This window comes from Xiphophorus couchianus, chromosome 18 (genome assembly GCF_001444195.1).
Source record: "Xiphophorus couchianus chromosome 18, X_couchianus-1.0, whole genome shotgun sequence".
Lineage (NCBI taxonomy): Eukaryota > Metazoa > Chordata > Actinopteri > Cyprinodontiformes > Poeciliidae > Xiphophorus > Xiphophorus couchianus.
The window spans coordinates 23,053,551-23,179,900 of NC_040245.1; the positions used below are offsets into that span (position 1 = coordinate 23,053,551).

Genomic DNA, 126,350 nt, shown 5'->3' on the forward strand with positions numbered 1-126,350 from the left:
AATTTTGTTACCAAACAACATGGTGAAAAATGTGCTCTGAATTTCAATTTTACACATATATGTAAAAATTTATACTTGCAACAAGGCATTTTCTTCCATGTTATAAGTGAAATAATCAGTGGAACTAGTACTTTTTTGTGTTAATATTATAGAATTATTGACTTAAAGCAGGCTCCTATGTTGCTGAAAAGTTACTTGTGAGTCAGTTTGGTCTTATTTCAAGCGTACTAAGATATTTGTGCTAGAACCCAAAACAAAAACACTTGGTAAGATTTTCTGTTTTTACAGCAATATCAATTTGGTAATTTGAACAAAACTGAAACACTTCAGGGCATGACTACTTTTAGATGGCAGGTAGTTTCTACCCTTGAATCACGATCTGGTATTTTACCTCACGCCCTGTTGACCTGTCAGTCCGTGGCACCAGGTGATGTTTTGTGCTTCCGGCGAGCAACGAGGAGGAAGAAATGCTGTATTTTAATCCATATTCTCTCTACTTTGACTTTTTTTTTTTTTTTTAGCCTCATCTCCATCTCTAAACCTGCAGATTTATGCGTCTGCAGAGCTTTAACTCAAACAGACAAATTCCTGCGAAAGCGCTCCCTCCTGCTGGGAGCTGCGTGCTCGGGGGTCACCTCCTGATAAAGCACGGACAGAGTCGCAGCTCGGAGGCATTCGGTTGCACAAAAACAGCTGAGCGCCGCATTGACCTAGATTCAGGTGATATTCAGTTTGTCATTAATGTAACCAGGCAGCATCTGAAATTTCTCTAAGATGACCTGGGGAGCGTGTTTTATATTAATCTGAGGCCGTTTGTGGAGGTGATTACACCTCAATAACCTCAATTATTTCTTTTTTTAAAGGACTTTACACACAGATTCAAATTCATACATTTTATATATTTCTGTTCTTTGCTTAAATGTCCTTTTGCTACGATTTACTGAGTGACAATTATCCAACTATCAACGCAGGTGTTCGTTTGAGTCTCTGTGTTTGTTTTTTTTGACCTGTCAGGTTTAGAATACTATATTTGAAACTTATCTACCTGATCTTGTTCATAAAAATGAATTAAATGACCTAAAATATTACATTCAGGGACATGATGATACTCTGGCTGTTTTCAGAAAAGAAGAGTATTCACAGACCAAAAATATTTGCAGTTTTCAAACATTCAGCATGTTTAAAACTAAGTACAGGGTGGCTTTTATTATTCTTACCTACTGAACATAAACTAAACATGCAATGTCTTAACAAAACAGACAAAGTGGTAGATTTTTTTTGTCGTAAATACCTCAGTCCTCAGTCCTGCGCGTTCGCCTTACCAAAGGAAAGGTGGAACATTTCCAGATTGTGGAGGGATTCATTGCTCTCTATTTTCTTGGTCTGGAAGTTTTGTTTAGTCTGTTGCCAGCAACAACAAAAGGATTAACCGAATTTAATGAATGGATGCTCTCATGTCCGTTTTTGTAGAGCACAAGTCGCTGTTACCATGAAATTAACCTCCAAGAAAAAACACGGGTAGCGAAAGATGACTTGTGTGTTAGCCTACGTAGCATGTAGCATCTTAAAAAAAAAAATCTTTCGAGATTTTGAATTTCGTTGATGACATTTTTCTTTTTATTGTTCATCTGCTCCAACCCCCAGACTTTAACAACTTCTTTGTTCTCGTGAAATGGCGATATTGAGATAAGTTGGCTCGCGGGCCGCAAAAATCATTCAGAAGGTCTCAAAACAGCCCACAAACCGCAACTTTGAACGATGCTGTTGTACATTAACTATCAAGCATCATCAAGAAACTACCTGAACAATAGTTTTTCATTTTGAACTTGTTCCATACCAGAGAATATCCTTTGGTACTTTCTTTTTTTTTTTTTTTTACTGTTAAATATGTTCCAAAACAATTGGCATGACCTTAAAAATATAAGTACATCAAATTTATTCATGTTTATACTTATTTACTACATATATTTGTGTGTATAAATTCTCCCTTTCTTACCCTAACAGAAATTTCTAGTCAGTTTTAAGCTGCTATGAGTCGTTGAGGTCCTTCTTGCTGGTGGACTGCAGTGATCTCAAGTGGCCAGAGGGGGCAGTACAGCAACGCAGTTTCTGTCTCCAAATCTTGTTTGAGCTGTAAAATCGGGCTCTGCGCGCTGGGAGCGTGTTTCTGTTTGAAAACCAGACACACGTCAGAGAAGACGAGAGGAGATCCGGTGTCTGATCAGCAGAACCAGCTTAACAGTCACATTAAAGCCGAACGGCTGCAAAACACCCCCGGTTCGAGCCTCAAGAGGCGAGGGTCTGGATGTTCGCTCTCTGAGCGGGCTTTCCGCAGGTTCACCGTGTTCCTCCATCCAGAAACATTCACTTCAGTCTGTCTGCTCAAAGCAAACGCAGCTCCAGCCCTCCTTCAGCCCCTGAACATGATGGAAAATTACTGCGTGATCTTCTGCGTCCTGGACAGGACTCATCATATGTGACTCAGCTGCAAAACAAAACAAAAACAAAACATTCGTGTTCAACCTGTTCAGCCTGTCTGCCTTCTTGTCCTACAGTCTCCTCGTTGATGTCACGATCAGCCACGGATACAACCCGGAACAAGCAAACAACGTTTGCTTGGGCCTGACGCAGCAACAGGATCGTGCGATTGGTTGTTTCTGAGTCGTTTGCAGTCCAGCGAGCTGTAAGAATGAGTGAGTGTATCCGTGATTAAAACGCAGCGAGAGCGAATGTGACTTTGAGGCCCTCGCTGTAACTCGGAGCGACTTCAGGAATGGGATTTAGATGGGATCCGGGGGGGCCTGGCTGTTCTGACCTTCTGAGATCATTACTGCTGCTAACCATCGGCGCCTCCAGCAGCTGCTGGAGCATTAGATCATTTACTGGGAGCAAAAGTTATCCCCTGCCCTCACAGCAACAACATGCGTCCAGTTCGACAAGGCAATTGATTCTGAAACAACAACCAGGTGTAAAATTTTAAATAATCCATAAAATAAACAAACAAAAGCATGATGTATACTCCTGGCAACAGACCTGCTGAGTTACAGCCTTAAAAGATTATGCTGAGGAAATACTTAAAGTTTGATTAAAAGCTGTATGTCGATATAACAAACTCAAGTGAGAATTACCCGATTCAGTATCAGGAAGTTAAATCAACAGTGGTGCGTTTGGCACAAAGCAGCATCATCATGTTTGAGCGCCACACTCAAACATGATGATGCTCATGATGCTGATGGCGGTGGCAGCATCGTCATCTGCTGCAGCTCTTTTATTTTTATTTTTTAGATAAGAACCTCGGCTTGGTCAAAAATGAATCAGATACCAGTCAGTTCTGTCACTTTATTATGTTTTTTTTTTAACGCCCGGATGACGTATAGATCGGACTTGAGTCGCAACCAAACATGGAGAAGCAGCATTTAGTTTCTATGCACCACAAACCCAGAAACAAACCTCCAGAGAACTGCAAAGATGTCGAAACACAGAGTTCCTACCAGTCTAAGTTGCTTTTGATTAGTAGTGAGTAGAGCATTGAGCAACATATTTGATGTGTATTTGGTGATTTGATCAAATGCAATGTTTACAGCTTGTGTTATAATTGGTGACTGCTCGCTTTATGGAATTAAACAGTCAAATAAGCGTGAGTCCACTTAAAAACAATCAACACTGATGTGAAAATGAGTGAAAAATTCTCAGAAGCAAAATCCAGGTGAACTCCCAGAACGTTCTCATCTATAAATTAAAAGTGAATCGTTGTTCTCATGAGTGAAACCACCTCCTCAGGTCTGTCACCGTCTGAGTCCGTCCTCTGGCCCTCCTCACCGCCCTGCAGGCCGTGCAGTAGTGCTCCATCCAGAACCTCGGCTGCCTCAGGCTGTAGCTCCTCCTCCAGTCCAGGTGCCGCCGCCTCAGCCGGGCCGGGTCGTCCCTCAGAGCCAGCAGGTACCGGGCCAGCTGCTTCACCGTGGGGAAGTCCTCCACGTGGATGAACGCCTCCGCCGGCAGGAAGCGCTCGTAGTTCTGCCTGGACGGTCCCAGAACCACCGGCACCGCCCCGGCCAGCACCGCGTTCCACAGCTTCTCCGTGATGTAGTCGGTGTGCTGCGAGTTCTCCAGCGCCAGGTAGAACATGTAGCGCCGCAGCATCCGCACCACGCTGTCGCCGCCCCCCTGCAGCGGCCGCCCGGCGCGCCCGTACACGTCCACTCGGATGAACTCGCGGAGCTGCCGGTAGAAGCCCACTCGGGCGTGGTTCGCCGACCAGTTGCTGATCACCCAGGCCACGAAGCGCTTACGCGGGCGTCTTGAGAGTGAGAGCTGGCCGCCGTCAGGAGCCCCGTCCGCTGCGCGCGCCCGGGGGACCAGATAGCCGTAAGGCAGGAAAATATCCGAGTCCGTCCGGTAGGTCAGGGTGAGGTTGAAGACGCCCTCCAGGAGCCACAGCTCGGCCGTGTGCGTGGGGGACTCGTAGTTCATCCATATCCATTTCTGCGCGTCGGGCCGCGGCTCCGGTGGGAGATACGCGTCACCGCTGGCGATCTCCCGATGGTGGATGATCACGGCGTCGGCCTGCGGGTACGCCCATGGGTCGTCCGTGATCTTGCACCCGCGGATCTGATAAAGCTGCAGGCAGTCCGGAAGTTCGCGGTATTCCCCGAAGGGATGCGTCCAGATCAGGAGGGTCACATCGGGCGGTGGCGGCTGCTGCTGCTGCGGGGCGGCCTGGTCCGGCAGGTACAGCGCACAGGCCGCCAGGAGGAGCAGGAAGCCCGCGGCGGCCGCGCACACACACAGCCGGTGCCTTTTCAGGACAACTTCCAAAGATAATGTCCGGACACCTGTCCGCCGGGATGCTCTGGGAGATGGACCCTCATGTGTCCAAGCAGCCCGAACTCCCATGGACTCCCCTCACCCCGCAGATCCCCGCTCCCCCCTCATACGGGATAATACGCCTATGGGAAAGTTACGTTTTACTGTGCGCCGGCTGGCACACCCTGAACCGAACACCTTTGGCCTGTCGTTCAGGTGTGCGAGCTGAGATAAGCAGCGCTGTAGAATGAAACCGGCGGCGGTCATGTCGCTCCAGTTACTTCCTGTCTGACGTCTCATTCATTTGAAATGAAATGAGACGCGTTAACCCCAGGGCCGGCTGTACACACCGACGCCTAGACGTGGCAGGTCGGTCGGGTTGCCAGTTGCTGCTGAATGGGCCTCTTGTGAGGCCTGTTTACTGTTGGAGGGACTGAGGGCGGGTTGGATAAACACCGTGACCCAGAAGGCTGCAAGCAAATCATCACTCGTTAAAAAAAATAAAATCTAATCTAATTCAATACAGTTTCTGTATTCATATAGCGCCGATTCACAGCAAATAATTGTCTCTAGGCACTTTACCAAAAAAAAAAAGAAGAAATCAGTTCAATTCAATTTTACATACTTTCCTGTTGATTGTAGTTATCAAACAGTGCAGCATGCTCAATTGATTATTCAAAGCAGTTTACAAAGTTTCTATCTAAGGAAACCCAGCAGATTGCATCTCATATCTTAAGTAAAGATGTTAAGTTAAGACCTTTGGCGAAAACGAAACATTAAATAACAGTAAAACATTCGGGTAAAATCAGGCTAAAACCCTCAGCCTGCTTTAAAAGTTGTCTTAGCAGATTGATATTTTTAAACCAAACATCAATAAATTAGAACATTATTGGAAAGGCAATAGTCTTCCTCTAACAGAAGCACATTATGTAGATTAAATACACTCCAGCTGGAATTTTAACACCCAAATTATATTAATCGTGGTGATTTCATGTTAACAGCTAACACATTTAGTACATGAATGGTAAGTCATAGAAATATTTTTACTACAAAGGTGTGGACCTTATTACCTGCCTAGGGGTTGTTATTTTTTTAAAGGTGGTTTCGCCTGACAAACGAGCCTCGTCAGAACGCGATGTACCTGAAAAACCTGCTCAAATCTTCACAGCAACTGAACTCTTACCCTTCATGGCACATTACAATCAGACTGCTTAAATGTGATAAAGCAACGCAAAGGTGTATACGGCCAATTCTGCAGAGTTAAATCAACACTATGATTTGGTCCTTATCAAAATTGGTGTTAATTTAACTCCTTCAGAGTTATTTCAACAAGAAATTGAGTAATTTTAACACTTAAACTAGTTATAACTGCTCAAATTATTGTGGAAATAACTCTGTAAGAGTTAAATTAATGCCAATTCTGAAATGGACCAAGTAGACTCGCCATAGTGTTGATTTTACTCTGCAGAATTTGTTGCAAATTCTGCTGTCGACAGACAGCTGTCTATAAACGAATGTTGAAGTGTTAATAGTAATAATAATAAAAAGGGAAAACTTGGAGAATATGAAACGACGATGACAGGACATTGAATGCAGCTCTGAAAAATAGAAAAAACCCAGCAGCTCAAACACTGAGCTCCTGGTTCAGTGGAGCCGAACCACAGCTGGACACAAGACAGAAAAGTCTCGTGTCACTAAGACACGAGACTTTTCTGTCTTGTGAAAAGTGACAGAAGAGTCAGATTAAATGTGGCAAAAGAGAATCACCCAGGTCAGCTGGGAAGCAAAGCACAAAAACCGACAATAATCTAAAAGAAATAACTACAAATAGTTGAGAAATTAAACACAAGAATAAACCATCTAAACATGGAGGAAATAACTAATCCGGCAACACCTTAGGAATAATAATAAACCGAGAAATGAACAGAATAGTGTGAAGGGAAGATGACAAGAGAAACCAAAACACAGAGGAATGTGAGCTAGGTGGAAAGTCAAAGTAAAGGCCCAATCCAAAGAGGCAGGGGGAAAATTTTCCAGTATCCGGATGTGTGAAGCTGCTAGAGACGCCCATCAGACAACTTTATGTTCTGGAAATAGATTCAGCAGATACCTTCGGCGTGTCACTTTTATGCACCTTTTCTCTCTTTCGCTTCATTAATGGAGCTAATAAACTATGTCAAAGTTGGGGGGAAAAAAGGATTTCCAAATTCAAAAGTAGCTCAAACTTAAAATTCACAAAGAGAGGAAGAATTTGACCACATTCAAATTAAATGTAAGAAAATAGTTCATATGAGAACTTTGTTAAAGTGCTGTTTGTTTAACAAACACAAGGTCACAATACGCACTCTATCAAACGGTTTAATTCCTCGTTGGACAGCACTATAAAAGTGAAATCAAATGATGTACTAATCTGGACATGGAGCCCCAAATGATCTCCTGCAGCTCTGAGGGGCGGTGAAAAACTTTAAACGTTGTCTATTATGGCAGCCGCCACTAGGTGTCTCCCTACGCAAGCATAAATCGTTTTCAGAGCTTTTTTTTTTCTTTCTTCTTCTTCTTCTTTTTTCTTCTTCTTCTTCTCTCTCTTTCTCTGTGTGGTGGTATTTAGATTTTTCTGCAAGCGTGCATGTTTAATTTAGCAAATGAATAAACATCTCAGCTGGAAACGAGGCATCCAGCAGCGGAGCTTCGAAAAGGTTTGTCTTCAATGTTTTATGTATTAGTTATGACCCAGCGTCGCAGCACACCCTCCAACCACAAATGTTAATAAATGAGTCACAGAATTAATGTGGTGATCTAATGTAAACAAATACAAGGGATTTTTAAAATAATAAAATAAAAATGGTTTTATTTTTCTTAAAAAAATATTAATAATAATAATTTTTTTTTTTTTTTTTTAAAGAGGTTGAAGCAGCGACCACGCTCTCCGTGGTGCGTTCAGGGTTTGCTGCATTCGTTTGAAGGTATTCTGATCAGAAGTCATGAAAAAATGATGAGGCAGCAAGCAGCAGCAGGGTTTGTCTTGTTGTGTCTGGTGGGCAGGAAAAACACGCCATTGCTGGGACAACATTATTCCTCCCCTCAGACACGGAGGATGTCATGAAGTCTGACTGAGAGCGGTGGAGAAAAAAAAATCAGGCAGACAAGGAGGAGAGGGAGGAGATGAAGTAAGAAGCGTGAGTGTGTGTGTGTGTGTGTGTGTCCCCACTGGGTCCTCCTCCTTCCTGTTACATCCATTCACTTTTCCTCACCGTGCAGCTCTCTCTCTCTCTCTCTCTCTCTTATTTTTTTTTTTTTGCTGTGCGTGTGACTAGTTATCCCCATAAGAGGCCGTGTATTCTTTCTGCATTATTTATCCCCCCTTTTCATCTGAACGATTCTATTTTCGGACGATCATTTAATGTCATGCCTCGGGTTGCGTTGCGCTGAGGAGCGACATGAATCAGCTTCAGGACGAGGCCCTAATATTGTAAACACATGTGCGCTTCTCATCAGATAAAGCAAACAGTTCTGAAGAAAAGACCTTTTATCAGTTCGGTACGCATTGCTGCGAATGCACACAGAAGACGTGGCTGAAAGTTGATTTGGTTAAACAGAGAGAGAGGGAGGAAGAGAGATCAAATTACTGTCCTGTGCAAAAGTTTTAAGCCAACTCAAATCCCTTACAGTTTCCCTCCAGTCATCCAGATTTTCCTGCGGCCCTTTAAAACATTGATCAACAGATCTCAAGGCCTTCTGCACGACTCTCATCGGTTTTGTTTCACACTTTTCTGACCTGACCGTGACAGCATGCTGCTAAAAATACCAGGAAAGTAACAACTCTCCTCAAAGTTGAATGTGAAATAATATGTTCTTTGTCACAGAGCCTATCATGTGTTGTGCAGCAATGATGGGTTGTCCTTTGTAGTTTGGATGAATGAATGATTTATAGGTAAGGCTGAGGGATTTAACAAATAAACGAGAAAGAAAATTCCTCGGAAAACGATCTGGTACTGGAGCTTTTGCTTTTTTTTTTTTGCTTTTTTAAAACTGCTCTGCATAATTTACACAGAATTGTTTTCAAAGTGATATTGTAACAACATAACTTCTCATTTTCTGTTCATGTGACAAACGCAGTGCCTTTTAGCATTCTGTTTGACTATGCAGCTACATCCATTCAGGTATATTAACCGCATAATGACTTGTATTTGATACAAAAAGTTGGAGTTGATGTATTTATAGAAAACAAGATTTGTCTATCCAGCATTCACCCATCTGTATTTCCGTTCCAGGCAGGCTGGTGGAAAAATGAAAGTAGAAATAACTGACGCAAAACAATACACCAGCACCAAAAAAACCCACAAAAAAAAACCATGACAACAAAAGCAAAGCAAACGATTTAAGAAAAGAAAGAAAGAAACAGCCAAAGTCTAAGATGGAAACCCAAACATAACATGAACTTGTCCTTCACTTTCCTCAGTTTCTTCAGAACTGACAGGAAGTAGCCGTCAAAGTCCAATGACAATAATACAGATTAAGGCCCTATTGATCAAACCTCCTTTTGAAATATCACAATAGACTGTTTCTCATTGGGAGAGCGCGGTGCTATGTCGTTTAACATTGTACAGTTTCTCATTGAATCTTCTTTTATTGTTGTAATCGGCTTCCTGTTCCTTCACAACTTGCTTAGGCAGGTCAATCTCTTCAGACAAGCTTCGACTACCTGCATGCGGGCAGCAAGTCTCCTTGGCAGATTTTGCTTTTACTCCAGAAGCTCCAGTTTGTAGTTGACAGACATTTAGTTGGGTTTTCAACTGTTGCTCATGACTTCGTCCCTTTGCCGCTTCCCTACGTTTGGTCCACTGCCACCATGTGTCGGGTTCCTGCTTTCACCACTGCTGATTTACTGTAATTTCATACATATATACAGTATATATGTAACTCATTGTCTTCTGTCAGGAAAAGGCATTTTTGTGACTCATGTGAATCATAACATGCCTTATTTGATCAGAGGTGGCTGCCCCACATAGGAATCAGAACCAAAGCCAATATAAATAAAGTTAAAATATGAAATATGAAGCACACTGTACATTGAAATTAAATTTCAACAGAGTTTTGATTTTTTTTTTAATGATGTATAGTCTCTATAATTAAACAAAACTAGTTAAACATGAGTGGTTAAGTACACTTATGCAGCAATGTGTGTAAATGTGTAAATTGGTAACTCGGGGTCACAGCTAAGTGCACAAATCTGTAAGGAGGTGAAGCAACAGTTCACCACACCTGTGTTTACTGCTGTCTTCCTACATTTTAAGAACACTCTGTGTCGGCGTGTATTTTTGTGGCTGTGAGAACAGCGGCGCAGAAAGAAGCATTTGACATTTGATGGGACCTCCAGGTCTTCGCTCATCTTCCTTATTGATTTTCTCTTGCTTTCTGTTTTGCGCTCCCAGGGGAGAGGATGTCTCAATTGGTCCCGGCTGACGAAAGGAGGAGCTGAGAAATGGAGAAACAGATTGAGGATGAAGGGAAGGAGAGGGAGAGAGAGCAAAAAAAAAAAAAAAGAGAGAGATGAAGGAGGAAGCCGAGGCCGATTGCCGAGGCTCCGGCTGACCCCTGACCTTGATCGTGACCCGGGAGTTTGCCCCCGGAGGTCAGAGGTTGTGTGAAAGTGCCACGGCGGTGATTCACTCCACTGCTGGGTGATGATGATCTTATGCAGCCTCCCCAGCCTGTCTGACATGATCAGTGTTGTGCTCCTGCTTGCGTCTCCCGAGGGCCTCGCATCCGTCTCTAACCGGGCCACACGAGGCCCGCTAAGAGCACCTTACAGGCAGAGCAGCAGGAACGGGGACACGAGCAGAGAGAACAGGCGAGGCCACGAGACAGAAAGGCTGCTTCATTTCGTCCCCTATAGCTCCAGCTGGGCTGCTGATCCTGCTGTATAATGGCACTGACCCGATGAATGTGTTTATTTTCTCCGTTTTTAGACTTTACTCAAATGTGCAAGAGCTGATGAGGCTTTTTTTTCTTTAATGTGTGGGGTGCCGACATGTTCGCTTCAAAAACACTAAATCTTACCGAGCATTTTTGGTGGAGTTTCTCGTGCTAACATCTTGGCGCGCTTGAGATGAGACAAAACTAACTTGAGAGAAACCTTTCAGTAAGAGTTGAGAGCTTGTTTTAAGTAAATAAATCCTCATTTTTGATTTAATGCAGATCATTGTACTTATAACAAGACATTTCGCACATAATTGAAATGATCTGGCAGCAGAACTAGCACCTTGTCATCAATATCAAAGTATTATCGACTTAAAACAAGATCATATATTTGGCTGAATAGTCACTTGTAAGTTAGTTTCGTCTCGTTTCACGTGGACTAAGATTTTTTTTAAAGCTCTTGCACTAGAAAATAGACCAAAAATGCTTAAACTTTTGTGTTCCTGCTGCTGTTTTCCTCATGCGTAGAACTGCACACGTGAAAATAAGAAGAGACCAAGCTATTTACAACAACATGTGAGAGAGACGATATAGGACACCTTCTGTCAAAATTTAATCGGAGTTTGATTGATGAGTGATTAATGATCCTAATTAAATGATTTTAATTTCCGGTCACATGATGCCCCCCACCCCCGGATCTCTCATGACCTCAGCATGCTTAACACATGTTACACTATATTCCCGCTAATTTCAATTCAACCAATAGAAACAGAGACAGGCTCCGAGTTTTATGACTACTACAATTAAAGTATAAAAAAACAATAAGTGTTAAATAATCTAGAATAATATACAATATAATATATTTAAATAGAATGTTGTAATTAACTCCGGTTTTGCTCACCAAGCCGTTCGTGTTTGTGCGTGTGTCCGGGCAGAATACTGGACACACATGTCCCTCAGGATGTCTCAATGCCATACAGTGTTTAAGTTGAACTCCTTCTGACCTCTATGAGTTTGAATTACCCAATAGAAGCAGAGACAAGGGGTTCGGTGTTAGAAAATCAATAGTAACATACAATATAGTATATTCAAATAGATTTGGGTGTTGTAATTACCTCCGGGTTTTTAAACAGAAGGTCTTTCTGATATACTGCCTGAAGCGGGACAGGCCCCAGCCATCAGCAAGACCCTCATGACCTCCGGTCATCATGCGTGACACGTGTGGCTCTGTATATTTCCGATCATCTCAATTGGGTCTCTATCCGGGGTTGATTGATATAATGTAAACGCCAGCACAGGATTCATTCTCGTGACTTTAGGGAGGAGGCCCCATGACAGTGCTGCTCACCAAGCCATTCGTGTGTGTGTGTGTGTGTGTATAAAGACATATAGAAACAAAGGTCCCTAAAGAAAACCTACAGTTTAACTATTTTACTGCATTATTTATGGTAGCACAATTAGCCAGTGTTGACTATGAGTTTGTGATTTCCTTCATCACTTCAATTTTAAACTCTAATAGATTTTCTTGTTCTGTAACACTTGCTAGTGTGATACATTTCAGTAAATGTTCCTCATTTGTACACGTACTTCTTAAGAATATGTGACAGACAGTAAACAGGCCTACTCAAATTTAACTTTTATCTTTCCGCAGTTAAAGAATAGTTTTGAAATTGTGTTTTTTATTTATTTTGGGGGGGAAAAAACGTTGGAAAAAAAAAGTCACACGCAACCACATCTGCTACAGCTGTTTGGAAAGTTTGCTAGGCGTAGCCAGGCCTGAGTATCGCCTGACATGTAAAATCAAGAAAACACTTAACTTGAACCTACATGACAACATGAAGTAGGCTAGAAGATCTCAGAAACATCACATCGTGTCCCGATTCAAACGGTTTAAAACACAGGTGGAAGAAAACAATGTCACTGACATTTATCCTTAGTTTGAATATGCATGCTTCTGTTAACGTTTTCCTTGCTGCTGGTAAACCTCACTTTTCCCACTGTGGGACATTAAAGGAATTTTATATTCCCATCTATGAGTCTGGAAGGAGTTACCAAGTCATTTCTGAGTTTTTGGGACCAGAGAGAACCACAGTGAGAACTATTATCCGTAAATAGATCAAATATGGAGACGTAATGAATCTTCTTCTCTAGAATGGCATCCATCCATCCGTCCGTCCGTCCATCCGTCCGTCCATCCGTCCATCCATCCAGGAGGTCACAAAAAAACCCCAGAACAACAACAACTAAAGGTCTGCGGCGCTCACTTTCCTGAGCTAAGGTTGCTGTTTATGATTCAACAATAAGTGAGAGTTTGGGGGAAAATACTTCCGTGCAAAGTAGAAAACCACTGATGACTAAAAAGAACACGAAGGTCTGACCCACATTTGCCAAAACAAAACGTTCAGAAAAATATCCAGAGGATTGCAGAAATAAAAGCAGAACTTTTTGTGGTGTAAAACCAAGATACTCATACCAACACTCAAACATGGTGGCGGTAGTGTGATGGTACGGGCCCCGCCGTACAACTGAAACTGAAACTGACTGAAGCACAAATCTTGTTCCCGACAAATCCTGAAGAAGAATGTGCGTCCATACGTTTGTGACAAGAAGATGAAGAACTCTGAACGCTTTTGCACTGGAGTCTAGTCAAAGCCTCGACCTGAAACCGATGGAGAAGCAGAGAAGTGAACTTTGACAGAAAATCGCTCCATATTGAAGTCAAAACATTTGATTTCAGTCTAATATTAAAAGGAAGTTCTGAGCACTGATTATGTTCTAAGCCAATCAGTGTGAGCTTTAGTGACCATTTCACAACTCCTCACTTGGTGTTTTCTAATCTATTGTGGGATCTTGAACCCAAATAGAGGAAATGCTGCTTTAAATTAAACTGAACTGCACATGCCGTGCACAGCATCGACATAAAAGTTGTTCTTTTTTCAGAACTTTCGAAGGACAGTCTGAATTTTCTTATTTGGTGGCATGTAAACGGGGGATTTTGTGTTACTAAAATAATGCAGAAACACACACTAAACACAGACACAGACTAAACCTTTAGCATGTAAAACCTTTAGTCTGCATCATGTTCCTTCAAAGGGGGCATTTGTACAACCAATATATATGTATATAAAACAAACACTAAAATTTTACTTTTAGTCTGCATCGTGCCCAAAACACGATCATGCGCCTGTGTTGACTCAAACTTTTGAATTCATCCTGTGCTTAATTCCCTGTTTTATTCGAAACCACGTCTAAGCCATGAAATGTATCACGTTTCTTTCTGTGTGCCTCCTTGTGTAATGGTTGCAGATAACTATACAAATACAGCATAATGGACACATTGCAGAGCTACTAAGCTTGTAGGGATTATCTCAGACTCGTATTTCTGGTTTGGCTTAATGATAGGTAGCGTCACCAGTCAGGGGCCAAGCCAGGGAAGCGCTGATTAACAAAGAGAAAGAAATGACAGGATTAAACAGTGGAATCATCAGCTCATATGCAACTAAAGGATCAGTAGTCTTTGTGCAGATGAATTATAGAAAGTATATACGAAGAGGAATTGGGCGCACGTTGTAAATCATGCCGCTGCCGTCACGTCTTAATGATTAAATCAACACGTATGCATCTGTTTTTCATGCAGTCCGCGGTAATCCAATGTGTTTTATAAAACGCATGTGACCGGCTGCCGTTGATGATGAGAAAACTCGCAGTGGGCCTTTTAAATCACTGCATTATACCCATAAATGAAGTATGAAATGAGGCACAGCTATTTAGGCTGCATATCAGAATGAACGGAGCCTTATTCATGCTCCAGGGAGGAGACACAAACAGCTTCAAATCAAATCAAGTAATGGCCTGAAAGGCGAGGTAGTTCCAGGCGCAAGAATGCCCACCTTTGTGTCCGCACACATGCGGCAAAAGAGGTGTTATTATCTATGGCAAATTTTCCTGTTATTTTTGGGTGAATACAATTAAAGTGCAGCGGCTGTGAAGAAATTGGAGAAAAATAAATCTACAAAATCATTTTGGTGATCGCTCTCGGCCTTATTTATACATATATGTGTGTATATATATATATACATATGTATTTTAAAAAAATAGCGTGAACACGGGCGTGGATTTTCCACACTGCAGGCCCTGACACACTCGCAGACACACATGCGCCATGGAAGTTTAAATTTGGGAAGCCACAGAGTGCTAAAAATGAAAACAATGTGTGCAGCAGATGTGTCACCTTGATAAACCTGGAGCGGCTCAGCTCGGGCTCGGTGGAGGCTGCTGCTGCCGCCGCTGCTGCTGCTGCTGTGTTTTTTGTTTTGTTTTTGTTTTAAAGGTGAATTAGGCGGAACAGTTTGAGGAATCCGGGGCAAACTATGCATACAGTGTAATTAGATTCTTTACATATTTCTCTTGGGCACGTCGACTCGCTGAGAGGGTCAGAGGACGTGGCCTGCAGGAGTGACGCCCCCCGGTGGGGGGCCGAGGGGGATGTGGGGCAGTGGATGGGGGCAGCCGGGGTTCAGTGCACTGCTCAAGGTCACTTCAGCTGCGGAGCTGGATTCACACTGACAGTCTGACCACTGCCTGGCCTGCTGCAACAAGACTATTGGACAAACTGATGCGTGTAGTCCAATCCCTGGCTTTTAAATGGCTTAGCTGAATTACTGTTCTCACCGAAAATCACATGTTTAAGACGACATTTCTCAAGTTGCCTTCAAGTCTGTCCGTCCCGGTGGCTACAGCTGTGAATTAGCCGGCCTTCTTGTCCCTCATGCGCACTATTTCTTATTGAAGGGAACACGCTTTAATGAGTTGCAGCATTTAATTTTTAGTTGGATGTTTTGAAAATGCTACTAAAGACATCTGTTCAGTTTGTCTTGAGTGAGGTTAATAATAATTCATTGTTATGTTTCATCTTATTTGAGAAGCTAACCATATTAGCAAAATAATCAGTAATGTATTTTTCTCGTTTATTTAATTAAAAATACTATCCTCACCATCCTCTTTATGATTGTTTATTTTCTATGAGCTATTAAATTATATGTGAGCACTACATGATTCTTATCATAGGCCACATATGTTTATTCACTATTTTTAAAATTTTAGAATCTAATGAGAAATATATATGTATAACACAAAACGTTTTCATGATTCTTCACTTTTTCCACATTTTGTGGAACTTTATAATAAAATGCAGTAAACTAATTCTCTTCCCTCAAGATTCTGCTCACAAATATCTCATAATGAAATGAGACAAAACGTTTTGAGTGTTTTTGCAAATTTATTTGGAATAGAAAACCAAAAATTCACATTCACATAAGTATGCACAGACCGTTTTCAATGTTGTGTTGATCCACCTCTGGCAGAAACCGTCTCTTGAGATCTTGGCCGGGCGCTTTGGGTCGTCGTCCTGCTGAAGAATGAACCATCGCTCCAGTGAGAGGTCAAGACGCTCTACAGGCTGTTTTCATCTAGAGCGCCTCTGGATATTGCTGTATTTATCTTTCCCTCTCTCCCGACTGGTCTACCAGCTTCTGCGGCTGCAAAACATCCCCACAGCATGATACTAACACCACCATGCTTCACTGAAGAGATAGTGGAGTTTCCTCCCGACATGACGCCTGGCATTCCCACCAGAGAGTTCAATCTTTGTCTCATCAGAACGGAGGATTTTGTTTCTCCTGGCCTGAGAGTCCTTCACGTCCCGTTTGGTAAACTCCAGACGGGTTGCCATGTTCCTTTTATTAAGCAACCGCTCCACCATACATGGCTGACTGCTGCAGAGACAGTTGTCCTTCTGGAACGTTCTCCTCTCTTCACAGAGGAACCCTGGTGTTCTGACAGCATGACCGTTGGGTTCTTGTTCTCCTCCCTGACTATAAGGCCGTTTTCCCGATTGCTCAGTTTAAATGGCCGGCCAGCTCTAGGAAGATTCATTCACCAGTGATGGAGCTCATTGGGACCCTCAACGCAGCAGAACTTTTCCTGGATCCTTCCCCAGATTTCTGCCTCAGGACAACTTTATGTGTGAGGTCTACAAACAAATACATAAATTTTATGCTTGGTGTTTGACCTCTTGACCTGCTGTTAACTGTGGGACTTTATATAGACAGGTGTGTTTGAGTCAAATCCAAACCACTGAGTTTACCACAGGTGAACTCCATTTAAGCTGTAGCGACATTTCAAATATGATAAATGGAAACGGCTCAGTTTGGGCTTCAACAACAAAGTATTCAGCAAAGGCTGTGAATACTTGTGTTAATGTGATTCTTTTTAAAATGTTTTTTGTTTTCAATAATTTGCAAAACTTAAAAAAAAAGTTTTCTATTTGAGGATTGCATCTCGAGGAAGGCGATTAACTTAGTACAATTTGGAATAAGGCTGTAACATGACAAAACGTGGAGAAAGCAAAATGCTGTGAATACTTTCCAGCTCTGTACATACATTTATTTTTGGTGTTTCCTGACTAAACTACAGTTGCTGTCTCAGTTCTCCCTCCTGTCGGATTGCTTGATTAATGTATTTGTTTTATGTGTGGGTGTCTTTCTGGTCCATTCCCTTACAGTGAGGATGTACTATGTTGAATTTGTGCTAAATGCACGTATATGTGAGATGAAGGGCAGTGACTTACTGCTGTTTCCAAAAATGACCAGCTTAAATGTGACATTTATTGGGATTCTGTTGAAGAAAATCTTATTTATTTATTTTTTTTGTTTGAGCAAAAGCCTGCTAATTTCCAAATTTTTCCAAATCTATTTGGATCAACCGTTTAAAAGTATTTTAACTCCATGCACTTTTCCACATTATGTCACACTGCAACCACAAACTATGTTTTTTTTATTTTATAATTATTTGTGATAGACCAACACATAGTAAAACATAACTTTGAAGTGGAAGGACAGAGATACATGTAAGAAATCACATATCATGTATCATTTTCCTTCCACTTCACAGTTATGAACTACCGTGTGTCTATACAGTACAATCCCGATAAAAATACATTGAACTTTGTGAATGTGGTGTGGTAGAATCTGGGGAAACAATTATCCCAGGAAGACGCAAAGACAATTACAATCAGATTGACTGGAAAAAGTCATTAATGAAGAGACTAAAATGACTATAAAGAGATTTAAACGTGAAAAACTGAGACACAAAAGGACCATAAAGAAAAGCCAAACAGCCATAAAGAGACAATAAAGGCAAAGCAGCTGTTAAGTGAAATGATCTCCAAAAATACCTGTAATAAAAATGAACAAAACAATGCAAGATATAAATATCCTTGAATGGCAAAAACATACATACGCTATGTGTTACAAGTATGAACTAAATGCCCAGTTAGTACTCTATGAAGAGTATATAGTGTATATGTGTAGGAGCCTAAACCGATTTTGATTGTAGGAGCTTCCAAAACTACTGCTCACCACAAACTTCATCAATGGTCCCTTTAAATTGTCCTCATTTGTACATTTTACACCCAATCATGTGAATGTTAATGTTTACAACGACAAAGAAATCTGCCTATAGAAAACAAAATAAAGCATTAATAGAATATGCAATATTGCTTAAATTTTAGAAGCCAGATGGCAATGGTGTGTACACCGGTGGCACTCTGAGTTACACTTTATTTTAGAAAGAATGCTTAAAATGCTTAAAATGCCCCCCCCCCTTTTTTAAATTTTTTTATGTTGCATTTAGAGATTCTAAATTAAAACTAGCTACATTTTGAAAATAATGTATCATTTTTCTTCTACTTCATATTCATGCATCACTTGGAGATGGTCTACCAGATAGATATCAGTAAATATATTGGAATTTGTCGTTGTAAGGTGACAATATGTAACAAAGTTCAAGGGATGACAATATGTAACAAAGTTCAAGGGATATGATCTTGAACTTTGGAAGATACTAATAATAAGCAAATGAAAAACATCCAAACTTATTCCTGCGCATTTTTATTTCCGTTTAACAAAAGTCACTGTAATTAAGTGCTAGTTTGGTTGTTTACCTGTAATTTCTCAATGTTAATAAAATGCTATTTAAGCAATTATAATGGCGTTATTAAGGAGACATTCATACGAGCCGAGTCCGCTCCACATAGCAGCTGTCTCCGGAGCAAGTGGCGGTTGCGATCCAGTCCGGGTCTTCCGGCAGCCCAGTCCTCGCCACTGAACTCCAACCCCCGCGCTCTCTATCAGCATCTCATTCCTGTCTCAATATGTCTCAAGATGGCGGCCAATGCAGGATCGATGTTTCAATATTGGAAGCGCTTTGACTTACAACAACTACAGGTCAGTTCAACCCCCCTCTTAACCGCCTAGCCCTCGTCTTCTTCGGCCGCTTTGCTGCTCCCCGGGGGCCGCGTTTTGTGTTTTTATTTCGGCGGCCGCCTCGTCGGTTGTTTCGGAAGAGAATCCAGACCTCTTCCTCACATTGATGAAAGTGGCTCTCTCGCTGATCAGAAATTGATCCTCTTTGTTCAATTCAACATCGATCGGACACTGCAGCCGGGCAAGCCGGGGCGACGCCGCGGGGGGATGCGCCGAAATAAGAGCCAAACGGCGGGGCTTTGGCGTTGGGGAAAGGAGAAGAAGCTCTCGGCTGGCTATCTTTATTGCGTGTTGTTCAACTTTTACCGGAGCGAGTAGTAGCCGTAGTTAGCCGCGACGCTTTAGCCGCTGTAAGGTTGGATAATTTGGGGGAAGGAAAAAAAAAATAAGTGCGACTCATTATACGGTGGCGCTGTGGTGACACCAACCGCGGAGACACGCCGGAGCTCTTTGGGCTTTTTATGCTGTTTTGCGGACACATTTTTAGTAAGTTTCGGACCCATTTAGCAACCTTATCGGCTAACGGTTTTGGAACAGTTTACATGGAAGTCGTTTCGGTGATTATGCTTGATGAGGTCGGCCGTTTTCCCCCCTCTCTTCTGTCGGCATTCACACTTCACAGTTAGTTGTGCTTTTTTTTTTTTTTTTTTTTAAACAGACATTGCCACGTCCGTGGAAGTGGTCAGGACGGGACAGTTAAGAACGCGAATGTTAGAAATGTGACAGATTGACCTTGTAATTACGGTAAACTCCTTAAAATGTACCTCCCTCATCCTCTTAACACCTTGTGCGCTCCACGCAGGGGATATGAAGAAGAAAAAAAAACAACATATTGGGCCTGAATATATTAGACCATGTTTGACCTATCACAAGACGCGCGAGACAATGGCACTGTTGTGTGTGTGTTTTTTGTTTTTTTTTCCCGTGGCATTTAACACGCGTTGCTGAATTTCAAATCATCATTTATGAATATTAGTTGCCCGCTCGCCAGTCGTCATTAACATAAAGATTGCATTATGTAGACTGTAGCCCCGATTGTTCATACATTATTTTGAAGGCTGCACAAGCTTTGGGTTTTTAAACTTTTATTTGGGTCATGATGCCCTGATGACTGCGTAGACAAAAGGACAGTGAGCAAGTCTTCCCAGCGGGCTTTGTGTTACACTTATGCCACATCATCAAGGCTTCACTACTCCTATTTATTTGATCCTATTTGGTCCTCCTACTCGTTGCCCCCTTGTTCATGCATTATGTAAAAAATAAAAAAAGAAGAAAAAAAAAACTGAGACAGCTTTCTCTTGTCTTTCCTCACTATATCTATTAGGCACAGTGGCAGTCCTTGCATGAAAGACTCCCTGGGCAAACCCCTTTTTTGAAGCCCCCCCACCACCACCCAAGAATCTGTTACTCATGTATAATAATTGAATGTACAGTTAATTAGTCTATATATTTTATTTTTCATGTTTGTATTGATCTTAAAAGACCCATTTGTTAAGCAAGCATAGAAATTGTGTTTTATTTTTTTGTGAGCAAATGCTTTATTTTGAAGGATTTGTTCGGTGTACATTGAATCTGTTAAACTTGAAACATTTTTCATTTTTGTTCAGAAGCAGTTGAGTTGACTATTAGACGCTAGCTATGCTATCATGCTTACATCATGGTAACCTTGTAATTCTTTTTTTTTGTTTGTTCGGATTTCGAAAGTACTGCCTAACTTGCTTGAAGACAACATTCGCTTGTCCTTGCCTAGTTTCACAAACTCCTTCTCGAAACTCGTGTTTTATCAACTTTCTGCCGTTCTCAACAGTGCAGATCTACACAATGCAGGAGAGAAAAACTAGTTACTTTATTGATAAAATGATGACTTGCACCAAATAGTCGTCCAAGGCTTTTAATAGCCCAATTTCCCCTTGATACTGAAAAAAGATTTTGCTTTTTCCTTCAAATGCTTTGAATCTGCCAAAAAAAACAACTTTTTACTTTGTTCTGTAAATGCACAACCAAGTGGGAAGTTCTTTGAGGCATAAATGAGGGCGATCTTCCTTTAAAAAAATTTTTTTTTTTTTCTCTGATTTTAAAGGTACGACCTTTCAGAGAACCTGCAGCACGTTTTCTGTTTTTATCGTCATTGTGAAAAGATCGGAATCGGCCACCATCTCAGCCGACTAGTCAGACGACTAGGAAAAGGCTGATCATGGCATCTCTGCCGCGCATCACCTCTCCTCCCCCTCCCAACATCCTTGACTTCCTCTCCGCCCCCTCCCTTCCTTTTTTTTTTCTCTCTCCTCCATTTTTTTCTCCTCTTTCTGGCCCTTCACCCTGCTCTCACCTATTTTGCCCTGTCTGAACTACTATATGTGTGTGTGTGTGTGTTTGAGAGAGCTGGTCTGGGATCCGTTGCTGTGTTGTTATGATTTTTTTTTTCTTTTTCATAGATTGACAGCCAGCATGGACAGTGGAGGCACTGCCAGCAGCCAGGACATAAAAAATGCATCGCATAAGTTTGCGATAAAGCCCTGGGTAATTATGGCAAAGGCCCCTATCACAAGCGATTAGTCAGGACAGTGAATCTGAGCGTGTGCAAAAAAAAAAAAAAAAAGGGCTGGCGGTTGGCAGGCCTGTCTGCAGGATAGGAATCAGCCGGAGCTGGTGCGCCGTGAGTGTGTGTGTGTGTGAGCGTGCAGAACCGCTCAGAACATTCACTTTCTATTATTGATGACATCTTATTTACTCTCCCTCCCACTGAGAGGCTCCTAGAGGAAAGCCTTCAGAGAACAACCTTTTCTTCTTATCCCCCCCCTCATTTTTTTCTCCCGTTTCTTTATTATTATTTTTAAGGCTAATATGTGGCTGGCATGATATGATCAGAACCAACGCACGGCCTCGTCAGCCAGGTCGACTCCTCGTCTCGCGTCTTTTCCGACGAACGAGACGGGACCGCACACACACACACAACACAACACGTGCTCGTCGCCTGTTTTTCCTTTCAGGAATGTTTTCTTTCTTGTTTTCCCTATTTGAAGATGAAACTCCAACCCCAGCCGGGATGTCAGTAGCTTTAAGCAGTCGTGGCGTCTGTTCCTCGCTCCAAATGCTGATGTTCATTAAAATCTTATTTGATCAGTATGTCCCATTCCCTGTGTGGGAAAACGAGCTAGGTGGTTGTTAGAGGACAGAGAGTGCTTTGAAACAGCACAGTAAGCTGTTAAGTTGTCTCTGCATGATTTCTTTCCTTCTTCTTCTTCTCCCCCTCCACCAACCACCACTACAAACACGAATGGGTGCAACTGTGAGGCTTTTAGCAAGGTCTTGCACACTTGCAGAGTGGATCAGTGATTCAGAGATGATGGCAGGGTGACAGTGAATTACAGATGGAAGAGGTTTTAACGTCTGTAATCCCTCTCTGTCCATTAGAGTTGAGTTTCTTTAGAGGGGAGGGAGATCATCACTCTTCTCTCCTGTTGGTTTTTTTCTTCTTCTTTTTCCCCTCTCTTTTTTTGTGTGTATTTTTTAAGACCTAGTCAAGCAGTTCGCCGGAACGTAGCATGTCTGCTTGAGAAATGACTCTTCGTTACAGACGCTCCTTAATAAGATGCGGGTGAATAGCCGTGCCCGAACCTATAGCTTGTAATTTTTTTTATTTATTTATTTTTTTCCCTGCAAGTTGAGAAAATTAAGAACAGACTGCTCAGTTACACACAAATCCCAGTTTAGGCCTAATAGCCCCATGTCTCACCTCATAATATTTCCCTGGGGGAAAAAAAAGAAAAAGAAAAGAAAAAACACACCCCAGATGTCACTTTGAGAGGAAAATAAAAGCAAAAATAGTCCACGAGTCGCGCGAAGCTAAATATCAACTTGAAGGGGGAAATCGATCCGGACGCTGTTCTTAATTCACCACCTCCTAATGGGTAAATTTAGGAAAAGGGTTTTGTAAACTGACCCCGGAGCTGCGGCCGGTGGCAACCCGAGTGGTATAAATCTCTCAACGACTGGCTCGCTGTTGTCTGCAGGAGTTTTAGTGTTAATTTATGAGCTGGTCGTCTGAACCCACTGGCGGGATATTTTTACCCCTCTTGTTGCTGCACAGGCCGGGGGAGCACCGAGGGACGGTGGGGGGGGGGCATCACGTCATGGTTCCACCGTAGCCAACTCGCTGCTCTGCCCAGTGACAGAACCTGGCATCGGGACTGAAGTTTCACTGTGTGGTGCTGAGCGACTAAGCATGAGTCAGAGAAAAAAAAAAAAAAGAACAAGTGTATGTCAGGTCTCCAGTCTGTCCTTGGGTCCGCTCTTGGAGGGTCTTTGTCCTCTGTCTGTGAGGTTTTACTCTGAAGGCGTCGGGGATGCTCATGGAGAAGAAGGGCAAAGGAAAAAAAAAACAACACTTTCCATGTTTACCATATTGGCCAGTGTTTCTAGGTAGAGACTGTCCTGAAAAACTTCTCACTTTGGTTCCATTTCTAAGACGTTTCTGCTTAGTCTACCCAACCTGCAAAGGATGTAGGACGACACCCAGTTGATTTAAATGTTTTTGAAAAATATTTCACCGAGTTTAAAAGTACTTTAATTAGACATCAGAACCGTAACTTTGCTCTGTCTTGTCTGAATATTGTAAAGAGCTCTCCATAGCTGCAAAAAAACTCAGATAAAAGATAATGTAATTAGTTAGGGATGCAGCGGTCACATGTTTCCTGGCCAATAGCGATTTCCGGTCGTCTTTGTGACCGGAACCGCCAATTCCAATTTGGACTGAATCCCAATACGTTTGTAAAAGTAAGAAAGAATGTGCTTCCTGTTCTTTGATAGTAGTGGTATTAAGTCTCCGAGAAAACAAGGTTGTTCCTCTTTATGCACCAAATTAAATGTACCTAAACTGTATCTGGTTTTTATTTAGAAAATCAGAAACATATTTAAAAATGATCAAAAACAGGATGGGGCTGGCTGGATCAGTGCAGACAGGGAAAACTGATTCTGACTACAGACTGATGGATCTCTAGTAACTTACCAGTATTGAAAATTCTAAAATGACAACAAAGTAATATCGGTTAATACTTTGAGGGGTTATAATAAAAATGGAAAAGGCTTTGGTGTGGCCAAAATGTCATTTCTTAGCACATTTATTTTTATTTTTATTTTTTTATAGTTGCTTATAACATAAATACATGTTTCCACCCTTTTTTCTAAGGTACAACACCCCTCCACAGTATTTGCTGTTGCTTTAATAACTCGTGTAGTAGTAGTTGTAGTAATATTTGATCACAAACAACTGTTTCTCTCATTAAATGAATGCAAATCCCTACAGAAATCTGAACGCTAGATGTTTCAGTAGTTTGACAGAGTGTGTTAAATAATATTTTGGCAGTTGCTGTATCAGTAAAATCAATAACATCTGTTATAACTCTTTATAGACTCCTATTTGTTTGTGTGGTAGTTGCTGGGATCATAAGCTAGCAAGTAGGGAAAGTAAAGCTACCGTTCAGCTCAGTTGTTCTTATTTACTTTTTTTTTTTTGTTTTTCACTAAAATGTGGCTGTAGTCGATCAAAATTCCTGACCTGTACGTATTTCGCTCCGTAACTTTAAATATCAAACTCCCACTGATGAGCCTCTCCTCCTCCTCGACCAGCTAGTAACAAGAGCAGAGAGGGGGGGCCAGTTTCCTGAGGCCTAATTCCAAGTGGCAGGCTTTATTTCCAGACCCACTTGGAGTCTCCCTCACCTACAGCATCATAGAGTTTCACCGTGTCTCATGACAGAGGCATAGCATACATTACTCTCCTGCTCTGTATTCATGCATTGCTGAAGCTAGTTCTCCTTTTGAGTTGAAATCCACACTTGTGGTGTGCTACTGAGCGTAAGAAGTTAGCCAAAAGTTCATATTTTTATTAGTTCATAAGTGAAAGTGTGGTGGCGTAAGAATAGAAAGAACAGTGGCAATATCTTTGCCAATATTTCTTGATTACCTTCGGTTATTTGGAAAAAACTGTATGATGACAACACAGTTAAAACAGATGTTTGCAGCTAAGAGCTACGTAGATGGATTCTAAGTTTTCAGAAGTGTAGACTGATGAATATATGCCATGTTCTTTAAATAACTAGGTCTTTCTTTTTTTTAAAAAAACTTTAATTTTTAAGTTTTGTGAAGACAAACAAAACAGTGAACAGTCTGGTAAGTAATTAGACCTTTCTACCTTTCAGGTTCGAAGCACGTCACTTTTTAAAACTATCATTTTATGTACCAACAATGTCTTAGACCTAGTATTATCAGATGATGGTTTGAAAATAATTTCTGTTTCAAGCTTTTTAAAAGCCAAAGTGATGTCTCGAACCTCATGTTTTAACAGTTAGATAAAAGAACTCTTGTTAGTGTGAAATTGCCTTTTGACATTTCTGTGCCTTTGTGTTATCAAATTACGAGAAGTTTATCAGTCAGTAAAATATGTCCTGTTTTGCAGCGATGCATTTATCAGGCATTTACTTCCAGAGACTGATTTCAAGTTTTCTATCATGTCTGACCTGCTGCTGATATGTGTAAACTAATCATTCAATAGTCAAATGTAAAAAAAAAAAAAAGGGAAGTAGAGCTACGGGTTGCTTGATACAGGTATTAGTGTCGAATCCCAGTGAAAACAAGGATCTACAGCATTACCGCCACAGATGAATCATCACTAACTTTTCAAAAATACTTAAGCATTGAATTAACTTGTAATTCAAGTGTTACAAAAACCTTTTTATTTTCAGATTCATTTTGCGCTTCATAAAGATCGAATGCAAAATTGTGACATAAGTCGATTTGATGAAAATGGGTGGGGGAAAAAATAGCTTGGGAAATCCTACCTTCAAAAACCTGATTGTTTCTTAAGGCTCAGATTTCTTATGACTCAGCCCAACTGATGGTGATTATAATTGTCATCATATGAAGTGTTGAGCAAGACGTCGACAGGGGAAGCAGATGCAGTCGTGCAGGACAGGAAATAGTCTGACTTTATCAGGGTACGTCTGATGACGAATAAGGTGAATATTCATTTGACGAGGATCTTTTTTTTTTGGGAAGGTTTACTGAATGGATTTATAGTTTTGTAGCACTTTGTCCTCCATATGTCGTGTTTGTGTTGAAGCACATAGTAAGAGTTGTTTCTCTACCAAATACTCTGCGGTCTTCAGCATCTAAAGCCAATCTATTGGTACCTAATTTTAGTGTTGTTTATCTCCCTGTTATCACGGCGTAGCTGGGCTAAAAGTGTCTGAGTGGCCCTATGTGGAGAGCTTATCCCATGTCAACCCATGACTCCAGTATCAGTGTACTGTTAGATCATTGACCATAGGTATTGAATTCTAATAGGCCTATTGGCGTGTCCTAATGGTCCAAGTATTGAATTATGATATTGGCAAGCGCTGATGTCCTCGGGATTGAATTATGATATTGGTGTGGAGCAGCCTAATGGTTCCTAGTATTGAATTATGATATTGGTGCACTTTGATGGTGTAGGGATTGAATTATGATACGCTAATAGCTCACTCTGTGTAATTTTCAGTGTCAATCATGGCTTTTGTTGCTGGATCCATAGTCAGCCCTAAGGGCCGATCCTTCAGTCTTATCCGATAAGTCTTTCAACTTTTATTCTCAGTTGCTCTTAGTCTTTTGAGCAGTTGCGTTATTTGATTCTGTTCAATGCAAACAAAAATGTGTTAGTTTAACATCTATATATTTTTTGTGGTTATACGGTATAGAAACAGCGACTGTTTCCAGAGAACACCAAGGCGATCTAGTCTCGGTTCATATATCTGTGATTTATTCATTTATTTTTCTGTGGATTTTGGTAATCTCAATCTCTACCTTTTTAGTTGTACTGAGCACGGTGTCCTCATTTCAGTAGTTTTACACCAGAGATGCAACGGTTCCTCTGGCCTCTCACATAGTAAATGGGTGGCTTGCTTCTGTGTCAGCCCTCTAAAAATAACACACACTGCTGGCTAGGCTCAGCAGAAAACTACCGCCGATTATGATGATTCAACTACCCTGTATTCACAGGTGCATATTTGTGTCAGATGGGGCGGGGACGGGGGTTCTGCTTTCCAGATCGTCCTCTGCTTTGGGTATGGTCTTGGCTGACTCTTTTTTTTTTTTGCCTTGTAGTTATGTTGGGAAAACTTTGCTGAAGTGAGGAAAATCTTTTTTAGCAACTGTTGAAAAATACCTCAAACTGCTTATGTGTATATTTACTGCAGTAATTTTAGAAGCCTACATTTTTCACAGCTGGCACGATGTTGATGGTAAGTGCTTGTACCCAGCTATTGTCATTAGGTAGGACTATGATGACGCTTAAGCTAAAATTGATCCCCAGCATTGTCCAATGAAACGTGGGAAATTCAGTACAAATGATGCCCAATAGCTGTTAAATTCATTGAGCACCATGAGAAGCCACTAACCTCCCCCCTCTAACCTTTGGGCTACGCAGCTGTCAGACTGGAGCCACGGTTCAGAGGTGGTGTGACCCTTACGGCCTCAGCATGACCTGGGCTGTCTGACAGACCTAACCTTTACCAGGAACAGATGATGACTTCACCATCTGTCTTGTGTTTAGTAGGTCTAGCCTACTTGAACTTGAACTTGTTTGAGACGTTATTGTGAGGGGAAAAATGCATCACAAGATTTTAGACTGAATACCAGTTTCTGGGCATAACTCTTTACCGTACCACGCCCCATGTCCGTCGACTATTAATTCAGGAAGTGATGGAAATATCCTACTGAGAATGTAGCAACTCCTTCAATACGTGTATACACCATCAATTTGAACAAATTACTACTATTTTAGCATATTTAATTTGCTGGTTTGTCATAAACATTCTGTTGGAACAAATATAAGCACACATTCATTTTCAAGAAAAAAAAATGCATTGCCTTGATTTATAAAACAACATAAACTTGATTTGTGAAACAACAAATCAAGTTTATTGTATTTAGATTTTCTGTAATGTCGTACTCCAAACAGAAAAATAAACAAATTTTGTCAGTTGCTCGAAAATGCAGACCACATTTATATTTTGACATTCTTGGCATTCTGAGGATTAGTCTGATTGCAAGTTAACTTGAGGCCTACAACAGCTTTCCATTGCTTATGGACAAAAGAAAAGACAAATTTGCATGTTTGAAAATCTTTCCGGATCTGAAGAACAGACAGTCATGGTGTGAAAACGAAATATGAATGAGATGCCGAACAGTCGTGTGGCAAATGATATTTCAATCCCTGGGAATCTCTAACTAACTGATTTGCATCGCACTACAGTAGTATGTTAGAAAATAGTTTAATTTTTTAGCAGAGATCAATTAAGTGGCCTTAATGATTGTTATATACGAGAACTTCATAGTGGTTATTGTAATATTAAGATATAAATTTGTGAGGGGATATTCAATCACAGCTCTTAACCTTTTGTTTCCGTGAGTGCCTCTTCAAATTCCTAGTTTATCAGGGCTAGCAAGCCTCTCCCCTTACTCCACAACTACTAAGATACTCAAAATGTAGGAGGGGGAATGAACAATTAGAGGCAAGAAGTAAAATGAGCTGTTTCTCAAACTTAAAAAAAGTAGTTTTTAACCAAAACAACTAAAGAAGTTTCAGTTTTGGTGCAGAACTTGTGTACCTCATCCAGAGCTGGATAATGCGCATCATCTGTCGTTAAGTCTGTCAATTGGATTTTCAATGCTAAGCCGCGTAGCCGTCCATCTCCTCTCCCAAAAGTGAGAGTTGCTCTCTTGAGTAAGGGGGAGGGGGAATTGACTGTGTGTATTTAGTCGACACAGGCTCATCCGCTGACTGCTGTCTGACCCTGAGTTCAGCGGTACGGTTATTAATAGGCCCGGAGGCCTCAACTTCCAGGAGGCCCTCTGATCAGCTCCAGATGTGGAATGAGAGGACAAATCTGTGGGCCTATCCATGTTTCACATGAAGCAGAAAGTGGGGAGATAGGCATTTGGCGAGACTGATAAAGAGCTAGGGAGGAAGGGAGGTACGCAAGACCTTTCCACAGCAGGAGTGTGTTTTGCGAGGCTTTGTTTTCATGTGTGTTTTTTTTTTTTTCCTTTTTTCTTCCTTCATTTATTACACTCTCTGCCCTCAGACCAAAAGACCATAAAAACGTATGGTATCACCATGGCGACCATAATAACCACCTATAAAACAGCGTGTAAACTGTGAAATAAGACAAACAGACCAGAACAGCCTTGACTGGCTGGCTGGCTGGCTGGCTGGCTGAATGGCTGCCTTCCGCCATAAAACTATTTGAGAGCCAGACTGAAGGAATGCCTCGGAGGCTGCTGTGGCTGTCACGACACATGAAAGGATTAGGCTCTGTGTTTTATCTCCTCTTTATCTGATGGTAATGGATAAGCCGAGTGTAGCCTATCATTCGATGCTCGGGCTGGGGGTTTGATGTTTTAGTAGGGTGACGGTTTGTTGAGTTGACCGCTTTGGTCTATTGATTGCTGTTTGATGGTTTTGATATGTAGGCTGCGTGGAACAGGTCAAGTCTTTTATGCAGTGAAGGCTCCAAATAGCTTTTAGCTGTCCTTCACTCCCCCCCTCTTCCCCATTACTCTAGTGGTTCGTTTGATGTTTGGATCAATCAATAGAAAGAGCCTGAGCTCTTACACATGCTTCTTCCTACTTCCCACTGAGCTCAATTCTTCCTCCTTCATTGTGCAGCCTTTATATCACATTTTCTCAACACAGAATAAATGATATAATTACAGCTCATTACTTAGCCTAACGCAGGCTAATTATTCTGTCATTATATTAGCTATGCTCATTCTCTCCTTTGCACTGTTTTCCCCTCAAAAGTCATGCGAGCGGTGCAGAAAAAGTCTTGCTCATAAAGGCTGAGTAAGTCAAAGCCCCTGGACATGTCCTGTTGACGTTGATCGTATAGACCGCGGGTGTCAAACTCGGTCAGACGATGAGGCCTCGCTAGGAAGTAGTGACAGCGCAGACCAGACACATTAAAGAGTCCGGGCACAGAGAGATGCCTAACCTAATGGGGCATTTTGATGTATGCCTTTTAATTTATGCAAAGAAATCAACATGCTGCTTTTATAGGCCATGGCACAGCTCATGCTGATGTGTCATCAGACGTCTAGAAAATTACTGGATACAACAGATAGACGAGGCTAAATTTAAAAGTGGGGGCTGGGGGGTGAGGGAGGTGGAGAAACATCATGCGGAGCAGGGTTGTGATTTATCAGAGGCACGTGAGTGATGGACACCCTCTCTTTCTTCTTTTTCTCTTTTTTTGTTCACCGTGCTGTCTCTGTGCCAGCGGCATGAAGCCGCAGGTCGTCCTTATATAGAAGTCTAAGTGAATTACAACAAATGAAATGGGCTAACGAACTGAGAGCAGAAGAGCACTGAACACCGTGCTGTTGTCAAGGGTCGGAGGCTTTCTGGGTCAAAAATAGATGCAGATGAGTGGAGGAAGTTGTGGGTGTCTGTAGTGGGACTCTGCTGTAGCGCACCTGGGACTCTGTCATTGTCCTGTGATGCCATCTGTGATTCACATATGCAACACACCAGTACTTAAGGTATAGATTGGTACTTATGTAGGGATTTAAGTATTTACTGCCCACTTTTAAAACTCTTCTTAAAGCGCATTTCTATCGTTTGGCATTTAACAAACATTGAGACTTTTGCTCTTACTCTATAGCGCTTTATTGCTTCTATTGTTGTCTTTTGTTTTGTTCTTTTCATAATTTGAACGTTTATTAATTTTCATTTGTACTGGACTTTATCACAGTGCCTGTTGTTTTAAAGTGCTAAAGTAGTAGTAGAAATCCATCTGTTGAATACTTCTAAAATAAAAACCCCTGTCATCTTTGATTTATAAGGACATCAACCAGCGATATGTACTTCAATACACATGTATTTAGTTTAATAATAATCTGATGAAGGTTAGGTTGATTAGTATATTGGGATAATCTTGCATTTGCTGGAGTTTAAAACTTTCTTTTTCCATGAAGGAACTTACTGTACATTTTTAGGTGCTTTAGCCCTGGAAAAACGAAATGTCAAAGTGATAATCGGCAGGTCAGGCAGTAAAAAGAAAAAAATCAGTATAAGCCAGGAAGAGCATGTTTCTGTGAATCACTGGTTTAGTCACTTTTGTGAGATACCAGAGCACCAGAGGAATTGAAGTTTTTTTAAAATAACTTTTAGGGCAAATAAAGTAATACTGTTCTGCCCCTCCACCACTTCTTGATGCACACTGCTGGTCAGCTGGTTGAATAAAGGTAAAAATGGTTTACTCCACTTAAAAGAGAGACAAATTCAGCTGTTTGGAAATTAGTTATAGAAACTAAAGGAATATGACTATTAAGTATGATTTTTATGTTAAATGGCATCATAATTTGGAATTAATAGTGTGTGAGATCAATGGGCAGGTTCCGGACGGCGCAATCGGCGCACACTCCTCGTGCCCAGTTCACTACATCAACTATAAATGCAGCTTAATCTGTCTTTACAGTCACTATTACTGGTGTATAAAAACCCTATTTAAAATTAACAAATGACTGTTAGCCTGGTAGGGGGGTGGGCAAGTGAGTCTGGTTGCCCGCCAGGCTTATAATACACTGGGGTAGGCCCTGCTTAAGGTAACTCTGTTCTAAAACTAAGGTTGAGTTGCACAGTTAACTGCAGCCTTACTACCTGAGCTGCCAGACTTGTGTGCTAGAAAGAATATAAAGATAAAAAGAGCAAAGTGTCCAAATGTTTATTCTATACTTTTACTTGAGAATCCCAGTTAAAATATTATATATATTGTTAAATAACTTTAGCAATATATATGCAAGTAGAGAAACGACTTTGGCAAAACAAGAATGATTCTTTGAGATCCATTAATCAACCGTCCAAAGTTCAGAATGTGCCAGTTTTCCTGATTGGTCAAATACCCATAAAATCAGATTTTGATTATATCTGGTTCTGTTCATTAAGTACATCACAACTGGAAGAATAAAATACTTTTGATCTATAAACATATCAAACAACATGGGCTTTTTTATACAATAAATACCAAATAAAGGTTGGAATATATATTTATGCTACTGCCTTCTGATCCAATAAAGAATCTGTGGCACTGATCAGTTAATGTCAAGTTTCAACCATTTGCATTTCATGTTATGTCAACTACTAGCACCACTAAGTTGACAGCCTTGGGTCTCAGGCCTGTTTATGTGCTGTAGGGCCTAGAGAACCCTTGTCCTCCCCCTCCTCTGGACCTGATTAATCCCTATAACCCCCCCTACTCTATGTAGAATCGCATTTCCATTTTTTCTAGTCTGTATCTGTTCCTTCATCCCCTCCGCAATCTTCCCCTCACTGGCACAGAATGGCTTCCTGGCAGAATGGAGGCATTAATTCAGGGATGAGAGGTGTGATACTCTCTCTCTCTCTTGCTGTGTCTCTCCGGTTCTCTCTTTCTCTCCACCGGTGTTGCGTTTGTAACTCCTGGCCTTTATCGTAGCCGAAACAGCTCACTACCCTCTGATCCTATCTCGGATCTCAATATCCTCGCCGTTCCACCCTGTAAACGCAGGGATGAAAAATCTTGCCCTTTCACCAATGCATTACACCCCAGCATATCGCCATACGCCCCCCCTCCCCTCCACCCCCTTTCTCCCATCGCGCTCTCCATACCACTCACCCTTTGTGACACGGGCCTCCAGCGAAATTCGAACTCCGCAAAATGAGACCAAGTGAGCTGCACTTCCTTTACGCCAGAAACCATCTTAGTCTCATTATATTTGTATTTAGGCCCAGCCCAGGCCCTTGAATCTCCCTTGTCAGACAATAGGTCAGGCAAAATAATGACTCGCTCTCTGTAAGCTTCAAGAGAGTTAAGGCTTTGGATGTAGGGGAGATAAAACAACAACCGGTCTCTCAGCAGAGAAACATGGATCAATACAAACGAAGCGGCGGTGTAAAAAGGCTGTTTTTGATCCGGGCTTGCGTCAGCACGGCCGAGGTGAGTCTTGACAGCTCCCGCGCTGTTGGTAGATATGGATCTGTGTTCAAAAAAAGGAGCAAAACGCTCAGGGAGCACAAGCGTCTTGTTAGGCTGTGGAGCGTCAGGCCTTCCCCCTACCCCTCTGTTCCCCAACCGCCCCGCGTGCAAACACACGGGCTGAAATCATCATTGCACTGAAACTATAGCATTGGCTTGAAAACTTTGTGGTTTTTCACTCCTTCAAAGTAGGGTAGAGGAAAAGCAAAAATGGAGGATATGACTTGTGGTTTGTTTTTGAAAGCGGCGCCTGCTGGCATATTTAAAGCTCTCTAACCTGCTATGTCAAAGGTAGGTAGGGAAGCAAGCAAGGATGGCAGGCTCTTATCTTTGCTGCTGTTGTGTTTTGGGGGGAAGGGGGGCGTGCCTGTGATCTGCAATCGTGTACTGTGTCGTCGTAGCGAGTGTGCCTGTCGCTCCTGACTGAGCCGCCACCCCACAGCTCCTCCACACACACACACCCCCCCCACACACACAGTAGGTTTTGGCAGACAGAACAAGTCAGCCGCCGTGGAGCTGGAACGCTGTGCCGGGTGAAAGAGTGGGGGCGGGGTTGAAAGGTAGGCTTCGTAGATCTTTAGATAAGACATCTTTCCAGACGCCTTTACTGTTTACTATCATAACCGCATAACAGCCTCAGACATGTTGGAGATGAAAGGAAAGATTAGTGACTGCTTTTGCAGGATAAAAAAAAGAACTTCATCTCTTAAACATCTGTGTCATGATGCCAAGTACAAAGGCTGTAAAAGGCTCCTCACTTTGTAATAAAAACTTGACGTCTTTATTTTCATATTGGTTTCCTCTGTAGTGGGGCTTCTATGGTAACCACTCCTAAAGTACATGTGTTTTTTAATGTCTCCCTTAAATTTAGAGCTCCTACTGTAGACATTAAACTTGTAGATGATGGCCTGCTGGATGTATGGATCAAAGGATTGGTGTTTTTATTGACAATTTCAAATTATTGTAAAGCTTTTATGTGCTGATAGAGAATTTAATCAATTCGGACTTTACTTTAAGAAGTATGATGTCAGAAGTATGTCAAAACTGTTTTTATTTTCTAGCCTTCTGCTATGTTTGAGAATGAATTGATAAAATAGTAGTGGGGAGGTGACGTCACACTGTGTGAGGGGGCAATTGCACTATACCAGGGTTTTACCATTTAAAAACGCATAATGAGTTGGAGTTGGTATTTTAATGACTTTAGCATCTCCTCCTGCCAGTTAGCATAGCTAGCTTAGAAAAAGAAGGACTGTTTTGTGTGGATATTAGAAAGTTTTTTTTTTCTATTTGGGTTTTTTGAAGTTAGGTTCTGTGATTATTGGTAAAGGTTCCCTTAGCTTTAGTAGAAAGGTGTTTTATCATCGTAAGCATCACCTGCCAGGGAGTCTATCAGGATGATTTCTAATTCACCAACCTCCTTTGATGCTGAATGTAATTCCATGCAATAACAGGAACTTTGTTCAGCTGAACAAAAGGCCACAAAACCTGACAATAGTTCCTTGTGAAATTATAAATGCATGCGCACATAGCGTTGTGTCTTGCTGATATAAACATTTTTAGTTTCAACAAGATTTGTTTACTTTTTATAAACTCAGTGGCTTCTTTCTGCTACAGATAAGGAAAGTATTACTGATTGTAATAATCTGAACTAACTTTTAATGTAAGATTTCCAAAAGGCCACCAATATTTTTAAATGCAGAAAATTCCCTGACAGACTCTGATTAAAAGCATGTCTAGTGGTGCAGCTTTGTTGTGGTCTAGTCAACTTTCCTGTTCCTTGCTGAAAATATTGCTCTCCTTCTGGCTGAATGAAAGACATATTTCAATATGTAATACAAAATAAAGTTTTCTGTGAAGAAGCTTCCTAAACCTCCGAACTTCTTTGACTTGTTTTTCAACACCTGATGGTGAAAAGTCTTCACTCAATAACAGCATCCACACCAAATCAATTCGCATAAAAATCTTGATTCTCATTTTCTGTGATTCAGAATCAACATAAATTCTCAGTCGATTTAGAAAAAAAAAAGAAAAATCCACTGACTTTTGGCGTCCATTTTGTAATGACGTGGGATGCCCTGACGTCACCACACAGCCGGTACTGGAATGTTCTCGTGGTGATAGCACCAAAACAAAGTGGACACAACAAAAATAAAAGAGAGGTTCAACTGAAACCTGCCTTTGTTGAAGTAAAAACTGCAAATCCACACAGCCAAAGTATGCCATACCATCCTGCAAGTTTTGCACTAACAAGGCATTTCTACTGCTTTACCTACAGACTACAAAGAAGGTTGTGACTCACCAGTGCCTTATCCAAGATGACCAAAGTGGAAGTAACATGTGATACTACTTGTAACGGTTCCATCTAAGTATGGATTAATGTTTGAAACTTTATAAATGTGACAGACACTTTAATGTCACCATTTGTCATTCTCTTTTGCAAAGCAGAGTGAAGTAGATCACGAGGATGCTTTGCAAACCTTTCGATTGAAACAGAAATCTTTGAGTAACCAATTTGAGTGGAAGGTTCATTTGGAATTTAATTGTTGCCTCAGACCTCAGAATTGAATTGAATCTTGAGATGGTCATTAGAGCTACACAATATCAGGAAATCATGTGATAAGCAAACATGTTGGTGAATGTTTCTATGCATGTGTGATTTGCAAAAGATAAATACTTGACAATGTTCCATTTTTGATTTATGAGTCCCAGGATAATGAGTAGCATTTTATTTATATGTTGCGGCGTACTATTTATTGCAATCAAAGTGGTTATTATTATTTCTCACAATGATACTGCGATGACCATTTATTTAGGAGCTCTTTTGTTACCATTACCTGGTAATCAGGCTTATTGCCTGATAGCACAGGCAATGAGCAATTAATCATTTAATTGCATGATGAATTAAAATGAGCTTGATAATTTTCATTCTGATGATGAATATTTTTTGGAAGGGAATGTTTTTGGAGACTTCATAATTCATTCTAGTTACAATTTTGGTTTTAAATGGTGTTTGTTTTTGTTTTAATTATTTTTGGTTGTCACGTCTTTTATCTTGGGTATTTAAAACATCTTCCTGTTCCCGTGTTTAACTCTTATTTTGTGAAGAACACTTATTTGTGTTTGAGAGGGCAAACTTGCTTTACTGTGTCATTATCAGTATATTACTTGAAAACTGTCTCTCAACAACATTATCATTTATCGCAATTATTTCTGGGATGATTTAATGTACGGTGAAATTTATCGTGAGAGACCTAAATTTGTGTTCCCTGATTGACTGAAGCTGGACTGTTTTATTCAATCTTCAGTCAAATAGTAAAGGCGGACAATTCATAACTTATTACAACAGACAGAGTTTTTCGTGGGATTCACATTCCCAGCTATTCTCCAGAGCATCAGGCCTAATACCAGGCCGTGTATTATCTCCTCCTCCTTGCCTTAAACTCCTGATCACCGTGTCGGTACAGACAGCAGCTGCAGATTGACTTCATACTGTGTACATAACAATGACTTTGTTGTCATTCCAACGGCTTATCGAGCTCGTCATCGTCGGTGGGTGAGGGCAGAAGGAATTCCACAAAGTTTTGATACCAATTAAAGTGCGTCTGTCTCCCGTTATCTCATTTAGGCTGAAGTCAATATGATTGGCATAATCAGACATGCCTGATTGGGGCCTCCCATTTAATTAATCAGCCGCACTGTATCATCACCTGTGGCTCATTAGAGTAATTAGACAGAATTAGTCAGATAGACGGCCTCTCTCTGCCTGCACATGAGTGGAAGGAATTGCATTAGGAGGGCTGAGCACACAGACGTACACCTAAGTTCTGATAGCCGTCGGTAATGGGATTTGTTTACCCGTGACTGTTATCAGCGACAAGTATTTTTTTTTTTACTCCCCCCCCCCCCCAACAACGGTAGATGGACAGATGTTCGTTTCCAAAATGGCCCTAACCTCTCCTGCCTTGCTGCAAACAAGCGCGCCCCATGCCAGATTTCGCCGGGGCGAAACATGTTCGCCGACTTCCTCTTCTGAAGCCCGGTTCAAAAGAACACGGAGAAACTGGGCGCGCCAAACTCGCTGCGGAGGGCCTGCCTGTGCGCTCATGTGAGAGCACACGCGTGCGGAGCAGCGTGCGAGAGAGGCTTCTTGGCCAAGTCGGTGTTGAAGTCTCTCGAGGGAGTGTTGGCAATCTGTTCCAATCGTCTTTACAGATGACCAGACGACCAAATGAACCAGGACAGGGACCGCTGCTGTGGGCCAGTCCGGCCAACCCCAAGCAAGGGCTGTTGCAGCAATCACGCAGACATTACAGCCCACTTAATGCTCTCCTGCACACACACACACGCACGCCCTCCCCCCCACGCACACACACATTTCGTCCTCCGCTGAACTAGTCGGTGGAGACTTTACTGAGCTTTGCTCCATTTAAAAGTAGTGCTGGAGCTCATTTGAATAGTAGGGTTTTTTTTCTAAATACAAATCCTAGTAAAGTTTTATTGTTTTCAGATTTTAAAGACTTTAACGACTAAAGAGCCAGAGGATTGTTTAACACACAGAATCCCTGAAAATGGTAGATCGTGCCTCGACTGAAAAAATACCACATTTTTGTGGTAATAAAACAAAGCTTTAAAACAACAATATAAAAGTAGTTGAAGACGTTGTGTAGAAAGTATTCCTTTCTGCTCACAAGAAGATGGTTATAGCTGGTTAATTAGCCAGGCGGTCTGTTCTGGTGCGAGTTTGATGCTTGTAGTCTTGCCAACTGCACCTTTTATTTTAAAACAGTGATACCTTTTTTTAAAAAAGATTGATGGGTTGACTTGTAAAATTCCAGAAAATATAAAAAACTACAACAGGAGAAATGTGGAGTCCTTCAACACCTGCACATTTGATTTCTAGAACCCCGGACTGTTGAGGATGCATTTATAGTCCAGTGCACTTTAGTTTCCGCACCATAAATGTAGGTGTTCTTTAGGGAACACTTTTTCAAACAGTAAAGAGAGTCTTATTTTCAGCCAGATTCCCAGCAGTGTGCAGCAAAAGGTGTAGAGAGGCGTTTCTTGTTTATTTGTTCTCCATGCAGCTGGAGAAAACATCAAGTTTATTTGTAAAGCCCATTTCAGCAACAAGGCGGTTCAAAGTGCTCTACACCATGAACTTGAAATACAGTAACGAATTGTGAAAAGAGTAATAAACTTCAGATCTTGTCAAATGACATCATCGGCTTTCTTTAGCATCTTATTGAAAGGCTTTAAAATCTTACGAACAGTACAGAGGGATGTCTCAGCAGCTTTTGAATCTGTACATTTTCAAAACTTTAAATTTAGCAGACACGTGACTTTCAGGTATTACTAATGGCTTGTCTTAGTAATTATTGAAGTTTCACTCTCATGTACACAAGGCTTCTTTTTCCTGAAAGCTTTTTCTCTAATATAAAACACATTCTACAAGCTGCTTAATTTTTTTGGGGTTAGTAGTTTGACTGCTTGACATGAAAAGTTTAATTATTAACATCAAATCGGTGAGAAAAAAAAAATCTTAGTGGCATTCCAGATGACTTTGAAGCATTTTGTTTGACATTAACACTTCTGTCTAGTACAAGTTAAAGAAGTGCGTTTGTGGACTAGATTTGAATAAAGGCAGAAAATAAGAAAGCAACTTATATGAGGCGTATAATACGCCTCATATAACATAAGCTTGACCTAATTACAGATCAATGGGTCTGGAGCTGCTCCCATTCTCTAAAACTGATCTTCGGTATTCTGGAAACCAAGTTTGTCCTGTTGACCGCTTTCCCGGCAGCTACAAATTCGTTTTGGCCTGTTCGTGTTCACTGTTTATAAAAATGAAAGGTCCTCATCTTTCTGTTTAGCCATCTGTTAATTAAGCTATCTGCTATATTTAGCCTCAGCAGTAATATCAGCTCCAAAGTGGGTGCGAGGGAGGATAAGTCAGCTGAAACGGCTGGCCACCGAGTCCACGCTGCAAAAGTATTAGAACGGTTGGATGTAAGAGGTTAGAAATTAATACCTATGTCTTAAAGACCTACATCCTTCTGCGGAGAGATATTGCTAAAATGAAAATATAACCTTTCAGGAAAAGGGTGTGTTTTATATGCCAGTGTTCCAATATCAATATCTGTTTTAAGCAACTTAAGAAAGATTGAGGTTTGTCTCCAGCTTAAATTTATTACACAAACACAGTAAGAATAAAGAAAATTAGCCTGTGACATGGTTCTCGTAAAAGCTCACTTTGTTGGGTACACATGGAGACACTAAAAAGCTAATTCCAGAAAGTGTGTGTCTGTTTTTCCTTATTAAAAACATTGTTTGCATCACGGCGGTCAGGGCTTTTAGGCGGATGTTGTCTTTTTTTTCTTTTTCTTTCTTCCTCCCCCAGTGCACGTAATACAAAAACTGCATTGGGCAGAGAAAACACCAAAGCCTACTTTTTCACTAGTTAGCCTTAGGTGCATAAAATTGTTTCGAATTTTTTTTAATACGTGGTTTAATGTGCAAGAATAATGTCTGGCAAGAGGGATTGTGAACGTTTGGAAGTCACGCTTCAGTGATAAAGCAAGTGTAAAGTCTACCGTGGCCCGCTGATGTGGGCCAATAGTTTTCTGCATAGTCAAAACCTGATTGAGTCCAAGGGTTACTTTTTTGTTAGCTTAAAAAAAAATGTTTTGACTAACACCTGGGACCGACCCAATTCTCTGTGATGTGTTTAGCTTAATGCTGAGAATTCCTTTGGAAATGGGGATCTGGTGTTGGGATATGCGCCGGGCATTGAGACGGGATTAAAGTGAATTGAGGGCATTGGGGATTGGCACATGACCTTCTGGAGCAGAGCTCTAATTTTGGACCAGGCTTATTTTTAGATGCATCGATCAGCCGTTCCGCGGCCGATGCGCAGTTCCCCATTTGAGGGTTAACTGGCAAAATTCTCATTGCGATTATTTTTATTCCAAGGACTGCAAAGCATAAATGGGTAAAAATCCTCAGCATATTTTAGTCCTGAATACAACAGGAAGTGAAAGAGTCACAAGAATATCCCGATTTATGCGTAAGAGCATTTATCTCTAACCTTTATTAGGTTTTGCAGAAATGCATCAGTACTTCTGCAAAGTGGTATGGTGTGAGCTCGTGGTATGAATTAATTTGGTAAATGGGGAAATATTTGACATTGTTTACACTTACATTAAAAAACTGGCAAAGTTCTAGGTTTGCCTACTCTATAAATGTCTCATTGACCTCCATTTTTTGTAGGTTTCAGGGTAACTTTATAATATAGATACACCAATAAATCAGAAATGATTGTAAATTGCCCTATATTTTCTAGATCTTTCTGTTTCTTTTGCTCTTTAAATTAATCAAAATTAAGACTTCCCACCGTTTCTGCTCTATAAACACATCAAAGTGTAGCTTTTACTTTAATGCACAAATTTGATAAAGAAAAATATCACATTAAGGTTGGGGAATTGAGCTTTGATACATATGTTGAGCATTATTTTTTATTTCCTTCTTTTTTTCCTTTCTTTTACTGCATTCAAATCACTTACCTCTTGTCAAAAAATCTGCAGTACACTTTTTTTTTCTAGAATAAAAAAATCAGACTCTGCAGTGAGATCAGAATTATGTTCTAGCCAGGATTTGACACATCTGTACTCATTACACCTCTATTTCTAGGCTACATTTAGGTGGATGATGGATGATTATTCCATTTAAATTAAGATCTGGTTCAAACTACTAGTACTAATTGTTTAGACATTGTGGTTATCAAAATAAAATCTTGGCGTAGTCGTAACTGTAAAAATGAATTATTCAGATATACTCGATAGCGTTAAAATCACAATTTTAACTATATTTGCCCAAATTTGTCGCCTTAATTTGCTGCAGGTTTTAAACTGTAAGATGTCGAGAACATCCAGAGAAACGTAAGATTCTCTTTAACTGACCAACAGCATTGTTAGGAGGTACTGATGAGGACTGCCACATGCTAGCTGCGCTAACGCTAAAAGCTAACATTATTGTTTTTATTTTCATTCTATTTTACTTTAGAATGATTCTTTAGTTGTCCCTCTATTTTTAGAGGCTAGTTGACAGAGAAATGGCACAAAAGCACAATATGAACCGGTATAATAACCGAATCAATATGTTCCAGCATCCTTGTTCTTTTTTTTTTTTATCAGAGCCCAATCCATGTAGTAGAGCACCCAGTTTCTGGCAATTAATTTCAGGTGATAAAAAAAGAACGTGTTAGGCTCCTCCTTCCGCCATGCTTTGCACAAGCTCCCGCGTACGCTCGAGTTCACTTACACATAGCGCAGCTGCTCCATGGCCACAGGCAGACAGCCTGCTACATCAACTGCACCATGGGCAGCAAGAGCAAGATGGCGTGTAAGCAAGTTTTTTTTTTTTTTTGTACCAAGGCTATAGCAGCAAACTGTCAAAGAATGCATGCTTCTTTTTTTTCTCTTCCTTATCCTGGTTTGTGAATAAAACAGAAATAGCGGCTGGCCAGGGAATTAAACTTAATGCTGATGAAGGCAAATCTACTAATTAGTACTTGATCACGCCATTTCTTTAGAGGATTGTATTGTGTGTTTTCGATGGGGTGGTGTGGGATATATATGCATGAGTGTGTTTTGGGACCTTGTCAGCGGACTGGGCCACAAGGGCCCCTGTGGTAATGTGTGTATTAAATGATTAGTGCGTTAGTTAGCATAACGGCCCTTCAGCACCATTTAATCACTCTCAGGGGTGGGCGTCCTCACAGGGGGTGGATGGAAGAGTTTTGTGGTGGTGGTGGTGGGAGGAGGAAGGGGGACTAAAGAGCGAGGCGCACAGTGCAGGAAACTGAGGAGACTAAACTGAGGAACTGCTGGTTGAATGAGTGAGTGGATGATCTGTGGAGAGGCTGCAGGGGGAGAAAAAAAAAGAAGGAAAAAAAGAAAAAGAGAGAGGGCAGGAATCCAACAGAAACATAATCCGGCAATTGCCACACAGTCAGCAAAGAGAGATACAATCGGTACAAGTCTTGAACGTGTTGTTAATGTCAGAATTGTACCCATCGTCTGGAACAAGGCCCGTGAATGGCTATTAATAACAATGCAAAATAAATGTGGTTAAAGGCGGGGCTGAGATCAGCCTTGACGACGCTGTTTTAGATAATTGTTGCCGTTGTTATGTTACTCAGAGTGGAGGAGTCGTCTGGGGCTCACAGTTAATAATCGCTGTGAACTGCCTTGAATTTGCTGCCATTTGCTACACAGGTTTACACGGCCGACATAATTGTATTTTATGAACTGACAGGCTGGATGACTAAGATGTTACAGCCAGGAAGAGCAGATTCTGTAGCAGTTTTTTTTATTATTATTATTATTTTTGGGTGGAGAAAGGTGTTGCGGTGTTGTCCTCTGGGTGGTCTTCAGCTTTGTTAGATGATTGTGCTGCTATTTAAGTGGCTTGTGTATGTTTGTGGTGTCTGTTTTAATCATTTTGTTTTAACATTAATGGTGCTATGCGCAAAACAAGCCAGAGCAATAAATACAAATTTGTGTTTTTGGGTTACAGAAAGAGCTAGATGCCACCGCCACACAGCTTGCCAACAGACAGGATGAGAGCGAGCAGTCAAGAAAGAAACTCATCGACCTGAGCCGCGAGTTCAAGAAGACGACTCCAGAGGTGAGACGGCTGAACCCGCACTAATCTTTTATACAGCCATACTTGATAAATTAGTATATTGTTGAAAAGTTTGTTGAGACAAGTAAGTCATACATGACGTCTAAGATTAGAATATTACATCAAGCTAATAATATGATACAGAAGTGTGGGATTGAGGAAAATACGTTAGAACAAATCTGGGTAAAAGTATACTTTGTGTATACCGAGGGAGGTAGCACCTTTTGGATATTCCCAGAACTATTGGGGGAGTTTTATTGTACGTAGACACAAAACATTTCCCAAAGTAAGAATATTTTCTCACTGACAACTCATTCTCCTGAAACTTTTTAATTTACATTCTTTGAGAGGTCAAAAACCGGGTCATTCCTATTGATTACGGACTGTCATGATTACAAACTTTGCTGTATGATAAATTACCCCAAAAATGATTGTGATATTCAATGTTGTTTTTTTAGACTATTTTCATGTAATGTATATGGCATTATCATTACAAGTATGCCCTCTCGCAGATCAATAAACGTTCATTTCTAGAGAACACTCTGGACCTAAAATACATTTTAAATATTCCAAAATAAAATAAAAACAAAACAACCAATATCAATAAATAAAACTGAAATATAAAACAAACGCAACCAAAGCCGTAGATATAATCAATTTTGAAGTCTCTCTAAACAAAATTGCCCTTCAAGAAATATATTAATCATTAGGCTCAGACAGGTAAGATGGGTAACGCTGCTAGCTAGGACATTTATAATTATCAGGCTCATTTTAGTTCATCGTGTGATTAATTGATTTATTTCTCAGACGTTGAATGCGTTCTGCCACAGATGTGTTGGAGAGTGACGTTTGTAAATGGAGTTGTTTTTCAGCAATTTATTTGCTGCGAATGAAAGGATTACGCTTTGACACATGCAACTTCACTTGAAAATTTATAGAAAGGTGTAACTAACATTTCAAAGCAATTTCACCAAACTAGGCTTCCAGTTTTCTCGCTCTTAAAGTGAGAAGAAACAAGTCCCTAAAATGTTGTTTTGACTGAAAGAGTAACTTTTTTTCCCCCTGCAAATATGATAGTTAAAGTTAACACAAAATATGAGCTGTAAAGTGACACGACACGCAAGAAATAAAAAGAAAATTGAAAAGCTTAGCACTCTACATCCACAAAGCTCAGTCTTAAAGTTTGTGGTTTATAAAATATACTACTTTCCTCCATTTACCCTGGTAAATTCATTGAAAACAATGGCGGGCTATTATGGCGCCATCAAACTACCCTGGTTATTGGAAAGAATCCCACAGTTATAACAAGCCGTCACATGGTGAATACTTTCTAGCATTTTGTTTCGGTCGTTACCCAGTTTAAATCCCCTCTGAGTTCACATTACCTGTTAATTTATGTTTACACAGCAAGTGTTTAGTACTTTTTGTTTGCATTCACTAGATTCAAACCTGGTTATTAAATGTGACGCTTCATTGTCTACATTCAAATACATTAATAAAATGAGCTATCCTTTGTGGAAGTATTCGGAAACATCTGTGGAAGCAGAGTAAACTATCTTATCAGAGCCAGTTGTAGAGATGTAAACTGTAAAATGACTTTATACATGTTTTAGAATGTAACCACAGTGAAATGATGATTTATGGCTGTAAAACATTGGGTTAAAATGCTGGTTATAGCTCACTTTAAAAAAAAAAAAAAATCTTTGCTCCAAAAGCAAGAGTTTTACATAAATCTGTACTGGCAATATTACTTTGTTTCTTAGTTGCACCTTTTTCCAAGAGATTTGGAATGACTTTACAAGAAGTTGTAAAGTTTAATCCATTTGACAGAATCACTGGTTGAAGTTTTCTTCCTGAAGTTTACGTTATTTCCACAACGGGAGCCTGTGTGTCTTCCACACACTGAGGCCGAACAAGACGTTGGTCCACACTCCCGAAATAGGAGCGACCCCTTTTCAGCATCGACAGATGCAATTTACATTAACAGCCCGTTTTTTGGACCCCACACAAGAAGCAGCCTGGGTAAAACGGGACGTTCTGGAATGGGGGAAAAAACCCGTTCCGGGCCGCATGGTGGAAACGCACCTTGAGAGTTTGCCCAAGTGTGTCTCAGCATCTGCTTTGTTCATAAACACCGCTGTGATTATTTACGGAAAAAAGCAAAGGGGGAGGAAAAGTCGGAGCAGAGAGATGCGGGCTCGTCTCCCAAAAATAGTCCCTCCATTAGTTTCCCTGAAATCCTAAAGAGACAAAACAGAAACCCCCTCAGGAGTTTGTATTATCTGACCTAGTTTTTTATGTGAGCAGAAAGTGTGGTCCCTGAGAGTGTGTGTGTGTGTGTGAGAGAGAGAAAGAGAAAGAAAGACAAGAGAAGCAGGAGGGGTAAGAGAGAAAAAGAGTGTGACAACACTACTAAGTGGGATCAGGAGGGAATTCTGTCCTGTTCCTATGTTCCCATCGCTCCTCCTGGGAATATTTGTTTCATCTCTGTTACCAAGGCAACACATTTTAAACCTCGCAGTGAAAACAAAGTATTGTTGTGTTATTATTGGTAATGTCACCATGGTGAATTATTGATGGTGGCATGAATAATGGATGAATGGTGTAGACAGTGGATAGAAAATCGTCAGCTCTCGGCGGAGTTGACAGCAGGCCTATTATAGTTACCACAGGATGAGAATTGTGACGATTGACTCCAGCATGTTGCCTGTCCTGGTGAAGAGGAACTGTAGCTGCACTCCATGTTCACCTCTAAAATAACCAGCAGCACACAGGAGGCACTAAGGCAGAAACAAATAATCGTGATTAATCGGCTATTGAAATAATCAGCTAATTTAGTAGTCTATTAATCGTTAGCTGGAGTATATAGACTAAAAAAATGGCTATTTGATTAAAATAAAAACATTCTGAGCAGTAATTAAACCAAATGTGTACATTCGGCATTTAAGATAAAAAATAAAATAAAAAAATCTTTTCTGTAAGTAGGCTTTAGCCAAAACTCCTCAAATGGCCTCATAGTTTCAGCTTCACCCAGTTCAGATTTATTAAAGGAATGCTATGTTAATGCAAACAATAAATTGTTTATTTTCTTTAGGGATGCACTATATTGGATTTTTGGTCGGTATCCAATATGCCGATATACTAAAACTAATTTTTCTGATAACCGATACAAATATTTTTTCACTATACCTACTTAGTGAAACTATGTGACTTTCTCTACTGTGGAATTAAAATACTACATTATCTTTTGTCAGTCTAATCTGCTACAAAATGCAAATGCTGAAGTGATGCAACACTTTTAACTTGCATTATGTTTCTCTCTCTAAGACAATGACGACACTCAAACAGTGCAAATTTGACGCTGTGCTGCAGGCATCATTGTCACTGGTTTGTCATATAAAAACGACTTTTATATCGGTGAGTTATTTTGATGGAATGGCTGAAGTTCGATATTAAATTTTACAGCTAACGTCGGCCGATACGATGCCATGACGATAATATCGTGCATCCCTAATTTTCTTATCTATAAAAGGAGTTGTATTAAAAAGGTTTGTGGTTAGATACAAAATCTGTAGGGTGTACCTTTTTAAAAGAAAAAAATGATTAATCGTCAGAGCAATCGATAAATTGATAACTGAACCAATCGTTAGCTGCAGCCCTACAGAGCACACAAAGGAGCACATAGGCAGATGGCCTCGATCACAGAACAGAACTCACACATTCATCAGTGTAACAAGGCTGTGATTTAGGAAGGCTCCTCTGGCGTCTGTGTGGCCCCTGGCATCTCCCTGGTATGTGGAGGAGGAATCCGAGCCAGGCCAGCCGAGCGACGGGATTCATTACAGAGCTCTAACGGGCTCAATAGGAATCGGCACTAAAACTCTGCAAGTACCCAAGCGTCAGAGCCGCCTACCAAAACAGGCTGGTTTATAACATGTGATGGCCTGCGCTTGATTAAAAATCTTTGTGTTTGTGAAGTCTTTTTTTTTTTTTTCCATCTGCATGGCTCTGTGTGTGGTTGACCAGCCCATAGAGGGGGCTGTCAGCTCTCTGTGGTCCACACCAGTCAACGGAGATCACAGTCACATCAGATCAAGACTGCATTAAGCGGAGCGGGAGTCCGTCTCTGATCCATTATTCAGCAACCAGGAGACCGGCCCACGTTGACTGTCTGGTCTGCCGAGCTGTACTCGGTGTGAACTGCACTCATGGTCTGCATAATAACACAAACGCACACACATGCGTGTGCGCGCTAACACAGCGGCGTTTCTAGCATTTGGAAAGTAGCGCAAAGAAATGCAGCGTGAAAACAAAGTTTTTATAATTCATTAGAACTGACACACAGATTTCCCCTCTCCACCTCCTAAAGACTACATCTCACAGTGCTTCCTAATTTGACTGAATTATTTATCTGGTTTTTTAATTTCCTTTCAGTTAAGGCTGTGCTGCTAGTGTTTCTTTCTTTTTTTGGGGGGGAGTTAAAAAAAGGAGAAGATGGGGATGATTGGAAAATGCCCCAAAGATTGCTGGCCAGAGGCAATGGTAGTAAAAGAACACACACACACACGCGCGTGCACACACACACGTTTGTGTTTAGCTGTAGGGCAGACAGACAGGGAATGGGAGTTCCATACTCCCTGGAGGATTCCTCAGGCTGGCCTGTCTGCTGTCTGCCGGCAGCTTACACACCAGCCATCCATCTCCTGCTGCCTGGGCCCCTCACTCCCCTTCCAAAATGCACACACACACTCACACACTCGCAGATTGACCATGGTGTCTGTGTGCATTGTTATGTTATTTGGTCATAAATCTTTAGAAGTGGTGGGGGCTGGGGAAGAGGGGCTCCAGAGTGGACCGGAGGGGTTCAGAGCTTCACTGTCCATCAGAGGTACATGGCTGCTGTATGCTGGGTTGGGTGAATGCGTTTATTTATTTATTTTCTTCACCCATGCAGGTACTCCCATCCATCCATCCATCCATTTTCTGTTCACCCTTGTCCCTAATGGGGTCGGGAGGGTTGCTGGTGCCCATCTCCAGCTACGTTCCGGGCGAGAGGCGGGGTACACCCTGGACAGGTCGCCAGTCTGTCGCAGGGCAACACAGAGACATACAGGACAAACAACCATGCACACACACACTCACACCTAGGGAGAATTTAGAGAAACCAATTGACTTGACAGTCATGTTTTTGGACTGTGGGAGGAAGCCGGAGTACCCGGAGAGAACCCACGCATGCACAGGGAGAACATGCAAACTCCATGCAGAAAGACCCCGGCCGGGAATCGAACCCAGGACCTTCTTGCTGCAAGGCAACAGTGCTACCAACTGCGCCACTGTGCAGCCCAGGTACTCCCATAAAGTTGAAAATTACAAAAGCACAAGTTTGAAAGATAAATCGTAAAAAGAAAAAAAAACTATTTTTCCATCTTTATTTCGAGGTGCGTATTTGAAGGAAGTGTGCTGCATGTATTCGAAAATGAAGGAATTCTCCATCGAAGCATATATTTTTACTAAAATCAAAAAGTTCATCAGAGTTCATGCTGTTGAGTTGTTTATAGTCTGAAATTGGTGGGAGCTCTTAATTGTGCGTATAATAAGTTCAAATTTAGTATTTGTGATTAGAGCTGGGAAAGCAAAAACTGTCTGGCTGATTGATAGGTGCAAGTAAGAAACTGAGAAAACAGTATGAACCTTTCACTTATGTCTGTTATCATTTCAAAAAATAAAACCCGTTTTACATTGATTTACATTTCTTTATCACATCCTTTATATTTCATTAGCCAAAACATTTGTTTGATTTTTGTCAAAGTAGTTGAATGATTTGGTTTTTGAGTCGCAGACAAAACGTCAAATACGGCAATTTTTTCTTTCCTCCGCACCAGGGGTAGCCAACTTCTAAATGTTATAGATTTGTCCGACGCAACTGAGTTATTAGCAGAGTTATTGGTTTAATTTGTCATGAAGTTTTGCAGAGGTCTGGTTATAACCCCATCATTTGATTCACGTGTGTTGAACCAGGGGAATGTCCACAACATGCACAGGAATTGAGAACAGGAACCCTTCCTCTACACCCTCCTTACCTGTATATGCTTGTCCTGGGGGTCCGATCTCATTTAGGTCGAGGGTGGGGGGGAGTGAAATTGGATCTTGTGGCACAAGATCTCTCCGGTACAATGACTATTTCTGATCTGTCTTGTGAAGCAGTGAAGTATCTCAAAATCTCAAATTAGACAGATCAAACCGGAGCTGGATGATATGGGACAGTGACTCTGTAGCTTGAAAGTTCTGGGTTCGATTTCACGTTCCTCTTGCCATATGTCGATGTGCCACCGGGCAAGGCACTTCACCCAAAATTGCCTACCAGGCTGTTATAAACGGTTATTTTAGTAATTGAGTGATCTGTCAATTATTCTGACAACTAATTAAGTAATTGAGTATTATAGATTATCCTGTTCTGCAGTAGCTACTTAAGCTAGTAAAAGAAGTATGTGAAACAGAAAATGCTAATAAAAAAATCATTCAGTTCCTTTTTTAAATAATAAATTAAAATACTGATTATTTCTAATCAATATTTTCATGTCACTACTCTTTATCAGCAAGTAGATGTAATGTTAGTCAGAATGTATTTCCTTGACATGCATAGCATGTCAGATTCTGTACTATCACAGATAAAAGCTAGTGTTTTGCAAAGTGAGCAAAAAAAGTCACCTCTCGGCAACCATGAAGGAGCTCGTTTCATGTAGTGGATGTTTCCTCTTGATTTGTTTGAGGAAGGAGCATCCAGGACTTGCTATCATGAAAAACAATTCCGTTTTGCAGTATGCGCATGTAGCTGTGTCATCTTTTCTATTTAGTATAAAATAATCCCACATAATCACACCTTTGACACTTTTTCTCTCTTTACTGGCGATGGTGAGGGACATGGATATGTCCCTCAGCATCTCCCTCCATAGCTGCTAATAGCCCTTAGCATTCGTCAGCAGCTCATTGGCGGAAGTGAGAGTGTTGCGCTACACAAATAATCATCCGGCTTTAACACAGCACGCTAAATGGTAAGACATAATTTAATGAAGCCTTGAGGCAAATAATTTGCTTAGAGGAATTTTAAAAATCAAGGTCCTTGAATCATTCATGAATCGTCATAGCCCTAATCGGCTTATGACTGTGTGCACTTTTGTGGGTGCGTCTGGGTAAATGTGGCTCTAGTGTAAAGCACCACGAGTGATCGTTGAAAGAGAAAAGGGTTACATAAATTTAATCCATTGACCATTTAGGACTATGGAGGCTTTTCTCATACCCCTTAAGATTTAGCCTTAATTTTTAACCCAAAAAGTACTTTTTAAATGCTTTATTTGAATTAGCATTAGACAAGAAACGCACAACGAACCTGGACAGAAATATTTAACGTCCCTACCATACCCCCAAAAGTTTTCTTTTTGGGTCCAATCTCTTACGCAAACTAGTTGAAAAACCTGAACAGTTGTGTCTGGGAAAGAGTAGAAGCTTTAACATTTCTAGGAACCCTGTAATTTGCTAAAGAAAAGCATAACTTCCAACTCCGTCATGTGGGCACTTGCTAAATAGAATCCGAAGATTGGGTTTGCATGCTGTAACCAATTATTGCAGGGCTGATAGACTTTCCTGGAAAACATGACAACTTCCTAACTGTAGATATTGATCTAAAAATAATTTTATGCCTCTTATTGGACTTTTAAAATAAAAGATTTACTTAAGTGTGCCAATATTTTGAAGCTAAATTAAATGGGGAAACCTTTGTCATCCAAACGGGAGCATGTATTGGTAATCTCAAATGCACGCCGAAATGGGGAGGGTGGGGGGACATAATCACAATCTGATGCAAATTTTGTAACAGCCACTTATGCTAGTGGTTTTGGGCGTGGGGCAACCCTGGGCTGGACAGGCGGGGTTAGAGGGTGCAAGTCATTACCCACGACGGGGGAATATTTGAATTGGCCCAGACAAACGGCCTATCCGACCCCTAATGAGGCAACAATGAAGCGGGGTCACAGACTCCTGACCTGTCCTAAGCCCCAGACAAACGGCCTGTCTGGCCCTACTCGAGATTAGTCCAGCCCCAGACGCTGGTCACAGGTCAGCTCGGGATGCCTGCTACCCCACACTTCCCACTTGGCGTTTTGGCTGCAGGTTTTTGAAAAGGTGCAGATTGTCCTCTTCAAACAGCTGCTGTTGCCCTACTTAACGTCTTCATTAGCCGGTTTTGTGTTTGTGTTTGCATCCGTACGCTGTGCAAATCAAATGTTTCTGCACATAATGTCCTATTCTGCTTAGCTTTGTACCGCACGCTCCAGTTCAGTCTGTCAGGATGCAGGCTTGGCTAACAGCATGGTGATTTGCATGTTCCCCTGATACATACAAGACTGGCTATCTAATCTGAAACTGCTGATTCGTACTGGAAAGTCATGCCATACTGGACCTGAAGGATGAAATGCATTTGGTTTGTTGTAAGAGAAGGGGGGGGGGGAACCCTGGTGTGCCACTAAAACAATTTGCATTAACTGTAGGCCTGCTCTATGGCTCCTTTTGCCGCCGAATCACACGCACTAGCGGCGCCTCTGGGTGGCCCAGGTGGTGCTGCACCTGTTCTTATGAGAAACACAGTCCGGTGAAGCACCTCAGGGTATAAAACCGGGCCTTTTCCCCCCACTCTGTTCATCACTCGCACACTACAGTGGATTTATTGGCTGCAAGAAGAATGGCTGCCTCTTTGAATCTAGGATTTGATGTATTTTAGCGTTCTGTTGGATTTGGTTTGTGCTTCTTCAGTACATCCCAGCCTCCTTTTTAAATTTACAGACATCTTACTAACAGATGCACCAATTAGAGATTCTGTGGGAACAGGTTTCTTTTTGAAAATGAGATATTATTGTTTTCCATTCTCAAGAGAAATTCAAAAATTAACTTGTTTGAATTACAGTGCTGACTTTTTCATATATGGCTCAACGTTACAGAGCTGTCTCCCTCAGCCACTACGTAAATCCACGAATACAGTGAAATCCTGCAGAAGTATCAATAAATAAAACCCAACTAAAACCAGGCTAAAATCACTGTTTATCTATTTGCAGATATGAACATTTTGAAATATTTCACCAGATGTTTTTTCTCTACAAGATCCACTGAAAAATATTCTGTCTGAACATATTAAATTTAACAGAAAAATGTTTTATTGCAGCTATAGAGAACGTTAAGTGCTTGATCCTTATTTATAATGTGACCAGGGTGATTTCACACTGTGTGCGTGAAGAAACTATTGTCGTTACACAGTTCTGATTTTGAACACATTTTCACTCATTTTCACAAACGATTATGAAAAAAAGAGCCAACATTTCAAACTCTGTAGCAGCTAATATTAATGAGATTAGTATGGTTAGCATAAATACAATAGTTTGAGTGTATTCCTCAGTAAGTAGACCTAACTACCTGTGACATTTCCAAAAGTTTGTCAACCTGTCCTGTTACAGCATGTCCCATGACAGTCCCAGTTAGACTCTGAAAATAATCAAGTGGAACAGTTTTGTGGTAATGTCTATAGCTTCCTGTTATCTGTTGACATCCAACCCACTGTGGATACATGAAGAAAGCAGTTGACGTGTCTTTGGTTTCCTCTTTGCAGTGTCTTTCACCTTTTGATATTCTTCCCTTTTGAAGACACAGCGAACTTTAAATGCTTCCCTCACTAACCACTTCCACACAAGGTTCTCAGTGCGAGCTGGTAGCGTTGATGTGACTGGCAAAAGATCAGATTTATTTTTTGTACAGTTTTCGATCAGAGCTGATTTAGCGGAAAATCACCAGATTCCAGTTAGGAAATGTCTTTTTTTAATACTAAAATGTTAGCAGATTTTCATTGTTTACTAATCTCTCTGCATTTTATTTTCTAGGATTTACGGAAACAGGTTGCCCCTCTGCTGAAGAGCTTCCAAGGAGAGGTGAGTTTTGTTTTTAAAGTATGTTTAGAAATGTAAAGTAACCACCACTGTTCCATTTACAGTACTTAAAAACCACTGTTGACAAACCATGTTTGACATTCTTCAGTGCCCTTTTCTTCCTCCTCTTCTCTCGTCTTTCCTACATTGTCACTTCTTCTCTTCACCAACTGTTTTCTCTCTCTCTCCCTCGGCACTATCTCATTTCCCCCTTTTCCTCTCCTCCTTGGCTTTGCTCTCCTCTGCTCTTGATTTTCTGTCCTATTCATGAAGTTCTGTAGCCCGAGGGTGTGTTTAAATTGCATCCTGCAAAAAGAAAAAAGTCACCACAAAATCCCTAGCTCTAGCCAGTCACAACTCAGTGACTGCTATTTCCTCACACTTTGTTCCTCTGTATAATTCAGTGGTCTTTTGGTGAACTATAAACTAGCCTTTTCTCCCCTCATTGTGCCACATTTGGTTATATTCAGTTTAATGGCGAATTCACGAGGATCAATAAAAGTTGACTGAACTGTGCATGTGCTGCATTATGCTCTTATATTGCCGTCCTCCATCATTTTGGCCTGATTCCATCTTGATTCCATCTTGACTCCTCCTTTCTGGGCAGCCACGCAGTTCCAGTTCACTCCCTTATGTGAAAGTCCGAGGGTAGGAGTGGAGACGGCTGGTTAAGACTGGGGCTTTATTCAGGGTCGGAGTGGGTGGGTGCACGCTGACGCACACACACGAGGAGACACACACGTACATGCAGTCGAGCAAAAATCATCTGAATAGATAGTGACAAGGTCTGTTTTACTACTGGCCATGGAATATTACAGTTTAACACTGGGTTAGTTTCCATATTCTTGTGTTAAAACAACAAACACAGCCGGCGGTTGTGTAAAAATACAGTAATTTATCGCGGTTCCACCGCGTTCTGCTGATGATCCACAATCTATTTAGAGAATAGAAACAGCCAGCAGTATAATTGGGGCTTTGTCAGCTGTTTCCACCATCTTTATGTTGACACACCTCGATGGCGTGCACACCAGGACACGCCGAGACGCGCAGTGGGTGGCCGCGGAACTGAGAGACATTATCTTATGATTATTGAGATAATACTGTACACCAGCGCCAGTCTCGGAGCACCCCATCAATCAGGCGACTATTCTGTGCGTTTGCGTGCCACAACTCGAGTCGTTTTCGGAGTGTGTAATTTTAGACCCGTCTTTGTTTGCTTAGCCCTCAAACCCTTTGATCAGAAACAAGACAGCACCAAAAAACAGAAGGGGTGTGGGGGGTCGTCTTGGAGTCTCTCAGTAACCCATCCCAAAGCACTCGCCCTCCCTCCACCCCCCTCCAACAAACTTTAATCATTACTAAGTGACTGCGGAACTTTGACAGGGCAATAAAAAGTTTTAGCACAAGGAACTCTGAGGGTCCAACACTTTTAATCTTTGTCATTGAAAGGTGGATGCCCTCGGGTTATAATTATTACCAATAACAGTACAGTTTCCACAAGGCCCTAGTTTGGTAAACGGGTTCTCTGTGGGTGTGTGTGTGTGCGTGTTGTGTGTATTGCATGCTTAGTGTTCCTTGTTGGTCCATCGATCAGATAAGCTTTTCCATTATCCAACGCTTCAGTCTCTGCTTCCCATAGCCTCCCCTTATCAGACTCCACTGGGGCCACACTCGCACACACACAGACACACCCCCACACACACACACACACACAGGTCAGCCCGATGCCCTTCACACACTACGGGTTAGATAGGGGAGCAAGGCGGTGCTGAGTGATGGTGCCACAAGCTGCTGACGTATGTATGTATGTGTTTGTGTGTGGATTGGTCAGGGATACCTTCTGCCATTGTAAGCACTTCTCATTGGTAACCCACCGATACTGGCGAGGTATCATTTGTGTCACTTGGTTTGTTGTGCTTGGTTTGCGTCTGTCTGTCTGTGTGGGATGGGGGCAGGGGAGCGTGTAACAGCAGATGTCATCGGGATTGGTTGAGCGAGCCGCAGTTTGGAACAGCAGGGCTGTATTTGCAAATCCTGGGTGGTCTTCTAATGGCTCTGGTCCTGCAGTTAACCTGCTTTTAACTGTAGGGTGTGTCCTACATTAAACGTCTATTTCCTGCCTCCCATGTTGCGCTATATAAAGCTGCTGTACCACTGACCTTGGCCCAGTCATTGTACAGTCATGCAGCTGGTTTCCTTCACTGCCATCAGCCCGTCTTTTTTTTTTTGTTTTTTTTGGTGCCGTCTTTATTATTGACAGTGTTGATGGTTCTCGGAATCTCTGATCGCATGTTATTACAAACACATGCACACAAGTTCAACATTGTTGTGTAAGCGGTCTTAACATCAGTAATCTTCCATTAGTGGCTGAGTATCTTCAATCACACACGGTCACACAGCATTCGAGAAGGGTACAGGGCATGATGGGGCATGTTGTGGGAACGGGATTTATCATTGGCGTTTAGGCAGTTATGAGAGTCTCATGATGTCTACGCAAAAAAATGTAAACCACACATGATCTTTCACTGTACATTTACTACAAAGTAAATGTTTAGTGGTGCCTTTTCTTTTTCTTCTTTCTTTATTTTCATGCAAATAAAGTTTTAAAAAGTGTGGCTTTATAAAAAATACTGTTTTTGCATTGTAGATTTTTGGATCACTAATGATAAAGAGGGAGTAGGAATTGAAGGTGGATGACAGGAATTGGGAATGGTCGATAGAACGGCAATAACAGGTTTATGGTAGTCATTTTTTTATGTATTGGTCTGATAAGTAACTAGGCTGGTATTAATAGTTGAAATTTATTTCTATCTTGTTCCATTTGTGGTTTGGAAGGAGGGTTGGCACTTGGCATTTGTTTGGGCATGTGACAGTGATGCAGTGCAGGATAATGGAGTGTTTAACATCGGCAAATTAAAGTTAGCGGTGTGGCTTTTTAAAATGTATTTATTTGTTTCACAGTGTCAGGGAAATATAGATATTGCAAATAGCAATACATCATTGTTATCGATCTATTAACAGCAATAATACATTAATTGCTGTTAATGTAAAGTATATACTTCATACTTGATAAAGTATTGGGGTTTATCAAGTCTAGAGGACGGCATAATGTTTTATGCTACATTTATTCACACACCAATGGTGGTAAACTACATTGTAGCTGCAGCTGTTTTGAGACAATTTCACAAAAGCGAGGGTGCCATGCACTGATGCCACCAAACCCTCTGACCACCATCAGCCAGCGAGGCGCGTGAAGTTTCTTGCTCAATGATTCAACTAAGACAGGCAGAGTGGAGTTCGAATGGGCAACTCACCGATTACAGGACGAACTCACACCCCCATCGCCCCAATATCCTAAATATTGGGCATTGGCCATAGCAGCAATATTAATATTGGATATTGATATTGACCCAAATTTTTATATGAAGCAATCTGCTCATATACTCTCAACAAGTTGTAAAGGGCCAACACAGCAGGCAAAGTAAATTGCATAATCAGAGTGGAGGTCTTTGATTTGTGACCTTTGCTTAACTGGATTGTGTTCTTGGCTCAAAATGTTTACTTGTTCACATGACCTAATCAGTTCCTCTGATCGCATCATTATTTTTCTCTCTACCAGATGACTGCTGTTGACAGTCATAGCAGATAACTCTAACTCTATATACAGTTGGTTTGTGGAAAATAAGTTAATTTCAGTCTACCCTAGTGTATGGAGTTTCAAATATTTTGGAAACCTTAGCTGTGTTTGCAACTTATGTCTTGGTATTTTTAAGGGACACAAATATACATCTGAAGAATAAGCTGAAATGATTTTAAACAATGTCTGGCCAGAACGCTCAAAACAAAACAAAAATTCAGGCTCCTGCTAAAATAATGTGTACAAAATCTATTACTTTTATTGTATTTTAATGTTGACTAGATTAAAACTGTAGGATCTATGATGTCTGCATCATTAAGTCTTAAATTCATTCATATAAAACTAAGGTCTTAAACATCTTAAAATTCTTAAAGAAAATGTAAGTTGGCCTTAAATGTGTTAATCACAAGTCTTAAATTTTGTCATGAAAGGACTATTTAACCTCTTGTGGACGTTTTTATCTGGAGGGACTTTTCTGTCAGGTAAAAATTTCACTCACTGCATTCTTGGACTCAAGGTGGTTAAGGCTACCGGAAGCGAGCTGTTAAAACTTGCTAGCTAGCTAGCCAGTAAGCCATTAGCATATGGCTAGCTAGCATGTGCCATGTGAGAAGCCCAAAGCTGCTACCAAAAGCCGCAAAATAACCACAGAAATTTTACAGGTTTGGTCCCTTGCATTTCTTTTGTCTGTCGTAATATAGGACTTAGATTTTATTCACAATGGTCTTTACAAAGGTCTTTAAAAATCTTAAATTTGAGTTGGTTAAACCTGCATAAACCCCGAGATCAATACTCACTAAATTCATCAGTGCTCCTGTTCTGCTGGTTAATTAATTGGGCTGTTTGCTTGGAAAAAGCCTGCAAATCGCTGATTAAACAGACACGCAGCGCCTAGCTTACAGCGTATGGTCGTTAAACAGAGCTTTGTTGGTAGGAGTGACGGCTGGCGCTGCTTTTGTTCTACGCGATGATGACCGTGTAGGTTTTTCACCTACACGGTCATCCTTCCCTGTATGGAAGCCATTTGTCCACCAGCTGACTAGCAGTGTGCAGCAAACGGCGGGGGAGGGACATTGCTGAGTTACTCTGGGCTTATTAAACTCCTGTTGCTCCAGAACTCTCTCTGGTGGCTCATTAAAACCACTGTATACTGCTGGAACGATACAACGGAAAATTTTAGCCCATTTAAATTTATTTCCATGTACCTCGATACCGGTAACCGGCCCGTTTCTAAAAAAGTTGTTTTTGCTTCCGTGTGAGAGAGTAGAAAGTTCTGTGACAGAGAAACATGTGAGAGACTGACGCCGAAAATCATTGAGGGAGAAAAGGAGGGGGGGAAAATGAGTCGGAGAACATGGAAGTGACAAGAGATAGACTGAGAGAAAGCCAGAAATAAAAAGACTTGGGGGGAAAGAAGGAGGGGTGCTGGCACCAGCCTACTCGGGGCCAGATGTTTTGTGGCTAAAAAACTACAGATGAATCAAAGCCATGTGAGGAGATTTATTAGGTTCCCATAGGAGCCGAGGCAGTGTTACATGTAGCCTGTTCTGTTTACAGTGGCAAGAACCCCTCAAACCACCCATCAACTACACTACTGGTTTGGCTGGGAATGTGAAGACTTTATATTTGGACTTGCGCAGGCTTTTGTCTCCATTCCTTTTCAGTTCGTGAACGTGCTGGAGGAGCTGGAAGAGAAACACATGGGCTGTTTAGTCTGAGCGCGGCAGCCAGCGTAGTCAGCTGTAGCTCTGCCCAGTACAGTAGCAACATCTGAATGTCTTTATTTGGCATCTGTTTCCCTCAATTTAGACAAGATTTCAGATGCGTTCTCGACTACCGCGTCTGATTCTCATATGGACGCGTGGCACAGTCTGTAGTAGAGCCTCGTCGCTTCCTGCTGCCGCGCTGAAAACTGCTCCAGAAGTCCCACAGCATGATTTTTAGTAGTAATTTCTTATAGATCTGTCCTAATGTCGTCCATTTCGATATTATTGGTGATGGAATGCATGCCGTGCTCTCTTGTGTTAATGGCTACATCAGTAATGGATCCACACTGTATTGCTGCTAAGAGCTGACTGAATAATCTGCCCCTGCTGTGGCTGGAAAGACTGAGCCAGCTGTTTAATGATGTCAGCGTGCTGGAGGGGGGAGACGAACACACACCGTTTTATACACACACGCACGCCCACATACACACACACCGGCTAACAAACGGACTTAGGCACACTCACTCGAGGACAGAGCGACGCAGACGCGCGCTCGCGCACGGCAAACGAAAAGCATCCGTCAGCAGCTGAACAGCTGAACTGGCTTCACGGGGAAGGAAACGCCGTCGTCGAGACGGCCGCCATCGCAGGCAGCATACCGAAGCATAGTGAGAAAAGACAGATATGCAGGCTCCTCTTACTGTGAATTTAATGGGCCTTCTTCTTGGGTCAGTAGATCTGACTCTCAGATTTGTGGTGATAATTAACCGTTTCTTTTCATTTTTCATCTTCGCAGATCGACGCCTTGAGTAAAAGGAGTAAAGAAGCAGAGGCCGCCTTCTTGAACGTGTACAAGAAAATAATTGATGTCCCAGGTAAGGATAGTTTCTCGGTCTGTGTTTGTGTAAAATTTCTGTTGGGATACATCAAGTCAGAACTGGAGTTTGAAACCCACATCCACCCAGACGGCCACTTAAAGAGACGAAGGGAAAAACTATAGCTCCTCCTCTCCAGACATGACACGTTATCTTGAATTAAAATACAAACGTTCCACCATATTTAATATACCAAATTGCCTTTATTTGTAACAGAAAGTCATCATTGAAATATAGCTTTAGCCAAAAACGTGTCTATTGAATTAATTACCACACTTTAAGATTTAGTATTATTGAACAAATTTTATATAAAAAAAGTAGGATATATTTTTAAAACATTTTTTATTATTCAAAATTGGTTACCTGCCAAACTGGTAGATAACCAAGGCTAGTAAGGCTAGCTGCTTATCAGACATGATGACATCGTCTGCTACTTGAAGATTTAAAGCAATATCTCTATAACAAGAGTGACTTAGACTTAGACTGACTTTATTGTCATTTTGCATGCACAGGGTGTATACAGAACGAAATTTCGTTTCGTGATTGGTGACATTTTAATTCCACACCCAAAGCTCTGTTTTTCATGAATAGAAGTATTTCAAAACAGCTAAGCTAGCCTTTGTTGTGATTAAGGACTAAAATTTAAAAAGATTATTGGCAGATTTTAATAACATACTTAGATAAAGACAAAATTATTAGAGTTCATATCATGCTGTGAAAATATAATATAGAAAAGAATAATATAGAAATAGCCTTTACTGACCAGCAAAGGGGAAAATCAAGTTTAACATTAGCATCCAATATAAAAGTTCACACAAAAAAGTTATTAAAGAGTTAAAAACAATTTATAAAGCAACAAATTTAACAATAAAAACAATCACAGTAATATCCTGCAATAGAAAATACTGTGTAATTATTAGAAAGAATGTTGGACTCATGATCCAAGAGATGTGCAACTGAGTCGGATCACTTTGTCCAGAAATGTAGATAACGTGGTTGTATATTGAGCTTTGAAAAAAGACAGATTATTTACAATACAGTGTAAGCGCAGAAAAACAGATGTGGAATAACAGTGGAAATGTTATTTAAAAATGAGTAAGAACAGAGCAGATGATTATGCATATGCCAGCAGGGACGTAAACACTTAATGATTTTGTTGGGAGCAGTGATGGTTATAGAGTAACAGCTGTTGGCGGGAAAGATTTGCGCTATCACTAATTAAACTATCTCCATGCACTATGCTGCTTCACAAAAATGGCATAATTCACGGAGAATCAACCAGTCAACAGACTTCACTCTGGTTGTGGGAAAGGAAACGGGTGATTTTGCAGAACCAGTTGAGACCAAACAATGGGTGAGCACTGAAATCACTTTAGAGCAGTGTTTCTCAAACTTTTCCAGACTTAACACTTAACCCATTTAGCAACCACTCACGGACCACCTAACTTGAAATTGCCCTCGCAATAACTCAACAGATTAAAATATACAACCTGAAATGAAAATGTTAGTACCTTACTGCCCTTATTGAATTAACTACTTTTAGCTAAGGGTATATGTGCTGGTGGCCTGCTGTTGTGCAATTCACACTGAGAAACTGAAAAATACTCCTATAGACATACATTCCTCCTTTCAAAGATCATAGTATTTTATTGTGTAAGCTCTTTTAAGTTTTATCAAGGCAAAGAGTTCCTTGTTAAAATGATAACCCGGTCTTAACCCACTTATCGATTATTATTTTTAGTTATTCGGTAAGCTAACTGTACACATTTCACTTTGAGCTCACGTTACAACAAATAACTGTTTGTTTACATGTGGTACCTTGTGGACAATTAGGGGGCGCAGTTTGAAGAAGACAGTTTTAGTGGAAAAGTCTTCTTCACACACTAACAGCGTCCACACTGAAGAGGGTTGTCATCTTACTGCTCCTAGATATAGTGGGTTTACTGATTGGAAATAGATCAGATTTATTTTTACGTTTCTGAACAGCTGGGTATCAATCAGGTTGGAACATTTTCGAGATTTAACCGGGCCATGCCCAGTCCGCTCTGATGCCGTCTCATTTTTCAGCTTTGTGTGTGTGTGTGTGTGATTCCGTAATACATCCCTACAAGGCCTAATCCCACGGGTGTAGCTTTAAGATGGTCTTAACAGAAGGTGCATCCTGACATTGATGACAAGTACGGCCCCGGATTGGCTGTGGCGAAACGCACGCACAGAAGAAAAAAAATAAAACCAGTCACGTTTCATACACTGAGGCAGAGAAAAATGACAGAAGCGTCTGCACAGCACTGCTGGTTGGAGGTTTTCAGCTGCGCGGAAGTCCTGGAGGGCCCCAGTATGTAGGAACGAGAAAGGAGTCGAGTTCATCTATAACGTAAGGAGGTCATCATATTCCCACACGGATAGACCTACAGTAATATCTTTGGATTGTACTGCTCCCAATAAGTCAGCGCCGGTTCTGACGGGGCTATTCTTAACTTGCAGCGAGACAATGATGTAATGCCTGATGCGCACATGCACAGAGACACAGAGCAGCCTGACTAATGCAGCAGTCTTGAAAGAGGAAACAGTGTGTTTTCTTCTGCCTTCTGTCAGCTTGAAGGCCTGGACAGTCATCCCAGCGTGCTCTGGTTTAGATTAAAGGTGTCTGGTGAGAGCGCTCAGCACCAGCGGCCCACAAGTCAAGCTGTCTTTAACCGGCCGGGGAGGGACGGCGTCTCTGTGAAGGACAAAACTTTGATAAACGGGAGAGAGAAAGTTAATTTTCAAGGGCACAAAAGTAGATAGGAGTCTATATTCAGAGCATACTGTTATGTTACTTAGTATTTGTTTGTTTGGGACTCCAACTTATGTGAGCGAGTGTGCGTGCGCGTGTGTGTGTGTGTCGGAGCTCAACCCTGCGTGGTGTGTCACCTTGACGGCACAAAATCAGCATGAAATTCCCCAATCGTTCTCTGCTGATCTCTCATTAGCATAGTTAAGATATCTAACTGCGTCAGACACAAGACACACACACACACACACACACACACACACATACACGGCTCTTACCCCCAGCTGTAAGCTGTCAGTTCCTCTTATCTGTACAACACACACACTCACAGAAACACAAACACACACACACACGCATAAACTGCTCTTTTAGCTGGCATGCTGATGAGCGTTGCCTGCGTCTCTTGGCTGCCTGTCACCAGTCTGCCACCCATGAGCACCAATCAGATGTGATTGGCCTGACTGACAGAGCTCTCTTCATCACACTGACAGTTAACCCTGCTGTGTGTTTTCCAGGGTTGTTGGTAAAATGCCTCCAGAAAAGTTGCCTTTCTTCCTTCTGTCTCCGTTTCTCTAATCTCTTATTTACAGTTCTCTCTGCCTGTTTTTTTTTCTTTTTCTTTTTTTTTTTTACAGCTTCGCTTTTGTCCAACTGTCTGCTGCCATGTTTCGCCTTTCCTCTCGCTTTCAAGATGCATCGCAGCGAACACTTTAACTGATCACAGCCAGTAATCTCTCGTTAATGTGTCTAATCTGTGTTGCTGTCTGTCTGCCTCGCTTTGCGTCTGTTATCCAATTCTCCTGCTGTGTCAGCCATCGTCGTGTTAGATCCCCGCTAATACGAAGCCAATGTTTATGACAAAGCTCAACAGTTTCCTCTTACAGGCCATTGTTGACAAGACCTAACGGAGAAAGTTTGTTCGCACGGGTGGCGGTAGCTAACGGTGGCGCGTCGTTCAGTTTCGGATTTTTACAGCAAGCCTCGATTTTAACTTTTATAATTATTACATCATTAGCAACACATTGAGTAAAATATTCTGGCTGTTGAAGAACAACGATTAAACAATAGCAGTTGAATAAAGAAACTCGGCTGGAAAGCCACTTTTTTCACTTCTGATGCCAATACAGATATCTGAGGTTTAGCACAGTAAAACAGTGATGAATTAACTGAAATTATTTTTTTTTTTCAAGCACAGTCATAAATGCACTGAATTACAAATTTATTTTATAACTCTGCACCACTACAGCACACTTCACAAGTTTGGTCAAACATGTAAAAGCAACACAACTTTAATTTGTTCAGTCGGTGCAATTAGGAAAATAACAGCCAATGTAAAGTAACTTGTAAAAAAAAAAAAACTTAAACTGACAAAAATAATTCTAAATGTAACGTAGAATAAATAATACAGCATAACATCGCTCCGAGCACAAAACTTAGAATTAAACTGAATAGATCTGCCCTTATGTATCGGGTACATTGTCAATAATTACCTGATCTGGAATTTTCTTTCAATATTGATACGTTTTGATTTTACTTGGGTTTTTTTTCACGGGGAAAAAAATCTATTTTTTTCCAAGTTTGAATAGATGTGAAAAAGTCAATAGTTCTGCTAAAAAGTTCTGATAAAAAGTTTCATTTTCAGGTTTTAATTGTCATACCTTGTCTAAATGCGTCCTTACTTCTGTTCTCACTTTCTGTCCAGTTTTTTTCATCTTCTTGTTTTTTCTTCCTCCAAATTCCTCGTGTCCTTCCATACAAGGAAGGTAGGAATGTCCTCTTCACTTTTTCCTTCCTTCTTTGCTCCCTTTTTCCTTTTTTTTTTCTTTTCCTTAAATATATTATTTTTCCCTATTCTGTCTTTGCTTCCTTCCTTATAACCTTTCTTTCTTCCACCCTTATGTCATCCCATTTTTTGTCTTTCTTGTGTCCTACTTCAGTTGTTTCCATCCCACCTTTCTGTCTTTCATCCTATCCTTTCTTCCTTTATAGTCTTTTCTTCTTTTATCCTTCCTTTCTCCTTCCTTCCTTTCTTGTAGCGTTTAGATCAATAGGCCGACCCGACCTGACATTTGGGCAGTCAGGTTCCAGCACAGAAAAACCTGAAAGAGAATGGACAACATAAATATGTTTTAATCTACTTATTCTAGTCTAAATAGAAGGGCGGCCAGTTTAGCCCGGTCAGGAATCAAAGTGAAGTGCAGAAGCTAATCAGACTGTAGCGAGCGCAGTCGAGGCGCATGCAGCCCCGCCCTGCTCCTGTCAGTCACACTTCCCAGATCATTTGCTGTTGACTCACCCTGCAGTCACAACAAGCAACAAGATGGAGCTGGAACATGTTACACTTAGCTAAAAACGGAGGAAATTACGCTAATAAGCCAGCAGAGTGCAAAGTCGGAGGTCTGGAAGGATTTTAATCTGGTAGCAGTTTAAAGTAATAGATCAGGTTTACTTCGGGCTTGGCTCTCTAATTAGAGTTAATTAGTCAGGTTGGATCAGGCTTCAGCACAATGTCTATGGGCTCGGGTTGGGTTGGTCTCATTTCTTCAGGCTTGATCTAAACTCTTGTGTCCTACATCCATTCCTTCTTTGTGTCCTTCATCCTTCTTTATCCTTGGTGTCGCTGCTTGTTGATACCATATTGAAAGCCTTCCTGCTGTATAAATATTTGCCTTTTGCATAAAAATTACAGTGAATTGTTGGGAATTTTTCCAGTACGGTAACCCTGAGTGACAATAATCATGGTGTCAACGTATTTGGCACAAAGATTTAAAGCAAATTGGAGGCGATCTATTTGCTTTTATCTTCTTTAGGATTAGCTCGACAACTAGTTCATAGTTCGCCCGCTGTAGTTTTAAAACACCACTAGCTTAATTTGAGTGATGGGTGGTGCTCCTTTAGTTTCCATGACTGTCAGTGTTTTCTGCTGCTGCTGAGTCTCTGTGAAAAACACCATGAAGGAGAATCTGCGCTCAGTAGATCGACAAGATTACACGCATGGCTTTTAATGTAGTTTGTCAAGTAGCCCACATGGAAATACGGTGCAATAACAAAAATGCCAACACAAAACGATAAAAACAATACTGAAAGAGGTTAGACTGTTGGAGGACGAATACAGAATTTTCCTTTTTAATAATCAAATACTTAATTTATTTACATAACTGTGTATAGATCTATTTCTTTTACCAGTACAGCTGTATTCTGTGTGTTAATGACTGAACTTAAATCTTCCTTTATCACAGGGTTGCTTCTAATTATGTTTATGTTTCACTTCTTCCTCCAATCAGTCACTTTCCACAGAGATCAAAGGTCAGGGTTCAGCTTCAAACATTTGTCCTTAAGCTTGTAAGATTCATTGCCTTGCTCAAGGACGCATCAGCAGTTCAAACGCTCGCTCTCAGACGGCCTTGACTGCAGTTATTCTAAACACACTCGGCCACCTCGCCGCCCTTGCTTGTCTGATCTGTTTTTGGAGTGTGTTAACATGGAGTGTGTTTTTTTTATTTTGTGTCTTTTTTTTATTCTTTCCCCCCTCAGACCCTGTACCTGTGCTGGAGCTGGCTCAGCAGCTGCAGCTGAAGCTCCAGAGGATGCACGACATTGAGACAGAGAACACCAAGCTACGAGAGACACTGGAGGACTACAACAAAGAGTTTGCAGAAGTTAAAAACCAAGGTTAGAGGGGGGGGTAAACGGAGAGGATATTGTTAACGTACAGGGGACAGTGAGGTAGCCGAAACCAATCAAAATGACTCAGTTTTTGCTTCACGCTGCGACATTATTTAAAAAGAAAATTATTTAGTTGCTCAACAGAGAAGGAAATCTTTACCTGGTGAATATGCTGTTAATTTGAAGTGTTTCTCTGCATTCTGAGAAAAATTGAACTGGTCCCCTTGTTTAGAGACTTTAAGTTTCATAGTATCACAATAGTTTGTGATGCTATTGTGAAAACGATGAAAGTGAAAAAAGAACTATTTATTACTTCCCTTTTAGGTAACTGTATGACTGTCGCTGCATGACACAGCAATTATAACCCCAACATACAAACAAATCCATCTGTAATGCGCTGCTTTAGGACACCAGTCACATAAAAAAGTGTGATTTCTGTCACTGAACTGCACATAGTAACTGCACTTCATCATATTTTCAAATTAATTAATATTTACTGATACAAGCAGTGGAGAAAATAGCAAAAATAAGAATCCCGACTATACAGACAGTTTTGGCAGGATTTAAGCTTCATTAATTGGAATTTATCATGACAATGATAAATCAGAATAAGAAATTTATCACGGTAAATGATAAACGATACGATAAATGCACACTTCTACTTCTGTTAGTTAAAAATAAGTCACTCTGGTGATTATATGAGGTCAAAGTAACTTTAGTTCCCTTTACAAATCGACTCGTAAACCTTTTCTCTTTTTTTCCCCCTCACATTTGCATTTTACTGTAAATTTTATTGGGTCGTTTTCCAACATAGATCCCTTTTGTATATAACAAATATGAATCAAGTTTTCTTTTTAATGGAGTTACTGAAGTACATTGACTTGATATGTGAAGCACAAATACATGTCTCCTAAATTATATTAATTTAGTTAATTTTGCATCAAAGGAATTTTAACAGTTACACAACGTGCTTTGTTTTTTTTTTATGTTCTTCTATAAAATTTATAATTTTAAGGATTGTGACCTACAGCGGCCGGGGGGGAATCAGTTCCCAGAAAATTAAAATCTCGTGGAGAAACGTCGGCCCACTGGGAAGTAGATGCACACACTAAATATTTTACTGCATCAGTGCAGCTTGGCATGGCCGTCAGCCTGTGGCTCTGCTGTGTTGCTAAGGAAGCAGAGGCTGCTTTCACAGCAGGAGTGTGAAGTCTCACAGCTCATCTTCCCCTCCACAATACCTCCAAGATTTGCCAGGTGATCAGCTTTGCACATCGATGCCACTGTTATTAAAGCAATATTGGTACCTTTGGTTCGCTACTGGAAAGTGAAATCAACATCTCCATGGAGCTTGTCAGCAGAAGAAAGAACCAGGTGCTTTAAGGCTTTATGATTGGACTTTGGACTTGATGAAACACTGGGTACCAACTGGGACAGAGGACATGGTGAGCTGTGGAAACAACATACTGGACCTCCAGCAGCTTGGATTCTTTGCCTCTGTGCTCTTCCTCCAGACTTTAAATTTCTATATAAAATGCAAAATTAAGTTTTTTCTTAAAGCTGCAGTATGTAACGTTTGTAAAAATGTTGCTCCATATTTCTTAAAATATTCACTCTGTCATGACAGCGTCACATGAGATGGATGATCTGTGTGGGAAAAAAACAAGCTCCTACAGAAACTTGCCTTGGCCTTCATTGGTTGTTTTTTGACAACTAATCAATGAATGTCTTTAGACGGCTATATCACTAGAGATAGAAGGCAGGGGAACTTGTTTTTTTTTTTACAGATTATCTGTCTTACACTGTCACCATATAATAAAAGTTTTAAAGAAATATGTAAAAAATATATATATATATATCAGTTGTAAAAGTTACATACTGCAGCTTTAATATTGCTTTGGACCACTGAGCATACTCCTTCTCTCTGAATTAAGAGTGACTTAACACACTGCCAAGCCAGTAGTCGGCCATATCCTGGATACGGGTGTGCGTGTGGGCGTGTGTGTGGTAGCACTGTGACTCCATTTGCAGTCCTTGTGAATTTTCTCCAAACTGTTGAATGGACTTTGACAACGCTGGATTTTTATTGCATTCCTGTGCAGTTTTTCTTCTACCACACTTTTTCCTTTCACTAAACTTTCTAACAGTGTGCTTGGAAACGAGGCAGATTCTTTGGCAGTGACCTTTTGCGTCTTATCTTTCCTGTGAAAGGAAGGAACCGTCTCCTGGACAGCTTGAGTCAGCATTTTTCTCCATGATGGTGTAGACCAAACCATGACCAGCATTACTGTAATAACGTTCCTTGTGTTGGTCTTATGCAATATGAGCATTTTATGAGATTTAAAATTTTGGGTTTTCATTGGCTGTGAGTCACAATTATCAAAAGTAACTGAAACAAAAGCCAAAAAATGTAATGATGAAAAAATCTGAGGGTTTTTTTGTGATCAAGATGCAGAATCTATCTTAACGAGTTATGAAAAAATCTTTTCCCGTTACGTTTTGCATGTTGTATTAACAGAAAAAAAATAATATATAACATCACAACAAATTCAAGGTTTAAGTCCTTATTTGAACATATTTAATGCGTCATGCATATTTCAGAAACACAGGAAAACGTACAAGGTTCTACATTTTCAAATAGGTTTTAAAGATGGGAAAAGCTGACAGAGGGTTCATGAATAAAAGACGACGGGCTACCTCGGGGTAGACAGAGATGGAAAAACTGACAAAGGCAGAAAGATAACTGTGAAGCAGTAATAAAAGTGCTGCAAATCCAGTCAAAAAGGAAGAGTGAGCAAGTGAGGGAATGTTTTGGAATCCTCCCAACCCTGTTTTTTTTTTTTTTTTTTTCCTCTTTCTCAGTGAGAGTTAATTGGAACAGCTCGATAACGGCAGGGTTCCATTCTGCCATTGATTTTTCTGTTCCCTCATCCTTTATCCCTCCTTCCCGCCTCAATAGATGCGGGGGGATATTTAAACCCCCCAAAACACACTCTGGAACTCCCACTCCTGTTGAAGCGCACACGTGGACTCGCTCGGCGCGCATACACCAATACACACACACACACAGACACGCCGAGGCGCACGGAGAGCAGAGGCCATTGATCCCTGCAACCTAAATGTTTAAAGTTCAGTTAAGCAGTTAAGGGGTAAGAGGGCTCTAAGGGGACTCTCCTGTATTGATTATATGTCAGAGCTGTGAGGCTGTAGTTTAAATCACGTGCACACACAGAGCGCTAAGAGCCCTCAGTCAAAGGCAGCATTGCTTTATATCATTGTCTCACTCGCTTATATCTCTCTCTGAAAAACGCACACGAACACACAGGCCTGTTTATTACTCCAGTTATGTGTTAGATTTATCTCGGCCGGCCCCCATACGGAGCTCGGCAGCCGGCAGGTTATGGGATTTCGGTACTAATGCGGCCCTAATGAAGACAATGTATCTGCTGGCGTGGGGGAGCAGCTGAATATTCGGTACCAGTCGCGGATGCAAAGATTAGGCTGGAGCCACGGGGGCTACGGTCTGCGGCCTGTGCTGACAAGAAGAAGAAGAAGAATGTGTGGATATGAAGCGCTGTTCCCTAAAGGTCAAAATGCCCCGTCAAACACATCATGGTCACGGCTGCCGCTTATCACATCCTAGAAAACGGATGTGCTCTGGGTTTTTTGTTGTTGTCGTTTTTACAAGTCGTTCAGTTTAGTTTGAACACTTGTTTTTCTGCTCCGACTCTTTCCTTTCAGAGGTGACCATCAAGGCCTTGAAGGAGAAGATCCGCGAGTACGAGCAGACTCTGAAGAATCAGGCTGAGAACCTGGCCCAAGAGAAGCAGCTCCAGCTACACAACGACTATGCAGAGAAGGAGAGGTATGATAAACAGTTTGACTGCTGATGATTATGTCTTTATTATGAGGTTATTTTAGTTCTCTGGGCCGCTGTGGCCCTCAGACAGAATTATCAACACTTTGAAGGATTACTGTAAAGAACATTTAGGGGAACAAATAAACAACGCTCATTTATGAACCACTTGTTTGCAGATGTCTACCAAAACATCGGATTGGATTTTTGAACAGTTTTAAAGGAACTGAGATGATACAGTTAATCAAATGTAAAAAAAAAAAAAAAAAAAAAAAATGGCACCTTCAACTTTCAGTCATTATTCTGGGTTTTAGGCCTCCATTTTTGATTTTAAATTTGTTCATAAAGTAAGGATGTGGGTCCCTAGACTGAAGACAGTTTTGGTACCCTATGCACCAAGGAAAAGATTTTTCACTTTTACAAATTACAATACATTAATAGCAGAAAGAGCAGGTATGAACTGATGCGTTTAACACGTCCTCTGCTCAGTAACTTCATGTTGTTTCCAAAGAAATAAACTATAACTTTATCATTTTCAAATACTGAGATATTGTTTATATTCAGTAAAATCATAAAACAGTACTACTCACATCATTTGGGCCTATGAGTTTTAATTACAGTGCAATGTTTTATGTTTTGTATGTTTTAAGGTTGATTTCTATTGTACAGCGTTTGTGAATGTATGTCTGTGAGGGTTAGGGTTAGGGTTGTATGTATGTCTGTGAAAAGCACTTTAAAATGAAACTTTACTTTCTTACTTACAAAACATTCATCATTAATTAAAAACAAAACAAAAAAAATAAATCTTTAGGGCCATCCCCAAAAATTGGAGCCCTGGGCTATTGCTCCAGTAAGCCCTTTCAGAAAATATCCATAGGTCAGTGTCTGCTCTTTAAGAGATGTTTTCGTTGAGACTCTAATTTATGCTTTTCTTTCCTCTTGCTATGAATATTGCATTGAAAGTAACCATGTTGCACTAGTTCAGTTTTAATGTTGTTCCACCATGAATCTGTTTGGAACAAATGTTATCAGCTGTACCTGACCACTAATGTCCGGTAGGACTCCCCTCTGACACTTTTGTTACTTTCAACAATATTTCATTCAAATGGTCACACCCAACACAACAGATAAAAAAAAAACAGAGTCAGATCACAAGCCAAACGGGGAAGAAGAAAAAAGGGTTTTGATAAGACGCATGTTGTGCAGAGATCCGTCTGTCCTCCGTCCATCTGGAGGGAGGAGAGCCGAAGATAATTTATCTTTCAGGAACCGCAAGGATACAAAAACTTAACCGACTTCCTGTGAGAAATCACCGTGTTCCTGTACACTGTGCCGACAGAGTACAAGCCAGTGCTTTATCGCCCCCTATGAGGCAGAAGTGACAGCTGTTTATGACTAAGTGGAACGCTCTGGTTTAACTGAGTTAAAGATCAAGTGATTTAAAGCACTGCCTTGTTCTCTGGGTCCAGGTGGCTTTGAGTTCAGCTGGTCGACTGCTTCTCTGTTCTGACCTAAAGGTAACGTCGCTCATTTAGGACGGGGCTGAAATTTTTTAGAACAAACTCCCTCTCCATGTTCGCTCCATTGCTAAATGTGTCGAGATTGAAAAGTCGTTTTCTGGGACTTTGTGAGAAAACATGCAGACTTTTTTTTTTTTCTGTCTTAGTTTTGATTATAAGCCATTAATTTTCTTCTGCTGGTCTAATTTGATGTTTATCGCTAAGTTCTTTGAGGCAACAGGTGTCTTTTTACACAGTCCGTTATAAATTGAGTGACTTGCTTTGAAAAGATTTGACACCACTGAATTTTCAAAAAGATCAAGAAAGTGACCAGAGTTTTCTTTGAATGTTTGAAGCTTAGGCAGCACCGTGCTGCCCCCACTTGTTGCTGTGCCAGTTAGCTAACAAAACGACACCACATTATGCCCTAGTTTACAAGAAAGACAGAAATATGTCACACTAAGTCATTTTACTTTTCTATCTTAATTAAAAGCATACAGTCATGTTTTGTATTTTATTTGTTTTGTATATAATACACATGTACTGTTATGTAAATCCAAAGACTTTGGGTTGTCACTCTTACCATTTCATCATTTTGAGCGAGAAAATACAGAAGACTCATAGTTGTAATAAAGCTTTAATAACTAGAAGTCAAACTAATTGAACAGGTATAATAAACAGTTGACCCAGTTATCTGAAGGTGGAATAAGTCGACCTAAACAAGGGTTTGTTTGCATAATGAGCTCCATACAGACTATATTTTCCCCTTGTCAATCACCTTGTTTGCGTTCCGAAGGTGTTTTAAAGATTTCTAGGCTTGCAGTCGAAGATCAATTGTCCGACTGCGTTTCCTGTACGTCAGAGTTTTATAGGCCCCTTCCTGTCTGCAGAGAGCCGACTTCCTGTGTCTGAGAGGGCTGGTAAATGGATGGCACCTCCTGATGCATTTTATGCCGCGAAGGAGCGAGCGGAGGAGAGAGACGGAGATGAAAGGCTGAAGTAGAGGGCAGAAAAATAGAGATGACAGGAGAGACAGATTGGCGGAGAGGAGGGGGGCGCATCAAAGGGTGTCATAAAGGCCGTATTTGTGCTGGATTATTGATGTTTTTACACGCAGCGGCAATTTCTCAGCAGAGCCCCACTTTTTATGTGCCAAGAATGAATCTATTTTATCCCTGTGGTTTCTGCCCACCCTCGCCCACCTCCCTCCCCCCACCTTCTGAGTCAGCCATTGCGGCCCCCCACTCCACCCCCTGGGTGCAGCGTGCCCCAGTGGCCAGACATTCCTGCCTAATAGGGCTGCTTAATGAGGAGTGGGTTGTGTTGTGGAGGGTTTTTAGTGGGGAAAAACTCTTCAGAAATGGTGGGAAAATGGAGGAATGGTTGCATTTTCCACCAAGTGTGAACCCGAGAATGACTGACTCACTATCTCTTAACTGCGACTTTGTGCTTCCTGCTTTGTTTTTCGCACCTCTTTAGGAAACTCCAGGAGAGTCAGGACTCCATGTCTTCAAGGTTGAAAGAGGCTGAACACAAGGCGCAGTCCCTGCAGACAGGTACCGGGCCCACCTCTCTGGGCTTCCACTGACTTCATTTTGAGCCCCTTTCTGACACTAAGAAAAGCTCGCTTTGTGTCTCCTTCACTCTGTAACCGACCCAATGCCACAAGAAAAAGATTTTGTCACTATGACCTGGTTGCACTCAAAAATAATACATTCGCTGACCGGAAAATTATCTTTGAGCTTCACATTTTTAGTTTTCAGGTCCAATCCAACTTGAAAATTGACCAATTCTGATAGACTGATTCTCTGTTCATTTCTGCTTAACTTTAATCTGGACTCTGTGTGTGTTCAGATGGTTGAAGGTAATGTTAGAAAAGGCAAATACCTGACATAAATTAGCACATAAACGTCTGACATCGGGATGTAAACAATTAATTGACTTATGACTAATTGTCGACTAATGGTTTATTAAATTAAAATGAGTTCCATTCGACTATTTAATAACATCCCTGTAGACCTGATTGTAGTGATGTAGGTTGTCCGTCATCCAGCAGAGGGCACTGAAGGTCATCCTTAAGCAAAGCCAGTCAGAAATAAAGATGGCGGAGCCGCCTCTGAACGGGAAAGAGAAACGGTCCCATAAAAGTCCGGTGTGGGACACAAAATGCATTTTATGCGATTCTTCTTTTGAAATCCAAACACTCCAGAAGTCATAACCGTAATAGCGCTCATTTAGTTGAGCTACATGACGGTGTCAACTTCTCATTCAAAAATTACTGATGCGCTAAAAGTGGGCAGCATTACTGCAGAAAAAAGATTACTTGATGATAAAAGACATGATGAAGGTTGATTTCATCATGTTGAGGGCAGTTGTGAGTTTATGCACTTCATAGAGCGAAGCTTTAACATTCTTCCAAGAGCAACCACAGACAGTAGGGAGCTACTAGTATGAATATCTCTCTGATTCACATATGTTTTCTTTTCATCTTTTTTCTTTTTTTACTCAGCAGCCTAAGAGGTACCTGTTTTGTTACATTTTATAAATAGGTCTAAGTTAATCTGGGAAAAAAAAAAACACACTTTTGAATTTCTCAGTCAGTATTTAATACAACTGACACAACATAATAGTAAAATATATATTTTTTAAATTCAACATATTATAAAAATGTAGTCCTTCATGTTATGAAAAAAACGGTTGGCCCTCTTGATACAAGAGAAAAGTTAAGCTTTTAAGAAAGTGTACGCTTATTAAGCATTAGTTGATCAATAAGATCAATCAACTTTAGATTATTTGATAACTTGCTTCCCTAATCCGATAGAAATATCACCAAAATTAATTTAAGGTTGTGTTCATCTCTTGTTTGTGGATGAGAAATTAAGCTAATATAATTTCCTGTTTTTGTTTTAAGATGAAATGCAGTTGGAGAAAATAAAAACACAACTAATTATTATATATTTTCCCCCCATTTTTTTCAGCACTTGAAACAACTCAGGCCGAGCTCTTTGATTTGAAGACAAAGTATGACGAGGAATCCACGGCAAAGTACGTGTCTCTCTAAGCTGCATGTGTGTTTACAGGGTGACTTTTCCCCTCTGGCGCCCTCCATATTCTGCTCTTGACATAATCATCCTGCTTTAGTGAATCTCCCTCCCTGGAAACTCCTCCTGCTCTCTCCCCTAACAGCTGGAATGTCTCCCACAACGCTCAGCAGCCTCCAAATCCCAGCATTACCCACTCACAGTAAATACTGAGAGGGATTGTAATGCGTTTTGCAGATTCGGCAGAGCATCAAAATTGATTTATGTTTTTGCCGTGGAGTTTAGAGTGCTCCGTCTGAATCGGAGAGACAGAGGGGCAGCACACTTTGAGGCCTCTGACTTGAAGCCACACGGGTATTTTTTTTTTTTTTTACAGGACCTGAAAGACAAGATGGCTTCAGGTTCTCGAGCTGTGTGCATCTATCATTATTGATCTGGTTGTGTTGGGCATGATGAAAACTGCTTTTCCATGTCTGCAATCCACACTGAGAGACTCTTCACTGTCTAAGGTTTAGCTATGGGAACTGAAACCACTTAAGTGTCAAAACTCCTTTCAGAGAGCTGAAAAATTATATTAGTGGGAGTAGGGCTGAAACGATTAATCCAATTAATCGGGATGAATCGATTATTGAAATAATAGTCAACTAATTCAGTAATTGGCTAATCATTAACTGGAGCATACACACTCAGACATGCCATTTGCTGAAAGAGCATTAAACTCAGAGCAGTGTTTAAGCCAAAACTATGCAAAGAATGTATACTTTTGGCATTTACAATGGAAAAAACCTCCTTTTCCTGTAAATATGTTCTTTCCATTACTGAAGTGGCAGTTTTAGCTACACCTGGTTCAAATACTGTTAAAATTTCCTTTTAAGCACCTTTTACTGTCCAGTTATCAATTTTTCAATCCAAAAAATAACCTAAACTCTTGATAAATCAAGCAGAAATGGCTGAAATTTTCACATCGACGTATTGTTTTAGCTTCAGATCCATCAGTCGTTCACTAAAGTAATGCTGTTATTGCATTTTAGGGAATAAAATATTTTATTTTCGTACTTGGAGAAGGAATTCAGTTGTTTATTTCATGTATTTTCAATATTGTATTTAAAAAAGGCTTGAGTGGTTAAATGACAAATCTGCAAAATGTGCCAATTTTCTTTATCCACTTAATTATCGTTAGAACAATCGACAGGACAGTCAATCACTAAAATAATTGTTAGTTGCTGCCCTAATTGGGAACGTCTTTCAGAAAAACAACTGAAAAGTGCGGGAACCATTTGCATCCAGTGCAGTTAATCATTTCTTTTTTCTTTTTTTTTTTTTTTTTTTACCCCTCCAGGTTTTTTTTTTGTGGGCTCTAGTGTCCCTTATATGAAAGTAGGCTGACAGGAAAGGGGAAGACATGCGGCAAATATTGTCTGGTCCGGGAGTCGAACCCGCGATGGCCGAGTCGAGGATTCAAGGCCTCCAAACATGGGTCGCGCTGTCCCCTACGCCACCACGGCATGCCCAGTTAATCATTTCTAAAAGTAACCTGACAGGTCGGGTGGGAAAAGTTGTGGAGAAGTTCAAAGCAAGGTTGGATTATAAAACTTAACACCATGGTAAAAACGCCATTCCTATGGGGAAACATGGCGGTGGCAGCATCATGGTCAGCTCTCTTTAGGATCTTGAAGCCACAGGAGCTGAAAGACAGGTTCGGCTACTAGAGATGTGTGCCGCCATCGTTATTGATCTCCTAGTGGTGGGCAGGATGAGAACAGAAGCTTTTCCATGTCTGCACTCCACGCTGCAAAGTGCCACTTTATGACATTCACACTCCGCCGTCTCTCAGGGCTATCGGTGGGAACCAGAACCACTCGAGCGTCCGGACCCCTTCCACAAAAGCTGAAAAATAATATTTATGGTACGGCGGGTGGCGAGACAGGCAGGGATGGGAGGAAGGAGACGTTTATCGTTTTATTGATCATCTGTGCGCAGTAAGAGAAAGTGGCACTTTTCTGGAACTCCCTTGCTAAATACGAGGCGTTTAATAAAAGCTTGAAGAGCGTCCCGCGTTCATGCATAAAGTGCAACCTGGAATCAGCCCCGCTTTCAAAAAGCCACGCCGTCCAGTGGCGTTCACGCCGCCCCGGACTCGCCGTGTCTCTCCATTACCAGCGTTGTTAAATTGATTGGGTGTTAAAAACAGATCGATCCCTCCTCTGTCTTCCTCAGAATATTTTTTTTCCCTTCCTTTTTCTTCCACCCACACTTTATCTTTTATCTCTCAGCCTTGTGTGTTTGTGTTAGCGGAAAGGCCATATGAAGATATTGCGTGCAGCGTGGAGGCGCTAATCGATAGTTATTGTTTATCAAGGAGACACCTAGTTTTTCCACTTCTGACTGTCTTGGACTTCTTTCTCCACTTTCTTAGAACTTCACTTCTTCTTCCCCTCCTCCCCCTCTTCTGTTTCTTCCTTTCATTTCAGACAAGAACCCTGTTAAAAGGGATGCCTATAGTCAGCCCCATTTGCTTACAGAAGCTAATAAGCACATGCCCGCCCACATCCACACATGCACTCACATTAAAGTATACACACACTTGCTCGCTCCCTCGCTCACTCATTCGTGAGCCTCAGGCAGTCAGGGTCCTTGACTATGTGGCGTGCTGTGATCTGAAATTTTAATGCAACGCTTTAAAGCGCACACAAACCCCTCTCCGACCCTGCACCCTCCCAGTCCTCGGAGTCCTTCCCCCCCGTTTACTGCTTGGCTGAGCAAATCACCAGTGTTTGGCTGAACAACTTTTAACCCTTTAACTGGGTCCACTTTCACACAAATGCCATTCATATTATGTAAAACATACACGCGTCGATATGCGCGCACGCGGACATGAATTCGCCGTGGAAACTTCCCAGCAAGGAGTTTACGTGACAAATCCGACCCCTCCTCCTGCGGCCCCCTCGTCTCTCGCTGCGTTTAGGTAATCTCCCTTTTAAAATACACCCTCACACACACCGATGACACACCCTGACAATCTGGATGACGTGGCGATGCCCACGGTGTGTTTGTGTGTGTGTGTTTGTGAGAGAATCAGCGGGAGGCAGACCCTGTGGATGTAACGTTGCCCCCCCCCCTGCTAGAGTCTGGCCAGCCGCCTTTTAATCGTTTAGTTCTTGTTAAAGATTAATGATTTATTGATTTCCAGCCCCGCAGGATGCTTTAAGAGGGCGTGTGTGTACAAATTTCTCTAAATGGTTCTCTGTCTCTACCACTCTAGTTATTCTTTTATTCCCAATAGTTGGGCAATGTACATATATTTTTTAAATTAACGTGACCAGTACAGCTGGACAATAAATCGATTTCATCAATTAATCATATTTTTTTAGGGTTTTTGAAGATGACGTTTTTGGAAAAACTGATTTTTCTTCTTCTGACTATTTCAATCCTTGAGTGACGTCAGCAGGCCCAGGGCGGCCATCTTGTTTTGACAAGTGTGTTTTACAGCTTCTACTTATTTAGACTTTGAAATCAGGTCAACTCTGTCATGGAATATCAGACTAAGATTTTTTGTTTTTACGAAAATAAAGTCCTAGTGTCACAAGAATACAGTCGTAGTAACACAAGAATAAAGTCATATGACAAAGTCGAAATAATACGAGAATAAAGTCATAATATTAGAAGAATGAATAATTTTTAATGAGAACTTCAACACAAGGTAAATGTACAAGTTTTTTACTCATTAAAACAACTTTGTTCTCATAATTGTAAGACATTGTTCTGGTAAATTTGTCTTTATTCTGCTAATATTGTGACTACATTCTCGTAATTAAGAAAAAAAAATTCTTGTAGCCTGGTCCTGATATTCTGTCGTACAACTCGCATAAAGAATGATTGAAATTAAATCCACTTTTTGAAAATGTTTTCTGTCATTTTGTAATTTCGTTTTTGAAAAAGAAAGCAAGAGGGACAAAATCGATTTGAAATCGGATCTGGTGTGAAAAAAAAAAAATAATTCGGAGAGTTAATTTCCAAGCCGCATCGCCCAGACCTGGTGTCCATTACAAGCACCCACAAACATAAAATGGTGCGAGGATATACTCAAAACACACACATACTCTCTCTCTCACGTCTCGTTTCGTTTTAAGCCTCCCTGAAATCCCTACGGTAACATGCTGTGAAAATGCAATGTGGAGAAAGCCAAGGAAAGAAAAGAAATGGAGTGATGAAAGCTGGGGGGCAAAAAAAAAAAAGCAAAGCCAGGGGGTGCTTGAGGCTTCGGCGAGGAAGACGGGATAAGAGTGTGATAGAGAAGGGGAAATGAAAATCTAATTCAGGGGAATATCCTGCTGGCACAGAGGACAGAGGCCGAGGAAGAGAGGGCGATAGATGAGAGAGAGAAAACTGGAAGGGAACAGTTAAGAGGAGGAGAACATAGGCGGAGGGGAGAAAAAGGAGCAGTCGAGAGGAGAGCAGGACAGAGAAGATAAGAGATGAAACGGCCTGTCTGAGATGGAGGATGTGCAGTCAGGGCTCTGAGGCTCTGGGTTGCTTTCAGAAGTCCTACTAATGTCCCCGGCTGCACCCACTGGCTCTCCTGGCACAAAGCAAGCCTCTATACGTCTACCTCTCTGTTCCTGTTTGCCATTTCTCTACAGCGCCTCCCTGTGGTCACCGCGTTAAGCTTTACATTTCGGCGGTGCGAAACCTCACACCGTCACCCCGCTTTATTGTTCGGCAATGAATTAGTCGGGCCTTCGGGTCCCGCCCCGCTTGGCGGCCGGGCCGACTGTTATCAGGACGCGCTGAAAATCCTCTTCCCTGTGATCTGCTTTGGCCCTCAGCCTTTATAATTCCCAAATACAGCCAAATCCAAAGGTTATTTAAGAAGACTTTGTGCTTTGATTAAGCGATCACATTTGGAGCAGGAGCGCCGCTGTATTTGGGTTGCATTACCACCCATAAACGCTCTCCATTACAAGCTTTTTGAGCTCGGTGACTTCCTGACCTCGTGTGTGTTTGTGTGTGCATATATGTGTGTGTGGAACGTAGGCTGAGTCCCGCACGGTATAGCTTAGGACTAGATAAAAGCTGTTTGCGGTAGCGTTACCATTATGTTGCCTAAACACACACCAGATCCTTTCAACTATTAAGGAAAGAGTAAAAAAAAAATAAAGGAAAAAAAAGCGGAGAGCGAAAAAGCTCTCCCACCCACATCTGATTCTTTTTGCTGCATCGCCCGTGGCACAATGTTGACCTAATATCAACTGTGTCTGTTTTGTTAAACACATTCAAATCAGCAGTACGCGAGCCTATGGGACACAGCGCTGTTTCGCATACTGTGACACACAAATACAAAAGCTGCGTGGGCTTATTGGGTTCGCTATCAAAAGATTGCAGTCGGATCAAAAGGTCCTAATGGAGGCAGCGGTGCACATATGGGCTCACATCTTTGCTCTCGCCGTGTCTTAAATAAGCGGGCCGGCGTGTAGCGTGCTTTCTTTGTGCTGCGCTGAACGCCATTTCTGGGGTCTTTATTTCCGTTCCTTCTTCTGCAGCGCTTCGCAGAAACATTTAATTCTCCCTGAAGTTCATGTTTGGTCTTATTACAAGCAGATTTTATTTTTATTTTTCTGGGAATTGATGGGATAGGTGGATGCGTTAGTAGGAAGTGGAATGAAATATCTACACTGTTAAGAAATTTGCCAATAAAAATCTGAAAGGTGTGTAGTGCTTTTGTGTTTAACCCCACCTTTAGTGACGTTGGCTCCTCCGCCTTCTTCGAATCGAACAAAATTAACCTCAGTTTGTGCTTCATTTGTGCCAGTCTTTTCCTTTGGAACTCTTTATATTGGTTTACACAATTCAAAACAGAAAATTACTAGTCGGGTAACACACACACAAAAAACCCCAGATTCTCCTCGTTATTGGAGCCCATTTCCAAAATCTGCAACCATCTAACACAGTTAGAGCTGTAGCAGAAAGAGTTGGATCTATTCCTTTACCAAATTTAGCCTCTGCAGCAAAACTTGAGTGTCTATGAATTTTGATTTTCATTGACACCCATAAATCCTGACTTGAATTATTTTACTAAGAGTTTGAACATGTGCAAAGTTAGGAAAGTTACCTAAACAGATTGTGATCGCATTAAAATCTACCGAAAACATTCAAATTCAAAAATACCTCTATTGATCCCAAAAGGAAATAAAATGATGTATTAACTCGTATTAATTCACGATTCTTCAAAGAGTTACTATAGAAGGTGATGGCTGTGGACAGGAAGGATCTGCTGTAGCAGTCTGTATTGCAGCAGATTTGAAGTAGCCTCTGACTGAAGACACTATTTTATGAAGAGGATACTCAGGATTGTCCATAATTTTCTTAATTTTATGTTAAACAAGAAAGCATAGAAACAAATTCACAATAAAAAAAAAACATGTATGCCTGTGAGCTTTAAGGTACGAAGTACTCAGATGTTCTAATTTTTATTTGTAGAAAAATTATAAAAAGAAGTTCAAAAAATATTCATAGGTAAGATTCATCCAGACCTGAAAATGAGCATAAATAATGTTTTGATGAGAAAATTAAAAGTTTAAACACATCAACTTTTATTTAACATTTACATTCCCCCTGTTTGAAGGCAGATGGTTGACGTTTACATCACCTTCACGGAAAACGTGAACAACTTTTTCTGTGTCCGTTTTTCTTTTCTTTTTTTTTTTGCATGGATGTATTCTTGCCGTCTGACCTCTAGCAAGTGAGAGGTGAACCCTGGCCTCCATCCAGACCATTAGTCAGACACAATCACACAGCTTCATAGCAGATTAGTCTGCTGTATTAGGACTTAGAGCTCTATTAATGTAATCCCTCTGTTTTAGTGTGGCCTGGGGTTTAGGGGGCTTACATGTGCACACTCACACGCATAGGCACACATGTGCACTTAAATACATGTATGCAAGCATGCGAGCTGTTTGAGTAATGGAGTTTTACAATCAGTGGATTAAGGTGACATTTAGACGGTAGCTAAATGGAGGCCGAGTTTGTGAGCAAAATGTTCTTTTATTTCCGGGAACCTGCAAAGTTTTCCCCCCTCCTCCCCTCACTGTGAGCTCTGTTTGCCGTTTCATCGTGTTTTGTCCGTTGATTAATCGGACATGTCTCTTTCAGGGCTGACGAGATTGAGATGGTGATGACGGACTTGGAAAGAGCCAATCAGGTAATTCACTCAGTGTCATGTTACCATTTGATTAAAAATTGCCCGTCACTCAGAGAAGTTAGACTTTGGACATGAATTTGCAGAATCAATTGGCCAAAATTTCATTCAATCGTTTAGTTTATTTTTTTATTTAACAGCAAATGGCCAAGGTTAAAAAAAAAAAAAAATTGCTTTCACTTTTTCCAATCTGGATATGTTTGAGAAAAAAGAATGAATATGGCAAGATATTTGTTTCCAGTCACTTTAAACTGTTCAGTAATTTTCATATTGGAACGTTATAGTAGTCAGAGATCAGCTATATCTGTAACGAAGCGATCTTTTGAAACTTTTTCCAGTTTACAGCAACTCCCAGCATGACTTCGATGAGTTTCATCAAAATTTGTTTGTTTAATAGGTGAAGATATTCTAGGCTCTTAGCTGTGCATACAAGTAGGAGCTCAAGATCATGGGAACTTTATGATAAAAAATGAGCTTTGGATGTTGACATGTCATGATGAGAAAAGGAAACATTTTTCACAGCAAAACAAGCTCAGCGCCTCACTATCTTAAGATAACCAGCCAGTGAAACTTGTAACAAAAAACCCAAAAGTATATAATTTTGAGACGATTTTAAAGAAATGATCACAGCAAAATGGGCTTGATCCTGTGCTCCTGAGTTAATAAAACTGTTAAGCTTGAAAGTGAATGGAAAATTGTTAAAATTACACATTAGGCATGGATTTGTAGAATAGTTTTTTTGCATTATTATCTAAGTTTTCACAATGGAGATGTAGGAAAATTCAAAGTGCAAAACACCCCCCCATTAAAACATTTGTTTCCACGCTTTTGTTTTGGTTCCGTTTCCATCAGATCTACAGCTAATCTGTAGATGATTTTATCACAAACATTTCATGCACAACATTTAGGCTTTGAAATAATTGAACGCTCAGTGACATGTTGGTTTGAATAAGCTTCAGGTGGCTGTCTCTCAGGTGATGCGATGTGGTTTTGTTGTTTGCAGAACTCTGATGCTGAACTCCAAACACACAGAAATGACATCAACGTGTTCGTCTGTAATGCTCTAAGATGTTACGTGTGGAAAACTGTGAATTTTGAGATGGAGAAAGCATGTAGGAAAAAAAAACAAAAAAAAAAACAACAACTTTCAACCAAACGCCTGCCGTCTGTGTAAACCCTCCGACGCTGAGCTAAAAACGCGAACCGGGGGTAAAATAAGAATCTTTCTGACCGAGTCATTCCTTCATTATGTGTAAACAGGCGCTGCTGCTGTTTTAACTCGACCCCACCCTTGTCGTCTTTGCTGCAGAAAATACTCACCTGAGCGTCAGCTGTGTATTAATCTGTGGCTGAAAATAGTCCCGAACAAGCGGCCTATTTGTTCTACTTTGAGCAGCGCTAATGTCCAGCTGGTTTTAAGGAATTATTAAGCTCTTTCTAAAAATGCACCGTGTATTTTTGACTATTTTAAACCCAAGAGAAAAAAATTGTGCTGCTACTTTTTCTGTCCTTTTGACTGGAAAAATAGGCATTGTTACTCATAATCGCTTACCAGTTCAAAAGCTATGAAAACTATCCCCTGTATTAAAAACATGAATCTTTAAATAGAGTGAACACCTACTGAGTTCATCCAGCTGGAGCGAAGCTCCCAGCATTCCCTCTGCCCTGGCGTTGTTAAAAATCCCTTTGCTATCTGTTAATGTCATTGTTGTTAACATTCATTGTTAGGCCAAGAGTATGATTTTGGTTAAAGGGCCAGCATAGGCATGCAATGTTAATATTAGCCCAAAGGTTAACGCTCCGACTATAATGCCACTCATACACACACACACTCTCGCGCTGTTCACACTTTTGATTTGAGGTTTACTGAGGGTGACAGCGTGGCCCGCAGCTCAGTCAGACTTTTTAGAAGCTTTTACGAGAAGAAAATGGAAAACAGGACTTTTTTTCCTGCTTTCCTTTTTTTTTTTTGTCTGGCCTGGCACTTTAACTCCCACCCAGTCAATAACAGCTCTCAAGATGGTTGCAATTAGGAACGCTGTGAAATCGGCTCCCTGTAACTCCTAAGGATGGCAAGTTGGGCCAGTGTAGCAGATGATTCCAGACTAGAGCATGGCCGAGTGGTTGTAAATGTACAGCCATGCTTATTATTTCTGTTCTTCAGGGAAATATATTATGATTTATGAAGAAAATCATTTTATTTATTTATTTCTTTTACATTTTGAATATTCCCCCCGTCGTGTTATTGAGCATTTTGTTTAGGCTGTAAAGGGGGCCCATTTCCTTTCGTATACAAACGCTTCACAGCATGATGGCGGATTGTGTAATGGAAAACCTTTACGCCTTCACTTTATTACCTTTGGCTCCACGCTCGCGCGCGCTTTGGGGGATTCGCTTTTCTGCGCGGCGAAGTGAGCGTCCTTACAGTTTTGATCAATAACTGTAAAGAAACAGTTGGTGCCGATCAAATTGAATTGGGTTCCCAGCCTAATAACCATCTCATCTCCAGTTTACGTTTCTGTTTGTTTCCAGCGAGCGGAGGCGGCACAGAGAGAGGCGGAGGCGCTCCGAGAGCAGCTGTCATCGTCTAACCAATCCCAGCAGCTCAGCAGTCCCACCAAGGCCGACCCTGACTCGGTAACCCACTTTCGTTGCCTCGCTGATTGGTTGGTGGAAAGCTGCTGATTGGATAAAACTCCCTTTTTCTAACCTAGAAGTGTTTGGTTGTTTATATTTTATGCAGCTGTACTCACTGAATTGAGCAGTTATTCTGTGGGAACATCAGTGATGGTGTTCAGAGCCAAAAGGGCTTTTTTTTTTTCTTTTCTTTTTTTTTAGAAAAATGTAAAGCTGCAGATTTTTTAATATTTTTGTCCAAATCTGGATGAAAATTGAATAATCTAATTGAGTAGGGATAAATGATTCAAGTTTCCTGTTCTGTTTTCCCAGATTATTCTGGGGGAAAAAATGAGTTAATTTTCTGACAGTTTATGCAGAATAGATCAGGGGTGTCCAAAGTGGGGCCCAGGGGCCACTGGTGCCCCTTGGATGTTTTTGTGGCCCCTAATTGCTTCTTTATTTTGATAATTAGACAAATGATTTCTACAAATAAGCTTAAAAACCTCATTACTTCAAAAATAGTTGAGATAAGAAAACTAGTTGAAAATACTTTTATCCTCAACAGAATTATACTATGACAACACAGCCAAAATAAGTTAAAATTTGGTAATTGGGAAAATACAAATCTGAAGATTCCATTGTGTTGAGATAATAAGAAAACTGTTTTATAATATAATGAAGCAGTTAAACTGTACACAGATGACAACGAGCATTTTTCTCAACGACTAAACAGAAGTGAAATTGCTCTCGTGACAAAACGATTCAGATTTCATTATCTTGAGATAAGGCGGTAAAACTAATGGCAGCAAACTGAAGCCCCCTTTATCTCGAGATAGTGAGATAATAAAAACTGGCATTAACAACAAAAAGAGCTGCAGGTGTCCTAATCATGTGATATGTTTAAATGATCAGACATTTAAATCACATTTGAAAGTATCAATGTCCTTGTTATCACAACAAAAAATGAGCCATGGATTATATTATCTTCAATTTTTCCATTTATTAAAAGTGTCATCACTCGTAGGGGAAAAAAGCAGTAAATTTCATTCTGGGATGGTGAAATAATGGTTTTGTTTTGATAACAAAGCAATCTGCACTGATTATCTCGGGTGACATGACGAAAAAAATCACTTCAATATTGTGTGAAGCTGTAATTAGCAAATGATGCCAAAATACTAAATTGAGCAGCTTGTTTCTACACACTGATAAAAGTCTAAATCTGTTCATTACATTTGTGGTGTTTTTATCATTACTGCATGGTTGTATATGACTAATAATTAACCCTAAAATGCTATTAAAGATGGAAGTTAATCCAATTTATGTTAAATGTTTGCATAAACTAAAATATTTAAACATTTGAGGAAATATTTTGATGATTTTGTGTCCAGAAGAGTCAGTTTTACGTTTATAAAGGACTAGGAACTGTGAGTTTTTTTTGTTTTTCTTTTAAAGCTTGATTCAGTGGTAAATGAAACTTTACAACATACGCCGTCATGGATTGTTTTGGCTTATTACCATTGGCAAATGAGTTTATTCGCAAGGAAGTTTCTTTATAGACTCTAAACAAAGATTTGAAGAAGTTCAAATAATGAAAGTTTTTTTTTTTTTTTCCCTCTTTCTTGCCCGCAGGATCAGGCGTCAGAGGTGGCGTCGCACTCGAACCTGGAGGCGGAGCTCAGGGCCAAAGAAAGGGAGACCGCCCAGCTGGTGGAGGATGTCCAGAGACTGCAGGCCAGCCTGACCAAACTCCGTGAGACCACCAACTCCCAGATCTCCCAGCTGGAGCAGCAGCTTAGCAGCAAGTCTGCAGTTCTCAAGGTATATAAACAAAGCATCCAACTTCCTCACTTTTCTCTTTTTGGCATGGGATTTCTACTCTTCAGTCATAAATCGTTTTTAGGACTCTGTAACTTCTTCCCATTTTCCCCTTTTTCCACTCCGCGTTGTAATAATCGTGTTCATCTCGACTAAAGCCGCTGGAACGTTTCCATGAAATGTTCACTTTTCATCTCGTTGTGATCCATCAGGAACTGGAGGAGAAACTGGAAAGGCAAGCCGACTATGAGGAGATCAAGAAGGAACTAAGGTGGGGTTAAAATGATAAACACTTTTGCCTACAGTTATGTGAAAACCAGAGGAATATCCTCATTTCAACCAAGTGAAATGAGGATGCGTTTTAGTGAGCTGAAAGTTTCTTCTTTTATCCCCTCAGCATCCTTAAGACGATGGAGTTTGGAACCAACTCAGTGCAGGTAAAAACACTAAATTCACGTCTAATGGGTGGGAATTGAAGACCTGAAGGTATAAACAAAAATCAACAAACGCTCATCACCTCTTCGTTCCACTTGTCTTCCTCATCAGGACTCGTCCAAATCTCTGGAGGTGCTGCTGCTGGAGAAGAACCGGACTCTTCAGTCGGAGAGCGCCGCTATGCGCATCGCCAACACGGAGCTGAGCGGTAAGTTCGAGTCGATGCCGGTGTCAGGTCTGGGGTAAGAGGCCTGGAGAAGTCCACAAAAACTTCGATGGCTGAACGTTTTGCTTCGTACGAGGCTGAACAGGAATGTAGAGCGAGGCAGAGATGTGCACAGTGGCATCAAAAGGTCTTTTTTCTATACATGTTTCTAGAGTAAACCGTTTAGAGGAAGGATCAGAGGAATGAAAACTCGCCATAAGTTATAAAGTGAATCAGTTTAAGGTGTTATATTTTTGTTCTAAATATGACCTAAGCATCTCAAAGTACAAAACCAGATGAAAGACATCAAGATTGTATCAGAAAATGAGAAAAAACAATCCTTTTTGGGTGGAATTATTCCATGTTTTGCCATTGTCGTTCACTGAAACAGAACTTCTGTCTGGGGTTCTAAGACTTTTGATGCCACTTCATGTTGGTTGGCAGGTTCCTTTTCTCTGAGAATACTTAAATATTTCATTTTTGATTGAATTATTTAAACATTGCCACCGCCAAACACAGATTTATCGTTTTAAAACGGGGGGTAGGGAGGAGGCCCATTGTGTGACTGTGAAACCTTTGTTGTGGTACAGAGATGTTGCTTTTGCCTCACGTTTTGCAGAAAAGCATGTGTTGTGTTTTTTTATAAATGCACCAGCAGGCAGTTCAACCTGAAAGGTAAAAAAAAAGAAAACAAATCCTAGCATTGTACAACAACAACAAAAAAAAGGAGGACACCATCCTCTGTTCTTTACATCAGGACTCGGCTGCCCTCTCCAAACTGTTTATGGGTTTGAAATGTCATTGCTTTAGGCTTGAATAGCTGAATAGCTTAGAATTGATTAACATTCACAGTGAGAGGAGCTTACTGTCTTATTCGATCATGTTAAAGTCTCAATGGTTACGCATTAAAATAATTCTCCCAAGCGCTCAATGGGATGAATTCTAGTCATTAAGACTGGAGAAATATAGTTTATGTCTGCATGTTCTGGTTATTGTAAAAAAAAATATTGCTGTTTTTTTTTTTTCATTTGATAAAAGTTTGAGATGTTTTTTTGTAGCTGAAGTGTTGTTGTTGTTTTTTTTTTTAAATGAACACTTTTAAATGAAAAGACTGTGACGCAGCATCTGCAGTGAACTGCGAAGATCGTTGAAGTGGACTCGCCCGGTCTTATTGACTCCATCAGGAAACCTTTTGTTTTGTTTCTTTGTAAACTCTGTTCAGCTACCTCTAGAGACCGAGCCTGTGGCCAGGCTAATCTGCCCGCGTGGCACGGTGACAACTGTTTTGTTTTTGTCCTGTTTCCTTCCAGGCTGTGGCTTACAAGAAAGGTTGAAATCACAAATGCATGGGCACTTTGTCTGGGGGGGGATTGGCAAAAAAGGAAAGTTCACTAATTAAAAAAAAAAAAAAAAAAAAAAAAAAAACTTCACAAAAATAACTTTTTTTTTGCTCTCTCTTGTTTTGGAACCCCCTTTTTTGTTGACTCCCCCATAATGCATTGTGCTTTGACCTTTCTTGTAGGGTCAGCCGGGCGGAAAGGGACAGAAGAGTCCACAGCGAAGGAGGATGCCGTCAACAGCGACCCCTCTCTCCCTTCATCCTCCTCCTCTTCCTCTCAGCACCACTTATCTCGCGCTCACGTAGACCCCCTGAACGCCACCGCCGTCAGCAGCGAAGCCCCGCCCTTCACCCCGACGGGCATCGGACAGGAGCTGTACTCCCCTGTTTTCCCCCTGGTCGGCAGCAAGATGGCGCTGAACTCTCTGATTCAGCGGCAGCTCCTCCAAACGTTCTACTCCAAAGCTCTGCAGGACTCGTCGGGGATCCACAGCGGCGCCCTGCTGTTCACGCCCTTCACCCCGGCGCTCAGCTCCCTCCCTACCTCCAACCCCGCCTCGGCCGCCGTCCCACTGGCGGCCAGCAGTCCCCAGCCGCCCCCTGCCAGCCCCGACATGGCTCCCGTCAACGGGAGCGGCACGGCGGGCGGCGCCCCGTCGCCATCGCCCAGCCACTCGGACGCCGCCACCGCCGGCAGCGGCGTCCTGGATGGGGAGGACATGGACACGGCCGAGATCGCCCGGCAGGTGAAAGAGCAGCTGATCAAGCACAACATTGGCCAGCGAGTGTTCGGCCACTACGTGCTGGGACTCTCTCAGGGCTCGGTCAGCGAGATCCTGGCCCGACCCAAGCCCTGGAACAAGCTGACCATCCGGGGGAAGGAGCCCTTCCACAAGATGAGGCAGTTCCTGGCCGACGAGCAGAACATCCTGGCGCTGCGGAGCATCCAGGGGCGACAGAGAGGTTAGTGTGTGTCTTTAACGGAGGGGTGTCAAACTCATTTTAATTTTGGTGTTATATCTAGATTATGAATGTTCTCAAAGGGCCATTTGTGCCAGAAGGCATTGATAATACTCATTAACAAACTGTTAAAATACTAATAACAGTCCGTCTGCATACGATGAGTACTTCTTAAAGGGACAGCATTATGGAAAATTGACATTTTTGAGCTTTACATCGTGTTATAACGTTATTCCTTCATCAATAACATACTTGGAGTGTTGCTTTAATCTCCCTTGGCAACAACTCAGATGTGCAAAATGCTTGACAGGACCAAGTACCTCCTCCTTAAGGCGGAGTTTCAGAAAGAGCAGGAAGGAGTTTTTAAAGAGACAGAGGCCCAATTTCAAGGTGTTAATTTACAAAGTCACATTTCTTTTAAGTGATCTTTGATATACAGTGTTTTTAGAACGACTAAAAGTTACCAAGTGATTGTGTTATAAAATGGCACAATGTGCCTGGAAAATACATAACACTGCCTCTTTAAAATTAAATGTTGAACATATTTTCACACTGATCAGTCCCTCCAGGATTTTGCTTTGTTTGTGGAATCAAATGTAAATATTTGCAAGACATTATGCGATATTTGTGCTTACTTATGATGGTAAATAGGACTCTTTGTTACTCGCCACATCTATCATACTATTAACTTTACATCAATCAGACTGAGGTAGCAGTGTTGTAGTAGTAGTAGTAAGAAATACTGCCACCTGCAGGTGATAATTAGCATCGCTTAAACCCGATGTCTGATCATTTTTGCTGAAAATTTCCAAAAAACAAGTCGCTGCACTTTTTCGCACTGAGTGAATTGCTGCGAGAAAGTGCAGGGATTTGTTGATTTCTGCGTGAATTTCCACGATTGTGGAATCGTGATAAAACTGGAGGGACTGACTGATGTATTTTGCCAATATGCAGATTAAAAACTGCCTTGATTTAATTGATAAAATATTTAAGCTCACAACTGTCATCTTGAAGGTTTAAACCACCCGGCCCACATTAAAAAAAATAAAAACTATGGCGGGCCAAATTTGGTCCACTGGCCTTGAGTTTGACATATGTGCTTAAAATGGATCTCTTTGTGTGTGTGTGTGTGTGTGTGTGTGTGTGTGTGTGTGTGTGTGTGTGTGTGTGTGTGCGGGTGTGTGTGTGTGTGTGCGGGTGTGTGTGTGCACAGAGCTATTGATTAGCTTGTCGATACAGACTATCTTTTTTTTTTTTTTCCATTTTTCTTTCTGCCTCCCGCCTCCTGTGCTGTCCCACACCTGTGTGTACTGAATGAGTTCCTAGTCACACACCGATCCCAAGAGCCTGTCCTCGCTATTGTGATCAATACAGAAACCTTTCACACATCAATGGTATTGATCGGTAGGGAACCAGGAGGAAGGCAGGGATGTACTGTTAACTGCGGGGTAGATTCGATTAGCCCCGGCCCGCTTTTCTTAACGCATCAGGACATTTCTGATTGAAGGTGGCCTCGGTGGAACAAAAGTATTATAAAATGAACCTGCACTTTGTCTGCCTCTGCGTCAGCCATGCTACGCACGAGTCTCTGCTTCTGCTGTGGCTTTTATCGGGCAGAAGTTTAACTACCGCTCCGGCCACAGGTGCTAAACGTCAGCGCATTCACAGGGGCATCTCAATAAATACAAATATCATATTGACAAGTTGTATTTTTTTTTGTAGACTTTAGTTCAAAAAGTGAAAGGGATTTAATTGAAGTGTTTGTTTTTGTTCAGCTACATTGAAAATTGAAAGACCAACACCAGCAGATGATATGGCTCCCCAAATGTCAATGTCAATTTATGTATAAAGCACTTTAAAACAATGTGCTGTAAAACAAATGTAAAAAAAACCCAGTAATTATAATAATAGTAAGGTAAAAAAGTAATAAAATCTCCCCATAAAACACGAAAAAGAACAGATATGTCACTCTGTCGAGCTTTATTTTACTGCGATGCCGCCTTAAATCATCTTTGGAGGGACTCATCGTCCAAGCTGCTGAAAACCCATTGTGGAGTCTCTGTCACAACTCTTCCTTTGGTCTCTGGCAACTTCTTTCACAAGTGAAATCCAAAATTAACTTTTACATTTTTTACTTCCACGCAACTTTTTTACCTGCCTTGTGCAGAGACGACTATAAAGTCAGCAGTCGGCCCGCTGATTATTTTCTGCTCTAACTTCTCTCGGAAAACAAAACATTGCAATATTGTTGGTACTGATCATCAACATTTTCTTTCGATCATCACAACCCCTCCCTATCTCCTTCAGCTTTAGGATCTTGGTTATAAGTTAGCCTGTCACAAAAAGCAATTAATCAATTAATTGCATAATAAATTAAAATGATCTCCAGATTATTTGTTTTGGAGAGCAGTTTTGTTTACAGACATTATAATCCATTCCATTTCTGATTTTGTTTGTGTGTGTTTTTTATTTCTGATTTTATTTATCATCTTTGGATCTTGAGCTGCTCCTTGTACATCTAAAAAGTCTTCCAGTTCCAGTGTGTTGATCTTTCAGAGGGTGAACTTACATTATTATCCCATTTTCATTTATTACTTGAAAATGGTTTTACTGGGACAATTTATCATCCAATAAATGTGTTATTGTGACAGGCCTACTTATAAGATCTACATCAGTTGGGAATGACTTCAAAATGGCTGAATACTTACTGGGAAATCTCAATTTTAATCCAGTGACACTACCTAAAGTAGCAAACCATTGAGAAACTGGACGTTTGGTTTTCATTCACTGTAAGCCATAATCCTCAAAATGATTGAAATGTAACAAATGAAATTCTAAAATCACTTTTTAATGATATTCTTATTTATAGAGATGCAGCTTTTTCATGTAATGTCCATCAGGCGGAGCAACGTGCAGGACGCTGTGCGGCACCATGTAGTCTAGCTGTAGAAAAAAAAAAAAGACACAAAGCAACACCAAAGTGCTGTAACTTAGTGTGTGGTGTATTGTTTTTAACAGAGGGCTCAGGCCAGCCCCAGCTTAGCCGAGTGTTTCAGGACGCTCCGAAGCGGAGAACCCACTCCGATACACCTTCACACACAGGTCTGTCCCGTCCACATGCAGAGATTCTGGCACGTTTGTGTCTGTGTGGCATGTTTGTGTTGGGGGTAAACCATATCCATGATGTGTGTGTGTGCGCGTGCATATGAGTGTGTGACGCCGTTTGTCAATTGCGGGCAGGCATACAGATGTAAATGTGCCTTGAAGGTAACCGCACAGTTCCAGTGACTTGCGTCAAAGGAAAAACCCAGCATGTGTATTTAGGCTTTTTATTGGTAGCTGTTGTTCTGTGGGGAGTGTTTTTATTCGCCGAAGTGTGCATGTGTGCACTCCACACAGAGAGACATAGGGGCACTCTCCAGTGCTGTCGCTGTGCAGTTCAGTGGTGGGAATGTTGGTTTTTGTGTTGTGAAATGCAGACGCCTATCAATTAAATCAGAACGTCATCAAAAAGATAACTTATTTCAGTAATTTCATTCAAGAAATGAAACTCTCCTATAGATTCAACATTAGGGGTGGACATTTATCGTATCGTTTATCAATTATCATTTTCTTATACATTTTCTTGAAACAATGTTAAATACGTTTTTTTTTTTTTTTCAATTTTCTCTACTGTTTGTTCCATAAGAGCATCAACAAATACCAGTAAATTTGAAAATATGAGTAAAGCTTGTTACTGTGAACAGTTTGTTGATATAAATCACACTTCTTTTTTTTTCAGATAGTGGCAGGAATGCTCCTGTTTCAAATGGGACTGGTTTTCAAGGGCATTATTTTTGTTTGTGGCACTATAAATCCCACCTGTCACAAGCAAAAAAGAAAGGATTAAAAAAAATAATCTTTTTTTTAGTCAGAATCTTTAGAGACGCACCAATATAAAAATTTGGGCTGATATGGATGACTGATGTTAATATTGCTTTTATTACTGATAATATTTGCCAACATTTTATATGTTGGCAACAAGATTAAAAACAAATATCTGTTAATATCTTATTTGTCGGACAGAGACCGATATGGTAAAAAAATTACTAATATCGCCTGATGCTGAATGCTAGTACTGATATATCGTGCGTCATTAATACTGTTATCGCGATGGTACCACAAAATATCACAATAAAATTTGAAATCCACTTCACCCACCCCTATTCATCACGGTACGAGTCATTTCAAGAATTAGGTCATTTTAAGTTTGGCTTACAGCTGATGGAAATTCAAAATGGAGTTTCTCAGAAAAGTTGCATATTACATGAGAGGAAGAACAGACATGTTCTGCACTGGCCATGCAGAGGACACCCTCCACACACAGGGTGAGCCATAAAAAGTCATCATAAAGAAGAGTGCTGTATCTAAGCACATTAAGGGAAAGTTGGGTGATAGGAAAAACTGTTAAGGACAAAATGGTAAAGGAGCCACAGTTGTCTACTCCTTTCATTCTGCCTCTCTCGAGCCTGCAATTAAGTCATACCTGAACTAGCTGGAAGAGAACTGGACCATTTGACAAATCTCTTTTGAGATTTATATAAATTTACGGATTTCATTTCAATTCAGCATTTCATCATGTCTAAAGGCAGCACAGCTATGAGCCATACAATTTTAGAGCAGCTTCACTGCAAAACCAAAATTTTGCCAAGGATTTTAGGCCTAGTTTCTAGTGCAAATACCATAGTACACTTAAAATAAGACAAAATAGACTTACAAGTAACTTTTCAGCAAGAAATGGGAGCTTTTTTAAAAGTAAATAATTCCTTAGTATTGATGAAAAAGGTACTAGTTTCACTGCCAGATTATTTCACTAACAATATGGGAATAATGTCTTATTATAAGTGAAACAATCTGCCAGTGGAACTAGAACTTTTTTGTCAGTATTAAGGAATTACATACTTAAAACAAGCTTGTATGTGTTGCCGAAAAGTTACGTGAATTTCAAGTGTTTTTAAGACGTTTTCACAAGAAACTAAACCAAAAGTACTTGGTAAGATTTTGTGTTTTTTGCGGTGTTCATCCTTCACTTGTGCTGACGAGCTTTCCAGAGATGCTCATATTATTTTTCTGCTCACACGGCCAAGCGTACCGGCACCTCTGCTGGATTTGACTGAAAGTGCTTGAAGCAAAAGGAGCCCTGACCATGCATTGAACAGACTCAGTCATTTTCTTCAAGCCAGAGATGTGGGTTTTTATTATTACACACCGTAATCACAGAAATAAATGTTTGAAACTGATCACTCTGCTTACTATGAATCCAGGTTTCACTTTTCGAACTGAATTGCTGAGATAAACTTTTTGATGATGATCCAAGTTGCAGAGCTGCATCTGTAGTGAATGTTTATTCATTCTGCTGGTTTTTCCTCCTATTTTATTCTTGACGCCTCTTGTCGTCTTTTCCCGTCCCCACCCGACCCCCCGCATGTCCCTTCCAGGTAACATCACGGCTCGCGTCCGCACCCCGGAGGCGGGCTCGGACGAAGCCATCAAGTCCATCCTGGAACAGGCCAAAAGAGAGCTGCAGGTGCAGAAAGCTGGTGAGTTCTCCTTTATTTCCTCATCTCCACGGTAACCGGAGCGTTAAAGACGGACGCTGCGCCCGTGTCTCTCCTGACTGCCCATTTCCTCTGCTTTTAATAGACCTGTCCCACGCTCAGCCGTCTTACACGGGGCTAAAAGGAGGGGGCGGAGGCGGCGTGGGAGGTGGCGGGGGCAGCGGATCGGACGAAGCAATCCGCTCCATCTTGGAGCAGGCGCGCAGGGAGATGGAGGCTCAGCAGGCGGCGTTGGAGCCCATCCTCAAAGCTTCGTCTTCCTCCTCCGCGTCCCTGTCTCAAAGAGACATCCTGGGCTCGTCTCTCACCGCCCCGCTGCCGCCCTACAACCCCCTGGCGCTCTCCCTCAAGAAGCCGCCGAGCTCCCACTTGTCCTCGCCTCCATCCCCGTCTCCGGTGCTGGACTTCAGCTCCGGCGGGAAGAGAGACGGCCGGGCTTCCTCAGGGATTGACATGTCGGCCGACGGCGCGTTCAGACTGGGCCGGCCCTCGGAGTGCTCCGGCCGCTCCGGGGGTGCCGTGGGAGGGGGATACTGGAGGGAGCAGTGGTGGAGCAACATGCACTCAGACCACCGGAGGGCCATGTCCAGCCAGGTGGGAGAGGACAACCACAACCAGGAGGACTCCAAAGAGGTGAGAGCCAAGACGGATGTCCTCCTTCTGATATGAAGTCGGGGTTCCTTCACTGTCCGGAGAATTTATGAAACGTTGAGTTGTCCAAAGTCTGTGTGGTTGTAGAAAAAGACAATTGAGTGGAAAAATGCAGTAGTTCAAGCTGTCACAATGTCTGTCAGAAGTTTATTTGTCTGTCCCTCTCTCAATCTTTCCATTCATATCCATTTGCCTATCAATGCATCCCCCATCTTTGAATCACTCTATTCATCTATTACTGTTTTTGGTTTCCTCCACCATGTGTTGTTGTACTAGTCTCTCTGTCCATATATGTATCTATTTTATACCGTTTTATTATTCCTCTTCCTGTGTTGTTCTTTTAGCAAATCTATACCATGTAACATTTAATCGGTCACTATATTAGCTGACAGTTACTTTAATAATCGATCCATCTTGATTAACCGTTCCAGTGGTAATCAATCTGTTATTTTATCCAGCTATTTATTCATCCATCCATCTGTTCATATGTCTGTTTAATCATCCATCCATTAGCCTGTCAATCTATCTATTTACCTCTTCATTCCTCCGTTTACCTAAACTTGACCGCTCCTCCTGAAATGAGAATCTGGGAAAACTCTGGAATTTCTCAATGGAATACGGCGAAGGGAAGCCCTGTAGGATTTGCCGGCGTGCCTGAGCTGTTCTTTCGGTGTGTATGTTGCAGGGAATATTGAGCGACACTTTAACTCGACACAAACCTTGGAACAAGTTGAACCAGAGGAGCAGGGAGCCGTCATACCTCCGCATGCAGACGTGGCTCAACGGCGACCAGGCGCAGAACACACACGTCCCGCAAGCCCAGAACCAAGGTGAGCCCAATCCCGACCCACGTTCCGCACGCTCCTCACCCGGCCAACGCCGTCACCTGACGCCGATTAGCGCCAGTGGCTAGTTGTTACTGTCAGCCTGTCACTCACTCCGCCCTCCTACTGGCTTCCACCATCCCCCCTGCTCTCTCTCCACATCCCCAGTTCTGTGGCAGTGTCAGCCAGCAAGCTGCTGGTTTGTCATGTCATAGACAAGTTAGTGTTGCAGCGCCAGATGGCAGCGCCGCGTGTGTGTGTGTGTGCGCGCGTGCGTCTCTTTTTCTCTCTGGGGGTGTAAACAGCAGCTAATGTACACTGACAGCTCCTCATGACTGCTCTCTTCCAGCCTGCTGAGCGGCGCAGCAGCACTACACAGATACATGAAGGAATGAGAGGAGGAAGCCAAAAATAAAAAATAAAAAGAGGCTTCAAACCGAAAACTTAAGCACCTTTTTTACTGCTTTTTTTTAAATGGAAGTCTTAAATTTGTTGATGCGGCTTGATTGAAGAGATGAAACTCTGCACACACATAATGCAACATGTCACCTAACCTGCGTTGTCTTTGTCACCCTGTCCGTTCCGCTCAAGCAGAGGGGACTCCCAAGACGTCGGCGAGCTGCAGCCCCGCTCCCGAGTCGCCGCTCAGCTCGGCCGAGGAGTCCGTCAACGGTCTGGCCGGGGACCCCCTCGCCTCGCAGTCCTCCAGCCTCAAGCCGCTGTCTGAAGACCCCTCGGGCGGGGAGTCCCAGCCTGGCACGCCGCTGCCCATACCGGGCCACTCCGGCCTCAGCATCCAGGAGATGGTCGCCATGTCTCCCGAGCTCGATACGTACGCCATCACCAAGAAGGTTAAGGAGGTGCTAACTGATAATAACCTCGGTAAGAAACACGTGATTGGAATTTTATTTTTAAAATTTTTATTTTGAACTTTTTCACATTGAAATTCAAGCTTTAATGGGTTTTATTTGAGTTTTATTTAATGAACTGGCCTAAAGTGGTGCATAAAAGTGTAAGAAAGATTGCTAAATGGTTTTCAGTGTTTCTTGCAAAGCAGAAGTGTGTTCTGCTTGTATTGTCACTCACAAAGTTGAAACCTGGTGGAGTCAAAATACATGACGCTACCAGCTACAAATCTTTCTTTCTCTACCCGCTTTTGCACATTCTGTTTTGCAAAGTAAGTCAGGTCCAGTCAGATTGGAAAAGGAGTGTTGGTGAACATAAGTTTAAGTCTGGACTTTAACTATTCCATTGTAACACAAGATGCATGTTTTTGATCCAAACTCTGGTTGTATGTTTTGCTGTGTTTGTTGGTCTTCATGAAACTGTTTCTTCTCTAAATTATGAGCTCTAACAAACCTATGAAGCCTTCACAGAACTGTTTTCTGTTTATTTATTTACACAGAGGCAAAAGTACCAACATTTCATTAACCTTTCAGAAGGTTGGTGCCAGGTTATGGCATAAACAGCTAATTTCCACCTGCAGTCCCTGGACAGGATGATATAATCAAATAAAACTTAACAGATTATGAATAGGTGAAAAGCCAGTATAATGAGTAATTGCAGACCTGTTTGATAATTCATTATTCTAATCTCACTCAAACCAATCAAACTGAAAACACAGACAATTCATAAAACAGTTTATTTGCCTTCATCAACAATTTGTACAAATCTGCTTGTGTAGTAGCCATATTTTTGCAAGAACGTCTGGATTTAAACTGAGATTAAATTACACACACGTGGGCTTAAACTCACCAGTTCTGTGACATCTGGGTTTCATTTTAGGGTGTCAAAGTAAAGGATGCTGAATGATGCCGCGCTTCTCACGTTTTGATTTGTAAAAGTACTAAGCACTATTTTGTGTTTATCACAAAAACAGGATTCACACAGGTGTTTGAAATCCTTGAAAGTGCTTGAATCCTTGAAATAGGTGTTTTCAAGGTTTGGAAAGTGCTGATTTCTGTACAGAGTGCTTGATATTCAAACCACACACTTTTGATGTGCATACTGCTCTGATATTTTATTCCTTACGCAAAGTTATTAAAATTGGGGGCTTTTTTTTGGTGAAATTATTGTTTTGTTCTAAGGCCAATCAGGTGTGTAGCGTGACATTTCAAAATATAAAATGTTATATTTTAGTCTACGTTGTCCCTGCTATGTAGAATAATATAACAACACATTCTCACTAATGAATTATGTCACATAATAGCCAATTAAAACTATCGCCTCTACTTGATTAGTTGTTTTTTTCTCCAAAGTGTGGTGCTAGAAAAGTTTGAAAACTTAACTTGGAAATGCTCAAAAAGTGCTTAAATTTTGTCGTGGAAAAAGTGTACGAACACACGAAGTACATTGAATGTTGTGTCTGAAAACAAACCTTTTTATATTTCTCCCTTTTCCTCAACAAGGTCAGCGACTGTTCGGGGAGACCATCCTGGGTCTGACTCAGGGTTCTGTCTCAGACCTGCTGGCCAGGCCTAAACCCTGGCACAAGCTGAGCCTGAAGGGCCGGGAGCCGTTTGTCCGGATGCAGCTGTGGCTCCAGGACCCGCACAGCGTGGAGAAGCTTATGGACATGAAGCGCCTGGAGAAGAAAGGTGCGCCGCAGCAGAAGCTGAAAGAGACGGCAAAGAAATTCCTTTTTGAAAACTAGTAAACAAACAAACCAAAAAAAAAGGTCACAGAGATGCGGTCATTGGAGTGCTTTTATTTTTATAAATACATTAGGAGGAACACACAATGGCACACACACATACACACACACGCTATCCTTTGTGCAGGACAGCAGAGCATGTTGTGCAGATCACAGTCATCTTGGTGTGATGTCTGTACCAATCAGGGCCGCAGACATCACATCCTCTATTGGATGTGACAGCTCGGGGACCGCCGCAGGGCTGCTTACTCACACTCATCAGCACTCTTCTTCATCATCATCATCATCATCATAATAATCATCAGTGTCTATAGGCTTGTGTTTTTGTTTTTTTGTTGGTTTTTTTTGCCCGTCGTTCGTAAGCGCGTCACCCTCTCTGTCGCTCCATCATGCCGTATTATCCTCTGGTGGTGGGATTTGTTAAAAACCTACAAAGCCAGCAGACTTTGCCTCTCTCCTACCCTCGACTCTACCGACGACCCACTTAAAGCAATTTCCTCCTGAAATGCAAAAACGCAGGTTTTGAACCTGCGTACCATCCTAGAAGCGCCGTGGCAAGCTAACCTCACATCTTTCTGAAGGTTTTGGATCAGAGAGTGCACTCCTGAGTATTGACCAAAAAAATAACTCAGCGGTCTGGGCCACCAGCAGAGCCCAGAGGAAAGACATGGACCTAATCTAGACTAACCGTATTTGACCTCTCGCTCTGGCACTGCCTGCCCTGTGAGGCAGCGCGCAACTTTTCAGAGAGCGCTAACCTTGCTCTGAGGGGTTTCTTCCCCCTAACACTAATATATCTGGCAGCGTGTATCGGGGTTGGGGAAAATGTCAACCTCATGTTGAAGCTGCCACGAGCTGTTCATTTTCAGCTGCTGGTGCCCGGAGTAAACACGGCTGCTTGTTTGCTGTGAAAGGGGAAGAAGGGAGGCGTTCGCTGGTAAAGATGCTGAGAAGGGCGGGAGCACCATCTAGTGGTGCTTGGGTTTACTGAAGCTGTTAGGGCTTTGGTGTCATTTTTGACCTTTAATTCGCGCTGCATGACACCAGAAAAATATGAGATTGTGGGGTTTTTTGTAATGTTACATTTTTTCACTCTGCACTTTTTCATATTCATGATGCTTCATGAGCTACTGAAACCTGTAGCCAGGTGTGGACATGAAGAGTGGTGAAAGTTTACCCAACTGGCAAAATGTGCTTGCAGAGAATCAATGTATGTCGCTTTAAACATATATACAGTCTCTTTCCAAATTGTCACCTTGTTTTTGTGTGTGTGTGTGTGTTCTATAAGGCGTTAAATTGCGAAGTCAGATTTTCTAGTGTTAAGTCATGTTTGATGTTCAGACCAATTTTATAACAACTGATGGTGCTATAAAGTGGCACAATGTGCCTGGAAAATACCTAATACTGCCCCTTTAAGGCATCTTTAACCAGATTTTAAGGCGCCTCAGGAATTATTGTAGTTATTAACAGCTTTTCTATAACAAAAGCAATAAAAAAAATCTATTTGTTGAAAAGCTTCTTCAGCAGATCTTCTCCTATAAAATCTACTTTTACACATCTGGGCAATGATGTCACCTGTTTTTCTGTCCTTTTTTGTATTTATACTCATTTTTTATATGCATATGAATATATAAGATGAATAAAGCATAAGAATTTATATAGTACATAAGTGAAGCACATTTTGTTTAAAACATACCTGTACTTTTCCTTTTTTTTAAATGATGTCATCTTAGCCATCAGTTGGTACAGGTTTATACTTTGAGTGTATTAACTTCATTTTTTTGTGTGTTTTCGTTTTTCTCTCTGTTGTCCAGCTTACATGAAAAGGCGGCTGAGCTCTCTGAGCGACGGCCACTCTGTGGACGGAGTTTTACCGGGGCCCGATTACATGCAGGGCTCCCAGAGCCCGGGGGGCCAGCAGCAGCTGAAGAAGCCCAGGGTGGTCCTGGGCCCCGAGGAGAAGGAGGCCCTAAAAAAGGCTTATCAGCAGAAACCCTATCCCTCCCCTAAAACCATAGAGGAGCTGGCCTCCCAGCTCAACCTGAAGACCAGTACGGTCATCAACTGGTTTCATAATTACAGGTCAGTCTTGAATCTAATCCTGAATACCAACTGGTGAGACGCAATGCTTCAAATCATACTTTACAATGCAGATGGGAGGTTTGCATACATATTGTCATATTAATTTTGGTCATTTAAAGATTTCAGTCTTCTGGTACAAACCTGACTTTTAAACACAGAAATGTTCAGCTGGTTCTCCAGGCTGAGTCATTCCTTTGTATCTGAGGTGAACTGTTTGGGCTGGATGGTGGAAACAAGAAGTCATTTATTAGTTACTCTGACCTCAACGTTATTGAAAACATATGAACCGTTTAAATCCCAGTCAGTGTCAGCAAACCAGCCAGTCATAATGATGATGAGGTTGGCTTCTTTAAAGGACATTTTACCAAATAGTTTTTGTAGGGTTGAAACAATAATTGAAATAATCGTCAACTTACTTAGTAATACATTAATTAATTGTTAAGACAATGTATTCAGAGCAGTAATTAAGCCTCGACTGTACAAAAAAAACCCATACAACTTGCATTGAAGATGGCAAAGAAACTTGTCTGTAAATTTGTTTTACCCAGAAATCCTCATATGGTGTTTTATCTTCACTTAATTCAAATTCTTTGAATAAAAATTGCGTTAGCCCTTTACTCACCCCCTCACCCACAGAAAATACAATGCATGTTGCTATCCAATCATTATTCCCTTAATCCAAAAATAATAAACACTGTATTGATGTTAAATCAAACAGAAAGAACTGAGCTTTCCACATGTTGACGTTAGAAGCATTTTTTAGTTTCAGACGCTTCCTGTTACAAATGATATAGCGTTCACTAAGGGAATGCTGTGTTATTGCAGTTTAGGCAAGAAGATGTTTATTTAAAAAGTATTCGAGTGATTTGTTTATATTTTTAAGTATTTCTAATATTAAGAACATTGTTAGTGGTTAAATAAAAAAAAACTGCTTAGAATGATCAATTTCATAATCAGTGACTGAAATGATTATTAGCTGCAGCCCTAATTTTTAGAGGTGTACGTATAAATTTGCCTGTATGTATAACTTTGAACATTCATGAATAGCGGAAAATCCTCACTAATAAACATGAGCAGCAAATTCTGTTAATATCGTCCCACTCATGTAATAGTAGTTCAAATAAATCATTGATGTCCCATAATGTCTTCCTCTGGCAACTCAGTTTTTATTCTTTTTTTTTTTTTTTTAACTTGTCCAGCAGTGAACTCGTTGCACACTGCAGCAACGCAAATAAAATGTTTAGCTCCTTGTTCCGTATGAAATATTCTAAAACAGGCTATGCAGAGAACCTAGAGATTATTTCATTTCAGACTTTGACTCTGGGTTTGAACCGTCTTCTCCAGGTCACGCATCCGAAGAGAGCTTTTCATAGAGGAGATCCAGGCAGCTGGGGGGATGGGGCCTGGCAGCGAGGGGGGATCTCCATCCCTCCGCGGGTCCAAATCAGGGGAAGGGGACAGCTGCGACGGGACAGAGTCCGAGGGCACAGTGGAGACCCGCCAGGGCCTGGGCGTCGGCCTGGAGGATCACAGAGGAGCGTGCAAAGACCAGGGCATGGAGGTAGAGTCCGAGGCCGGGGGCTCCAACGACTCCCCCGCAGAGTTGGACTGCAGCGCCTCGGGCTTGGCTGGGCCAGGCTCCAGCTGCGGGCAGAGCGGACTGGGCATCTTTGGCCTCACGGAGGCGTCCTCCGCGAGCGCCGCCTCCAGTACGAACGTCCCCGCCAGAAACCCCAGGGACAACAATCTGCGCAAGAAGAAGGCGGCCAACCTCAACAACATCATCCACCGGCTGGAGAAGGCCGCCAGCAAAGAGGACCCGTCAGAGTGGGAGTTCTAGCTCCACCCAGACCGACCCCGGGACCCCTCCCCTCGTCCTTGCCGTCTCATAACCTCACGACCTCTAACCTTGGAAACCCCTCCTGCTCTGTTCCAGTCGGAGAGCGGACACAGCCAAAGTCAAGCTCAGCAGCCATTTTTATTGCATAGAAGCTTTCCAAAAAAAAAAAAAACCACAAATAAAACTTAAAGAAACAAAGTGTGGTTGGCAAAATCCTTAAAAAGAAGATTTTACGGAGTACGTAGAAGAACAAAATAAGAGAATTGTCTCTCCTGTTTTTTTTGTTTTTGTTTCTGAATTTTTTTTTTGTTTGTTTTGTTTTTGTACTGAGAAAAAGCACTTAGCCGTCCTGCTGGCCTCTGGCCCTGCTGTACCTCCCCCCCTTATCACCAGCCACTGGTGCACCAGAACTGGTCAGTCCTGAGCTGAGGGTCTGACCCGCAGCCGGGGTTCGAACCTGGACTCGGTATCACAGGCAAGGCCTGACACAGCAGCTATCACAGTGATTAGACACTGATAGACGATAGATAGCGACAGAAACTCTCTTACAAGAACTCTCACTTTCTTAAAGGAGATTTTTTTTTTCCTCTTCTTCTTCTCACCTCCCAAGTGTCCACAAACCTCCCCTCACTCAGTGAGACGCCTCATTTTTTCACACTGTAGAGTGACTGTTACAAACCCTTTGCCTTTTTCACTCACTGCGTGTGTGTTTGTACGTTAGGGGTTGTGTTGGCGTGCACCTGTGTGTGTGTGTGTGTGTTTTATGTGTGTGTGTGTATACACCTAAATGTGGTGCGTACGTCTCTTCTCGGCGGCGGCGTGTTTTCTTTGAGTCACTCCTACGCTCTTTGGAGGGTAGTGGGAAGCCCGCTGGCTGAGCTGCCATGGTTACTGAAATAAGACAGATGAACTTTGACCTGTTCTGTCCCATATCCTGTCCTGCTGACTGCCATGTGATGGCCAGAAGGATCGTTTTAATTCCTCGCAAACATACGCACTCATCTGAAGAGGAAGGAAGGAAGGAAGCGACTTTTTCTTGCCGCCTTTCGCCCCTTTCTTCTTTTTAGGATGACGGATGATCCGTTTTTGATACTGCAATTAGGTTGCCAATAAGAGATTGCACAGTCTTATCGACTCTAAAGAATACAAAATAGGGAATTTTAGGAAAGCATTTTTAATTAGTACAAAAATGACAGAAAAGAAGAGAGAAACAAGTTACTGCTAGAATTTGCAACAAAAAGAAAAAGGCAAGTAAATTAGAACGGAATAATGTTGCGTTGTCGAGATGCGACACGACGTATCCATGTAGTACTGTAACTGTCTGACATGGCGACGCTCTTCGTGGGTCTCTTGTTGGGTTTTTTTTTTCCTAGGTTGTGCACACATGCAGCTGTGTGCGTGTTTGCACCACTAACGAAAAAGAAACGTTTTTTCCTCTATTCACAAACCATGTTTTTATAGGCCAAATCAGGAAGAGTGTGTGTGTGTGTGTATGTCTTTTTGTGTGCATTTATACTTGCCTGCATGTCAGTCAGGGTTGAGGTCAATTCACACAGTAAAATTTTAAGACTTATATTATGATTCTTGACTGAAAAAAAAAAAAAGAGACGAGTTTTAGCAGAGTTGAACTGCTGAGCTCGATTATCGTGTACTTTCTGCTGGTTTTCCGTCAAAGTGAGTTCACTCCAACCTCCCCCGACCTTTGACCCTCTACCTGACCCTTACCGATTGTGAGTAGTTTCCAGTCTTCTCCAGTCTATCCTGAATCCAGGGATGTGTGTGTGTGTCTTTTTTTGCATTGAATTCTACTGTAAACACTACAAACTTTAAGGCATATCACTTCCCTCCCTTGTCCTACACAAGCCCTCAGTGCCTGTCAGCCCACTGCCTCCCTCTCCCCCAGAGTGTGCGTGCGTGTGTGTGTGTGTGTGTGTATAAGTTTGCATGGATGCACGAACACACAACGTGCTCGTGCGCGAGCGATCGAGGAGCGTTGGGCGTTTCTAACGAGTGGGGTCATATTTCGTATATCTACTTGCACACACTACTAGTGCACAACTGACACCCTTCTTTAAGCTGTTTGATGCGTTACCATTGCATTAATCTTCTCACAAAGTAGTGTAATACTATGATTTACTGTAGCTTGGTTTTATTGCTATTTTTTGCATTTATAGTTTGGTTTTTATTCTGCTTATTTATAGGTGCTGTATTTTTTTTTTTTTTTCATTTAATGTCTTATCATATGAGTTGTCTATTTTTTAAGGGATTATACTGTTCCTGAGGGCAAGTAACATTTTTATTATTAGACGTATAGACTGCCGGCAGTATTGGTTACTATTTACAAAGATGTACTAGTTCTCATTTGTTTGTATATTCATGAATCCTAAAGTTTAGTGTCATTTCAATAGCTTTGGAGATGTGTTTTTGCTACAGTTCATGCTCCCATAAGCATAAAAGCTCTTACCACAAATGTTATGCTCTTAAATTGCTAGCTAGAGAATCAAAGGACATATCAAGATCACTGAATATATGTTAGTCTATTTTATTCTATTCTGGGATAATGATGTTTTAGTTGTTCTTTTTTTTTTTTGCTTTGGGCAAGCCTAACACTAACGCTCAACAGGGCATGCAGCTCTTTCTTTAGCCAGACTTCGCCCATCCATTTATTACACCCACATAATTACCTGGTCTGAATTTGTACTCTTTTAGTCAACAAAAAAAAAAAAGCAAAAACAAAAAAAAAAGAAAAAGGTCAAATGAAATTACCTTAACTTGAGAACGCATGCTCACTTGAAAGAGGTCATATCTGCCAAATTGAGATTAGAGAAGCGTACCAGCGAGCAGGACGAGCTGCGCCATATCGAGCAGAGATAGCCAGCCTATGATTATGCAGAATTTCTATTGCAGTTAGCAAACGAAGCACTTAGGAGGATCTTTTTATGACTCAAACCTCGGACAGGGTCTGTAAACACTACGACGGAGTACGAGCCCAGGCATCCTGGCAAGTGTTTGCCTTTTTTTTTTCTTTTTTTTAAATTAGTTTTTAGGGCAAGGGTTTAAATCTTTAAACAACGGTTGTAAACCAAGCACAGACTCCTTTTCCGCGTCCGAACACTAAAAACAATAAGGTGGCTGTGCCCGTGTCGAACACACGACAAACTGTAATCCTGTCCAAACTACAGATCTGTGTGACACAATAAGCTGTTGTCCTGTACAGTTGTAGATACTGAGTAACCACCTGTTTTGGTCTCCATACTAAAGCCTTTCTTCACACACACACACACACACACACACACACACACATGCCCCCCCCACACACACACACCACTTTTTCCGGACTTGTTCATCCTGGTCAGCCAACAGGGTCTTTGTGCTGATGCGTTTGCTGAAATTGGATTTTCTAAAACAGATGCATCTTGGTAATTTAAAATATGGTTTGAAGGATTATTTATTCAATTCCAAAAAGTCAAACTCAGATTTATTTATTTTTTCCCACATAGTGTGAAATACTTAAGGTGTTTATTTCTGGCCGTTTTGATTATTACAGCTTATGAAAACCCACAATTCAGTTTCTCTGAAAATTAGACTATTTGGTTAGATCAGGAGCCAAAGTCTCTAAATCCTTTAGAGACGTAAATCTCACTTGAATTTTTGAAAAGCAGCTTTTTTGACGTATCTACTCGAGCGAATTTCTTATCATATTTGAAGTACTGGCATTTATTTCTTATTATGATTTAAAGTAAAGATAAACATAATAGGATAGTTTTTTATTTTTTCAAAATCACATAGATTCTAACTGAATGACAATGAGAACAGATCTAAAAACATATCAGTGGTACTTTTAGTGTCATTCTTTTCTAATGTTGCAGGTTAGAATTTAAAACCTTTTTAAAACAAAAAAACCCCTGCTTTTGTTATATTTATTTTAAAACATTACCCAATTACTTTTGAACTTTTAGCCAAATTTATTAGGAGCGTCTCTTTGGACCTGCAGGTTGCAGAAATAAGAATATTTAGCACAGAAATACTTGAGAGTATGTTTGATCAAGACTACTTTGGCTTGAGTTACTGCGTTAATGCGGCGTGGCATGGAGTTCTACTGAGTTGCCACGGAAACCCAGGTTGCTTTGACAGCTGCTTTCATATCATTGTCCTTTTGACAATACAGAAACTAAATGTTGGGTTTTCATTGGCTGTTCGCTTTGACCTTTAAAATGAACCCAAACCCGTTTCAAATTTACCGAGACGCTGCAGCGACTCTTCCTGCGGACGCCACGATGTCAGACATCCGTCGTCCATAGCAGATCTTCTTTTTTTTTTTTGTCACACTAACCCAGCAGCCTCTGCAAAAACACGAAGCACTTAAAACCATCGCCTGTTTTCTACAGCCACCGTTTCATCCCAAACTGAGATCATCAGATTCGTGCCTTTATCTGCAAAGCAGGGCACCAAACTAGTGATGTCACATGGACAGTTCCAGCTGATGTCTCACTCCAGATCCAAGTTTCTTTCTCATAGATTTCATTTTTGGTACTGAAAGCGTTTTCTCGTAGAGTGCAAACTGTGGTGTGTTCTCCTGACTGAGCTGCAGTGGTGTTTCAGTCCAGGTCCTCATGTTTGGCCCTTCCCAACGCCTCCAACAACCCCCTCCACTTCCTTCACTCCCCCTCAATGCGTTTCTTGTGTTGTACATAAAACTAGCAGCGAAAAACAAAAGGCCAGAGCATTGAATGAAGGAGGAAGCATGCAGAAACAGCAGCGTACACTGTAAGAACACTGAATTTATTCACGGGGCATTTTTGTTGTAGTTTTTTTTTTTTATTTTTTTCGTCTGTTTTTACGTCAGGTTTTGCTGTGACATTGATAACGGCACTACATGTATTGATAATGACGCGTGCCAATTCAAATGGGTTCTTAGGATGAATTTAAAAAATGAAAATGGAGAAGGAAGAGAGAGAGAGAGACGGGTGTAAATAAGGTGCCGATTGATTCGCTTTTGTCACAGCGCGCTTCTCGTTCGATAGACAGGAGAGGAGAGAAGGGACGATTCAGGACTTTTCCATGATCCACAGATATTTTTCTACAAATTTAAATCAGATGATTCTATACACTGTTGAATAACATTGTAAAGGTGTAACAGATGCTGTATATCATATCATGTTTTCTGAAGTTGTGAAAGCTTTACTGTATGATCTGTTTTTGAAGTAGTAGTTCCTCGTTAGTTGTGATGGAAGCCCGAACAGCAGCAGCAGCAGCACTGGTCACCATATTCAGGAGAAAAAAAAAAAAGAGAGAGAGAGAGAAACCTCAGATGTTTTTTTTGTAAAACTTTTAGAATATATCTTATGAAGTGGGTTTTTTGTAAAGAAACACTTTCTGAATCAGCGGTGCTGTACTTATAGCACACTCAGTAATACATTTTATTACATAGCACAGCACAATAATCCTCCTTTTAAGCTTCCCCCCCTTCCCCCCTCCCCTCCTGGCCCGTGCGTCCACGTGCGTTTTGTTTTCCCTCTCGCGCTCACGCTGGCTCGTCTTCCGTCTGAAAAACCATCATCTCTCGGTTCCTTCACGCTTCAGTGAAGGACTTGGAACTCCTCGGCGACTAAACATTTCAAGACGTGAAAGACGAAGCAAAAAAAATAAAAGAAAGAAAAGGAAAAATAACAGCCAAATAGTGACGTAGTTCTCCGCTTCTGTCGGCAGGCGGTCGACAGATTTCCGTGTTGCTACCTAGTGTCCGTTCGCTCATAGCAGGAACCACAGTGTAGTCTGAAAACCAAATGACCCGGAGGGAGGTTTCCAACCCCCGCATATCGCCCTCCTCACCCCGTCGTCCTCCCTCTTTTGGAAAGCTTTAAGATGCTCGTCGAGGCTTTAGCAGGTTCAGAGTGTTTCTAGATGATTTTTTTGTTTTTCTCCCAACACCGCCATCAACAACGTGGAAGTAATAATCCTCATAACTTCTCCCACTGCTTATTTTGTGAGTGTGTGTGCGTGTGTGTGAGCGAGCGGAAAGTGTGTGTTGTAGTACAAGAGGCTGCATGACTGTAAAGGGATGTTACAATGTTTTTATTCTGGGTTTTTCTTTTGTTTGTTTTTTTAAATAAGTGGTTTCTTCAGCACTTCTGTCACTCCTGAGATGCTTTTATTTCTCTGTCCTTCGGGGTGTCCCTCTGTTTGTTTGGTTTTTTTTCCTCATGTATCATTGTTTCTTTTAGCTTTCTATTTACTAAACGTATCATGTTGTTTGTTCTCAGCACTGTAAAACAGTCCCTTCTACGACATTGAAAAGCAATATCACTGTATGAAACGTTCACAATGTATTTGTTATGATTGACATTTGATTCATCATCATTATTATTCACATGCACCCTAGGTGTGATAATTGAAGTAAATCTCTTTTATACAAATACTAAAAGTGTGCTTTTGTTGTTTGTTTGGGGTTTTTTTCTATAACACGGTCGGTTCCCAAACTTATAAGTATTCTCAGAGAAAGGGGTCAGTTGAGGTTGAAATGAATCGTTAGGGTTTCAGAGGTCTTTTGGACTCCTCCGGCCGTCTCCCTCAGGTGAGTCGCTTCAGATGATGATGTGTTCTGCACAGGAAGTGACGCGTCTGTAACCTGTGACTGATCTCGTGCGCTCCACAGGCCGCTACTCCGAGCTGCAGGTGGAGTTTTCCGCCGCGGTGCGCACCAGCGCCGAGCAGAAGGAGCTCATAATGAAGCTGGAGCACGACCTGAGCACCATCCAGGCCATGTCCTCCCTGTCGCGGCCCGACGCCGACGGGTCGGAGGTCGGCAGCATGGGCAACATCCCGGAGCCCATCAAAGAGGCCTCCGCTGCATTTGCAGGTGCGTCCACGGCAACCATGTCGTATCGAGTCACTTCTGCAGACAAAACATGATTCAAGTTAGTTTCAATGTGATCAGATTTAGTTCAGTTAAATCCTAATTCTAATATAATATAGTTAGAAACTCTTAGAGAAGCATTGGACCAGGCGTACCTTTTATCAGACAGAAAAACTAAGCATACACAAAGTCAGCAGTAGCAAAGGCTTTGAGGAACAAGGTAATGATAACAAGGGTTAAATGGAGTCAACCAGGAAGGATGCACTTCTCTAAACAGAAGCACTTTGCAGTGAGTACTTTCCATTGGAGAGTCGATTCAAAGATGCACAATGTTTCTACCTTAGGCATAAGTTACATTAGTGAGAAAGGTGCAGCTAAACTTTGAAGCACTGGGTCGGGCGTACTTTCTCATTGATAGAAAAACCAACCGCATCAGCAGCACTGAGCAGGGGGCACTTTCTATTAGGATTACAAAGAGCCCACCATTTATAGCTGTGACAGAAACAGATCAGTCAGTAGCTTCTTTCTAGAAAGAAATACAGGAGAGAGAAGCCAAGAGGACTTTAAATGAAAAAGGAAAACGAAGGGAACACGAAGTCGATGGCAGCAATAACTCCACCATTGGTTTTTGTTCTGCAAAGAGAGACAGCTAAACATGGCAAAAAAAAAACAAAGCTTAATCAATAGCTTCCTCAGTCGCTTAGCTTAGGAAGGAGACGTTGCTAAAAGCAGAACTGGTGGTACTTTCCGCTGAAGCGAAAAGCAAAGAATTGTCAGTGTTGGTGTTAGTGGCACTAGTAAATGTCAGTCGCTTTCTTCAAGAAAGGGATGCAGTAGAACTGAGCCGGAGATACTTAAAGGAAGATATTATGCAATCAATGGTATCAATATATGTTTCATTTCCTTCATCCAAGAAAGAAGCACAGCTAAACAAAGAAGCACTGAGTCTGGGTTACTCTCTGAAGAAAACACAGTTGATAGCAGCCATGTTTCTGTCAAAGGAAACAGGTGGATGTTATAAGAAAGACACTTCTTACCTCATAAAAGAAAAACCCCGTCCGTCCCACAAGTACAACGTTTTTCTTTTAGATTTGTAGAGTTGAATGGAAAGCAGTATGTGCTATAAGATGTTTTTTTTTATTTCTGAAATCTCTTCATCCTCCCACAATATATATATATGTGCATATATATATGTATATATACAGTACAGACCAAAAGTTTGGACACACCTTCTAATTCAATGTGTTTTCTTTATTTTCATGACTATTTTTAAGGCAAGAAATCCCACTTATTAACCTGACAGGGCAGGTTGACCTATGAAGTGAAAACCATTTCAGGTGACGACCTCTTGAAGCTCATCAAGAAAATGCAGAGTGTGTGCAAAGCAGTAATCACAGCAAAAGGTTGCTACTTTGAAGAAACTAGAATATAAGGGCTATTTTCAGTTGTTTCACACTTTTTTGTTTAGTGCATATTTCCACATGTTATTCATAGTTTTGATGCCTTCAGTGTGAATCTACAATGTCAATAGTCATGAAAATAAAGGAAACTCACTGAATTAAAAGGTGTGTCCAAACATTTTGGTCTGTACTGTATATATGTATGTATATACTGTATATGTATATGTATTACTAACTATGCAGTAGATTGAGGGAAACTCGGATAATCAAGAGAGCAAGAGTTTCTTTCAGCCTAATCTGAGCTGCAGCGGGATTAAAAAGAGGACAGCGTGCTGCTTACACAATCAAGCCCTTAAAAACAGAAAGGCAAGTGTTCTTTGATTTGGCTCAGGGGTTATCGATGGGAAGCAAAGTTTCTGTGACAGCTTGATGGCAATCCAAAGCACGCTGCCAAAATCCCTCAGCAGCTTTTTACAACGAAAACCTTGCTGAAGGCTGCCTGATCGGAATCTCACCTTTTATTAAGTCTAACTTTACAATCATAATGAGAGAAAAACAATCATCTAAATTTGAACTTCCGTTTGCCACGACTGACTTTGTTCTGTTTTAGTTCGATTTTTTTCTGTCCTTTTAAATTCACATCAAAAGAAAAACATCCGTTATTAATCTGTGGCAGATTATATTTACAATAAAGATGGATTGTTTAATTAAAATGGATAACAAGAGTCTCCACTGCTGGTTGGTAGTAAGAAAAGGGAAGTAAAGACATCAAGTTTTTTTTGGTTTTACTTGATTTAAGATAAAAATAAATTTAATCTCAAAGATAAAATATTAGTTTCTGCAAAATTTGTACAAATGTTATGTAATTTTGAAAGATTTTTCTTTCATTTTGCCTCTCGTATTACAGACTACATGTGGTGTAGGGTCTGATGGTTTGTTTTCTGTCTTCTGATGAGACAAATGAAAGAAATCGGCTTTTCACCGGGTGTCCGCACATCTTTAAAAAGTCTTAAATTCACATGTCTAAAATTGAGGCCTTAAAATGTCTTGAATTCATTTTTTAAAAAGTTTAAGTTGGTCTTAAATACGTTAATCACAGGTCTTAAACTTTGTTGTGGTAGCATTATTTCATGTAGTTTTTAAATTCTCCCGGGACTTTTCTGTCACTCACAAACACGTTTATTGCGTTCTGTGACCCGAGGCGATTGAGGCTATCGCCAACACACTGCTAATAAACCCTAGCTAGTATTTTTGCCTGTACCATGGGGATGAAGCTGGGTTCAGTTTTTGCTATCCTCGATTGTAAAGCAGCAAGTTCTCCCCAAAATCCCATATATTTAGTTTTGTTTTAGGTCTTAAATTTCATTCAGGGTGGCATTAAAACGATCTTAAAAACTCTTATATTTGATTAGCTGAAACCTGCAGATACCCGGTTTACAACTCCACCTGTATGTAAACAACTAAAGTCCATAATAGTTTGGTGTTGAGGTGATGTCTGTGGCCCGTCACCTCCAGGTTCAGGCGCGACCCCTCAGCCTGAGCTTCCCCAGGGCCAGATGGACTCTCTGCTGTCCATCATCTCTAGCCAGAGGGAGCGTTTCCGCTCTCGGAACCAGGAGCTGGAAGCCGTGAGTCGCTCACACAGACCTTAAACGTGTCCCCGTTTATGTTTCTACCGGATGGAGTCTTCCTCATGCGTTTCCCTCTCGACCCCTGCAGGAGAGCCGCTCCATGCAGCAGACCATGCAGGCCCTGCAGGGCGAGCTGGACAGCCTGAGGGGCGACAACATCAAACTCTACGAGAAAATCAAGTTCCTGCAGAGCTACCCGGGCAGAGTGGGTCTTCCCTCGCTCTTTTGGAGGTCGATCCCGGAAGAGAGCATGAAGGGAAACTAAAATCTGTCCATGTTGCTGTTTTCAGGCCGGAGGCAGCGACGACACTGTGATGCGCTACTCCTCCCAGTATGAGGAGAGACTGGATCCATTTGCTTCCTTCAGCAAGAGAGTATGAGACACGCAGCGCACTTTACTCAGCACAAGCAGTCCTGAGTGCTCTCAGTAGAGTCCGAATAGTTGTTTTTCCCCTTATTTAAAAACAACAATATTTTACCTGAAGTTTCTGATTCAGTGTTTCATTCGTTGCCACCTTTTCAGTCCATCTTTAATTTGCAGAAATCCAACCAACCTTTAGTGGTTTAAAGGTAGATATACGGAAGAGGTCAGATCTGTGAGCTGAAGGGAAGGAGTCCATACGAGTTGAAAGCAAGAAGGAAGAGAAACCATCATCAGTAGTGGCAACATACACCTAGTGTTTAAAATGCATTTTTTCATTCTAATAGTCCTAATTCACCTTTGAAAGAGTTTCAATTTAAAATGTAAATAACCCTGGATGTGGGTCAAGCTGGATAATTGTCTGTTTCTGTGACATTGATGTTGTGTTCAGGAGCGTCAACGTCGATACCTGAGCCTCAGCCCTTGGGACAAAGCAACTCTCAGTCTGGTGCGTCTCGGTCTAAGATAATCTCTCTGTCTCTGTGTTTGATGCCACTCAGACCCACACACTGCTCTCTGTTCCCAGGGCCGTGTGATCCTCTCCAACAAGATGGCCAGAACCATCGCCTTCTTCTACACCCTGTTCCTGCACCTCTTGGTCTTCCTGGTAAGGAACGGGTTAAACCACTGTGTGAAGTTTAGCTTTAGAGAAAAGGGACTCACCGTTTTTTTTTTTTTAATCTTGAATTATTTTAATTTTTTTCCCCAGGTGTTGTACAAGACTGCTTGGAGCGAGAGCATCGGCAGAGACTGCACCGCTTTCTGTGCTAAAAAGTCAGCGTTCGTCCTGCTCTTGGCTTTGAAGGCTCAAACATCCTGCTTACTAAAAAAAAAAAAAAATTAAAAATGTTTTTCTCCATTTTCCTCCCAGGTATGCTGACCACATCCACCGCTTCCATGAGAACGACCAGAACCTTTAGGCTGCCCCTCTTCGGCACAAGCTTTAGAGCAGCTCTCCTTGCTTCAGAAGTCGATTCTCCTCCTCTCTGGTTGCAGTAGCTCTTCTGTCCACCAGAGGGCGTTTTAAGGCTGTGGACAGTTGAGCTTTTCATTCCCCGTTTCCTTCTCTCTAATAAACTGCAAACGCTTTACTGGTCTAGGTTTATGACTTGCTGGTTTTGGATCACTTATATACTGAAAATGGTGTTGACATTGTGTTTAATGAAGGTTAGTGTAGTTAAAGGGACCAGGGTAGTCTTTTTTTTTTAACGGGTTCTATGGTGACAGGTTAGCAGTAGAAATAAGATCTGATCACGGTGGTGGTATGAATACAGTTTTTTCTTGATTTATGGCGTTTAGAAGTGAATTGGATGCAGTTTTATTGATTTTTCTGTGGTGCAGAGATCCTCTGGTTACTGTGACTTCCTGACTGATGTCACTGCAATGATTTGAGTTACTGAGTCTGTCATCCTTAAGGACATTACTGTGCATGTTTTCCTGCTTACTCCTCCCTTTCCATCCTTGCAGCTGTATTCTAAATAAAGACCATGCAGCAGTTTGCTGTGGAGTGTTGTCGTTTTGTCCCCGTTCCGAGCCGTAGCTGCTTTATTTCTGCCCGTTTCCCTTCAGCTTTTATTTACGTCTAGAAGTGATTTTTCTCTCCTTTTAAAGTGCCGGGCTTCATGGGTCAGGAGTTAAACCTGGAGCCGCTGCATCATGGACTCTGGCCTCCGTATATGGCACCCCTGCTCTCTTCCTCCCACATCTGAATTATTAATTGCATTTATATGTCAGGTTTGTAGTTCAAACACAATAACGTGACCGATGCAGCATATTATTGTCGACGTGTGCGTAGCGAAATAAGGCGAGAAGACAAAAACCATTGCAGGTGGACGAGAAATTAACATTTCATTCTATTTTCTGTTTCATTCATCCAGTGACAAATATGAATATAGTTCATGTCGCAACAAACAGAAATCGTGAATGAAAAGGAGCAGGCAGAGGTAAACTTCTGCCTGCTCCTTTTCAACGTGAAAGACTATTTCAAATACACCAAGAGATGCATAATATTAGAAATATTGGGAAAATATTTTAATTTCTATATGTTATCCATTTGTTTCATCAATCTGTTCGTCTTCCATCCTTGTAGTTGGTGGATTTTGCCGTTTCTACACTTAAAGCTTCTCCAAAGGCTTCATTTTCTTTTAAGATTTTAAACACGCAAAACTCCCAAAACCTTTAAATTTTACGATTAAACGATTAAATTGAGATGAATCTTAAATGTGTGTGTTGGTCTGTTTATTGCTTCTTTCACTTTTATTATTATGAAGCAGTCCGCACCAGTTTTTTGCCCCCATAATTTAAAGTCTTCCTACAGGAATCGAGGGATTTCTCTGAAGCAGAACTACAAACCCCATAATGCACAGCAGCTCAGTCTGAACAAAATGATTCAGAGCATTCACTTCAAGCCTGCGTACAAAGTTCTGTGCCTGAAACCGACTTCTTGCGTTTTCAGATAAATTGAGCCGCTACGCCAGGTTTATGCAAAGAATAAATTGCACATTGGAAAACCAAGTGAGGCGACTAATGAAGAAAATCTCTACTATTTGGATTTTATTTAGAGGCATATATGAGTAACAGGAGCAAATGTAAACACATGGAACACTATTTTTGTATAATTTCATTTGTATTTTGGTTTTTTTATCGTATAAAATACATTGAAGTGTAGTGATGTCAAAAATGTCAACATAAGCGTTTATATTTCACATAAAGAATACAATATTGTATGGAGGCGTTGAAGTGGGAGAGCAGGTTTAAGTTGACAGACTTTAGCTGAAGATGAAGAGCAACAAAAATCTACTTTATTTTTGTAATATATGGAGGACGAAAATTAAAATTATGCTCAGCCCCAAAGCAACACGGACGCACACACAGGAGGACAAACCCACTTTGAGAGCGTCATGTGTGTTTTAACTGAGAGGAAGCAGGAGTACCCAGAGAGAAGTGTTGCTTTTTTCCAGGCGGCCATATTCTAGCATAACTTGAGCTTCTCTTGTTGACCTTTTGACCTCAAAGCAACCAACTAATAACTGCAGTGAAAGTTAAAAAAAACAAAAACCTCACAATGTGCTGATTGGAGATTTAAACGTCGGCAGCCCCACTCAAAGCTCCCCTCCCTCCCGCCTGCATTATTCATGAGACGCCTCCTCTTCAGGAGCGCCTCAGCGTGCGGCCATTAGAGCCTGGCACTCTTCCTCCTCCTTGTCCTCCTCATCCTCCTCCTCCACTTTTCACTGCGTCTCGTCCTCGTTTTGCTTATCAATCAGAGCAGACGGCGAGCTATCTCAGCACAATTACGGCCTCATCCTGCCCTCCGCATCGCCGTTCACCTTTAACCTCACACACCTCATTCAACCCCCATCATCCTCCTGGGCTCCAGCACTTACTCCGTTTTCCCTTATCTCAGCTGCTCCAGCCTCCATCAGGAATAACAAAAGGTCTTGAGTGAAGCCTAATGGCCCTGATGTTATTTTTACTGCGGACGACGGCTCTCTTTATTCAGACTGATCTGACGGGAGAGGCCCTTCATGTCGCATTTCCCCCAGTGAGGAAGTAATCTGCTTTGGTGGTTACAAAAAAAAAAAAAAAAAAATAGATTGAAATATTCTTGTTTGTTTCATTTCCAGCAGGAGTTCAGCAGAGGGCAATGAAGCTGTGTTTTATTGTCAATATGACTCAGTCATCTGTCATGGCTGTGAAGTGACCGTGTTAGGAGTTTTTGCAGGGAAATCTGAAGTATAGTCCCTGTACGCATCTTAAAGTTTTCGGCATAACATCTACAAACTGTTTATTTTTATTGGGGATAATGCTGTAGGTCAACACAAAAATAGTGCATAAAATTAAAGTGAGAAATTAAATGTGCAGTTTAACAGGAGTCTTCACAAATAAAAATGTGAAGGTATAAATTTGTATTCACCCACCCTTGAGAGGACGCCCATAAAACACCATGTTTTATGGGCCTCCTTAAATTCATGTGTCCAAAATTAAGTCCTGAAAATGTCTTAAATTAATTGGGGGTTAAGTTAATCTTAAATACATCAGTCCCTGGTTTAAAATTTTGTTGTGGCAGGACTATTTAATCTCATTTATTTCATGTAGTTTTTTTATTTTCTTGCAGGACTTTACCGTTACGTGCTCAGACATCTCCACTGCGTTCTATGACTCAAGGCGGTGATGGACTCTGACCTGAACCTCCAGAGCCACATAAAGACAGTTACAAAGTCGGCCTTCTATCACCTGAAGAACATTTCCAGGATTAAAGGACTAATGTCTCAGCCAGATCTAGAGAAACTCATCGATGCGTTCATCTTCAGTCGTATTGATTATTGCAACAGCGTCTTCACAGGTCTGTCCAACAAATCAATCAAACAGCTGCAGCTGATCCAGAATGCTGCTGCTCGCGTTCTCACTAAAACCAGGAAGATAGAGCACATAACACCAGTTTTAAAGTCCCTCCACTGGCTCCCTGTAGCTCAAAGAATAGACTTTAAAATACTGTTGTTAGTTTATAAATCACTGAACGGCTTAGCACCACAATACATTAAAGATCTGCTTTTATTGTATCAACCTTCCAGACCTCTCAGGTCTTCTGGTTCTGGTCTGCTCTGCATCACCAGAACCAGAACCAAACGAGGAGAAGCAGCTTTCAGCATCTATGCACCACAAATTTGGAACAAACTTCCAGAAAACTGTAAAACAGCTGAAACACTGACTTCCTTTAAATCTAGACTAAAAATCCACCTGTTTAGGATTGTATTTGAAATGTAATCAATTACCAATTTATTGATGGAACTTGACTTAATGATTGATTCTATATTGCATTGTGATTCTGTGTTTGTAATGATGTAAAGCACTTTGAAATGCCTTGCTGCTGAAATGTGCTATACAAATAAAATTTGATTGATTGATTGATTGATCCACTTATATCTTCAATTTACTTCGAACATAGAACCTTCGCTACAATACCTTTACTCAAGATCTACTTGAGTAAAGGTATACTTGAGTGTATCTTCAATTTATTCAAATAAATTGAAGATATAAGGTGAGTGGTCATAATGTTGCTGCTGATCCATGTCGCCATACCTGGTTGCAGCCCAGGGGCCCACATCCTGGTGAACCCGGCCCTGTGTATGTGTGTGTGTGTGTGTGTGTGTGGGGTCTGTGTTGCTTTGAGGGCCTGAATTCCTCCACGCTGTGTCCTGAATGAATGCAGAGCTTCAGCAGAGCCTCCGGGGGGAGATGAATTATGTAACAGTTCCTCTCTGCTTGTTTTTTGTATTTTTATTTTTCTTCCTGCAGGTAAACTCTCCGCTCCCTCTCCCATTCAGAGGCTCCGTCTTCATTCATTCCTCTGCGGCTGTGAAAATCTCATTCAGGGCTTTCATTGAATCGACGGACCCATTCAGCGTTTCTCTCCTTTTGTGTCGTTAAGTAGCTCAAACCAGAAACTGCTGCGGATACAAACACTGTGTGTGTGTGTGGGAGTGTGTTTCTATATTGTGTTTCAGAATGAAATCCCTTCATTATATTTCCGCTCCTCATAACACTCGTCCTTTGAAATCCTCACGCTCGTTTTCTGTGTGCATTAAAGTTGTTTTTTTCCCCCCTTCCGCCTCTGCAACACCCCGTCGCCACGGCGTTGCGATGGCAACAGGCCTCCTCTGTCAGGTGACTCCATGCCAAACGCTCCCCTTGCTCTCTGATTCAGTCGGACACGTGATCAGAACCAAAGCCTGTCCAGACGCCGGATATTGGGAGCTCAGTCCAAACCTCTCCCCACATTCAGAGTCTGACTGCGGGGAGAGCGTCATGGATTTGATCATCGTCTCTTTATTGACACAAAAAGAAAACAAAAAGAAAAAAAATCAAAATTTAGATTAATTCAAATTCAACCCTCACGCACCAAAAAAAGAAAAACTGCTTTGAAATAATCAAAAGTAATTTTATTCTCTATATAGGGAATCTGAACTTGATTTATGAAGCACAGCATGAATACTTTAGCTGAGAAACACAGATATGTTTTGAGGAAAAGGATGCTACCAAAGTGTGAACTTCATTTCAGCATTCAGTCTTCATGAGGATCTTGACTTGCTCATATTTTCTCTTCATGGTTCTCCTGGGTTTTTCCCCCATTCTTTCTCTGAGCACTGACTGGTCTTATTTTGGGGGTGAATGTGATTGACAGCGCTAAGACCCTCCCCTTTGGCTCTGATTGGCTGTTTCTGAACGGGAGCTGCGCATTTCAGCAGAGGGCGATCTTTGTTTACAATCTTTGTTTTATAAAAGTTGAGAACTGCAGCTTTATGAGGAGACGCTGGCCGATTTGTTGTGCTGTCGTTTTCCTTGCTTTTCTTTCTCACGATCTTGAAACAATAGTGTCGGCCTCTATCGCTCAACAGCTTTAAAATATATATTTTTTAAAACTTAAGATCAAAATTGAGCATCAACACCTGCTGTGTGAACGTCGCAAGTTTTATTTTAACGTTATACGTGTGACCTGTCTGAACCGTCTCTTATTTTTCATTATTATTTCCTAACTTACTACTGACCTACAGTTATCTGCATGATTCCAGTTGTCGGCGCAACAAAGTTATTTTATTCTATTCCATTCTACACTCAGGTCCGGAGCCATCATCCTGCAACCTTTACTTGCATGCTTAAATTAATTACAGATTTGCAAATATGCCGAATTTGACTGACTAACCCATCAGGACAACAGAAACTAAAAGGATATTGATGAGAATACTAAAGGATGGAATGGGCTCTCTCTCTCTCTTTCTCTCTGTTGTGTGTGCCGTCCCGCCTGGACCGTGCCGCCCTGGGCGGTGAGCCATTTTGCCCATGAAAAAACCGCATCTGATGAAACTAATGAAATGATCTGATTTCAGTTGCAGGTAATAATGTGCAGGTCCAGCTCTTAGTGCGGCGCTGCGGTGGTGAAATGCATTTCAAGTAGAAGTCTTTCTGTTATTTAAAATGAAACGCATTTGTAAAACAATTCAAAAGAAAGAAACCAAACCATCCGGTTCACCAGACGCTCCTGTCTCGGTGTTGTCAGACCCGGAACACATTTTTTTTAATCTCTGCAGCACACGAGCGCGCCCTGACGTCGAGTCTTTCCTGTTGTTCGCTCGTGTTGTTTACCGTGTCATTGACGCTGTTATTTCCGGTGTTATGTTTGGGCCGAACCCTCCGGGCTTGGATGGGATGACATCATTACACACATCGCCTCCTGAAAGCTCTGTAGGAGGACGCAAACGGAGAAAACACACACACACGCACACACACACCGACACACACACATCGCGGTGTTCCTGCAGCAGGTCATCTGAGGATCCCGGTCGTTTCTAATTTGGCGCCTCGTTGATCGCAGTTGAATCTGCGGCCCCAGTACACATACAGGATGATTATTATTATTATTATGGGATGTTTTGTTGGCTCAGATTGAGTCGCAAAGGTTTTCTCACCCTTATCAGGTTACAGCCATGAATTACGATTTGTTGGCATTTAATGTGACCGGCAAACACACAGCGGCATAACTAAGAAATAGAAGGAAAACGATTTATGAATTTAAAATAAAATGGGTTTTTTTAAAAAAAATCTGGAAAGTGTGGCATGCATTTTTAACTTAAAACCCAGAGCTTGAGGAAATCGACACATTTAAAAAAAAAAAAAAAAAAATCATGCACATTCAAATAAACTGCTAAGTGTTTATCTGAACTTTCTCCAACAGGGACAGGAAAGCTGCTCAAAGTTGAGACGTGATGAAGCTCAACACAGGACCATCCTGAGAGGAAACTTGTTAGAGGCTGAAAAACGTTTAAGGTTATGCTGGAAGATTACTTTTAAGAAGAACCAGTACGGTCAGGGCTACAATGATACGGTTAGAATAGCCTAGTCAACGTCCAGATCTCATCTAGTTGAGAATCTGTACCATGACTTTGAAAATGGTCTTTTTGCTATTGCACAAAAATCCCAATAAAATATTGTGAAATTAGTGCCTGTAGGGTAACAAACTGGGCATTTATCATGTTGTTTATCATTTATCACGATAAAGTTCTATCATAAGAATTTATTATTGTCAACAAATTCCAATTAATTGGGTTCGCCCTTCTGCCCCCAAAACTGTCAATATATTTTAGGTTGTCAGTTTTACTATTTTTTCCACCTTTAGTTCATTGAAAGTATCAATAAATTTGAAAATATGAATAAATTCGGTTACTGTGTGCAGCGCAGCGTTATAAATCACACTTCTTTATGTGCCTGGTGTCCTGAAGATGGATGTTTTTCAAGATAAGTGTTTGTGTTTGTCTGCTAATGCTGTGCTATGTAGCGTATCCGTACAGTTGGCTAAAAACAAAGCAATAAATAGTTCTTATCACTTTTATCGATATCACGATAGTACCGCAAAATATTGCGATAAAACTTCGATATTGTCCAACAGGTACGAACCCGAAAGATGCGGAAGCGTCACAGAGCTTTACTTGACAGAAACTGGCTAGCCTGGACGGAGGTGTGTTGTTGTAGCTGAGCGTCACAGCAGATTCTGGTCTGCAGACGGTAAAGAAGGACCAGATTCTGCTTATTAAAATCCCGCTAACACGCTGATCATCAAACGGCCCCGAGAGGCCAGTTTCTATCTCAACCACTTAAGAAGCTTTTACGGAAAATCGGCTTCGTTTCTCGCTCCTCATAGTGTGCCGCCCCGTTTGCAGTCAGAGTCCGAACGGCTCTCAGGAGGAGGTCATGCTATTCCAGCAGAGCGGCGCATTAAGCGCAAAAAAGATGAAGCCGAGACATATGGTTTCAGCGGAGGGGAAATTAAGAGGAATAGAGGTTAAGATGTCGATCTGAACAGAGTGTGGATGAGGGATGTGAGGAGGAGGCGGCCGTCGATCCGTCCTTCCGGCAGGAAGTGTTTGAGGATCAATAAGGAGAGAGGATCTACGGAGGGAGACGGCACCGCCACTCCATCCACAACTCGATTTTCTCCTTTCCGATGTTTAAATTAGTGTTAGAGTTTTTTACTTAGCAGCATAATTCAGATCACCTTCCGAACACAGCCTGTTGATTTCCATCGATAAATGAATGTGAAATCCTGTGTTCATCCTATTTGTGATCTGTGTGACACTTGATTATGAGGATTTACTTTCTGGAACTTTCTTTCCTCCAGCATCAAAGATTGAGAGTAACAGTAACCAGCTACTTTTAACGAGTGTGGAGAACGATCTGTTCTCCATGCCGAGTTCTTGATGGTTGAAGACGAGCCAGTGAGTTGAATTCCATTTATTAATACCGAAATACAGCTGCTCCATTTAGCATGCTACCTTTAGGAGTTAGCAGGACAAAATTGCATCAAACAAAAGTTTTCCATTCTCTTTGTTAGCTTGTGTCTAAGCTACGTCCTAAAGTGTGTCACTTTCCTAGTTTGTCACTTCCTTTAACCTTAGCTTTGAGGGCGTTTCCTAACATGTCATTCCCTTTAGCTTTAGCCTAGCAACTAGCTAAAAGAGATAGATGGAAAAACACAGAATTATTTATTCTCAACACTAGTAACTTTTGGGGTAGAAACAATACTTTTCGCAGTGTTGTAACTACGTTTACTTGATTAATTTTATTATCAAGTATCGCTACTATTGAGTAAAACATCTGGATACTCTGCCCACTGTGAGTAATTTTAACAAACATTGTTCTTTTAACCAAAAATTCACTCACAACTGCAGTTTCTGTTAAAGTTTCACAAGTTCTGTGTTGAAGCAAACCTATTTGGAAAAATGTTGAAATAGTTACATTTTTTAACTGTTCCATTTATTCTAAAGGAATCATAAGAAGTTCCAGTGAATTTGATTAGCCAGAACCAACCATCTGTAGGAAGACCATGAGATCAGTTGTCTTAAAATAAACGAAGCATTTTTGGGGGAATGTTTTAGGTTTGTTAATTTAAAAAATACAGTAAGAGAAAACACGAGGAAAATGGGACAGACCCTGATTTTTATTTCAAATAAAAATGACCACGGTACATTTAAGCTCTATCGACCAAAGTTTCATGTTGCCATGGTGATAGGATAGCGATTCAGAGTTGCCTCAGGACAACTACGCACTTTTCAGAACTGGCACTTTGTTGCCTCTGGGAAACGATGGCAATTTACGCGACTCATTGAAGTTTCCGGAATTTAATTAATAAATAAATTGCATTAGGCTGCGAAACTAACTTACCTACTAGTCGTAATGCATATTTTAAAAACAATAAAAAAGGAGAATGTTTTTATGGAGAAAATTGACAGAGCCGTTACTACAAAAATATGGCTTCCTAAGAGTTATCTGACAAGTTAAATAAATTTTATTTGTTATCTTTTTAAGAGAATTGCGTCATTTGAAGGGATTTATTGTGTTGCTAGCTGACCCAGTTTTCTTGTGAAGTAAACCACAACATTAAGCTTAATCAGATATTAAGGTTTTTTTTATGCAGGTTCTAAAAATGTTTGACATGAAGTTGTAGTATTTCTGAATGATTTATCCGTATTTCATCAGACTGTCGTCCAATCGATCGACCTGTACGCACTACAGACTATCTCACTTCCACAGATTTGTTTCTGCTTTGCTAGCAAAAAAAACCCAAAACAAAACAAAAAAAACCTCAGAGTGCATGAATCCTCGACTCTGGGCTTTCATTTGTTTATCTGTTTGCTGCCAGTAAATGATTTGCTCATCGCAAGCTTCAAGGCTGCCGAGTGGAGAGTTTGGAAAACGAGATTAATTTGTGGCTCGATTGAGGCGAAAGGCCTAACCGGTGACCCGGTGAAGCAGCTGATCGTTCCCGCTCCGTCACCAGGTGATTATTTTTCGCCCGTCGTTCAACAGATCCGATCCTCTCAGAGAGGATTACGCCGAAGCTAAGCTCGCCGTGCCACTTACTGAGGGGAAAGCGGCACAGAGACACACGAGAAGTCACGGTTTCTGCCAAACACAACCTGCATGTGGAGGGAAAACGAACGACGTGAAGCCGAGAGGAAGACGTGGGCTGAAAACGGCTCCAATCCGGATTGGGAACATTGAGGATGTGATGTCAGTTTTATGTCCCTCTGGTAACTGAAAGCGTCTCAAAACGAGGATGTCCTGTTAGATATCAGCTCTTTGAAGTTCAAATATCCTAATAAGTTTGTTTTTTTATTATTTAGAAAGTTATTCAACTGTTGTTGCACAGCAGCTGTTACCTTGTTTTGCAGAAGATATTAACCAACAGGTCCTCCAACTGAGAAAGTTGACTCCTGATAGCCAGCTTCTGTTATCCGTCTGCTTGTCCTTGCCACCAGTTTAAGGAAATATTTCTTCACTCCTCTCTTTTACCTCTAAGATTTTTTGGAGGGAGGTTTATTGTTTGAAATGATCTCACAGCACCTCATAAAATCAAAGTATCAGCTTTCTTCTGGCCCAAAGCTTTCATTTTCCTCGCTTTCTGACAGTTCCTGGTGGATTTGCTGTTATGTTTCGGGTCATTATGGTATCGGCTAGTTGTCAAAGCTCTTTAAATCTTTTTTCCAGACGAGAACTGATGCTGTTCTCTGACAATAACTCTGTCAGTAGCACACCAAGCTAAGTGCTTTAGCTCTAAATAGAGCAAACCTCTTTGAAAATGACCAGTGTTGCTTTTGTGTCAACAAACCTGTTTTTATCAAAGTCCTCTACTCGGTTTTTGATGTTTGTTTTCGTTACTTTAATTGTTCAGTATTGCTAAACGTATATTATACATGTTGCTGTTATTCTCAGCTGTTTAGCCGTATGTTAGCTTGTACACGAGGTCATGTAGGCAATCGAAAGATGTATTCGTTTTATTATTTTGAAATGTTCAGCCTGTACCATCATAGAAATGTGATTCTTGGTATTTTAAAATGATTGAAATTACTCATCAACGTTTACTTTCCCGCTGGAGTAGCTGGCAATAAATACATAAATAACAATAAAAGTTGACATTTCTGAGATTTCTGCAAGTTTGTTTCGTTTTAGCTTCACTGGAAAATGATGGGGAAGTATGACGGACCGAGTCGAGGCACAGAAGACTTTATTTTTTTCTGGTTGAGGTCGGTATCGTTTATCAAAGTCATTTTGGTGAAAATGAAACTAAAGAGAAGTATAACAGGAACATTGTCGATGATTCTGCCAATTTCCACTTAATCTGCAAGAATCCGAATGACAGAAACAAAAAAACCTCGTCCGGTAATTTCACAGACTGGTTGATTCTAGGAGTTCTGCTTCTTTTAACTTCACAGGTTTTATGACAAGATGGACAAAATATCAAGAGCAAAACTCCTTACGGCACAAGTTTCTTGCTTCTCTAATCCGAGGGGGAAAATCTCTCATGTTAAACGACGTCTTGGATGAAACCCAATAATCAGGTTTGCTGTGATGAAAAGCCTCTTTGAGGCTTAAACATTTAAATGGAAAGTTTACGGTTTCGTCATCAACTGTTTTTCTAAGAAGCTGTGAGCAGTCGGTAGAAAATATGATGGAAGAAAGATGTTAACTAGTCTTGACCTCTTCATATTGAGTTGAATATCTTTATTGTGAACACAGCTGCTTGGCCCTGGAGCGGCATAGCAGCAAACATGTCAGGTCAAACATAACGATGCTAAATATAAAGCTGCTGTTATGTTCCATAACTTAATATCAAAATGTTCTTTATTTCAAAACTTCAGCCGTCTGCTGACTTCTGTGACTTTGACAAAAGACGGTCAGCAAAAAGCTGATGGGGGAAAAAAAACTGGTCATTTGACAAATGATCAGTTTCCAGTGGTTTCACTTCCTCCTTTGGTCGATGGCATTTGAAAATACTCTGAGGTCAGGGTCATACTGTACTGCAGTAGTATTAGGGTTCATCTGTAATTTGATTTTGTTTATGTGTAGATCTTTGTTTTACTCATTTTTATTTGCTTTTCTTAATCGTCCGGGTCGGGAGGGTCCAACTCATTTTCATTTTGGGCCGTATCAAAAATCCAAATGTTCTCAAAGGGCCGGTTGTGCCAGAATGTATCGATAAAACACATTCAATTGTTAAAATATCAATAAATAGTTGTTTCAGCATTCGATAAGTGTTTATTAAAATAAAATAACATTAAACATCTCTTCAAACTGATCAGTCCGTCCAGCATGGTGCAATATTTTGTGTGTTTTTTTTTTTTTGCTAAATCAAAATCACATATTTTGGTAATTTAGAAATGTTTGTAAGGAATTTTTACGATATTTGTGCTAATGTGGGACGTCAAAGGTGACTTTTTATTAATCGCCATATCCATCATGGACTATAACTTGACATCAAGTAACTCTTGAGGCGGCAGTCACTTAAACCAATTGTTGGTTTTTGGCCAATTTAGAGAAAAAAATTTCAGTAAAATCAGAAGGAATGTAAGGATCTGTTGATTTTGTGAGATTTTTGTGGATTTGAGTAAAACTGTGGAGTCTAGAGGGCCACATAAAGAGTTTCGGCGGGCCAGGTTTGGCCCCTGGGCCTCCAGTTTGACACGTGTGGTCTAGGTTGTCTGAGAATGGAAGATTCTCTCCTTCCTCAAAATAAAACGACGTTAGAAATGTGCCATCCTGGGAACTTGGATTATTTTCTAATCTGGACTTTGTGCTTTAATCCTTCCTCTCATGTTTCTTTTGTGTCTTTATATTTTCTGAGTTTCTTCTGTGGTATTTCCCATAGCCCTATTCTATCATTTATAACATTAATGAAATGTTCATTTTACTTGTTTATTGTCCCATCGCTGTTGTTCTGGCTGAGTAATCCCTAACTGTTTAGTTAGCAACCATGACTTCTACCTTCTCAGAAAGGAATGAGTTTTAAAAAAACAGACCATAAAAACTTGTTTAGAAAAAAGACAACTTGTGATTTTGATCAAGAAAATTTTGTCATTTTTTAAAAACTACATTTTTGCTTCTATTTTCTGGATTTAAATAGAGAAGAATAGAGTTTTGTATGACTATGGGTACATTTTCTTCTATTGGATGTTCACATTGTGTTGATGATTG

The 126,350-nt window shown here is 41.1% G+C and overlaps 2 protein-coding genes across 7 annotated transcripts; one reads left to right on the top strand and one right to left on the bottom strand.

Annotated features, from left to right (window-relative positions):
• Nucleotides 1–3,275: 3,275 nt before the first annotated feature.
• Nucleotides 3,276–6,417, bottom strand: LOC114161314 (alpha-(1,3)-fucosyltransferase 4-like). Its single transcript, XM_028044521.1, has one exon. It carries the CDS (start codon nt 4,894–4,896, stop codon nt 3,757–3,759), a length of 1,140 nt encoding a protein of 379 aa, XP_027900322.1. The 5' UTR covers nt 4,897–6,417; the 3' UTR covers nt 3,276–3,756.
• A 12,431-nt stretch (nt 6,418–18,848) lies between these two features.
• cux1b (cut-like homeobox 1b) lies at nt 18,849–113,824 on the top strand. Of its 6 annotated transcripts, none has more exons than XM_028044841.1 (23): nt 18,849–19,010; nt 42,677–42,787; nt 52,705–52,752; nt 58,889–58,967; nt 65,275–65,412; nt 69,148–69,271; nt 72,241–72,317; nt 73,740–73,806; nt 80,952–81,000; nt 83,530–83,634; nt 85,246–85,434; nt 85,644–85,702; nt 85,829–85,868; nt 85,978–86,074; nt 87,594–88,373; nt 91,389–91,472; nt 93,848–93,949; nt 94,053–94,600; nt 95,304–95,448; nt 96,034–96,324; nt 97,851–98,039; nt 99,910–100,177; nt 101,522–108,334. In XM_028044841.1, the coding sequence occupies exons 1-23, from the start codon at nt 18,948–18,950 to the stop codon at nt 102,015–102,017; spliced, it is 4,149 nt and encodes a 1,382-aa protein (XP_027900642.1). In that variant the 5' UTR covers nt 18,849–18,947; the 3' UTR covers nt 102,018–108,334. The 6 variants fall into 6 exon arrangements, with proteins under 6 accessions (XP_027900642.1, XP_027900643.1, XP_027900644.1 ...); XM_028044842.1 differs by having other exon boundaries at nt 96,037–96,324; XM_028044845.1 differs by lacking the exon at nt 18,849–19,010 and adding an exon at nt 19,068–19,670.
• Nucleotides 113,825–126,350: the final 12,526 nt, after the last annotated feature.

Excerpts from the sequence above, each read along its gene's own strand:
- LOC114161314 (XM_028044521.1), bottom strand. The coding sequence starts at position 4,896 with ATGGGAGTTCGGGCTGCTTGGACACATGAGGGTCCATCTCCCAGAGCA.
- cux1b (XM_028044841.1), top strand. The coding sequence starts at position 18,948 with ATGGCGGCCAATGCAGGATCGATGTTTCAATATTGGAAGCGCTTTGAC. Across the intron at positions 88,374-91,388 it reads CATCCAGGGGCGACAGAGAG|AGGGCTCAGGCCAGCCCCAG; the intron begins GTTAGTGTGTGT and ends TGTTTTTAACAG. Across the intron at positions 96,325-97,850 it reads GCTAACTGATAATAACCTCG|GTCAGCGACTGTTCGGGGAG; the intron begins GTAAGAAACACG and ends TTCCTCAACAAG.